Here is a 125,493-nt window from a genome sequence, read left to right on the forward strand (position 1 = left end):
GCGGTGTGCATCAGACAAAAAAGACGCGCGTCAAAAAAATTTCGCCGCACGTCAACATATATCTGACGCCCATAGACTTTAATGGGCGTTGGCAACAATTCGCCAGTGGCGAATGTTTGGCGAAACAAAATGGGTCAAATTTGCCCATCCCTACTCTTCTTCGGGGCGACTAATCTCCCCAAACTGCCTTCCCGGGTAGAATGTAAATCGCCGGCAGGATGGCACTCGGAGCTCTTCGTTTTCCGAAGTTGCCTCACGAGGAAACTTTGGCCGACTTCGGAAAATGAATCGATCCGATTGCCATCCTGTCGACGATTTCGATTCTAGGCGGCAGGAGGCAGTTAGGGGAGATTAGTCGCCCCGAAGAAGAGACGATATATCGCCAGGAGACTAAATCTCCCTGAATCTGAGCGTGTGTCTCTGCCCTTATATTCACTAACCTGTAGGAGCATATATTTAAAGGGGTTGTTCACCTTTAAATTAACTGTTAGTATGTTGTAGAGAGTTATATTCTGAGACAATGTGCCTTTGGTTTGCATTTTTTATTATTTGCGGTTTTTGAGTTATTTAGCTTTTTATTCAGCAGTCTGGTTGCTAGCAGGGGTGTAACTACAGAGGAAGCAGACCCAGGGGCACAGGAGATCCTATATATATTGTATGCATATACAATCTCAATAAATATTGATAAAACAAGTCAACCTATAGGCATTTTGGGGCCTGAAAAAGAATTTGCTGTGGGGCCCAATAATATCTAGTTACGCCACTGGTTGCTAGGGTCCACATTACCCTAGTAACCATGCATTAGCCATGAATGAGAGGCTGGAATATGAATATAAAGATGAGTAATAGCAATAACTATACATTTGTAGCCTAACAGAGCATTTATTTTTTAGATGGGGTCAGTAACTCCTCATTCAAAAACTGTAGAGGACAATAGAGAAACTTCCGGTTGTAGAAAGTATTAATGTTCCTACGAAAGATATATATTAATAAGAAATAAACAACGATTAGATGATATCTGTAGTGTATCAGAATAGCACCGTAGATTAGGAGAGGAACTAAGTTTGCATAGAAGTTAGGCAATTCTTACCGTAAAACAATACTAAAAGTTATGCTAAAAGTAATACCTTCCCGCTTTTACTTATGCTCCTGCCCCGACGACCTGACGCGATGGTATCCACCACTTTCACTCAATATCTTTATCTGAAGCTAGTCCTGATGGCGTCTCGAGGAACGTCTTCGGAGATCCCACATCTGTGAGAGAGAGCTGTCAAACCCCAAGTGTAGCTACTCAGTATGGCAGTTCCAGGCAACATGAGATCGGAGCCGTAACCGCACGCTACTAAGAGTAAACGCCGTAAGTATGACTAGGGGAGAGAGAGAGACTTCCTGTGTTCTGACAGCGCGTAGCATGCCTTGAAATTGGTAAGTAATTAGGCTCATGCAAGGTGAAACTGCACGACTGGGCGATCTACGGGAGCGAAGCAAGCCTGAGGAATGTTACTCATCATAGTGTTAACACTAGAGTACTGCATGCGGACATCCACGAGGTGATGTGCCTTACTACAGACATTAGTAATCGCTAGCACTGCGCCTCTCTTTCGACAATTAGGCCATCTGTAATATTGGGGCAGAACCAACCTGTGAGGCGATGAGCCATCTGCAACAAGCTCGGGACCATGCTTCACTATGACCATCAGCTACTAGTAATCTAACGGCGAATCTCAGGCCGGGTTTTAGGAGAGTCGCTGAGATGACCTGGTGAAAGAGCACGTGAGCTGAACAGACGAGCTAAAAGTGCAGAGATTATCAAAAATATTGCTGAGCACAGATTTAAGGACCATTTAGCAAAAGTATACTGTGTAAATCAGCAGTGAGATAATGTACCAACAGGAGACACAGTAAATAATATTCAGCTTACGTCTTAGAAAACCCCTTTAACTTCCTCTCTCTTTAACTTCCTCTAAGGATTGCTATGAATTAAAGTTGGAGTATATATGCACATCCTATGCAACATGCCTTTGCCTCCGTGTGCCAATCTATACCAGTGCCAGTTTTTGAATCATTTTTTTAATTATTTGCCTTCTTCTCTTTCCAGCTTACCAATGAGGATCACTAACCCCATCTAAAACAAAATGCTCTGTATTACTACTTTTTATTGCTCATCTTTCTAATTGATATTCCAGTCCTTATTCATATGAATACATGGTTTTAGGTCGCCATGTTTTGAGTACCACTAGACATACATAGAGATTGCTTAGGCATGAAAAATTAACTGGCGGATTGAAGGAGCTTCGCTCGAAATACAAAAGCAAAATAACTAAAAAAAAACTTTATGTTTTGCATTTCTTTTGTAAATGTCCATGTAGAACCAGTTTCAATGCACAGCATATGACCTACACCAAGGCCAGCAGTGAGTCCGCGTCACGAGGCTGTTTGCTGGAGGACGCGTACTTAACGCTTTAACGCCAAATATATATGTCCGATATCCCATAGCATCCTCTATAAGGGGCTCTACATATACAAGTGAATTCGTTTCATTAGATAACGCTCGGCATGATTCAGTTCGTACGTTTTGAGAGTCATAAGCGAATGTGCTCCAGACCAGTGAGGGTTAAGGTCGTCAATATGCGATGTTCGGTACTGTCCAGAGCAGCAGATCCTTGTCTAGACTCCAGCTAGGTGTCCATGGTCTCCACATTTCCAGAGCATGTTGATTCGACAGAACAAAGACTAGCCTGTATTCTGCTAAAGGACGAGCGATGCGATATTAACTTCATCAATGTATGCTACTATTCATGAAGTAAACTTATGTCTAAACACCGAGTTACCACAGCGTGAGAGGCGGGACATAGCCTCAGACTCCTGGAGGCGCTCCACTCTGCGAGATCTCACTCACAGAGTAGCTTTATTTTGTAATAAATATGTGCGCCATAAAGAGGCACCCTATGTGAGAGTTCCAATGAAATAGATGGAGGGCGTGCATGCAGGATAACTAAATGATCGTCCCGGACACCAGTGTCCGGCGCCATGTCTGTGTTATGAGGTCGTCCTATGTAGGTCGACGTAGTCGAGCTTCATAGATAGCACTGCTGATTGCCGCGCTCTAATATAACTGTTATCACTGTAGCGCTAATAATTTCTGCATCGGACGGAGGGATTTAACAATAAATCCCCTGATTCGGATATGATTTACGCTTGAGTGATATACGACGACTAGAACGCAGGGTGCCACCTGAGCCAACAGTGGACCGAGGCAATGCGCACGGTAAGTTGTAGAAAGCAGCTATGCGAAGTATTCAGCCGGGCTTGCATATACTTATACTGGAACGCTATCCAACGAGTTTATCGGGAGCGTTAGTGGGCAAACGTCCATTAGAATCAGGCCCGATATTCGCCCACCTCAATGGGTGGGCATTTGGGGAGAATGTATGATGCGCGCTCGATGTCTTGATAAGTAGAGATGAAGACGATATCATCTTCATCATATCGTGGCCACCCATTGTAAATGATATACGTGATATAGTACTGTTAGTTAGAACAATGAAGCTGTAATGCATGTGACAAATTCAGAAGTGCACGGCGTAGGAAGGTAAGAAGCGAGAAAGCATGTACAATGGTCACATAGAGATATAAATCTAAGAGATATTCAGGAAGTTATCGCAGTCTTTCGGGCCGAAGAAAAAGTCCAGCGATTTTAGGAATTTGGATTTTAAACTCAAGGATTCAGCCGAATCCAAATCCTGCTGAAAATCGTGTCTGAATACCCAATCCTGGATTCAGTGCATCCCTAATGGTAAGCGGCATGGCAACTCTGGGACCACCAATCATAGACAAGCCCCTCAAATAGACCTCCTTTAGCTTGCTACCAAAAGTCCGAAACTGTTGATGGTGTGGCAAAGCCTTATGGCCTATTCTGCTCGCCGATGTGGATGTAGGTGAACTGAGTTTGTTGGTAGACACAGGGTAAAATAAAGCCTTGGAATGAAATGGTTAACATCAGAACATCAATAAAGCCACTCCCCTCTCATTGCAGTGCAGGCAGGGGCGGAGCAAAGGGCTCACCTTTCTGATTTACTAACAAGGACGCCAGAGATGCAGTTTGGGAATATGAATATACAGAAGAGGGAATAGGAAAGCACAAATATCCCCTTCTGCCAGCACCTTCTGTGCATTTATCAGCAGGGGGTTTCCTCCATGCAAACACAAGCACTCCTGCATTCTACCCCCAGTAATACTCCTAAGGGCTCTTACTGACAAGCGTTTTTACCTGATCTCCCCTGCACTCCGTTTTTTCTGCGTTCAGCCGCAGGGGAGCGCAGGAATAGACGCATTAAATTTTTTCCAATGGGGCTGTACTCACACAGGTGCGTGTAGGCGCCGAACGCAGGTTGAGACGCAACATGCTGCATTTTTCCTACGTTCGGCGCCTACACACGCCGGTGTGAGTACAGCCCCATTGGAAAAAATGCAATGCGTCTATTCCTGCTCTCTCCTGCGGCTGAACGCAGGAAAACGGAGCGCAGGGGAGCGCAGGTAAAAACGCTCGTCAGTAAGAGCCCTAACACTGCTCTCTATTGGATAGTAAATTCACTACCAATTAAAGTGGAGATTTAACCCTTTGCTCAGTTCTGTAACTATAGAGGAAGCAGACACCGCAGTTGCAGGGGGCCCAGGGAAAAGGGGGTTGCAGCGAGGCACGAGCAGGAGCACCTATGGGTGCTGGGCCCTCCTTTTTTTGGCAGGGGGCCTGGTTTGCTCTTGTTAGGCCTTTGGTGTTGGTAATTTCTTGGAATTGTACTCCAACAAAAGCTGAAAGACCACTAATATAACATGTTAATTATACTATCTTACTTGATTCTTTAAATTTTGCCTACTATACTCCTCCGTTACCTGTCCGAAACTGCTTCTCTGTAAGGCTTGGGGTACTTGTCCCTCTTTGCCCCCAAACGCTGAAATATATTCCTTTAAGGGAGGAACTCCACGGGCGATTCTGGAGCGATTCCATTCACTGCGCAAACACGCAGGTGTCAAGTTGGATGCGACGGAAATAAGGTAAGCAACAGGATCGTCGGATGGTGTTGCACCGTCGTCCAACACGACTGTCGAATGCAGACGCTGCGTCTGCATCGGACAGTTGAGTTGCGACGGATGAACGCTGCAACTTCATCCCACATTTGCATCTCTTACCTTATTCCCATTGCATCCGACTTGACACCTGTGTTTTTGCGCAGCATGTTGGATCACGCTGAAATCGCCTGTGGAGTTCCTCCATAAAAATCAAACCCTATTTATGTTGCCCTGCAGTGCAGCAGCTCTGACCACACTACCAATCAATAGAGCATCTGCTGAACCAGTCAATGATCAGCCCTGCAGCATGTGTATTTTATAAAAGCCCAGATGCAAAGGTGTCAGAAGACATTGGGGTTTCCAACTCTTAAAAAACAAATGCTCTGTAAGGCTACACATTTATTGTCATTGCTACATCTTTCTATCTAGGCCTCTCCTATTCGTATTGCAGTCTCTTATTCAAATCAATGCATGGTTGCTTGGGTAATTGGGACCCTAGCAACCAGACTGCTGAAATTGCAAACTGGAGAGCTGCTGAATAAAAAGCTAAATAACTCAAAAAAAAGGAAGACCAATTGCAAATTGTCTCAGAATATCACTCTCTACAGCACAATAAAAGTTAATTTAAAGGCGAAGAACCCCTTTAAATAATTCCCTAGGACTGCCGGCAGTTCTCATAAAGTAATTTCCTACAGGCTGTATGACATTCATCAGTAGCACTAAGCGCACAGCAGCATCTTGCCACAGAATGTTGCCCAAAATATATGTTATTTAATTAGCTGCATTTATGAAGCCCGTAACTCAGAGAATATTACTTAAGGAATATTATTTAATATAATGTTCTGTAACCGGGAACTTGTACAACATCTATTTTGGTTCAGATGCTTGTTGCTAATAGATAAGATGGGTGGCACCAAATCCATAGCCCTTGGGGGTGATTTGTCACACAGTTGTCATCTGGAAACACAGACTGACATGCAGCAATTTCCTTATACAAGCATTTTTCAAGTGATGCCTTAGCAGGTAATGGAGGTCTCATGTGGCATCAAATCATTTAGATTTACTAAAAATTGCTTTTGCCCTGTGTGCCATTGCCCTTAATACTTATACAAAATAAGGAATGGGACTATCTCACTAGAGGTTGGAGGAAACATGAAGTTGTATTGCTAAGTCGATATCCAATAGAAGAGAGAGTGCAAACAGGCAAGTGATAGCAATGCTGTCATATATATAGTGGTAATCTGGAATGTATAAGGTTCTGCAGCCAAGAGAGAAATTATGCTCTATAGCAGCAGATCCAAAACGGCCAGTTCCAGAGCTTTTGAACGGTTTCTGGAGCCTATCCCTTAGATCTCACCAGAACGTATGAGGCCCCATGAGAGGAGAGTAGTATAAAAGGGATCGCACTATTTTTTGATATACTGGCTCAAACTTTGATCTCGGTATCAAGCTTCTGGTATGGCAGAGGAAAACCACTCATTTGCGCTAGGCAGTGACTGGCATGTACAGGCGTAAGAGAAGTCTCGCAGACTCGGTCAGCGCAGTATTAGTAAGAGGAGTGAACTGAGTTAGCCTTACACCGACATTAGATCATCATAGGAGATGTATGTCATATCCTATATAAGTGATGAAGCGCTTGAAGAGTCAAAGGTAACATTTGGATTAACACGCAGACATATGGCGAATAATAGCATAGCTAGTACATTTATCTATATCGGCAGCCAATGGAAGATATATAATATATATATATATTATGGAGTGGAATCGATCCATATAACGTATACTGGGTGATATAGTGATATTGATCTCAGACCATGACTATACTTGTCAGTCTATTGAGGGATTGTGCCACAGGCTATCACGAGATCCAATAATTGCTCGGGAAAGATATCGCGGAGGGAGACGATGAAAAACAAGCGGTAAATAATGCAATTCTCAGGAACGCCCCCTGACCATCCTTCAGCAAGAGGAGCTCAGCGCGTCGTAAGTCCTCGTCATCAATCGGCATTGATTGCAGCATTCACGAGAGATCTCGAGAAAAGTTATGACGGGATATCACATTGAAACATAGTCGACTATAAAGAGCTATTAGAGCGGAGCTCGGGAGGTAGCAACGATAGTTATCTTACATTATTTATACTGAGTCTATCCTTGTTTAACTAGATGACAAAGAATCACCGTCGAATGTCGCCAGCTTACGCACCTTGAGGTGTCACCTGCGTAATTTGGCAGTTGCAAAATAGGTTCAGATTCGGTACGGCCGGGCAGAAGGATTCGGACGAATCCAAATCCTGCTGAAAAAGGCCGAATTCTGAACCGAATCCCGAACTGAATCCTGGATTCTTTATTCATACTTGTGTATCCAATGTTGGACCCTAGTTAGGCCCTAACTAGGACCAAACATTCGCTACACATGTATGAATAAAAATTTCAGGAGCTAAAGGGAACTCAATAAAATTTTCTACTACAATGGTGGGCCTGAACTAAAAGTCTGGTACGTCTACACTACAGTTTTGTAATTGTGGTTTGTACAAAACAGAACTGACAGAGCTGGGAAGAATAAGTGCTAAAGCCTACAGAAAACAAGGTATTTTGGCCAAAAGGACTTGCTAACCCCCAATGGATTTGTAATGGTAGCATGTGATTGTCCTCGCTGGGTCCAGTTGACAGCAGATGTCTCTTTAGATAGAACAGGTGACAGTACATGGCTCTCTATTTGAGTATATGAAAGCAGTGTCTGGGGAAGATGACAGCCCAGGGACTATTGATGGCCCATGTCTATGCAGGAGGATCAGGTGACTACCCATATTTGAACAGGGGGCACAAACACAGGGAAGAGTAGGTATTAAGGTGACCATTGGATATCTAGCCATGGCCCACAGGGAGATTAGTCACCTGCAAATATGCGCTCTAAAATGCTTGCCCAATGATGATCATGTAACTCGCCAATGGGAAAACACACAAACCTCTAAGTTGCCCAGAATTTTCTTTCTAGGAAGCTTCAGACAACTTCAGAAAAATGAAGTCATGCACATGATCTACATGATCACCGATGGGGACAGCATTTCAGGGAGTTGCGAGTGACTAATCTCCCCGTGGGCCTTGGCCTTAATACTCTACTCAGCGGTCATCCATTTCTCCTGTTTTCTATTAGTAATTTGGGAGAAAAACAATGTTTTGATTGGTTCTGTAAATGCTCTGTGAAAGATGTGACCAAACTTTTACATAACCAGAGACACGGACATAACCTGCTTACTCTCAGCGCATTGGAAGAGCCTATTACTGTACACTAGGGGTGTTACTGCAGCCTGAATGATGGCCAAACTGGGGCAGAGTTTGGGTAATGGCACACTGGGCATTGTCTGGAAAGATCCTACTATTATTATTATTATTATTATAATATTCGCCACAGACATACAAATATTGTACAAACCTGGGGACATAACAGACATGGCACAATAGAATCTGCCTCAATCATCTCCTCGACTCATACAAACAGATTATTTTACAACACCTTGTGTCTGACAACATTCACTGTCTGTGAATGGCCACCATCAGAGGGGCAAGCAGAACTAGGAGTGGGTGTTCATAATATAAAGGTGACCATACATATTTGGTAAACTTGCCAAATGTGTGGATCTTTCCCCAAGATGGTGGATGATATTGCACTTTAATCCAATCATTGGCTCTGCCCAAACAACATCTAGATGATTTTAGGCCAGATATTGGTCAGGTGCTCCATCAGAGGTCCCAATAAACTGCCAAATTGCTCTAAAGAGCACAGATAGGCGACATTTGCTGATGTTTGTTTTATGGCCTGAGGCAACCCCCAACAATCTTCAGCTGTAGGTGGGATGCTGGGAGTTCCAATAAAACCCCAGTTGCAGAACTATAGATTGCACATTTATTCTGCAGCAAATAATAGTTACATTATAAATATTGCCTCTGAAGGCCCCTATGATGTGCGTGGCCCCTTTCTGTCCTACCATGAAACCATCTCTGCTGGAAGTTGGAGGAATAGGGGAGACTTGTACTAGATACAGTGGCAAAATGAGAGCTTGGCAGGGTTACCAGGTCTAATTTTCAAAACCAGCCCAAAACAAGCCAAGAGGCAGTGCAAAAGTAGCCCAAAAATAGCACAATATGTGAACTGAAAAAATAGTCTAAAAATTAATTGAATATATGTGAACATTTTAACTGTTTCGCAAATTTTTCCATGAAGCAAAATGTGACAGATTTGCCCGTCACCATGGTGTAACTACAGAGGGGGGCCCAGGAGGTATAGGGGCCCCATAAGGCCCTAATTTATATACAATTTCAATGAATATTGGGGGAAACAGGTCAACCTCTAGACATTTAAGTGGCCAGCAGAGTTTTGCCCCAAAATTGTCTAAAATTGAGGAAAGTCACAGGAAAATGCGAGAATGGGACGGGAGACTGGAGCCCAAAATCTGTTAACTTTCGACTTCTACACAAGTCAGTCCCATTGCATGCTGGGTATTGTAGTCTTACATTAAACTTGTCAGTTGGTAAATTGTTAAACAAAAACTACATTACCCAACATGCATTGGGAGACACAAGCTTGGCACATTAGGGCAAGAAAAAACTTTGGCTAGTTTCCAAAGTAGGAACCAGCCAAAGGCCCAAAACGTAGCCCAAATCCGTACCTTGGCTAGTTTATACTTTCAAAACCCGCCTGGCAACTCTGGAGGTTGGTGACAATAAAAGGCAGTTATAAGGAAATAACGAAGGTGGTAGTAACCCAGATTCAAGGGATGAAGGGAATGAAAATGGGATCAATAGGGAGATGACACAGCTCCGCTGTCCCTACTTACAGGCACCCTATCCGGGTATTTCTTTCTGATCTTCTCGCCCTCCTTCTTCCTGTATTCGAAAGGATGATCCTCCTTATACTGGAATTTCATGGTTGCCCCTAGAGACCGTGTAGGTATCAGTCAGCTGTTGCCTCTCAGTGTATAATGAACAGCAGGCGCCGGCCCTTTAAACCCCAATAGCAGCCTTTGTTACAGTGTTTGGAGCAAAAGCTTTGTGATATCTGAGGACACGCCCCCTCGGGAAGTACCATCTTATCCAAGCAAAGGGAATGCTGGCATTAACTCTATCCTAGCTGGGCTGAAATTCAGCTGTAAGCAAACAATCAATTTGGACTGGAGCTTGGAATATGTTGGAGCTATAGAAATAAAGAAAAATAATAATGTCATCTCTGTCTTGCTGAAAAATAAACTTATATGTAATATTCAGTTTTTATTCCTGCAAAATTTTGGGATTAAGAAATTAAAATGAAACATATATTTAAAATGTTCCCCGGTAGTCTCAGAGTCTTCTTCCTCTATAGTTATTATCTATTTCTATTATCTGTTATGTATAATTGCCATTCAGTAGAGCAGCAGCAGCAGGGTCTGAGTTCAGATAAGGTTAAGTAATAGCACTGGTACAATTCATGGGCAGTCGCTCACATAATCCTAAATATATACACCTGATCCTGTGTACTTTCAGAGCCACCTGGCTTTTCATGGAGTCACGAGCAGTGATGGGCGAAACGGCGAAGATTTTGAGAAACGCACTGAAGTCAACGGCCGTCAAAATTATTTTTACACGAGCGACAATTTTTATACGCGTCACTATTTTGTCCAAATGCATTAAAGTCGATGGACGTCCGATTACTTTTGATGCGTGACATTTTTATGCGTGTGTAGTTCCGTGAAAACATTTACGGTCGGGGAGACGCCAAAATTCGCTGGCAAAATAACTTCATCCATCACTAGTCCTGATAAATCTGCCGTCACAATACAGACTGACACATCAGCACTGCAAAATATTATTTATCTCTGCTGGCCCATAGGGTTCCTATGCCATACAGTAAAAGCATCCACCCATTAATAAATGGAAATGTTCCAACTCTTATCTAAACACAGTATCTCCAAAATATTATATTCCTTTCTGTTACAGAGTCACACTAATAAGTCTATGACAGTGATCCCCAACCAGTGGCTCATGAGCAACATGTTGCTCCCCAACTCCTTGGATGTTGCTCCCAGTGGCCTCAAAGCAGGAGCTTATTTTTGAATTCCAGGCTTGGAGGCAAGTTTTGGTTGTATAAAAAACAGATGTACTGCCAAACAGAGCCTCCTATAGGCTACCAGTCCACATAGGGGCTACCAAATAGCCAATCACCGCAGGCAGGGTCAGACTAGGCCGGTGGACCCAGGGCTTTGTGGGCCCAGCTGGCTCAGAACCATTCCCTGCTTCAGACTATTGCTGCTGCCCCTGACCTTACTCCCTGGCCCCGGTCGTGGCCTTAAGAAAGAAAAAGTTATGCGCAGGGAGACGGCGGAGTGGGCTTTGCAGCCTGGGTGGGGATGTGGGGGCCCCAGAAGCAGCAGTCCCAGTTGGCCCCATGGCCCCCAGTCCGACGCTGCACCCCGGAACATTTTTCATGCTTGTGTTGCTCTTCAACTCATTCTTGTATCTCTCTGGGCAGAATTATTGAACCGCAGCATTAGAGTACTAGCCATGCGACACAGTTGTGTGTCTGGCTTGATAGAAATAGTATATTCATGGGGTGCCACTAATTTACATTACCTTCTTTCAAATTAGGGCCCCAGATTTGCTGCAAGTCCTGTAACCTTGATTGCTCTAACTCCAGCCCTGCAGATCAAAGTCAATGAGGCGGGTTTATTATGAGACTCCCACAGGCAGGAAAGGGGTTGAATTTGGGACGTTTTAAACCACGACAGACATTATATGGAAGGAAAGGAGATTTATTTCTCTTTTATGACTCATGAATGGAAAAGGTGGAATGAGTTCAGCCTCCTCCTACAAACTGGAGAATATAGGGAAGGCCTGAGATCAAGCAGTGAGTCAGCAGCAGTAGCAGGAGGGAGGCATCAGATATGGAGCTGTGTCTGTGCCCGGCCTTCCCTGCCAACTCACCCACAACCATTGTCCTGCCTGTAACTGACCCTCAGGATTCCTTTCTCAGCAACAACCATTTTTAGGAGGGATTAGTCTATTCAAACCAGGGTGACAGCAACTATTTATCTACACAAACAAAGGCTGCTGAGCAAAGTTACTGCAGCCTCTCAGCTATAGTTCAGCTACAAATCTCTCACCCTTTCTCTCACCGTCACTGGATTCTGGGAGTTGTAGTTTAGCAAAGCCTGCAAAGTTGTACATTGCCAGCCAATTTAAAGGGGTGGTTCACCTTTAAGGTAACTTTTATTATGTTATAGAGCGGCCAATTCTAAGCAACTTTTCAATTGGTTTTCATGATATATTTTTTTTACAGTTTTATAGTTATTTGCCGTTTTCTTCGGACTCTTTGCAGCTTTCAAATGGGCGTCGCTGACTCTCTTCTAAAAAAACAAATGCTCTGTAAGGCTACAAATGTATTGTTATTGTTACTTTTTATTACTGATCCTTCTATTCAGCCTCTCTCCTTATTATATTCCAGTCTCTTATTCAAATCAATGCATGGTTGCTAGGGTAATTTAGACCCTAGCAACCAGATTGCTTAAGCTACAAATTGAAGAGCTGCTGAATAAAAAGCTAAATAACTCGAAAACCACAAATAATAAAAAATGAAAACTAATTGCAAATTGTCTCAGAATATCACTCTCTACATCATACTAAAAGTTATCTACAAGGTGAATAACCCCTTTAATTTGCCAGATTCAACCTGGCTGTTTTATATATATATATATACATACAGGTATGGGACCTGTTATCCAGAATGCTCGGGACCTGGAGTTTTCCGGATAACACATCTTTACGTAATTTGGATCTTCATACCTTAAGTCTACTAGAAAATCATGTAAATATTAAATAAACCCAATAGGCTGGTTTTGCTTCCAAGGATTAATTATATTTTTGTATAGTTTAATACAGTATAGTACAAGGTACTGTTTTATTAACAGGAAATTGTTTTTAAAAATCTGGATTGTTTGGATAAAATGGAGTCTATGGGAGAGGGCCTTTCTGTAGTTCAGAGCCTTCTGGATAACGAGTTTCCAGATAAGGGAACCTGTGTTTTCTTAATAACTAGAAATCAAAAACAAATATATATTGCAAAAGTTCATTCATTTCTCTTGAGTATTTATATTTATTTTAAGAACCTACCCAGTATATATCAGACAGGCAGGAAATCATTTCTATCTGCAAGGTCATCGGAAAGTGGAAACAGTAAAAGCTAAAAGGCACTTTCTAAAGGCCTTCATGGTGGAGAGAAGTTATTATACAATTTCATACAAAAGTTTCCTATAACCTTATGACATGAATTCCCAGTCTACAAGGGCAACCCTTAGAGTATAGGCATTTGTGTGGGGGAGGGGGCACAAAACTGGTGTTAAATTGGAGTAAATTAATTAAGTAATTTTCCATTCCCTACAGAAAAGAATCAAACGGCAATCTCACAATCAACCGAACGTCACATTGTTTAAAGAGGCTGGTCACCTTTAAATTAACTTTGATGTAGAGAGATATTCTGAGACAATTTGCAATTGGTTTTTTCATTGTTTTGAGTTATTTCGCTTTTTATTCAGCAGCTCTCCAGTTGCAGATTCAACAGTCTGGTTTTAAGGGTCCCCATTACCCTAGCAACCATGAATTGATTTGAATGAAAGAATGACATACGTATAGGAAAGGGCCTGGATAGAAAGATGAGTAATAAAAAGTAGAAATAACAGTACATTTACTAAGGGTCGAATATCGAGGGTTAATAAACCCTCGAATTCGACCATCGAAGTAAAATCCTACGAATTCGATTATCGAATTCTAAGGATTTACCGCAAATCCTACGATCAAACGAAGGAAAAATCTTTCGATCGAACAATGAAATCCTTCGAATCGAACGGTTCGAATGATTTTAATTGATCGATCAAAGGATTTTTCTTCTATCAAAAAAACCTTAGAAAACTAATGGGGAAGGTCCCCATAGTCTAACATTGTACCTCGGTAGGTTTAAACTGCCGAAGTAGGTAGTCAAAGTTTTTTTTAAAGAGACAGTACTTTGACTATCGAATGGTGGAATAGTCGAATGATTTTTAGTTCGAATCGTTTCGAATCGAAGTCGCAGTCGAAGGTCGTTGTAGCCTATTCGATGGTCGAAGTACCCAAAAAAAATACTTTGAAATTCGAATCCTTCACTCGAGCTTAATAAATGTGCCCCTAAATGTGTAGCTTTGCAGATCATGTTTTTTTAGATTTTTTTTAGATACAGAAGAAAAAGGTAAATAAGTCAAAAACTATAAAAAAAAGAAAGAAAAAATGATGGCCAATTGAAAAGTTGCTTAGAATTGACCATTCTATAACATACTAAAAGTCACCCCTTTACTCTTTATTTAATATTTCTCCATCATTTTTTTTCATCAAAAAGTTGAAGTAAAGCAGTTTAGCCGATTTATTTTATGTTTCTGAATTTGAACTCCAAAAATTGACACCAGAAATTGGTGTGAATTGTACTTTGTTTGTATGGCGTTTTGGAATGGCAATTTAATGCCACAGTGTACAAATCCCGGCATATTCATGATACATTCGTTTAACTCCGATATTATTTTCTTACTTCTGTGTCTGTCTGATCCCCACTACAAGTATCAAATCAATCAGAACCCCAGTATTCCTAACTGTCACTTTTATGGGCTTTACCAGCCCCCCAATATTTCAGACTAGCTCTCATGTTAGCCCGGCACCAGCCCTCTCCTTAGACTGAATATTTTCAGATCACGACCTCAAAACTGGGGCAGTGGAACTTACTCCAAATAAAGTAAATTAGAATAAAAGTCTTTATTGGTTCCATTTTAAAAAAAACAGGCAAGAGGAACAAAACCTGATGCGTTTCAGGCTTTTACACCCTTAATCACGCTAGAAACGTGTCAGGTTTTGTTCCTTTTCCTTTTTTTTTTAAATGGAACCAATAAAGACTATTATTCTAATTTACTTTATTTGGAGTAGGTACTGATGTCCCAATTTTGAGGAGTCCTGGGGAACGCGTGAGGACTGTGCAGCCTTTCCGAATGCAGATGGTGAGCTGGGAGCAGATTACTCTTCTCCTGCTTATTTCTCCATTTTTAAATTACTCATGTTAGGAAGATTAGGGAGGGGCTTAGATTTAAAAAGAGAAATATATTGATACATTCTGCCTTTAATTAATGTAATTGTGGGTTAGATATTTTCCATTAAAGAAATGTCATTTAAAAACTACATCTTGCTAATGTTCTAATCACATCAGGAATCCAAAGTGGTATCAGGAACACTGATGAATAGGAAAGGAACCACAGAGACCTGGACTTGTATAATTGGATGTTAACCCTTTCATGTTATGCCATGTGGGATGTGGATTAGATGCCTGTGTTGATCATTGGGGTGTAAGTGGGGTCTTTTCTCATTGGCTGATGGGGTAAGTGCACTTTAGTTCCTGTCTGCCCTTTATTACCTTCTAGTGCACATTAATCGCTCAGGAATGTTCTATTTCCAGTAAGGGATTAATCAGTAACAGGCTTTAGTAGTTGAAGGGTTAGGGTAGGATCTGTTCTCATTTATTACATCATAGTGAGAGTCAAATTCCAGGCTGAATGCTTTATGGCCATGTCACAAGAGTTTGTGTAACCTGACAACAGGACACACTATTGTATCCAGGCATTGTTGTGTAATGTTTTGGTCATGATAAGGAAGTTGTCTCCAAGAGCCGGCCAGCCTCTTAGGCCAGTTAATAGATTAAATGTGCAGGTATCGATTAAAATCCACACAATTGCTGCAATTAGGGGGTGTGGCCACAAAAAATGGGCGTTTATTCCCAAAATGTTGGGAGGTATGTTTCTGGGTTCCTACAGAACACCCGGAGATATTAATTAATTAACACGTGTATTGAGGCAGACGACCTAGGGTCACCTCATTTGCAAATCCAGTGCTGCAAACAATTGTATCCTAATGGGCAGTGTCTAAACTACATTGAGCTGAGCCCCTCCTGCAAAAAAAGGGACCAGCACACTTTAATTCTCAATCTGCCCACATTTCTGTACCACACCACCCACTACTTGCCTCATGCCTGCCCACTCCCTAACCTCTCCCTTGCCCACTCCCTGCCCCCTCCCTGCCTACTTCCCGCCCCCTCCCTGCCCACTCCCCACTCCATCCCTGCCCACTCCCCGCCCCTTCCTGCCCCCTCCCTGCCCACTCCCCACCCTCTCCTTTGCTTACTCCCCACCCCCTCCCTGCCCACTCCCCATCCCTCCCTGCCCTGCATGGGAGCAGCCTGCACTCCCCTTCCTTCCCTGCCCAAAAGTAAGAGATCGGTTGAGGAGGTGGGGTTCCAGGTGGAGTAAACAGACCGCGGGTCCGGGCCCCCCTGTTCCCCGTGGTCTCCTTCCTCTATAGTTATGCCACTGCTTATGAGAACCTGTCGGGAGAGGACTGTATCAATGTGGAGGTCCTCAGTCAACTGGATTTTCAAACCTTCCTGATATCTGGTTGATTTTTGGCTGGATATCTATTGGGGAGCCAGTTGGGGATGGTCCATACATGGGCAAATAAAGAGCTGACTGAAGTGACTGAAACTGCATCTTAAATCTACCCTTGTAAGTATGGCCAGCTTCAGTCTGCTTGGACACGAGCATTATTGTGCATCCATGTAATTACCAAACAAGCTTCAGTTCATCCATTTGTTTCATGTATATTTTAGAGAAGTTGTCTGTGTCAATGGCAGTGTTAATGCCTAAAATACAGCGCAAGTCATTGAACCAGTTCTTATTTCAGACGTGACCCAGACTGAGATCAAGTCACCAATCCCTTGGCACAGTCCAACTCACCAGGGGCCCCTGACACAGTTTGTCTGAGAAGTTTCTGAGAAATTCTGAAATTTGATTGACAGGTTCAACATTTAAAGGAGCTATGAGGGCTCTGGGTTTTTTAAGGCTACTTTGTTTTATCTGTACAGTGCAAATATATATATATACAAATAAGATATTAATTGGCAGAGAGGTTTCCTTAAAAGAAAACGTTGGTCTTGCTGTTGTGTAGAGAGCCATAAATATTACATTGCACTGAAATAAGTATATTAAGGCCTTTCATTTTTAGTATTAACTGTTCTAACGCTTTGTCATTGCACTGACATCTAGTGGTTATGTTGCATATTGCAGGTCTCATTTCCTATTTTGTATTCTAGTGGTTCATGTTTTTATTGAGGCCCTTCTTGATATTTCCTTGCTGCACACTGTGTCCTGATGGGAATGTGATTCTGTAAAGGTCATTAGATTAGAGCAGTGATCCCCAACCAGTGGCTCTCACCAACACCTTGGATGTTGCTCCCAGTGGCCTCAAAGCAGGTGCTTATTTTTTAATTCCAGGCTTGGAGACAAGTTTTGGTTGTATAGAAACAGATGTACTGCCAAAGGTGCTACCAGCCGATCACAGTCCTTATTTGGCACACACTTTTTTCATGCTTGTGTTGCTCTTCAATTCTTTTTACTTTAAATGTGGCTCACGGGTAAAAAAGGTTGGAGACCCCTGGATTAGAGGAACATGCAGGAACTGTTTGATATCAAGATGTCCTTTGTGGTCAATACAACGTACTCAAAGAGCCCCTCTTAGTGCACACTTTACAAACCTTCCAACATTTTGGAAATAGAAAGAGGGACAAAAGAGCACGCCCATTTTTGTGGCCACACCCCCTAATTACCACATTAAGTTTACAAAATATGGCAGGTTATGAAAGTTTGAACACATTTCTGTGGTTTTTATGTGTTATTACAGTTTTGCTAATGAAGAGACCTACTTCTCTTAAATTGTTAAAATTGTTTCTTTGCTTATCTTAAATTGTTACAAAGTATCTAAGTACACCTGCCACTATTCTGGCTCTCTGACAAAAGCCAATTAAGTTTTAGAAGGGTTGTATGATTTTCTGGCTGTTCAGTGCAGGAGATCAAAGAGAAAATCAGGACATTTCAGTAAGAAACCCGGGACTGTGTTTTGAACTGTCAAAATCGGGACAGTACTGGGTTTTCTACTGGTGCACCAGTGCATATGACATAAAAAAAACCTGTATTAGCATGCAATTTACTAAGTGCAAGGCACTTCTAAAAAGAATAGGAAGCCAGTTTGCTTTAGTACTCCCTGTCATTGCTAGTCCCACAGAGAGTTCAAAGGAACTAATAATAAAAGTACCAGTCCACTGAGAAGCCCTTGATAATGAACTGCTCGAGTGCTGCTGCTTAGTTAAAGGAATAGTAACATCAAAATAATTAATGTGTTTTAAAGTAATACAAATATAATGCGGTGTTGTCCTGCACTGGTAAAACTGGTGTATTTGCTTCAGAAACACTACTATAGTTTATATAAATAAGCTGCTGTGTAGCAATGGGGGCAGCCATTCAAAGGAGAAAAGGCTCAGGTTACACAGCAGATAAACTCTGTAGAACATGGGGAGCCCGCTGACATCGCCTTTCCACTGCTGCTCCTGGGATGAGGATGAAGAAGAGCTGGAGAAGGAGATGGGGGCAGAGGACACGCTGTCAGTAGAATAGCCAGGGAGGAGAAATCAAGCGCCGCAGGATGGATTGTCACCCTGTCACCTTTTCTGAAGAGGAGTGGAAGCGGAATTTCTGTAATTTATTTCTTAATAAAGGCTTTGCTATTTTAAAGTTTAATTTTGTTTTTTTTTTTCGTTATGCTAACAAATTTTTTTTATGTAAATGGTCCTTTAACCTGTGCCATATAGCCTTTTTTCAATTTCCACCATTGTTACACAGCAGCTTGTTTATATAAACAATAGTAGTGTTTCTGAAGCAAACAAATCAGTTTTACCAGGGCAGGTCAACACTACATGATATTTTCATTATATTAAAACACTTTAATTTTTTTAGTGTTACTGTTCCTTTGAGGGAGAGGTTTGTTTGTTTGTTTGTTTGTTTGTTTATTTGTTTGGAGAAGTGTGTTCTGTGTTGCAGGAAATGTAATCCTTTAATTCATAAACACACACAAAATTGCATTACACATTAATTAGCTTGTGCTAGTTTGGGGTTTACATTGAATTAAACACTTCATTTTAAGCAATTCATGTATTGTTTGTCAGATAACTTGTCCACTCTACCATAGAGAAATAAATATGTATTTGTCCCTATCCAAAGCTATTAAAATAATGATTTTACCTCAAGGGCGTATAACAGCCGACAACACAGAACTAAATCATAATTTTTAACTGGTAATGTATTGTATTGATCTGAACTAAAATGCACATTTGGGGTTTGAAAGCAATTAACCTTAGAAAGGAGATCATTATGTAGGCAGAGTAAAGAAATTCTCTATAGAGAGGATAGATGGGTGAATAAATTTGCACGAATTTGTGGCGAATTTCCGAGTTTTGCTGCCGGTCAAATAAATTCTCGAATCTCACACGAAAATTTGCCGGTGACAATTTCCGATTTTTTTGTGAAAACGTTCAAATTGCTCTATTTTGTGATGAAAACTTTCGAATTGCTCGATTTTTTAGTGAATAGTTCGAATTGCTCAATTTTTTTGTGAAAACATTCGAATTGCTCGAGGGTGGACAGAGATTTGCTGATTTTACTTCACTGAGGACAGAGTGGAATAAGAATCTGGCTGCAAAGATGTAGGGGCAAGAGCCCTATAGGCTGGGGTGCGGCAGCCCCAAGCCTGGGAGCTAGACCAGGAGGGTCTGAGGCACCTAATTGCCAAAACTGGACTTTGTATGCTCATGCTATCTACAGTACTAGGAGCTATTGTTCAGCTGCGGATCAAGCAAGTGTGTGCTCGGCTAGGAGAGCTTGGAGCCTTTAAGGATGCCATCATGTGGATGCCTGTTTCAGCTCTGTGTGAGCCCCCGGGTGAGTCTGCCTGGGGAGGGTGGAGAAAAGGATCAAGTGTGTCTCCTTTTGTGACACAGGCTTTTTGTGTGTCTGCACAAAGTACCTTGTCCATCTGGAAAGGTATTTGGGCAGTAGCGCTACCTGGGACCAAGTATACTGGTTTGGGAAAAGGGACTGAGACTCTTTGTCTGCAAAGAAGTAGTGCAGGACTTTGCCTGGCAGGAAGGTGCCAGGAATCGAGTGGGTCATGCTATGTAAATGCATTATTGTACTATGCCTATTTATTTACCCTTTAATCTGCACTTTCTTTATTATAAAGGTGATATTGTTACACAGCAAAGTGTGTGTTGAATGTTTTCCTAATGGTGCCACCCGCAGGTGTATTCCCAGATCCCATTAGATTGAGGCACTGCCAGTAGAGGAAATTTCCAGTACCCTTTCACCTTGCAAAGGGGACTCCGGACTGCGTGGCCCGACACTAGGACCTGACTGGGCCCTCCAAAAATCTTTCTGGCAGGGGGGCTGGCACACTCTTATTACACCCCTGAATGTAGATGTGCCGCTATACCCTTTTCTTCCTGTTTCTTATATCCTCTCAGATAACGGATCCCATTTCAAATGGGGTGACATCAGAGGGGTGGGATGATGATGAAAGTGGGCAGAGCTATGCCATCACGATTTCCTCCAGGAGGATTTGGGAAGAAAAAAAGTTAGTGAAAGGGTAGGTTTACAGAAGATTCTGGGCGGGCCAGGGGCTGAATTGAAGTGTATTACAAATTTACCTGAAACTACATTAACAGTAAATTTGTAATTCCGGCCCCAGCCTTGACGGGTGTTTTTTAAACCGGAAATTCGGCTTTACTAATGCGAGAGAGCGCAATTGCGCTCTCTCTCATTAGTGTTCCTGCCTCCCCTCCCGACAGGTAAGTCGGCGAGGGGGGGCGGCATTGCAGGAGCCGCCTCAGGCGGCCCTTAGGCAAGAATCGGCGCTGGGTAGGAACCCTACAACCAAGCCTAGTTCAACAGCATTTTACCATATCTTTATGTAGTGAATACATCCTAGATTATAACACTATTGTGCTTTACTCTGTCCCTAGTCAGTAAAAGAATTGCATGATTAAGTTTTAGACCAAGTTTTTTTTGCCACTCTTTCTCTGCTTGACAAGTTCTTCTGACATGGTGGTTCCATGGACTCCTCTCCTCCTCAAATGTTTTTGTTCCTCAGGGTAATGGAATCTCATTTCTTTCTTCAGGTACAGATGCAAGTTTGGGAGATTTGTGGGTGCTGCGGGCGACAGTGAAACGGCTCATTCTGACAGCTTCCTCATAACACGGTGGGGTTTCAGGTCCAGCAGGAGTAAAAGAAGTAGGTGCTCCATGAGAGTGAGAAACAGCAAAAATCCTGCGTGCCGCCGGGCCAAACACTGACTGTAAAGCTGGGGAAAGAGAATCCAGACAACTGTGTGAGGTCACAGATTATTGTATAGAAAGTGAAGTTAAGGTTAAGTGAAGAAGTCGTAACTTGTATACTGCTTATAACCATTTACACTGAATAAAGACTCGTGTGAATGCATGAAGGCTGATTTATCAAACTTTTTTTAGATCTTAGATTTTTTTTTGCATACGTGAGAAATGTCACAGAACGTTTTTCTTTGTTTTTTTTTGTTGTTGCCTTTTGGGTGTTTATCATTTGTCAAATTGAATTATTTCTTGCGTTGTGTAAGATTCCCATAGCAGTTAATGGTAAAGCAACTCTGGAATATTAAAAATTCTTAAGTGGAGGGGTAGACTTTCATTAAGAAATTCTGATGTGCCAATGTCAGCTTTGAGCACCTACCTTCTTTTTTCATTAAAAAATGGAATAATGGATAAACATCTGAAAATCTTGATTTGCAACTTTTCATTGAGACTCAACTACACTTTTAACATTAAAGGGATCCTGTCATCAGAAAACATGTTTTTTTCAAAACACATCAGTTAATAGTGCTGCTCCAACAGAATTCTGCACTGAAATCCATTTCTCAAAAGAGCAAACAGATTTTTTTATATTCAATTTTGAAATCTGACATGGGGCTAGACATTTTGTCAATTTCCCAGCTGCCCCCAGTCATCTGACTTGTGCCTGCACTTCAGGAGAGAAATGCTTTCTGGCAGGCTGCTGTTTTTCCTTCTCAATGTAACTGAATGTGTCTCAGTGGGACATGGGTTTTTACTATTGAGTGTTGTTCTTAGATCTACCAGGCAGCTGTTATCTTGTGTTAGGGAGCTGTTATCTGGTTACCTTCCCATTGTTCTTTTGTTTGGCTGCTGGGGGAAAAAAGGAGGGGGTGATATCACTCTAGCTTGCAGTACAGCAGTAAAGAGTGATTGAAGTTTATCAGAGCACAAGTCACATGACTTGGGGCAGCTGGGAAATTGACAAAATGTCTAGCCCCATGTCAGATTTCAAAATTGATATAAAAAAATCTGTTTGCTCTTTTGAGAAATGGATTTCAGTGCAGAATTCTGCTGGAGCAGCACTATTAACTGATTCATTTTGAAAAAAAATTTTTTCCCATGACAGTATCCCTTTAACCTTTAATAAACTGGCCTCTAATTGATTTATAAATTCAAGGGGCTGACTTACTAAAACTCAAATATTTTTATGAAAACAAAGTCAACCAAACTCCCTTCCATGAACTGAACTCGTTTATGAATAATTTTTCTTGGAAAAAACCAGAGCGACAAAATTTATCGTCAATTCGTATAATACAATTGATGCTCCAAAAACTCAATTTTATTGTACAGTTTAACCCCCATTTTACATTTTTCAGGGGACCAGTAAAAAAATAGTGTAAAATCCAGGAAAATGTAAAATCAGAGAAATGTATTTTTCATAATATATAGGTGGGACCACAAAACAACAATGTAAAATGAGGGAAAATTTAAAATCAGGGGATGTAAAATTGAGGTTCCACTGTATTTTCACTGCAAAAACTTGACTTTTTTGGATTATAAAATGAAAACCCTGACTTTATCGGATCATCCAGCACAGATCATGATGTCAAGAAACATCTTCAGGGACATCTGCCATTGACTTCTACATGACCTCGACGGGTTTTAGATGACTTATTTTCAGATTTGGATTTTTACCAGAAAAAAATCGAGGTTTAATAAATGGGCCCCTTAGTCTGGGGCCAATCACATGCTTTAATGTCAATCAAGGTTAATGTATGTGCACCAAGTCCCTTTTACATCCTATTCTCACTTCTAATTCTGGAAGGACACTTGAAGAAGAAGAGGGATCACCCAAAGAAAACCTTCAGAGAGATCATTAAAGCTTCACATTATTATGCATTGCTAGTTTTGGAAAGTGCATCCTGGAGACTTTATTGGAGTCAGTTCTTGAACAGTTGAGCCTCCATATTACATTGTACAATTAGAGACTTATGTGGGTCTTGTATATATGTTGACCCCCAGCCCATCAGCTAGATATTTTTACTCGTTGCCAACTAGTTTTAGGAACTTCACTTTGGCGAGAGTTGGAAACCAAACCACAGGTCCATCTAATACAGCAAAAAGACAATAATTGTAGTAGAAAGCATCTTCTTGAAGAATTGGGGGATGTTGATGAAGAAACTAAAAATTGTTAGAAAGGAATCAAGAGTAAAGAATATAAAGACTAGAAAGAATGGAGAAATACGCTCATAGTATAACAATAAATAGAGTTCCTTCTAAAGAAGACTATTGACTTAATGACTTACAAGTAATGGTGCTTTGTATGGTGCTGTCGTGGTCAATGGCTATCACTGTCACCTCACATGGCCGCTCTTCTCCTCCTCCTCCTTCGGGGAATCGTTGTTGTCTCAGGTAGCAGCAGCGCAGACAGACACAGGTTATTCCACATATCAGAAGAAGAACCCCGGCAGTTACAACCAACCTTGGGGCAGGTCAATAGGACAACAATGAAGGGAAGTAAATAAATAACAAAAATAGGTGTATTTTTAAGATTGTAAACTGGAAAAAAAAACCAAATATAAACCAATTAATGAAAGATGAGCCCAACTTGTCCAGCAGCAGACTTGTGTAGACTTGTGGCAGAGATGATCAGGAATGTTTAAAGGGAGGGTTCACCTTTAAGTGTACTTTTTGTATGTGATAGAATGGCTAATTCTAAGCAACTTTTCAATTGGCCTTCAATTTTTCTTTTTTAGAGTTTTTGAATGATTTGTCTTCTTCTTCTTCTGACTCTTTCCAGCTTTCAAATGGGGGGTCACTGGCCCCATCTAAAAACAAATGGCCTGTAAGGCTAAAAATGTAATGAAACTTATTAAAAATATCACATTTTTCAAAGTCGGGTGAATAGGATTGACCCTAAAACTCGAATTGAATTCGATTCGAGTTTTTTCTGTCGAGAAGGCTGCAAACATCTTCAAATTGATCCCGGGACGTCTTCTATAGGCTTAAACAGCAATTTGGCAAGTTTAAGGTGGAGAACAGTCAAATTTGTTTTCTTAAAGGGCCAGTGTATGATAAATCTCGACAATCGAATTCTAATTTTTTAAAAAAACTCTAATTGAATTTTAACAATTCCCTAGTCGAATTTGAAAGTTTTACAAAAACAACTCAAAAATTCGAATTCGAAAATAAATCTGCCCATGAAAGTAAGGGTGAACAACCCCTTTAAATAATTCCCTAGCAACCAGAGTGCTAACATTGCAAACTGGAGAGCTGCTGAATTAAAAGCTAAATAACTCAAAAACCACAAATAAAAAAAAATGAAGACCAATTGCAAATTGTCTCACAATATCTCTCCCTCTCTACATCATACTTAGGGGGTTATTTATCAAAGGTCGAGTTGTGTTTTCCCTAAAATTCAAGTTTATCGAGGGTAGTTTTCAGTAAAAAACTCAAATTTTCTGGTTAAAAAAAACACATTTTTCAGGGTTTTATAAAAAAAAATGAATGAAGTTGGAATTGCCTTCTTTATAAATCTTCCAGTACTTTCCACCAACAACAGAGTTATATCAAATTGCCTACGGCTGTAGAAATGGAGCGTGTGTTGAAGAATTGCCACTGAAATCAAACTCTTATCAAGATCACTTTAACTGCGTATTTGCTCAAAAGAATTTCTTCGTCTTCCCCAAAAATTAGAAAATAGATTCTTGGAGACTTAGGGGCAGATTTATCAAGGGTCGAATTTCGAAGTTGAAAAAACGTCGAAATTTCGACCATGGAATTGAATTACTTCGACTTCGTTTTTTTTTCATCGAATTTGGCCATTTGCCGTCAAAGTAAAATCAATCGAGCGATTAAATCCTTCGAATTGAAGGATTTCAGCGATCGATCGAACAAACGATTTTTCTTCGACTTCGAAAAACTGAGAAAACTGCTCTAGAAGGTCCCCATAGGCTAACATAGCACTTCGGCAGGTTTAATTTGGCGAAGTATTGAAGTCGAAGTTTTTTAAAGAGACAGTACTTCGATTATCGAATGGTCGAATATTCAAACTATTTTACTTCTAATCAAATTCGAAGTCGAAGTGGTAGTATCCTATTCGAAGTATCCAAAAAAATTACTTCGAATTTCGAATTTGTTTACTTCGAACATTCACTTCGACCCTTGATAAATCTGCCCCCTAGAGAAGAACAGAACATTTCCATTAAAGTTGTAGATTTGCAACAGGGAGATTGAGATCATCAATACATTCAAATGTCAAGGCTTCATAATAAAGCCCTTGAAATGCTATTACTCCTGCCTGTGCAATCTCCAACCTCCCCTCTGTGTCCCCTTCCCGACCTCCCACCACCACAGAAGTATGTCCTCCATCCGAATTTGTATGAATAAACTATGGGCTCACCAAATGTACCACTGGTTCACCCACTCGGTCTTGGAGCAGCTGCAAAGTGGGAAGTTTGTGGGTCAAGGATAAAGAAGAAGAAAGAAAGATAAAATGTTTATAACATGAAAAACTGTGAGTCGTTCATAATAGAACAAACTATTATTAACAGCATATTAATGATATCTCTATAATTCCCCTGCTTGAAACCCAGGCCAACACTTGTACTTGAAAGGGAGTTGGATTATAACTTTGACAGTGACTGGAAGTGATATAATTAATACATATTTCTCAAGTGAATTTACCTGGTAATCAGAGTAAGTCATTGTAACACCTATTTGCTATAGGTCCCTACACTATCTTTCCCCATTATACACTTTTATTTAAAGGAGAACTAAACCCTAAAAAATGAATATGGTTAAAAATGGCAAATTTTATATACTGAACTTATTGCACCAACCTAAAGTTTCAGCTTGTCAATAGCAGCAATGATCCAGGACTTCAAACTTGTCACAGGGGGTCACCATCTTGGAAAGTGTCTGTGACACTCACATGCTCAGTGGGCTCTGATTGGCTGTTGAGAAGCTAAGCTTAGGGCTCGTCACTAATTATCCAGCAGAAAATGAGCTTCCCTGGCTGTAATATAAGCTGATGCTACAGGTTTGCTGATTATTAAATTCTGATGCTAATTGCACTGGTTTCTGTGCTGCCATGTAGTAATTATCTGTATTAATTACTAATCAGCCTTATATTGTGACATTTCTATTCTATGTGTACTGTATATTGTGAGTGGGTCCCTAAGCTCAGTAAGTGACAGCAGCACAGAGCATGTGCAGTGAATCAGCAGAAAAGAAGATGGGGAGCTACTGGGGCATCTTTGGGGACACGGATATTTTAAAGGGCTGTGGTTGCCTTGGGCTGGTACAGAAGCCCAAAATATAATGTACAACATTTCTACATACTCCTTTGGTTAAGCTAGGTCTCTATGTAAAGTTGCTTCTAAGCTCTCAAGAGTTCTCGACTAAGTAGTAATCAAAGTAGTTGGCCATAAGGCATTCAATCTGTTTTGGGCTTTCTGGGATCCAAAACTTCAGGTGTGTTCTTCTTTATTCATTATAGGGCAGAATAAGATTAAAGGGATGCCCACTCTTACAGATATTACACTCGCTGTTCTTTTTCCTTGTATAGGCTACATACACCTGTGTGTACAATACTCTGATATATGTGCAGTTTTGCACTTGGTACCATCATATAAAAGAAAAAGCTATTTTCCTAGAATCTATTTTCTTTTGTTTCATGTTAAGATTTTTTTGAGGTTTTATATTGACCAATTACTCACTGCTCATTGTTATCACAGTCTGAATCACCCCTTGTCTGCAACACCTGTAACACAATAACAATCTTGTAAGAAAAGGTTTGTAACGAAGCACAACTAGTCATTTATCAACACAGGGCAAATTTGTTCCAGAGTCCCGGGCAGTAACCCCTAGCAACTAATTAGTTGCTTAGCCAGCAACAAGTAGAACAATGGATTCAACGATTTGATTGGTTGTCAAGGGTTAATTTGGCCAGTGTTGATAAATGACCAGCGTGAGCCACTCACCTATTACAGGTACAGTATAGGATTCATTATCCCGGAAACCTGTTATCCAGAAAGCTCTGAATTATGGGAAGGCCATCTCCCATAGACTCCATTTTAAATAAATAACTACGTTTTTAAAATTGATTTCCCTAAATTGATTTCCCTTTTCTCTGTAATAATAAAACAGTAGCTGTTACTTGATCCCAACTAAGATATAATTAATCCTTATTGGAGGTAAAAACCAGCCTATTGGGTTTATTCAATGTTTACATGATTTTGTAGTAGACTTAAGGTATGAAGATCCAAATTACGGAAAGATCTGTTATCCGGAAAACACCAGGTCCAGAGCATTCTGGATGATGGGTCCCATACCTGTATAAAAATCACCTGCTTCACCCCTATCGGATAGATGGATAGATGGATAGATGGATAGATAGATAGATTAGATAGATGATAGATAGATAGATAGATAGATAGATAGATGATAGATAGATAGATAGATAGATAGATAGATAGATAGATTATAGACAGATAGAGATAGATGATAGATAGATAGATAGATAATAGATGATGGATACTGTAGATAGATAGATAGATTAGATAGATAGATAGATAGATAGATAGATAGATAGATAGATAGATAGATAGATAGATAGATAGATAGATAGATAGATAGATAGATAGATAGATAGATAGATAGATAGATAGATAGATTGTATCATAATATCTTGTTATACTGTTATAGCTAGAGAGCAAAACTGTTTTTATGTGAATTATTTGGATAAAATGGATTCTATGGGAGACAGCCTTTCTGTAATTCTGAGCTTTCTGGATAATGGGTTTCCAGATAATGGATCCCATACTTGTATACAGTTAATATATATATATATGAGGTCTGTATTAGTATGTGTATATACGTACACTGGAAATCATTTGGAGGGTTTAACCTGAACGTTGCTCTTTTTGCAACCCAACTTAAATATGTAAGTGTGGCTAAATAGCTAAACTGATTTTTATATTGTATATTGTATGAGTGGGCTTTAAACTCAGGGAAGCGACTGCAGCCCCAGAGCATGTGCTGTGAATCAGCAGAAAAAAAGATGAAAATCAGAGATTTTCACTTCTAATGGGCTGTAGTGGCCGTGCGTTTGGTACAGAAGCCCAAAATGTAGTGAGTAGCCTTTGTTGCCTGATCCTTATCATTATAAACTCTAGTGGCTAATGAAAATCTTCTAACTGTACTGTCACCATAATTGATATAAGAGCAGCTGAGCCTTCCATATACAGATATGAGATATTCTGCCTCCAACATTACCAGAAAAATCCCAGTGAATATTGACCAAGTGATCCATTGTTTCATGTCACTGTTCTTCAGAATACCTAACGGGGGGGAAGATCAAAATGTAATTTATAGATTAAACACAAAATCAGTCATAGAGCTGGTAGATCAGGTAGGTGTTAGAGGCCACTAGACACTGGGCATTTTTTCATGCCAAATACATATAAAATATAATAAAAAATATTCAGTGTATTTTAAAAATATTTGTATTTTGTTTAATGTGATTTAGTATACTTAGTAAAAACTGAGAGGCCACAGGTTTAACATTCTTTTCATATTTAACTAAAAAAAAATATATATATATATTAGGGATGCACCGAATCCGAATCCAGGATTCGGTTCGGTATTTGGCCAGGATTTTGAAAATTCTGCTGGAGCAGCACTATTAACTGATGCATTTTGAAAAAAACATGTTTTCCCATGACAGTATCCCTTTAAGAATAGATTTTAATTCACAGAATGGAGATACCTAGGGGTGATGTAACACATCGCAGTTTATATACATTTTAATGGAAGATTTAACACAGCAATGGCTTCTTAACACTGTGTAATGATATGTAAATCAGATTGATTTTGATTGGCTGAGCCTAATTAACACAGTGATGTATTTTTGGCTCTTTTTTAAAGCTTGTTTGCACAATGCACATTATCCTTGATAAAGGTCTCGAAGAGGACTGAAACATTGGAGTGGCTATACCGAAAATCACAGAAATCACCAAGGCAAGTGCTGGTCATGATACAATTGTGCTTGAACGTTTGTGAATGCTTTAAAGTTTTTTAATATGAATGTGACCTTAAACATCATCAACAAGTCCTAAAAGTAGAAAACCTAGTTAAACAAATGAAACAGAAATTATTATATTTGGTCACGTATCTATTGGGAAAAAAAATGATCCAATAACATATCTGCATGTGGCAAAAGTAAGTGAATCCTTAGGGTTATCATATAATTTGATGAGAGCCAATTGTTTTCAGTCAATGGGATGACAATGAGGTGTGAGTGAGACCCTGTTTTATTTAAAGAAAGAGGATCCAGCAAAGCCAGATCACACATACAATACAGTTGTGGACGTGTATCATGGCTCGAACCAAGGAGGTGTCTGAGGACCTCAAGGAAAGCTTACAAGAGCTTGGACTCCACCAATCAACAGTCAGACAGACTGTGCACAAATGAAGGAAATTCAAATTGTTACCCCACCCAGAAGTGGTCGACCATCAAGGATAACTCCATCTGCAAGGGGTCTAATATTCCGAAAGGTTACAAAGGAACCCAGGGCAATACCCTTCTAAACAACTGAAAGCAGGGATCAGTGAATGTTTATGAGTTCCCCATCAGGAGACACTGAACAGTAGTGGTGTGTATAGCAGGGTAGCAAGAAGAAAACCACTGCTCATCCCCAAAAATATTGCTGATCACCTGCAGTTTGCTAAAGATCATGTGGACAAACAAGAAGGATACCGGAAGAATGTTTTGTGGACAGATGAAGCCAAAATAGAACCTTTTGCCTTGAATGAGGAGTGTTACATTTGGAGAAAGAAAAACACTGCATTAAAGCATAAGAACTATATATATATATATATATATATATATATATATATATATATATATATATATATATATATATATATATATATATATTTGCAGGTGATGGCATATAGAACCGAAACGTCGGATAAAATAAACCTGATTTAATCAGCAACATTGCCTTTTTACAATTTTTGTTTTCTCTGGGAGTGCCGTCACCTGCATATATATATATATAGAATTGTTCCTGATATTCTACTGGCACCCAGGCTTCTACATATTTATGGTCGTGTGTTCCATTCACTGTGTCTATATATATATATATATATATATATATATAAATATATATATAAATATATATATATATATATATATATATATATATATACACACTTACTGGAACAAGGACCCAGGTACTATTCAGAAAGAGTTATATATCCATGTAGAAAGCTGAAGCACACTGGGATTTGTCAAGATAAAATTTATTTTATTAGATCAACGTTTCGGTCCTCGCAAGGACCTTTATCAGGTATAAAGGTCCTATAACGGAATGGCCGTCTCCCATAGACTCCATTTTATCCAAATAATCAAAATTTTAAAAATGATTTCCTTTTTCTCTGTAATAACAAATCACTAGCTTGTACTTGATCTAAACTAAGATATAATTAATCCTTATTGGAAGCAGAACCAGCCTATTGGGTTTATTTGATGTTTTCATGATATTCTAGTCGATTTAAGGTATGAAGATCCAAATTACAGAAAGATCCGTTATCCGGAAAGCCCCAGGTCCCGAGCATTCTGGATAATAGGTCCAATACCTGTATATATATTATATAGCAGTGGCAGCTATGATAGTGTATAAGACCAATGGCCATTCTATAAAATACAAAGAGTGAACTTTAAAGTGAAGCACCCCTTTAAAATCTATAAGAAAAAGTGTCAGCTCAGGACCCTCGTATAACTGATTCCTATTGAACACTCTCGTTATATGGTCATTACGAGTCATTGGAATAAATCCTCTTTTAGGAAGATGAAAGAATTGTTATAGTACAATTTCTCACCTCTGTGCTGCTTGGGAGATTTTTCTTTAACTTCTCACTCTGTTGCCGATACACCAACATCCATTGCTCTGGCCCCTTGAGAAGAATCGTTTGTCGTTCTCAGGACCTAAATGGAATTATCCCTCCTCCCCTGAGCTCTGCACATGAGGGTTATGCTCCTACATGCCCCCAGGTCTCCATTAGTTTAAGTGACAAGTGGAAAGGGCTTATAAGGAGGAACCTTAGAAGGAAAGATCAGCAAAGTTAATTGTTTGGCTCTGAGTATACCTTCCCTTTAATGTTTACGAGAAAGGCAAAAGATCAAGTTGAGCCCAGTTCCTATACAACCGTCAGGAATTTTTTCTTTCAAGAAAGTCCTGTATAAAAGGAGAAATGTGTATAACGTGGGGCCGCACTGATTTCCATCTTGCCTCTTAGTGCATTCTCCAATTCTCCCATTAAAGGGGAGATGAAGGCGATAAGATGAACACTAAACATGTGATGCATTCAGTACGTCCTTGTTCTGTGGCAGTCACAGCTGATATTCAGGAAGTCAGGGTTGGAGTTAGGGTGGACGGGGGACCCTAGCAATAGAGCAGGGATCCCCAACCTTTTTTGTACCCATGAGACACTTTCAAATGTAAATAAAATTTGGAGAGCAACATGCGCAAGCAAAAAAATGCGCAAGCAAAAAAATAATGCCAATTATTGGTTGTGATTGACTATTGGTAGACCCTTGAGGACTGGCAGCCTACAGGAGGCTTTGTTTGACAGTACACCTGATTTTTATACAACCAAAACTTGCCTAGAATTCAAAAATAAGCTCCTGCTTTGAGGCCACTGGGATCAATATCCAAGGGGTTGGAGAGTAACATGTTGCTCACGAGCTACTGGTTGGGGATCACTGCAATAGAGAAACACTGGAGCCCACATCAGAGTTGGGGGGGGGATTATAAAAGGTCCAACATGCTGACCCTCTAGAAGGTTTGCTGTTTGGACATCCCTGACTTAAAATACTTAATTGTTATACAATATATTACATACCTTTATCTACTTCCCATGTCCACATCCAGAGCATACCTCCTTGAAAGAAAATGGATTTGTAGACCAAAAAAAGGGTCATGGACCTCTCTACTGTTCTGTAAAACAGTGGTCTGGACCTTCTCAACTGTAATATACACATTATTACTTTATGCAACCACTGAATTTATTCAAAGATGTTCAATCTACAGCCGTCCCCCAGAAAATGTACTACAACTCCCAGCATCCCTCATTTGACCACAAGCTTTTGGCTGGGCATTATAGTAGTGGACTAAGAGCTGGAGAGTTACAGATTGCTGATTTAGATTTCAGAAATGTCCATACTGAGTAGCCATGGATAATTATTTGTTTCCTTTTTGTTTGAGCAATTTAATGTGTGTTCTACCTGTAATGTAATTACCTGCCCTAGGGGGGAGACTAAGGGGCTGCTTAGGCCTTTGCTGCTGTTAATATTAACAAGAGGAACATTAAGTGAAACTATGTGGAACCACTGGAAATGAGAAAAGGAGGAGGTGGTGGTGGCACAAGGCAGAGGAGAGAAATGGGTGCGGGAAGGTCACAGGGTTAACCCCATCACTTCCAGATTATTTCTGCTGCAGAACATCATTGGAAACAGAGCCCAAATGTGATAAGGATTATAATGATTTTGGAGCAAATTCATGATGGAACATTTTTTCTTCTGGGATGATTTCATCTTCTAAGTAGGTTTAATGAAACACTGGCAATCTCCCATTAATTACAGTAGCCAACATAAATAGGAGAGGATCTAAATGTAAAGATAAGTGATAAAAAAATATTAATATAATAACAAAAATCCCTTGCAACCTTAACTAACTTTAAAGGGGTGGTTCACCTTGACGTTAACTTTAAGTATGTTATAGAATGGCCAATTCTAAGCAACTTTTATGTTCGCTATTTATTTTTTATAGTTTTTTAATTATTTCCATTTTCATCTGACTTTACAATGACCCCATTTAAAAACAAATGTTTTATAAGGTTACATATTTTTTTGTTATTTTTATTAGTCATCTTTCTATCCAGACCATTTCCTATTTATATGCCAGTCTCCTATTCAAATCAGTGCATGGTTGCTAGGGTCATTTTGACCCTAGCAGCCAGATGGCTGAAATTGCAAGCTGGAGAGCTGCTAAATAAAAAGATAAATAACTCAAAAACCACAAATAATAGAAAATTTAAACCAATTGCAAATTGCCGCAGAATATCACTCTCTACAATGAATACGTCATACTAAAAGTTAACACAAAGGTGAACAACCCCATTGAATTTCGAGCTGGACAGACAGTTTAAAAGCAACTACAAAAATGGAACCTTTTTGCAAATTATATAAATATTAAACTTAAATTTAATTGTAAGGTGAAAAGCTAGGTTTTTGACCTTAAAATCATTTTTATGTGTTTCTCATTTACATTTTTTTTGCTTTATCCAAAGATATATTATATTTTTGCACCTGGATCTTATATTTGTTTATCTGTTATTACTTGCCCTAAAATGTCATAAAAATGTTCAATGATCTTATTTCAGTAAATTTTTTAGTTTAAAAAAAAATCTGTTCTGTAACTGTTACAGACCAACCTCATTTTCTGCTGGATAATTAGTGACGAGCCCTAAGCTTAGCTTCTCAACAGCCAATCAGAGCCCACTGAGCATGTGAGTGTCACAGACATTTTCCAAGATGGTGACCCCCTGTGACAAGTTTGAAGTCCTGGATCATTGCTGCTATTGACAAGCTGAAACTTTAGGCTGGTGCAATAAGTTCAGTATATAAAATATGGCGTTTTTAGCCATATTAAATTTTAGGGGTTAGTTCTACTTTAATACTTGCTGTCCTTGATTTTGTTCTTGTTGGACATGTTTGGATTTACAGCCAAATTTGAGCAGAGAGAGTGATGATACAGGAAAAGTGTGGTTGCCATTCAGCAAGAGAAAGATGGTTTTTGAGGAGAGAGAGAGAAAGTGGAAAGATGCAAGTTGGAAGAAATGCGAATGCTTCTTTTTCTTATTAAATTTCATTGGATCAGGTGGACAGCTGTGTGTGTGCACAAGTGTGTGGGTTTGTGGTCATAGACTAGAAATCAATTCATGCAAATATGGGGTTTTGCTCTCTTTGAATTTTGCTGGCAAATCTTTGCAAGGATCAGATGTCATGGATGTTCCAAAACCTGCTTTCACTAGGTGCAGCGCGGGCCTTTAGAAAGCAAATTAGCCAATCTACTCTACCTCATTGTATTACTGTAAATATACTGTATAAGCTCAGGCCACTATGGGTATATGGGAAGCTGAGAACTGTACTGGGTACAGGCTACACTGGGGCTGTTTAGTGCTCCTTTGCCATTACTTTGTGTAGCAGCTGGGGCTGGCAGTGATATTGTGTATGTAAGACCAGCTTTTTACTTTCCTTCATCCCTCCGATCACCAGGGTGCCAAAAGACACAGAGCACCCATGTAACATCCAGGTGGTTAATTCAATTGAGACGCAAACACTCAGTTTTTAAAATGCAAATGTATTTCCCCAACATTCCATGAACTGCTGCTGACTCCAGTGGCGGACCAGGGTCCGCACCCCCTCAGGGCCCCCCGGCAGCCCGCTCGCCAGTGAAATCCGTCGTGAACGGAGGGGGGGCGGGGCCCGGCTGCGCGTCACGCACCAGAGCCCGTCCCCCTCTAGTTACGGCACTGGCTGACTCGTAGTGATGTTTTAGCCATGACTTGTAGTGATGTGCAGGCCGGCCCGATACCCCCGGATCGGGCGGGTTCGGGCTGATCTTGCACTCCTCTTCGCCACCTTCAAATGCCGTCTTCCGACATCCAGGTTCTTCTTTTATAGACGCCACACCTTTTCCAGGAAAGATCGTAATAGCAACGCATATGGCCACCTTTAGGGACCCTTTACTCCCACTATTCCGGTAAAGACCTAGCTGAAAGACAGTTAAGTGCTCTACCTGGGAATAAGCTGGAGTTAAAATAACCCCATTTCTATAGTGTCATAATTATAACAGTTCATTGGATACCCATGGAGCAACCAACATTTGTGCATGTTTGTAGTCAGAAACTGGTTAAGATTTCATGCAAAGTCAGTTTTTTGTGTTTGCTGTTCTCTGTGATTAATTTTGCTAACAAATGGGTGTGTGGATCAGATATCAAGGACTTTCTGGTGAATTTACCAGGTGCAGAGGTGGAGCTTAAAGCAAAATAATTACTCAATCTGCTCCACTTGACTGTATGCCTGTAATGATACTGAATCTCTTGTAAGTCCTGGCCTCAAGGAGTTCAAAGTGGTTACATCAATAAATATGTCATGTGTATTTAGTACCTTTTATGTACTATTTGGGTAGCAGGTCTAATAGCCAGGGATAGAACCACAAAAGATACAGAAGACCATCAGAGCTAGGCATTGAGACTGGGCCACTTTGGACACAATGGGCCAGATTCAATTCAGTGAGAAAAAGGTTCATCATGTGATAAGTCATGGACGAGATTCAATTTGACATGCAATTCAATTCAGGGAAACTTATCCCACTGTTTATCACGTGAAAACTCTATTGAAGTTTATGGGGAACAAACTGGAACTGAATTTTGAGAAAAAATGTTTTCTCCTAGAGTTGAATCTTGTCCATGACTTTTTCACATTATAATCCATGAGATAACTGTTTCTCACTGAACTGAATCTGGTCCAAAGGGATTACATGCAGATCCACATTATTGGTGATCACCTGGATACCTAACAGATTAAAGTGCAGCAGCTGCTTCAGCTTCAGCACTGGAGCTTCAGGTCGTCCTCCTGACTGAGCATCTCCACCTATAAAGATATTGATGCTAAATCTAAGCTCTTCCCAGGTCCTTTGCAGTTCCCAGCTGTCCCATAGGCTGATCTACTGCAACCTGGCAATTAGGGACTATCACAGTCGAAAGGAGAGTCTGGGCTGCTGTGCAAGATGGTTGGAGGGCTGCACAGATGTGTCCCCTCTGCCCCCTACAATACTATTACATTTAGGACCAGCCCATTTGCCTTTTGAACCTCAATAAACTTTTAAGTCAGAATAAATATGCACATGTTCATGGATATCCCCTGGTATATTTCCCACCCCCCATGTTATTAGGATATTCCCAAACAATGGGTCAGATTCAGTTCAGTGAGAAAAAAGGATGTGCTCCGGACCTCTATCCAACTTTTTGTATCCCCTTCATTATAATGAATTTAGGGCCAGACGATCTCATTACCACGATATCGAGCAACCAAGGTGGGCCTGTTGGAGAAAAGATTAGCTTGTTTGGCAACCTAGCTAAACTATAGAATCTTACAATGTATGGCTACGTTAAAGGAAAACCAAACCCTTGCTAATAAAAACCTCTACCCTACATAGACCTCCCTACCTTTTTTTAATAATACAGAAGTTGCAGTGAGTCTTGTGACATAAATTACATTCATATGCACTGATTATAACGGATGACATCACTAAGCACCATTTCTTATGATATTTACAGTATAGATTTATCTTGTATTATGATAAAATATCTCCATTATGTTCGCATTTACTGACCATTTTCTAGATACTTGCTTTTAGATAAAAAAAAGTTTTGAAAGAACTTTTTTTTTTCACATAGATTAACGTTTATAAAAATGTCAACTCATTCGTTATTACATAATTGTTCTTGATTTTCATTGTTTAGGATGTTGTTGTTTTTGTAGCTGTTTGTTTAGGTGACCACACATTGGCCCAGGTTTAATTTAGTGAGAAAAAGGATTATCATGTGAAATTCAATTCAATTTGAGATGCGATTCAATTCAGAAAAACTTATCTCATGGTTTATCTCATGTGAAAACTATATTAAAGTCTATGGGGAAAAAACTGGAACTGAATTTGGAGAAAAGTTTTTTTCTCCTCAAATTGAATCTCGTCCGTGACTTTTCACCTGATAAACCAGGAGATAACTTTTTCTCACTGAATTGAATCAGGCCCATTGTTTCAGTAGATATCAAATGTAGATAAATATGAGACAAAATCACATTCATTATATCTCATATATGTATTTATATCTCAGAGGGATAATTACTGAATGTCTACCTGTACTAGATAGACTGCACCTAGAAAGGCCTGTAGCACCCATTCCAATACAGGGGAAAATAGCACCAACACTCTCGTTCTTTCCAGCACCTCCTCACCAATTGCAAAAACTAGTTTATAAACCCAGGGGCAAATTTACTTAAGGTCGAATATCGAGGGTTAATTAGCCCTCTATATTTGACTGTTGAAGTTAAATCCTTCGAATTCGAATATCGAAGTTGAAGCATTTAGCGGTATTCGTTTGATCGAACGATTAAATCCTTCGAATCGTTCGATTCGAAGGATTTTAATCCATCGATCAAACGATTTTTCTTTGAGCAAAAAAAGCTACAAAAGCCTATGGGGACCTTCCCGATAGGCTAACACTGACTTCGGTAGCTTTTAGGTGGCGAACTAGGGGGTCGAAGTTTTTTCTTAAAGAGACAGTACTTCGACTATCGAATGGTCGAATAGTCGAGCGATTTTTAGTTTGAATCGAAGTCGAAGTTGAAGGTCGAAGTAGCCCATTCGATGGTCGAAGTAGCCAAAAAAAAACATTCGAACATTTTCCTCTATTCCTTCACTCGAGCGAAGTAAATGAGCCCCCCAGTGTTCATTGCTATTTGATTTGGTCCATTAACAGCACGTGGCATGACTTTAAGCTAAATAGAGATATTTACATTGACAGACTTTGCTTAGTTTCCATAGGATTAACAAGAGCATGAATATCAGGAATATTGAGGTGTATGCAAAGAGTCAAGGATCTTCCCAGTATATGACTGGCTGTTATTTCATATTTGCATGAGTTGTGATAATGAAAATTACTTTTTTTTCTCCTGCTGGAACAATATTTATGCTAGTCACAAAAGGCAAGAGAGCACAACGGAAACCACAAGCTACTGAAGAAGAAGGCAATAAAGATGTACACTTCAAATTCAATTTTCAACATGGAAGCAGGAGCAGGAAATCTGACCATGGAACCAGTGCATCTAAATCAGTCAAGCCTTTCAAATTTAAATCAAATAGTCTCCTCTTGGATCATAATATTTGAGGTGTTCATTGGGAGTCTGGCTAATGGATTTATGGTTATAGCAAGTCTGATGGACTTTGCTTCTCGCAAGAAGTTTGGCGCTAGTGAATCCATATTAATATGCCTTGGACTTTCACGCTTTGCCTTCCTGTGGACCCTGTTTTTTATGTTCTTGATGTCAACTTTTTTGAACAGCTTGATAGATAAATATTTGGATGTCCTCATGTACGTCTTCCTGTTCCTTAACAATGCCAGCTTGTGGTATGCCACGTGGCTTTGCATGTTCTACTGCGTTCGTATTGTCAACATCAGCAACTGTGTTTTCGTTGTTTTCAAAAAGAATTTCGACCGCTGCCTTCCCGTTTTGCTTCTGGGTAGTTTAGCCCTATCAGTAGGCTTGAGTCTTCTTCTTCTCTGCAATAGTATAACAAATGTGGACTTGACGGCATCTACAGGCTCACGACCATTAGGGATGTCCAGTAAATCCACCTCACGTTTTCTAATTATTTCTTTCATAGGGAGCATTCCACCATTTCTAGTTTTCTGCATAGCAGCTTGGCTGGTGGTGGATTCCCTTAGGAAGCACACGCGGATGATGAAGGAACAAGAACGGACAAGTTTTAAGGAACCATCACTAGAAGCTCACTACGGGGCACTGAAGTCTGTGGGACACTTCTTCTTTTTTTATGTACTTTACATCATCTCATTCAGCCTGTACCAATCAGGGATAGCCAGCCCGAACTCTATCGGTGGATCCATTTGTACAGTGTTGATCGGATCCTATCCATCGGTGCATTCGATATTACTTCTTCTTCAGAACAACAAGCTTCAACAAAGCCTCATGAGTTTTTTCCAAAAAATAAGTTGCCATCAGCATGCCAAAGTGAAAAAAGCAGAGTCGACTTCTACATGTAATACTACATAGTTTATCATGCTCATTCTCTGTAAGCAAAAGTATCTCTATCCAATTATTCTGATTGCTGCTCAGTTTATTTAAAGGCATTAAATAATGTGGGATCTATTCGAAGTTTGTTGACGTGGGCTTATGATACAGGTAAGGGACCTGTTATCCAGAATGCTCAGGGCCTGGAGTTTTCTGGATACTTTAAGTAATTTGGATCTTTATACCTTTAGTCTACTTGAAATAAACATTAAGGGGCAAATTTACTTATGTTTGAATATCGAGGGTTAATTAACCCTCGATATTCGACTGCTGTATTGAAATCCTTTGACGTCGAATATCGAAGTCGAAGGAACGATTGAACGAAAAATTGTTCGATCAACCGATTAAATCCTTCGACTCGTTCGATTCGAAGGATTTTAATTCGAACGATTTTTCTTCAACCAAAAAAAGATAGCAAAGCCTATGGGGACCTTCCCCATAGGCTAACATTGACTTCAGTAGGTTTTAGGTGGCGAACTAGGGGGTTGAAGTTTTTTTTTTTAAAGACAGTACTTTGACTATCAAATGATCGAATAGTCGAACCATTTTAGTTCAAATCGTTTGATTCGAAGTCGATGTTGTAGTCGAAGGTCGAAGTAGCCAAAAAAAACATTCGAAATTCAAAGTTTTTTTTATTCGATTCCTTCACTCGAGCTAAGTAAATGGGCCCCTAAATAAACCCAATAGACTGGTTTTGTTTACAATAAGGATTAATTATATATTAGTTGGGATCAAGTACAAGCTACTGTTTTATTATTACAGAGAAAAAGGAAATCAATTTTAAAAATGTATTATTATTTAGGTAGAATGGAGTCTATGGGAGCATCAACTTCTATGACAGATGAAATTCATTTTCTACTTAATGATTTCTGAGCATGTAGTATCTCAGCAACTGCCTAGAGCACACTGAGCATGTGCAGTGCCACTGACACTCCTAACAAAATCCAAAATGGGGAGTTCGTCTGCACAGCTCTGAAATTCCTGGAGCATTACTGTTAGAGAGATGATGATCACTTAGGGGCAGATTTATCAAGGGTCGAATTTCGAATAAAAAAAACTTCGAAATTCGAATAATTAAAGACCAACCGAAATTTATTAAAAAATCTAAGTTTTTTTTTTGTTGGTGAATATGTCGTTAAAGTTCGAATTCGAATCGTACGAATTGAAGTAACATCATATTCAATCGAATTCGATTCAAAGTTTTTTTAAAAAAAAACTTAGATTTTTCAAAGTCCACCAATTGACTCCAAATAGGATCTAGGAGGTCCCCCATAGGCTAAAACAGCAATTCGGCAGGTTTTAGGTGGCTAATGGTTGAAGTTGAGTTTTTAAAGAGACAGTACATGATACATTTTGATATATGAATGTTCTAATGTTTTTCAAATTCAAATCGATTTTGGACTATTCCCTAGTTAAAGTACACAAAAAAATAGCTCGAAATTCAAATCTTTTTAATTAGAATTTTCACCTCGACCCTTGATAAATCTGCCCCTTAAAGTGGCCATACACACACACACCAATATTTACCGTATGAAAGATCTTTCGTATGACAATCTGTGCATGTGTGGTGGGAGACAAGATGACCAATATCGGGAAAAAAAGCCTTGGATATTGGTCATCTTGACGATTGGGCAGGACTGAAAATTTTTCTTGGGCACCTTTGAAGCATCGCAACACTACTGCTGAACTGTCAGATAGAGCTAAAGAATAATTTTTGTTTTTACCTGCATATCTGACGATTCAGCTCTTAAACGTTAGTAGAGTGGACAAATAGCTTGTATGGCCACCTTTAGGCTGGTGCTGCAAGTTCAGTATAACCAATACAGCATTTCTAGCCATATTTGTTTTTATAATTTAGTTAAGATATTAAGGAATACATTTTAAAAAGACTTTATTCAAGAATATGCTCTTTGATAGACAGCTAAATAACGAAGCCTCCCTCCTACAATAGACAAGTCCTGAATATGATATTCCCAAAGTCCTCAACTACTTCTCCATCGTGTCAGATAACTCAGTTTTATTGAATCCCTACCAGTGGATGTCAGACCTTGTTTTAAGAACCTCACATTGATTTTTTTTTTTTTTATAAGACCCTGCTCATCCTGCTCTGTTACCTGTGGACCCCGTAACTTCTTAAAGATCCTGCCATTTCTCTAATTATAAGGCAATAAAAGTGACCTCTGGTGGGACATGACATTGTGAAAGCCAAGTAATGTTGTCCTCTCAGTGTTCAGCACTCAGGACAGATGTATCTGTTTAGGACTTATTTGCATAATTTCCATAGAACATCACTGGTTGTTACTTCATATTTGCATGGGCTATAATAACACAATGATCTTCAGGTTTAGCTTAGAATCTATAGAATACATTTTGGTCTGGACAGAGAAGGCGGCAGAGCAGGAGAAAAAATTGGTGCCAAAAGAGAATAGAAAGAAAGCAAGAAAAAAGTAATGGATCTGTCTGAAACGAATACAACAATTAACATGACAACATTAAACCAGTCCATCTCTGTAAACTCATATCAGGTGGTCTCCTTGGGCATCGCAATGACACAGACACTCATTGGAAGTCTGGCGAATGGATTCATGTTTTCAATCAATCTGATGGACTTTGCATCTCAGAGAAGTTTGGGATCTGGTGATTCCCTATTACTTTGCCTCGGTCTTTCACGCTTCATTCTCCAGTGGATTTTATTCACAATAAACTTGTTGTCTTTTTGGTTTACTGACCTGGCAGTTTTATACATACCTAAAATCGTATTCTCCTTCCTGTTTTTTAGCAACACCAGCTTGTGGTTTGCCACGTTCCTCTGCAGTTTCTACTGTGTCAGCCTTAGTAAAATTGACAACTATTTTTTTCTATAGATAAAAAGGAATTTGACCGCTGGCTTCCTTTTTTTTCTTCTTGTTAGTTTTGCAATGTCAGTGATCTTCAGCCTTCCTCCCGTCTACGTTACTTTCCACAGGACGGGCAACTGGAGCATTGTGAAGTCTTCTTCACCATTTTTGTTTGTCAGAGCGAATATCCCGTCCTTTCTTACAGTTTCGTTCCTGGGCAGTGTTCTACCGTTCCTTATTTTCTGCAGAGTAGCTATTTTGGTGGTTGTGTTCCTCTGGAAACACGTTCTGAAGATGAAGAGGCAAGAGAGGACAGGCTTTAAGGAACCTTCAATGCAACCTTACTACAGTGCAGTGAAGGCGTTGGGGTATTTTTTCCTCTTTTATTCCTTCTACATTGTGTCCTTTAATTTGTTTATATCAGGAATTGCCACTTTAAACAACTGGATTGGCTGCTTTTGTACAATGTTGATCGGATCCTATTCATCTTGGCATTCAGTTGTCCTTGTTCTTCAGAACACCAAGCTGCAGAAAGCCTTACAGAAGATCCGATACTACTGTTGTCCAGTGAACCAGACAGTTACTGACCCTACCTAAAATACTGTGCTTATTCCTATTTGAATTAATAGTTTTTCTTTTATTGCCTAAAAATTGCTTACCTGTTGCATCTAGTTACCACCATAACAGAATATTCCATGTTGTTTTAATTTCACTATAGAAGTTTAGCTTTCTTGTATTTATTTATTTTTAAACTTTATTGGCTTTTTTGTGCTGTTTTAGGAGGATCTGTTACACTTTTACTTTCAGAGCTAGTCCCATAGGCAAAAAAAAACCCCTCCAGGCAATAGTGTAGCAAGTTTAAATATTAATTGTAATTTATATTTGCTCTTTGTAAAAGGTTTGCTCCAAGAGGATACATGTATAGGAAACCCATTATTTGGGTTCTGTAAACCATTTAAGTCGCAGCAGAATTTTGCATTTCCCTTGCACTCAGTGGCAGTCATTTCTGGACATTTTGGGTCAGGTTCTATTCGAAGAGAGAAACTTTTCTGCAAATTCAATTTCTGATTTCCTCATAGACCTCAATACCTTTTTCATGAGATAAATTCTTCTCAGTTAATCGAATCTTATCCTTTGAGCTCTCTCTATTTAGAGGCAATTCTTGGGGGTCTCCCAAATAGTTTTCTGAGCCATTTCTGGTTTGTACTCCCAGCTGGAACAAAAGAACACACCAGCACACGAGACTTGTATCTGCAGGGCAAGCCCTTGCAAAAGTTTTTACTGCGGGTAGCACCACCGCAGTAAAAACTTTTGCAAGGGCTTGCCCTGCAGATACAAGTCTCGTGTGCTGGTGTGTTCTTTTGTTCCAGTTACTGGGAGGCCACTGTATCCTCCATCCATCGAGCACCGAGCTAATTTACACATCTACATAACGGGTGTGCGAGGGTCTACTCCAATCGTTGAACTCCCAGCTGTACACTTCCAACATTGAATAGAACTGGTCCAGCCATCAGAACACTTTATCTTGCAAGGCCAAACATTCTTCTAAAAGTAGAGTTACACCAGGGACCATACATATCTAGAAAGTGCACATTCTCACGAATCCAAATAGATAAATAAATATTTTAAAATTAGAGGTTTCTATAAATATTTTTGAAAATTCTGAAAAAAACAATTTACAGTATATTGTCTCTCATATATCATTAGGTACCAAGATAAGATGCTGTATATTTGAATTGCAAAAGTTTTATGCCCAATATGCATAGGAGAGCCAAAGTATGTGGCATGAAGTCAATAAAAATAGGCCACATGAATTGTCATGGCCGTCACTGCAGCTGCTGCAAAAAACAGCAGATTTACTGTATTTTACAGTAAAAAAAAACAAACTTCACCCCAAACTTAGAAAGTACATTCTGCTGAATACATAATGGGTTAATGTCTTTCGACTCCAAACTACTAAACCACAAAGCTTTTCTAAATTTGGCTACAGTTGAACTGAATCAAGGAGATAATAAGTAAAACGTATCTGTGTGCAAGCTGCTTAACCTCTGCTTTGCTTACTAAATAAATACTATATTGTTGAATGTGTGTATTTGTCTTTATTGAGTGATTACAGAGGGAAACAAAATACAAAATCTTTTCATGTAAGATTCTTTAAAAGCCCTGCTGCTCTCTTGCCTCTAAAACTGGCCAAACAAGGGCAAGACTGAGAGGTGCAAACTGGAGAGCTGCTGAATAAAAAGCTAAATAAGTCAAAAACCACAAATAATAAAAAATGAAAATCAATAGCAAATTGTCGCAGAATATCACTCTCTACGTCATACTAAACGTTAATTCAAAGGTGAACAAACCCTTTAAAGGCAGCTGTTATAATTGATATAATAGTTGCTAATATTCCTCAATCCCCAACATGGAGCCAGGCCGTTCAGGCGCCCCAGGCAACCTGGTCGGTCGCAGCACCCAATATGCGTCTCATGCTTTTATAATGTCATGGAACTCCTTGGTGACTTCTATATAATACACAAAAAGCCATGAATATCTTGTAAATTATATCCTTATAAACGGTGAGTTCTGATGTCATCAGTTATAAACGGTGAGTTCTGATGTCATTTCTGTCACATGACTTGCTGAAACTTGTGTATTATAATAAATAAAGTACCCCCAGTTGCAAAATATGATGATATTAGAAGTTACCTCGGAGTTCCATGACCTGTATAAACACACTCAGCCTTCGGCCTCGTGTTTTTATATGGTCATGAAACTCCTCGGTAACTTATAATATCCTTATATTTCACAAGAGGGGGTACTTTATTCACTATATATTTAACAACTTTATTCATTATATAATTTGATTTGACAATGCATTATAGTGAGAAAGAGGTGAGTAGTGGGGCAACATTGTTGTACCTGCTACTTAGTGATGTCCCATGTGCACACAACTGAAACTTAAAAACCTGTGCATTGTCAAAATAATGTACCTCTGTGGTGAAAATAAGAGGATATTTTAAGTAACCTTGAAGTAACTGACCTGTATAAAAGCACTCCACCTCTTTATATGGTCATGGAACTCCTTCGTGACTTCTAATATCCATATATTTTACAGTAGTGGTTACCTTTTCCCTATAGAGGTATGGGACCTGTTATCCAGAATGCTTGGGACCTAGGAGTTTCTGGATAATGGATCTTTCTATAATTTGGATCTTCATACCTTAACTGTAATCTCCCCGAATCTGCCTGTGTGCCCTGACCGTAAAGCTGCTGGCATCAGCAAAGGCCCTCAGGTGCCAGTATCATACCTCCCAACTGTCCCGTTTTTAGAGGGACAGTCCCTCTTTTGACAGCTCGACCCGTAGTCCCTCATTTGTACTGGGAAGTCCCGTTTTTCTCTGCACTGAACAGCCAGAAAAAGAAACAAAGTTTCTAACTTAATTGGCTTTTGGCAGAGAGCCCAGAGCAGCCACAGCTGCAGATAAGATACTTTTGTAACAATTTTGAGATAAGTAATTGTAACAAAATAAGATAACAGGTCTCTTGGGAGAAGTTAGACTCACAGCTTAAAGGACAATTCACCTTCATTAGCAAAATTGTAATAACTGAAAAAAAACGCAGAAATATGTTCAAACTTTCATTACCTGCCAGGTGACTCCAGCATCTGCTGAGTGTTGAAAATTGTCAGTTGGATAGTCCCACAGTAAGGACACATTGCCTGTGCAATAAACATCAATGTTATAATATGTTTGATAATAGTAATAATCAAACAATGCTTTAAGATGAGGGGCAGTGGTTAGCCTTAGGCCTAACTTTATGAAGTAGAAGAAACAAGACCAGACTACGTGTGTGGGAAAAGGGATTTGTGTTCTTAGCACAGGCATAATTTATGCCACACATGACACAGGAATTGTGGGGAAAACGCCTGATTGTGATTAAAGGATAAGTTAAACCTTAAAAATAAGTGAATGTAAAATTGATGATGGGGCTATTCTAAGGACATTTGCTATGTACATTCATTATTTATTTATTTTTAATTCCAAGATATTAAAGGATACTCACTGCTGTGAGAATTTTGAAATCTGACATGGAGCTAGACATTTTGTCAATTTCCCAGCTGCCCCTGGTCATGTGACTTGAGCCTGCACTTTAGGAGAGAAATGCTTTCTGGCAGGCTGCTGTTTTTCCTTCTCAATGTAACTGAATGTGTCTCAGTGAGACATGGGTTTTTACTATTGAGTGTTGTTCTTAGATCTACCAGGCAGCTGTTATCTTGTGTTAGGGAGCTGCTATCTGGTTACCTTCCCATTGTTCTTTTGTTTGGCTGCTGAGGGAAAAAGGGAGGGGGTGATATCACTCCAACTTGCAGTACAGCAGTAAAGAGTGGTTGAAGTTTATCAGAGCACAAGTCACATGACTTGGGGCAGCTGGAAAATTGACAATATGTCTAGCCCCATGTCAGATTTCAAAATTTAATATAAAAAAAATCTAGCTGCTCTTTTGAGAAATGGATTTCAGTGCAGAATTCTGCTGGAGCAGCTCTATTAACTGATTCATTTGATCAACCATCATTTTTACCGGCCAGGCCAGTAAAATACCGGCCAGGTGGCAACCCCACTTCCAACCTTATCTGGACTTTAACAATGGTGAAAACAATTAAATTAAGAAAAACTTTTTGGAAGGTGAACTACCCGTTTATTACAATGAACATCAACAGACTGTACCTGAGCAGGTGACTCCAACATCCTCAGAGTGTTTACAATCGTGTTTTTTCAGCCCAGGTTGAGGACAGTCCCACAGGAAGGGCCTTTGCATCCCACATTATCCAGAAGAATCAATCCTCTGCCTTCACCAAACCCAGCGCTGCCATTGAATGAAACAGCAGAGCCGCAGCCCAACTGCCTGTATACAACTTGTGTATCAATTATATCCCATGAGTCGTCACACACTGTTCCCCAGGAGCCTTCATAAAGAATTTCTACTCGACCCTGACATTTACTTCTTCCATTTACCAGCTGCATGGCTGTTGGCTTTGGATCTAAAATGAACAAAAAGATAAATCTCAGTAGTTTTGCCAGAAAGATTTGTGGGCGACAATTCGGAGTCCTGCGTGGAACCAATTTTTGAGACCCGGACCCGACCTGAACACGCAGCCCGCGACCCAAACTGCAACCCACATATTTACCCACTTGAATCCACTACCCGATCCTGGGCCACATACCTGCGACTCGCAGACACTCATCAGGGTACCTGTTTTTTTTTTGCAGGTACCCAACCCTCTGGCTGATTTTATACCACATATACCTGTATTTGAATTACTTTAAAACACTTTTTTTTTGGTGTTACTGTTCCTTTAAGCGCAATACTAAAGGGCAGATTTATATAAAAAGAGTTCACCACATTCATTCTTATGAGATTTTTAGAAGTGTATTTATCAATGGGAATTAAATTAGAGTTCATCATTTGATAAATACAATTTTAAAAAACACAAATAATAAGTTATTGATCAAGGCTACAAACACTACTACCTGTACTTTCCTTACTAATGGAAGACACCCACTACAATTCCAGTGTATCGTTTTCAAGAAATCCCTTCAAAATCTCAAAACACTCAGAAACTACTTACAGTGAAATACATATTTTAAACAACTGCCCCAACAATAAATTCATGAATCATAATTGGAGGTAAAAGCAATGAAGATGTTAAAGCAAGTTCAGCTACTGCCTATAAAGGTATGGGATCTGTTATCCGGAAACCTATTTTACATATATATTGTATATAAATATATATACAAATACTTGATAACGGCACTCACCTTTCCTTAACAGCATTGGCCAGGTGCTCACTAGAAATCATATGTAACATAGAAAAGAAAGCACTCACAGCAAAAGTCGAATAGAAGCAAATATAATACTTTATTGCATCACAACAAATTTGGACATCATCAACAGTCAATGGAAACCAAGACAGCTAAAAAGCATGAAGAAGTGTTATGTTCTGTTATGTTAGACATGCAGTCACTCCAGCCTTTATAACAGAGACGGGCCAGGCTGGCCAGGTGCCCCAGGCAACCTGGCCGGCCGTGGCACCATTTGGGTGCGCACATAGACACTCGCGTGCATAGACGCACACACAGACACAGGCGCCGAGACGTGCATGCACAAATCGCAAGATCGAATCACCGCGGACAGTCTCGAGAGGAAGAGAGAGGTGACCAGACTAGGGGTAGGAGCCAGAGAAAGTACGTGCCTGGCACCCCCCCAGCTGTGCACCCTAGGCACGTGCCTACCCCTAGTTCCGGCCCTGCTTTATAGACTATATATTTGCCTAGGGTTGCCATCTGTGGGGTTTTGACCTGGACAGCCTGGTAATTTGAAGGGCTGTACAGGCCAAAACTGCCTGCCCAGATTAAGAAAACCGCTTCAACCTTGGCACACTGCTCATATAAAAGCTCTCCAAAGACACTCACGTGCACTTGAGCATCACTGGCGCAAATCCCACTTAGAATTGGACTTCTGAAGCTACAAATCTACCCTGCGCTGCTTTAACACCAACCTTTCCCTAGACAAACAAACCTACTTTACTTCACTCATTAACTCCCTTCTAAAAAACCTGCACAACTTTTCTCTACTCTCTTTTCTTCTTTCCCCTTCCCGCTCCCTCCATGAACATCTCTCTTTGCTCAAGATGTTGCTGAGCACTTCAAAAACAAAATTGACTCTATGAGAAGTGACATTACACTACTCAACCGCCCTGAATTCAACTCTGAATGACTATATATCCATTTCACATACTGTAGATCACACATCCAACCTACTGGCTTTGTCAAGGGCAACATCTCAGCCGGATCTTGGAATATAAGTATTCATATTCCATGTCCAACCACATGGCGTCCTTCTCCCTTCTCTATCAACAAGCAGTGATGCCCATGCTACGTAGATCATTCCAGAGCTGCAGCGTGGCCATGAAGCCGCACATCACCCATTGGCATATTTTATGCTTGATGTAGAATTGGGGACACCGCTACTTATTACAGTATAGGGGACTACATTTTCCCAAATAAATAAACAAATGAATACACCTATAAACTTTACATATATTATGTGTGTAAGTGCTTCTGTATTTTTGTCAACACCTATGTAATTGCACAAGTTCCATTATAGATAAATACTTTTTTTACTATATATTTTACAACTACTGTTTTACAGTCCAATACAGGTGTGTAATGACAGACTCTCATTGAGCCCACAAGGGGGCTAAAGTATTTAATTAATATATCCACCAGCATTCTTTTAATAATAATGTATGTCAGGTGAATTTATTTGGCCATCACTAGTGGATATCAATGTTTTCATTAGTGTTACCAATATATCTTAGTCTACAGGAGCATATACATAATTCCTACACTCTTGCAGTTGCTCCAGAGTCTCACATGCTGAGAATTTCATTATAATTACTCCTCTACATGGATATGGAAGAGAAGTATTAGACAAATATGAGGTCAGACTCCCCATATGCAAATACTTTAATCCAGGCTGAATAAAGGCAGAAGTTGGCCTATACAGAGGTACTTGGTTTTTTCTCCCAATGGCTTCTCTTTTTGTTACGATTGGGGCCAGTAGGTCATGCTGCTGTTGCAGGGCCCCCCTCCGCCGCCGGGACCCCCTCCACCCCTCCTCCCATGTGCACACTGTGGTGGGCCGGTCCCTGCAGGGAAAAGAAGCTCAGGGTGCAGATCTGGGCTGGCGAGGATCAGACCCTGAGTAGGTCAGATATGAGATCTATGTGAAAGGGATATATAGTGATATAGTGAGTCTGTCTCTAAGGGCAGATTTATCAAGGGTCAAAGTGAAAATTCAAATTAAAAAAATTCGAATTTTGAGATATTTTTTGTGTACTTCGACTAGAGAATAGTCCAAATTTGATTTGAATTTGAAAAAAATTTGAATATTGAAATTTATCATGTACCATCTCTTTAAAACTTCGACCATTCGCCATCTAAAACCTGCTGAATTGCTGTTTTAGCCTATGGGGGACCTCCTAGAACCTATTTGGAGTCAATTCATGGACTTTGAAATTTTAAAGTTTTTTTTTTACAAAAACTTTGAATCGAATTTGATCGAATACGATGTTACTTTGGTTCGAACGATTAGAATTCGAAATAATATGGCCTATTCACCCGCAGAAAAAAACGTTGAATTTTTAAAAACATTTCAGTTGTTCAAAAAAACCATTGCTTCGAAATTCGACCCTCGATAATTCTACCCCTAAGTGAGAGGAGGGCTGTCTGATGTGGCCTTAACAGTACAAGGACCATAGGACACGTCGGTATCAATGGGTGTAAAGCCTTGACATTACTGTATGTTCTGACATCTCTACAACATATATCATAGATCCAGATACATCAACATTTTAATTGGTTTTAAACTGTTCTGGTACATTTTGCATTATGTGAGTTTTTTTCATGTTGTTAACATCCCATTTGCTTGGACGCAAAGTGATACATACATAGGAAAATACAATAACAATAATAATTCAGAGCAGATATGCTCCTTAGGACTTTCCTGGACTTTGTTTACCTTTACATATTCAAGTCTCTTTTGAATTCTCTCCTGAGTGACCCATCTAGTAATACTTATATTATTAACATCGGTTCTATTAAAAAGAAAGCCATCATTGGCTGGTTCCTCAGTTGTGTAGACAGACATAATAGTTTCGAATTTCTGCATTTTCCTCTCCCCTCGTATAAAGGGTCCCATTCCTTCCAATTTTATTTTTATACTATTAACATATTTAAAAAATATTTTTACTGCTTGCTGCAATACCCTTTTCCATCTCAATTTAAGCTTGTCTTTTTGCATGATTTATTGGCCTCCTTGTACCTGATAAATGTTTCAGTTGTCCCAGCTAACTTGAATGCATTTAAAGCACGTCTTTTATTACCCACCAGATCACTTCAAATCACAAAGGTTTTGCATTGAAACAATGTTCCTTGCTTACAAGGGGAATAAACTGGCCTGTATGTTTATTAATCAACATTACCCAGTTAAAGTCTGGATTATAGAAGTCACCTATAACAACAACTTGGCCTAGTTGTGAAGTTTCCTCCATTTGTAATAGTAGCAGGGCTTCATTCTTGTCACTTATACAAGGGGGTTTTTATCATACACCAATGATAATTTCCTTTGTTACTTTTTGCCCAGCTGAAATCACTACCCAAAGAGGTTTCGCACCCTTCCCTTTGCTGTCCATGGTTATTTGTTTAGAGAAACTTTTTATATCCATGAGCCACATTCAAATGCAAATAAAAGTTGGGGAGCAAAAATAAAAGCATGCAAAAAGTTCCTGGGGATGCCAATTATTGGCTGTGATTGGCTATTGGTAGCCCCTATGTGGACCGGCAGCCTACAGGAGACTCTGTTCGGCAGTACACCTGGTTTTTATACAACCAAAACTTGCATCCAAGCCTGGAATTTAAAAATAAGCACCTGTTGCTCACAAGCCATTGGTTGGGGATCACTGGTGTCAGCATTTAAATTCACAACCCAGTCACATGTTTCATCCCACCTGGTCTCAGTGATACCAATTATATCATAATTCTCAGCACAAATTAACTCCAAGTCTCCCAATTTACCTGACAAGCTCCATGCATTTGCCAGCATACAGCAGAGGTTACTACTTTTCCCTTTGACATTCACATTAAGTAACAGAGAGTTAGCTCTAAGGTTATTGTTAGTCTATTTTCTAAGTGATCTCCTCGCTGTATGCCCCCTCGCTCACCTTCCCCCATGACCCCTTACTTATCCCACTGCCCAGTCTACCATAGATTCCTCGTAATAATAATCGAGCTCACCCCCTGCCACAAGGGGCACAATTGTTTTACCAAGGATATTGGATGGAAGGCAAAACAGCTCAGAAGACAGGCAAGACGGTAAAGCGTGGTCAGGCAGACTGGACCAGCACCATCAGAGTTGAAGAATAGTCAGACAGAAAAGTTCGGTGCAGGCAGAGTTCAAGGAATGATCAGACAGGCAGGCAAGGATCAGATTAGAGAGTTCAGAATAGTCAGCAGGCAGGCAAGTGTCAATATCAGGAAGATCAAGCAGGATTCATGAAGAATAAACACCCAGTAGAACCTAAGAATGGGCAAGTTCCTCAATTCCAAAATCCCTTTAAATACCTTTTAATTTCGCTTCAATAAGCGATGAAGTCATCACGCCAGCGCGTAAAACCCAGAAGTGCGCACCATAGGAGAACCGGCCCAGGAGGAAGAAGGATGCACGTGGCGGACATCCCCTCCGGCCACTAGACCACCATGGTAAGCGGATAGTGATGGGCGAATTTGTCCCGTTTTGCTGATTAATGTGCGAATTTCCAGCGAAATTTGCGAAACAGCGAAAGATTTGCAAAAATGCGCCGGCGTCCAAAAAAACTCGCCGGCGAATTTATTCACCAGCGGCGAATCGCGGGAATCCAAAATTATTTTTTAATTATGTAAATAGTAAAAAAAATGAAGCAGGAAGTGGTGGGACCCTTAAAATCACAGGTGGGTCAGCTGGTTTATGAGAACAAAAGAAAAGCTGAGATTCTAAATTTGTATTTTTCGTCTGTCTACACAAATGAGGAACCAGTTAATTAAGGTTTCCTTCTTAATAGTCCTAATTCTAGTAATAACTAATGATGCGTGGTTCAGACCAGAACATGTTAAGATAAACAAAGGTCCGGGGCCAGATTGTATTCATCCCAGGGTACTTAGAGAGCTTAGCTCTGTGATTGCCAAAGCTCTTTACTTAATTTTTCAGGATTCATTGAGGTCTGGCATAGTCCAGAGAGACTGGCGAATTGCTAATGTGGTGTCACTATTCAAAAAGGGATCCCGTTCTGAGCCTCAAAACTATAGGCCAGTTAGTCTGACATCAACGGTAGGAAAGCTTTTCGAAGGGTTAATAAAGGATAACATTCTGGACTTCATAGCAAATCATAATACTATGAGTTTGTGCCAGCATGGTTTTATGCGTAATAGATCTTGCCAGACTAACTTAATTTCTTTTAATGAGAAGGTAAGCAAAACTAAGTAAGTAAGTAAGTACAAAACTATATTGTACTGAGCCCTTGTGAACCCATTTCTTAACTGTATAGCAGTAGAAATATAACCATTGGAGGAAATCATTATAGTTGTTTCCTAAGAATTACAACAAGCAAACAATGGGTTATAGTAATGATGGCAAGAATGAAGACATAAAACGGTGCTGTACGTAACTATTTTATTATTATTTTTATTATTATTATTATTCTCCCATTAATTACAGCTGTATGTAGAATATCCATCAACCTATTATTAGATATCCCTATGCTGTCTGTAGACTAAAAAACAAATGCTGATTAAAAAAATGGAAAATACAAGTAGGCTGAAATGACAGAATGGCTGACTAAGTGTGTTAGTATGGGTAAACTGTAGTGATGGACTAAATCCATCATAGCTTTTAGATATTTAGAGCTTTAAAGACACTTGAATTTTAGGTCTGGATTTAATGTGGCTTAGAACTAAATATTATCCATATCCAAGTTGTGAAGAAAGGATTTGGATATGGCCATATCCCAAACCAAAACCCTTCCCTGATATAAATAAATGAATCAATCTAGTTTGGAAACCTGTAGCCAGACCGCTGATTTCAGTTAAACCAGTTTCAGTGGCCCTGCTACAACATGGAGCTCCTTGTGGGCTGCATTAGCCGCTCTTTTGTTCCTTGTAATGCAGCCCTGAGAGCAGCGGGACGGGTACACATTGGGCGTGCACACAACTAGTTTACATTTCAGGAAGATGGTGGAATATCTGTCGAGAAAGCTGAATGCTTTGAACCCAAAACGGACAATGTTTGTAGAAGGAGAAGGGTACGTTCGGTATCCGCTGACTCTGCTGCACCTGGAATGGTAAAAAAGGCCACTTAGAAATGGGAAGTTAATAATAAGGAAAGAGCAAGTACAGAAAGTATAATGTCATGTGCAGTAGGAATGAAAAGCCTTAAACTAGATGCAATTTACAAGGGACAGGGTTATATGTTGCCATGTGGGACACTACTTTATTATGCATGCGTGCCACCTCGATATTTATTTTCCTGTCCTCCTTCATCCGCACATTAAACCCTTTACTTGTCCTTTATACTGAAAATCTAGATCAAGAAACTGAAAACATAAAATGTACACAACTGGCAGTTGGATACCTAACAACACATTAGAATTTATGATCTATGGCAGGGATCCCCAACCTATTTTACCCAGAACCACATTCAAATCTAAAATGTTGTGGAGCAACGCAAGCATGAAAAAAACTCAAGGGGGTATCAAAGGGTATCAAAAAGGCTGTTGTTGGTTATTTTATAGCCCGTATGTGGACTGGCAGCCTACAGGAGACTCTGTTTGGCAGTACATCTGTTTTTTATGCAACCAAAACTTGCCTCCAAGCCTGAAATTCAAAAATAAGCACCTGCTTTGTGGCCACTGGGAGCAACATCCAAGAGGTTGGTGAGCAACGTTGCTCAAAAGCCACTGGGCTTCTTCCTGTGTCTGGTGCAGCAGGCAAGTCGTGTTTAACAAGGTAGCCCCAAAACCAACCCCAGAGGTGCCTACTTAAGCTTTGATCCCTGTTGTGGCTTCCCCGTTTCATGAGAGCCTTTTTGAATTTAATAGATGCTTTGAGTGAGGTGAGACTTTGAATAATACAGAGTTCAAGGCTAAAATGGAAAGACTGTAAAAGCTGGGAACAGAAAGCAAGTATAGTGTTCCATTTACCCATTGTTTATTATATAATAGACTGTTCCTGTGAAGTCAAATGGGTTTGTAGCAGCCACGCAAGATTCAACGAATATCACAAGGGTCTGGTCTGTGGTCTCCAGCTTGGCTTGAAGGAACAAGTCCTGGTCGAGCTTCACATTATATGGGAAATGGTTCACTGGATCTGTGAAAGTAGGAGACTGATGGAAGACCAGATTGGCATGAAAGAAGCCATACTGAGTTAAAGTATTCCCTATAGTATCATTGGATTGATACACTAGTTTGGCTATGGTGTTTTGGTACATTTGGCATTTCAAAGACAGTTTGAATTTTTTGCTGTGCGTGATCACTGCTCCTTCAGGTGGGTGAGCAACAAGGGTGTTAGTGTAACTGATGGTGTCCCTTTCTACCTGCAAATGAAGCAGAATATATGAGAAATAAGCATTGAATTATAAACTACAATTGTTGGACACTTTTCATGGACTGTATCAGTTCTACATAGTCTAGAACAGCTTTTGAGAATCATCCCTGAGAGTTTGTTCCATACCTGGGACATCCTCACTTAAGAGAGTCAGATATCAGGATATGCATTATATAGTGAATAAAGTACCCCCTCTTGTAAAATATAAGGATATTATAAGTTACTGAGGCCTCGTGTTTTTATACAGGTCATGGAACTCCGAGGTAACTTCTAATATCCTCATATTTTGCAACTGGGGGTACTTTATTTATTATAATACACAAGTTTCAGTGAGTCATGTGAAATGACATTAGAACTCACTGTTTATAACTGATGACATCAGAACTCACCGTTTATAAGGATATAATTTACAAGATATTCATGGCTTTTTGTGTATTAAATAAGGATTTGACTATTCAAAATGGGAGGCTAGTCTGTGTGTACACTGGAACCAAATTCAGAAAGTCAAACAAGTTGTGTTTCATTGGGCTCTGTGGACTCTTTGTCTTAGCATCGGTATTTCTGAGCTTCTGTGATGCACTGTAGACAGTAATATGGATAGTGTGAGACACTTCAGTGTTTTTTGACCACCAGGGGCATTTTTGCGAATTCCTATTTCTATCTTCACCCGCTGCTTTTAAATCTATGGTTTCTGCCAGTCAACCCCTGTTCTATCTGCCTCTGTATTAATCCATGCAGCCTCAATTTAGGGGGTTATTTATTGAGGTTTGAGATGTGTTTTCCACGAAAATTCGAGTTTCGTGTTTTTGGTCAAAATTCACACTTTTGGGTTAAAAAAAACTAGATTTTTTAGAGATTTATTATACCCCAACCCTGGAAATAGCTCAAATCCAAAAATATACCATTTAAAACCTGTCAAAGGAGATAATGGCAGAGGTCCTTTGAATCATTTGAAGATTAATAGCCTTCATGATGTTCATGGTTTTTTTCAGAGGGTTTTGCCTGATAACAAATTAAGAGATTGGAGTTTTTTTCCCACCGAAAACTCGATCTATTCATTGTTAATCCTGAGCTCGTTGATTCGAGTTTTTTCCATCTAGTTTTTTTTTTAAATTAGAAACCATTCGAGTTGTGAGTTCATTCGAGGTACATAAAACTCTAAAATTTGATCTTCAATAAATAACCAACTTACTGTACAACAGAAGTCCTTGAAGGGGACAAGAAAATGAATGCAGTTATACCACACCTAATTGCTAGGCAGTACAGTTCCATCTATTATCTGGGCACTGTACCCCATCCTTTATTAATAGTCTATTTTTGCTTAGAGCAAAAAAAAAATGGTGTATTTGGTTCCATGTCCTGAATGACCCCTATTATCTCTGCTTTATTTCATATTGTCTTGCTTTTCCTTCTATCTTCTCTCCAATGATACCTTTGTTCCTCTCCCATACTCTAACACCCTCCTCATGATCTATCTCTTGTCTAGCTTCCTGTTTCTTTTCCAGTTTATCGCTCTTTATCATATTATCACTGTCCTTCTTTCTTAGATCCTTCTCATCCTCTCCTTACCTCACTTTTTCCTGCCCCCACCAAGAGTTACCTACCTACACACACATGTCAAGTGTCTTTCAGCTTCTAAACTCCCACCCTGCTTGAATTATCGTATATAATAAGGAAATTATCTGCAATATTTTCTTAAAAATGAGAGTTTGTGGAGAACTGCACTTTAATCTTTAGGGATTATACCCCTTTGTTTTATTATAATGATTTAAAGGTGTCTCTCCATCTCCTTTCTTTTATCTGTTGACCTATCTGTCTGTCTTATTTTCCCAAGACTTCCAGGTTCCTACCTGTTGCACTGTCTGACATCCCTTGTAGGGAATGTTAAATTCCAGCCAGTCATCCAAGTTACGAGGGCGGCACATTGGGTCATTGATGAAAACATCATTTTCGGAGTGACCCAGCGTTTGCAGATACGAAAGAGACACTTGAGCTACCATATGATCAGAGGAGCATACAAGAGTCACTAGAAAGAACAGAGGTAAATATGTGTCATTAAGTAGCACTGCAAAACAGACCAAAGGGTTCATTTACCAAGGGTTCATTACATCTAGATTTTTACCCATAATGGAATTTTTTTTACCATAATTTAGGCAAAATTGTGTGTTTAGCTACATGTGATGGGTTTTCCAATGCAGGTGCAGAACTTGCGCCTCTTTAAAATTTAGGTTAAAGGTGCGGTGGTGATGATGAGGGCATAACCGTGCGTGCATTGTCCTACCACAAGGGGTAATATCTGCCAGCATAACATGCCTAAGGATTCCTAATATTTACATTAATCATTTTATGGTAGGGATGCACCAAATCCACTATTTTGGATTCGACTGAACGCCCGAATCATTAGCAAAAGATTCAGTCAAATACCGAACCGAATCCAAATTTGCATATGCAAATTAGGGGTGGGAAAACATTTTTTACTTGCTTGTTTTGTGACAAAAAATTTCCCACCCCGCCCCTAATTTGCATATGCAAATTCTGATTCGGTTCAGCCAAACAGAAGGATTCAGCCGAATCCTGCTGAAAAAGCCCGAATCCTGGCCGAATCACGAACCGAATCCTGGATTCGATGCATCCCTACTTTATGGCCATCCAGATATTGCAAAACATTCCAGGTTAACTTTGGACTTCACCTGACCTAACAGATAGTGGTAGATCTATATATACATATAAAGTACCAAAATGTTATCATTATTCTATTTACAAACATGGAATACATTTCTTTATCAGGCAGGAGCCTCCTTGCTTCAGTGTTGCCAAGCAGGTATCTTTGATCCAGGAGATTTGACTTTTGACTGCTAAAGATGAGTTTGTTTTGGTCATGACCAGCCAGGGAGAGTGATCTGGTCTATAGGAGGCAAATTTTACCTCTATCTTTTACTTATCATACACTGAATAGACAGCATTCTCAGTAGGCTTTACTTACCAAAGTGATCATAAGGTGCAAAAAATGTATAAATATGTACCTTATTAGCATTCAAGTTGGGATTCATGAGAATCTTGAATAACAAGTAATAGTCTAACCCCAAATGGCCTTCACACTGGGCCCCCTGTCAATGCTTTGGGCAACCCTAGGGGGAAACCCCACAGTTTGGGAACTGATGACATAGGGTATATTTTTTATTTATAGGCCGATAAGTGGGTATTAAATGTTTCTGAAGTGTTGTACCATTTTGGTTAGGGTTGTATTGGGTGTTGTAGGAGGCACTAAACGCCACTTCTTTGCCACTTCCAATGCCACCACCAGAATAAACGATGCTCATGGCATTTGAGGAAGACACGAAGTTCCGTCCAGGGGTCTCACAAAGGTTTCCAAGTAACCGAGATCCATGTGGTGTTCCATCATACACAGACACATGGGAAGAGTTGCAGAGTGATGGTTCAGACATCCTAAAAATAGATCACACAAAAATATATGTAAATCATCTTAAAGAAAGACCTGAATTTATGTGGAAATATTACTCCCAACATGGCCCTGACAGGATCTTAGCTATGGAAGTTGTGGTTCAAGAACACATGAATGTCTACTGATTGGCAATCACCTGCCTTTCATCATCAATGCATCATCAACACATCATCAATACAGAGGTCCAGAACTCGCAAGTCCCATAGGTTTCAGGTCAAGTGCCCATTCCTATTGATAACTGTTACTATGGTAACTGTTGCTGTGTCAGTATGTGTATAAAGCCAAGATAAAAGCACAGATCCCATGTCATCCATAGGTTGTTCTGGTTCCTATCTACGTTCAACCAATCATCATCTATCCTCCTTCCTAACAACATGGATGAATATTTCTGATAGATCACTTAGAAGGCCCATCTAGCAGTGCTTATTGTCAAACTGGTGGCCCACTCATACCTGTCGCCTGATATCGCATAAACCAGTTTATTCTTTTTCTCTAAATAAGATTTCCACTTAATGAATCAATGATTTAATTCTCATTTACAATTAACCAAAGAAGCTTTTGATACTCACCTAAATTCTCTAAAAAATAGGTTAATTTTGTGATTGTTGAGGACGCTGATGTACCAGACACAGTAAGTAGATTGATTTGAAGCGCGGTTGAGAGGATAGCCAATGATTCCTGCATTACTGGTCATAATTCCTCCACAATCCACTGCAAAAAGAGTCAGGGCTCATTTTGAATTCTTTGTTTTATTTAAGGGGTAGAAAATCTTATGGGGCATTAGAGTCAAAGGGTCAGGTTCATGCACCTAGTCACATTGTCCTTGTCCCACCATGGTTTTATGTATTACGCTTCATACTGTATTGGACAGGATCACTACTTTTTTTGGTTCACATGTTGGCTCATTGTTAATGATGACATTTAATTGGTTTCTTATAGACAGGCCAATCATGCAGTTATTATAGCAATTCTTCAAATAAGATTGGCATATTCTGATTATGATGCTATTTTTCACCATAATTCATTCACTCTTCTCTCTGACCAATCAGATGTAAGCTTTTCACATGACTAAAAACAACAGAATTTTAACCTGGGGTTTCAAAGGTGTTGACCTCCAGTCATTCCATTGTAATGGAAAACAACTCCACATCACATTTTTTGCAAAGGAGAAACCAAATACTTTGGAGCCTTTAAGGCTGCTGGACTTTGTAATGTTGTATATTTACCTGTAGAGCTGGTTATAGACCAGCTATCTAACTGACCAATGAAATTGCAGTATTCATAAGTATTTGAGAACTTTTCAGTATCTCACTCCTCTTATATTTCAGGCTGCTCTGGGCCCCTGGACTAATGGTTTATGTCCTACTGTACCTGCAATGTTGTTGCTTTTTGGGCTGATTGTATAATGGGCAATGAAGCCACCTTGTTGAGTGTCGTTGCTGCTTCTGAACACAACTCCCATGACATTAGAGGAAGAGTAGAAAACCTGACTTCTGTTCCCTCCGCACATCTTTCCCAGGACCGGGGAGTTCTCAGGAAATCCATCATATACCGTCACTGAGTCAGAGGAACAGTTGCTGGAATATTTCAGGCTGTTATTGAAAGACAAAAAAAAATACAATTCATACATTGGTCAAAATGTCTGTAATAAATAAAAGGAACAGTGTTAATTATATGATGATGTGTGGGATTCCTCTACAGTTTGGACAGAGGCTAAAGACACCCCCCAATCTTTTTCAGATCTCATCAAGCTCCCAATATTCAGTAGGGGCCTATTAGAGTCATAGCAAACACACTGAGTCTACTGAGATATCTCTGGCACAAGGATTGTCTGCTGTTGGTGGATATTCTTGGGCAGACTTGGCATTTGCCTTGGTGGTAGGGTTCTCCCAGAGACCCCAGTTTTAAACGCAAGAATAACTTTGCAACATTGTGTGTGTGTTGCTAGATGTAAGATATGCTAGGACATGTGGGCATGTGTCCTTATGGGAATAGGACATAAAAAGCCAGATAATGATGGGAGTCATGCAGATAGGACAAGGGCTTTCTCTTCCATGCCCTATGAGTGGAAGTGGAAAAACAAACGAGTGCATGCAAGTAAGGGAACCCTGGAGTTTATAACTGAAAAATGGCCGCAAATGAGGTCCCAATGTCTAGGCACATCAGCACATAACATTGTATATGGGAATGGCCGTTGGGAGGACAGACCTACTTTTGAGTGCTGAAAGTCAACATGAGCATGGAATGAGTATATAACAATGTATTATTGTTGATATTTTGCTCTACTGCCAATACATTGTCCTTTTGCTGCTGTCTTGTTCCACTATATCTTTTATCATCTAGTAATTCTATCTATAAGAGCTGCTCAACAATTAACCCTATTGGCTATCACCCTACTGGTAGCACAACTCACACACTAGAATGGAAATAAAGGATCATACCTAATGTGAATTAGAAACTGATATATGTATGGAGGGTACTGAAGGAGCTCCCATAGAGACTGGTGTATTTATATAAATGTGAGTGACCAATTGACTTTGATTATTATGTATGCATTGCATGTTCAGATTTTTTGTCATTCTGGGTCCCTTATTGGCTCCAGTTTTAATTCAAGACGATTGACTGTTCTTTTCAAGTGTTATTGCACCAGGCCATATCTGAAAATGCAATGTTCCTAATTAATAAGGTAATGTACCCAAGTCTATTACACAATTACAAACCACAACCCCATAGATGGGACAGCCTCAACCACAAGAGCTAATTATCAGGATTATTTTTACTGTGACCATGGCCATTTTGTTTACATAAAGGTCAATGTTGGAACTTATGGAACATCCATTCAGAAATGTAAAACAATTTGGAATGTACTTACTTTTGAACAAGGAACTGCAGTTTCACTTGCATATTTGGTGCCGTGATTATTTTCCATGTACAAAATGCATTAGGCACATAATTAGGATAGAAGGGACTTGCTATCATCCCGGCAGGCAGAGTCAATATATCACCACACTGAAAACTGGTTCCTGAAATAAGAAGAAAAAAGAGTTGGTGGGAGCAGTTGTGTTGTTTTCTTAAAGGGGTGGTTAAGTATGATATAAAAAGTAGTGTTCTCATTATAGTATTATTGTTTTCTAATTGTTCCACTTTCGTGCTTTGCAGCTCTCTAATATGATTGCTAGGGCCCCATTTACCATAGCAACTAGGCATGATTTAATGCATGCCAGGTGCCCTTTCACCCTTGCCTTATAGTGATGCAGAATAAAAAGGCAAATAAATGAAAAGGTTGTAAGTTGTCTAAGAATATCAATGTCTACATTATACTCAAAGTTATTCAGAAGACATGAACAGCCCTTATAACCTCCTAAGGTTTGGGATAGACGTACTGTCTGTATGTATATATTTAAGGGGCAATATACAAGATTGTTCCACCTGACCTGAGCCAAATAAAGAGGACTTGCATGAATATTTGTTCTGTCTGTTCTCTAAATTATAACAAATGTTCAATTTGTAAAGATTGTTTATTGGCCAGTTTTAAAGAGTAAACATGTACCCCTATCTTTGATAAATATACCCCTAAAATCCTACACATTTGTACAGACAATATTTCTATGTTGAATGATGATGAACGTTAGCAAATGTTTAGCTTGTAGCTACTGTTCTTGCCAAAGATTTGGTGGAATAACTGCATCTCTTTGATAATGATAAGGGATAATTGGTCCATTGGGAAAATTTCCAGAATATAAGAGGGGAAGAAGAAGGAAAGTAAAATGCCATAAAGGAAATACTTCACACTTACCATTGAATTGTGGGAATAGATGGAATGGGGGTGCTGATCCATTGAATCCTGGGAATCTTGGAAATGGGTGAGCTGATCGATTGAATCCTGGGAAGCTTGGAAATCGGTGAGCTGATCCATTGAATCCTGGGAATCTTGGAAATGGGTGAGCTGATCCATTGAATCCTGGGAATCTTGGAAATGGGTGAGCTGATCCATTGAATCCTGGGAATCTTGGAAATGGGTAAGCTGATCCATTGAATCCTGGGAATGTTGGAAATGAGTGTGCTGATCCATTGAATCCTGGGAATCTTGGAAATGGGTAAGCTGATCCATTGAATCCTGGGAATCTTGGAAATGAGTGTGCTGATCCATTGAATCCTGGGAATCTTGGAAATGGGTAAGCTGATCCATTGAATCCTGGGAATCTTGGAAATGTGTGAGCTGATCCATTGAATCCTGGGAATCTTGGAAATGGGTGTGTTGATCCATTTAATCCTGGGAATCTTGGATATGTGTGAGCTGATTCATTGAATCCTGGGAATCTTGGAAATGGGTGAGCTGATCCATTTAATCCTGGGAATCTTGGATATGTGTGAGCTGATCCATTGAATCCTGGGAATCTTGGAAATGGGTGAGCTGATCCATTGAATCCTGGGAATGTTGGAAATGGGTAAGCTGATCCATTGAATCCTGGGAATCTTGGAAATGAGTGAGCTGAGCCACTGAATCCTGGGAATGTTGGAAATGGGTGAGCTGATCCATTGAATTGTGGGAATCTTGGGAACGTGTGAGCTGAGACCCCTGCTTAGAAATCAAACACATTTTTCAATTAAAATAACACACAGTTCTCCATACTGGTGCCTATTCACTTATCGGCGACATTTCATTAGAGTAAAATTCTACACTGTTGCCTATTTTGGGGATCAATCCATCATCAGAATAGAAAGGGTTCTGTTATAATAAGGGTATTGAAACCCCTACCAATGGTAATGACTAGTTGATGTTCTTCACAATGGACTGGATCACTTTAACAATTCAAATTACATTTAATTGTGAGTATTACAGGAATAGTGATAATTAATCACTATTAGTAGTTAATAGTTATAATTAATATTATATCGCTGCTGTATTGGAGTCAATACGTGATTTATATTTTTCCCATGAGGATTAGCTGGTCTGTTTTTGCCTTGGTTCTTGGAAGGGTTCAAAATGATGGATGCTTTTGATCAACCTCAACTATTTTTGCTGTTTGAGTGATACCTGAACAGACAACTGCAGCATCCTGGGAATGCATACAGCTGTAGGATCTCCATTGAGGGTGAGGGCATTGCCATAGGGAGGGCTCATACTCTCTGCAGTTCACATCACCCAGGATTGGTCCACTCCCTTCACCAAATGAAGCATTTCCAGGAGTGGAAATGGCATTTCCACAGCCCAGTTCCCTACACACCACCTGTGCATCACTCATATCCCTGGAGTTGTCGCACACAGTTGCCCAGGTTCCATTAAACTATATTTCCACGCCCCCTCCAGGCCTGGACCAAGCCAGGCAGGCGCCCAAGGCAACCCGGCCAGCCAATTCGCCTTCTTGCTGGCACGGGCTTGACTGAGCATCTGGAAATGTGCATGGACGCGCGTCCAGAAATGCGCATGCGCAAGCATCCGGAACTGATATTTCAATTCACACTGGAGAGCCAGTGGGAGAAAAAGGGTCCAGACTAGGGTTAAGATGAAAGAAGAGGTACATTCTTGGTGCCCCCACTGTGTTGTGGGTGACCCTGATTGCAGTAGGGATAGTTATTTAGTCCACTTTTTATGTTCTACTTGTGCAGAGCAGGTTTCCCCCTGTACTAAACCCAACTCTTAGATAAAATGAGAGATTAATATTCGCTCAGCTGAAGTTCAAGTTGGAGACAAAAATGAATGCAAAATCTACAACTGAATCCCCAAATTAAGCTGAATGGGATACAGAACGGGAAACAACCCTTCAGAGAGAAATAGTGACCCTAGTGCAATAGAACGATTAGGAAGGTGAAAGCTGATTTACCTGCAGATGTGGTTGGTGGTCGGTAGCCTGTGAATACAAAATATAAATTCATATTAGTGATATTAATGGTTCTTAAAAGAAAATATGTTTCACATTAGTTGTTAATATGAAAGTACCTGAATCCTAACAATGTCCTACTGAGATATAGAACTTACCTGAGCAGATGACTCCAGCATCCTCAGAATGAATACAGTTGTGTGATTTCCATCCAGTGTGAGGGCATTGCCATAGAGAGAACTCATAACCTCTGCAGTTCACATCATCCAGATTTATTGGTCCACTGCCCTGGCCAAAGGAAGCAGTTCCAGGAGCAGAAATGGCAGTGCCACAGCCCAGTTGCCTACACACCACCTGAGCATCAGTCATATCCCAGGAGTCATCACACACTGTTCCCCAGGTTCCATTATTTAAAACTTCCACACGCCCCTCACATATGTTGGTCCCATTAACAAGCCTCAAGGCCATATATCCGGGCACTGATAAAGAACAAGAACAAAAATATCAGAGGCCGACCCAACCACAGCTCCATTACTATTATTAGTTTGAAGTACCTCCTACAGAACATTGTCTCCCCTTCTATAATGTTTTTTGAGTGTAACTTTAAATTATCTCCATTTCTGTGTTGTTACCTACTTGGACTATTGTTGGACTTGTGTTTCTTTTAGAATTAGCTCATTTATAGCCTTGTCACACACACATATCCCCACACATGCCACTCCAAGGTAAAGCTAAGAAATGTGCTGCAACATCATTGGAGGGTGTTCATTTGTTTATTTGCGTCAGTGAATATAATGAGTAACCCGTTCACCTAGAATTGTCTGCCTCTCCTTAATAAAATGAACTGGCCTGTACTAAGATACCTCCGGCACCACCTAGGGCAGGTGCATGAATAGAACAATTTTTTTGGAGATTTCTGTACAGCACATAAGTCCACAACTCAAGACATCCAACTTTTCTTAAGAAACAGATTGTTTTCATTGAATATGACTCCGCATCACCTTCCTTATGTATACTAGGTGTGACTTTGTTTGTCACCTGGTGTTGATATGAGATTGGTCCTGATTATTAGGATCTGTATTAGAAGCTCTTCCACTATCTGTACCACCTACTCTGAAAGAAAGGCTTCCCACAGCTGGTGTCTCAACTATATCCCACTTTGATCTACATATAAATGACCAAACTGCAGTGGTGTAACTATCCCAACTACAGGCAGTTCCATCAGAGTACAGTGCAAGGCTGCAGTTCCAGGACCAAAGATGGCCCTATAAATGTGCCAATGGGGATAATCAACTGGCCCAATTTTTTGTTATGCCTATTTAAAGTAGCATTCATTTTTGTATTTCAATTTTCAAATTCTGTAAGGTAACCCGAGGGAATAATGTTCACTTAATAACAAGTAGATAAAAAATAAGACATGAGAATAAAGAGATATAATAAAATGTGGTGCTAAAAAAGTTAAGAATTCTCTGGCCTAGAAACATGAACCAAGTGTGGACAATCTGCTGGCACAGGAGACAGTGGATGTATGTTTATCCTACCAAATGTAAGTTGAGGAGTCACAGTGGGACTTGGATTTTTACTGCTGAGTGTTATTCTTATATGCACCACTAGGTGGAGGGAGCATTTTTAGCAATGCAAGTGTCAGAGAGCTGTTATCTGGTTACCTACCCATTGTTCTGCTGATGGGCTACTGGGGGAAGCCCATCAGCAGCAACCTCACTCCACCCCTCTTCCCCCTACCAGTGTGTACCTTTTTATCTATTCATCTGGCCATGATTGGGGTGGGTGAAAGCCAAGGAGTGTCATGCAGCCATGGGGAGCGGGTTTGGGCTGGCAGGGCCCATCAACAGGGTCAGGCTGGCACATTGGGGGCCCACCAGGCTGCAAATCAAAGGGCCCTCCTGGCAGTCACCAGGGGCCCTTCCAGACCTCCAAACTCCCGCCCCACCCCATGTGTGATAGATGCGCCCAGTCCAGCCCTGCCCACGCGGGTTTTTCCTGGTGTCCCACTGGCTCAATCTGACCCTGGCCTCACTGACTGGGAATTCCTGACAGTTTTTTAGCAACATGCACTGATAATCATATAGTTATCCCACAATTTACAGAAATCTATTTAACAATATAAATTCATAGACAAGGCAGAATATATGTATGAAGAGCATAAATGGCAGTCGTGGGAGGGAATCAAATGATTTCTGGCCCAAATTGTAAATCTGCAAAAGTGAGTTGCGTATGAAACAGAACAGAAGGGAACAATAACGAGAAAAACAATGAATCTAATACAAAATAAATATTAGCAGAGAAAGGCTAGAATTACCTGACTGTGTGGTTAGCTGGTCATAACCTGTAAATTCCATATAAAAAATACACATTAGCATTGGAAGTTTTGGCATAATTTACCACAGTGTTGCTGCCTGGAAATAGTATCCCCTGTTATGATAAATGTTGTATATATGAACTACAAAGAGGTAAATTAAATCCAATATTATCTATTCCTGATTATTAATCTGCTGAGGGATCAATAACCCAGGATAACATTCTATTGCATGGAGACAGTGGCAGCCAGGGCCTGCACCCCCTCAGGGCCCCCTGGCAGTGCCGCGCACCACTGAAATCCCCCCGGCAGCGTTGTGCGCCACTGAAATTCGGGCTGTACAGAGGGGGCAGGGGCCCAGCTGCGCGTCACGCACCAGGGCCCGCCCCCCTCTAGTTACGGTACTGCATGGAGATCTCACACTTGCAGTACTGGTGATCATTTATCATTACTCTAAGGGTCTGGCCACATGGGCAGATTCAGGGAGATTAGTCGCCAGGCGACAAATCTCTTCTTCTTCTTCGTGGCGACTAACGTCCCCGATCTGCCTTCCCTGCCTTCTGCTGGCTTAAATGAAAATCAAATGGGGGCAGGCACACGGAGCATTTCGTTTTCCGAAGTCTCCCGTAATTGCCTCACGAAGAAACTTCGGGCAACTGTGGCTTTTACCTTGTAAGGGAACCCTAGAATTACTGGAAGGTCCAGTTTATTGAGTGCAATTTTGCCTAATTCATCAGAGCAGGCTGGGTGGGAAATTGGGTGCTCCCTGCAAACTGCAAAGTTTGGGCACAAGCTATTTTTTGAATGGCATCAATGCACCCTAAAGTAACACTGACATGGTGTCTTTAACTGACAAAAAAATCAAGTAAAGTTGTCACATCAATGAGTTATGGTGTAGTAATACCTGAACACACGACACCAGCGTCCTTTCTATAGACACAGTCATGTGAAATCCGGGCACTGCCATAGAGAGGACTCGTATCCTAAGCTCATTGCATCCAGAGTTATGGGCCCACTGCCCTGGCCAAAGAAAGCACCCATGGGGGCAGAAACTACATTGCCACAACGCAGCTCCCTACACCCCTACACAGCACCTTAGCATCACTTATATACCAGAAATTATCACACACGGTTCCCCAGGTGTCATTATAAAAAACTTCCACACGCCCCTCACATCTGTTTCTCCCATTGACAAGTCTCAAGGCCATAAATACGGGTGCTATAATGGCAGAAAACAAAGATGTTATATAACAGGAGTTGGGTCAGAACCAGGATAGGAAAGTGGCCTGTGTCTCATCAGAGGATTAAAATCGGGAAGTCACTGTATTGTTACTTTGACATTTATATTGGGTTTATGGAGTCCTTTAATGCTGGGGGTAACTGTGCCATTAGGAGTCATGGTTTGACTGGATGCTGGGAGTCACTGTGCCATGTATATGTTGAGAATTACTGTGCCATTTAATGTTGTAGGGCATGTACAGATGGTTTGCACTGGTCACAGAAAATCAAGGTACCCCCCATCTCCACCTCAAGAATCTGCAGCCCTAGGCAAGGGCCCTTGGGTGCCTATATGATAACTACAGCCCTGGCTCCAAGCAATGTTTCAGTTTTTTGCACAACATAAATGTTGGACCCAGAGACTGGCTCTATCAAGCACATACCATTTCTGTGCACTGTAGGGAAGGCCGGCGTCTGGACAGTGGAGCCTGTAATGGAAGATACCACATTAATGGTGTTACCAGGGGGCAATTTTTTTTAATAGACATCAAGAAATGCAATGAATCAAAAACATTAGAGAGAAAAATGCTGAGTTTTAATAGGAAATGTTAATACAGGTTTACATCTCTCCTAGGGGCAAATTCACTAAGATTCGTAGTTGCGACAGGCGCAACTTCTCCGCACTTCGCCAGACTTCGCCAGGCGTAGTTTCGCCAGCGCTCCGCAAATTCACTAATATCCGAAGTTGCGCACAGGGGAAGTGTGAGGTTGCAAAGTTGCGCTAGCGTTGGTTAATTTGCATACGGCGCCAAATTCAAATTTCATTGGAGGAATACGTAGAATCACTACAAATGCCTGGGAAACCTTGAAAACATCAAATAAAATTTTTTTTTTGCCCAACGTTTTTTGGGACTTAGAAAAAATTTGACCTTTTTTTGAAGCAATCCCTATCTACTCTATTGCGCTTCGCCTGGTCTGAGGTGGCGAAGGAAGTCTAGCGTAAAAGGTAGCGTTCAGTACACTGCGCGCGTTAGTGAATTTGCGCAGTTACGTCCGTAGCGAAAATTCGCCAGGCGTAAGGGTGCGAAGTAACACTAGCGAATTTATGCCAGCGTTCGTTAATGAATTTGCGAAGTAACAAAAATGCCCAACGCTAGCGAATTGACGCTAGCGTTAGGCTCTTCAGCGCTTAGTGAATTTAGGTCATAGACTCCATTTTATCCAAATAATCCAAATTTAAAAAAGTGATTTTGTTTTTCTCTGTAATAATAAAACAGTCGCTTGTACTTGATCCCAACTAAGATATAATTAATCCTTATTGGAAGCAAAACCAGCCTATTGGGTTTATTTAATGTTTAAAGGGCATGTAAAGGCAAAAAAATAAAATCCCATTTTTACTTTCTTTAATGAAAAAGAAACCTGTCTCCAATATACTTTAATTAAAAAATGTGTACCGTTTTTATAAGAAACCTGACTGTATGCAGTGAAATTCTCCCTTCATTTACTGCTGTGCATAGGAATTGTCAGACGGTCCCTAACTGCTCTGCAGGGAAATAATCATACTTATGAACAGCAGGGGGAGCCCCCGCCTTACTTCCCAGCCATGCAGAACTCAAGCAGCTTTGTTTGTTTCCCTGTAGAGCAGTCTGCGACTGTGTAGAGATTTGTATTGGATTTTATTTTGGCCTTCACATCCATTTACTGTTTCCAACTCCAGCTGCAGGGACAAAGATCATGGAGCCAGATTTAAACAGATAAACTGGGATTCTATTTGGAGGATTATTTTGCTACAGCCACTGGTTCTGCAGAGTTTGTATTAAACAATACAAAAACTATAAAATCCAAATTAGGATTACATGACAACACAGGACCCAGTGCAGTCTGTATATTCTGATTATTAATCTTGCTGTTTGGCTTCTGGCAGATTTTATTTTACTTGTGATGTTTTGATAATTAATGATGATCCCTAAGCAGCCCAGACCACACTGAGCATGTGCACAGTCTTAGTCTTGCAAAGATGTTTAACAAAGTTACAAGATTGTGACCCCCTGTGGCCAACTTTGAAAGCATAAATTATTTGTTTTATTAGACTTGTGGTGCAGTAATTTCATGTTCATGTTTAGTATACAAAATACTGCATTTCTAGCCTTATTCTATTTTAGACTTTACTTTCCCTAGAGGATTTTCTTAAGGTATTAAGATCCAAATTACGGAAATATCCATTATCATGAAGACTCCAGGTCCTGAGCATTCTGGATAACAGGTCCCATACCTGTATAACCTCACGGTGATAGAGAACAGCACAAAAGAATATACAGAATTAAAACACATATTTACCTGTTGCCGTGTATAGCTGGTAATGTGCTGCAAACAGAGAAAGAAACTATGTCATTAAGTAGTGCATGCAAATATCCTTATAAAAGGCTGAAGACATGGACAGAAAAGAGAGGTTTGCAATAAAAGCAAGGTCATGATGGAGAAAGAACTTTCTGTTTTAGATGCACTTTTATGCATGGTGTTAAAGCAGGAGTTCCCATACTACAAGTTCTGCTTTTAGTTACATTGTGCCATTTTGATCTTCATCCATAAAAGCAGTGTTACCATTCTGTTCCATGGAAAATATTACTTGAACATTTATTTATGGGAAAGTGTATATTGTTGAATTTCACAAACAACTATTTCTTATGTAACCCTAACCTGATGTATATCTGAATGAAACAAGCTGTTTGTTGTCTTGAGATTTACTGATCACCAGCTAAAGGTCTACTGGTAGATCCCGAACTACCTTTTGGGCACCCCTGTGTTAAAGGATAAGTAAACTTTTTAAATGAGTGAATGTAAAATTGATGAGGGGGCTATTCTCAGCTCTTTTGTAATTAACATTCATTATTTATTTTGTTTTTATTCCATGAGATTAAGGGATACGTGTACTGTTAATATGAATGAATTGTGTTACAACAGCGCCACCTGCTGGTCATTTTCTGACCAGTCTGACCACCAAGTAGTCAAGGAAGTTGTCAGGAGAAAGAAAGAGGCTGCTCTGATGTTCTTCAATAAAATAAGGAACCTTTCTCAAATCTTTCCTAAGCAGAAGAACATCAGAGCAGCCTCTTTCTTTCTCCTGACAACTTCCTTGACTACTTGGTGGTCAGACTGGTCAGAAACTATTTACATTCACTTATTTAAAGGTTTATTTATCCTTTAATGCAAGCGTCAGCCCAGCCAACTCACCATGTCCAAATAGAAGGTTTAGACATCAAAGCAATAAGGGGCAGCTGGGGGGGCTTACTAGTTATGATTCAACAGGGTGCTACATTTACTCTATTAATTTCAAAAGGAAAAAGGCTGTACCATGTTGCACCTTGCTGAGCCAATCGTGCCATGTGTTCCTTCTAGAACTGGTAGGGAGTTGATAAATGAGCGATCTTTAGGGAATCAATGTGAACTACTCATTTATGAACTAAAACTATATTCTCTTAGGGCCCTATGTACCTGAACAAATGACCGCAACATCTTCACTATGTCCACAGTTGTGACGTTTCAGTCCTTTGTGAGAGCATTGCCATAGAAAAGACTCGTGACCTCTGCACTGCACATCATCCAACATTATGGCTCCACTCCCTTGGCCAAAGGTTGCTCCTACAAGGGCTGAACTGGCATAACCACAGCCCAGTTGCCTACACACCACCTGAGCATCACTCATATCCCACAGGTCATCACACACAGTTCCCCAGGCTCCATTATAGAATATTTCCACACGTCCCTCACATCTGCTCTTTCCATTGACAAGTCTCATAGACATGGGCCCTGTAACAGAGAGAGAGAATAACAACATGAGCTGAGATCTAAGCAGAGATGTCTTCATTCTACATTTTGGGTTCTTCACTCAGAAGTGAGCAATGTTTACTTATTTGGACCAGCATCTTTCTCTTTATATAAAGAAGAATGAATCCGTTTCTATATGGACATAGTGGGTCAGTTTATATTGGCTATTCACATGATAGCACACACTCTGGTCAATAGGATAGCCAAATTAAATGGCACTGGTCAGTTATTATAAGCTTCTTGACCCTAGTGACACTGTAAAGAGAGATATGCTCTTCCACACCAAAGGGGTTATTTGTCAAAATCCGAATTTGTTGGAGATTTTATTTCAAAAAAGTCAGACCAAACTAGAATACACAATTTGACTTTATTTATCATTTTTAAAAAAATGCTTGATTTAATTGGATCGGGAAAAACTGAATAAGATCAAGCAAAAACCTGAATCATACCATTTTTTAGGAGTTTTTTCCCAAATTTTTTTCTGGCTTTTTTCCCGAAAAGTCAGAATTAGCCAGATTATTGGGCTAATTCCAGTGCAGACCACAGAAACTTTTAAATAGGACAGGGACATTTCTCACTTATATACAACCTCGGCAGGTCTGAGATGGTGGATTTTCGGATTCAGACTTTTTGCATCCTCGGAATATAATAAATATCGAAAAATTTGAGTTTTCTATTTCACTAAAAAATCTATTTAATAAATAACCCCCCGAGTGTCCTATTCCCATCCTACTGGCAAGGAACTCCCAACAGGATTTACAATCTATAGCCATACATAAATAATCCTGATAAGATATCCACTTAAACATAAAACTTCATTTATGATCAGTAGGGCACGTTCCAAAGTGCAAAAAATGAGTGCAAAGCAACATGGTTTTGCACTTTGCACTCTGCCCAGAACTTAGCAGCTATTGACAGTCTTAGTGCTCCAGAATTGAGTGCAAAAACCTGTGCTCTTCATGTGTATATCTGTGCTTTCATTCACCAGTAGGGATAAGCGTTTTTTTTATTTGCTTCTTGGCTCATAGAGTTAATTCGATAAAAACAAATTAATAGTCCACCGAGAAACCTCTGTATAAACAAACTCCTCCCCCCAGCTGCAGCCGGTTAAGCAGTGAGATAGGAAGCAGCTCATCATACAGAGGACTTCTCAGAATACTGCTGATTTGCTCAATTCATGGAACTTGTATTGAAAAGGGGTATCCAGTTATTTGGGGGAAAGGATACAGAAAGACTAAAGAATAAAAACATTACCATTAATGGTTTGTGGGTGCACCATAAATTTTATGAGCTAATAACGACTCATTAATTTGGACTTCCTACTGTTACTAAAGGGAAATAGAGTTTTATAAAAATTCATGGAACATACCATTGCTGAATGATGCAGAGGAATCTGGGGTCTGGACAGTGGTGCCTAATAAAGATATAAATGACATAGGTTTAGCTAGAAGAAGAAGACAGAGATAAATAAGAGAATGGACTGTTAACAAACAAAATCCATAACAGTAAAGAACCACAATATATATATATATATATATATATATATATATATATATATATATATATATATATATATATATATATATATATATATATATATATATATATATATATATATATATATATATATATATATATATCAGAAAAAGTAACCACATTTACCTGTTGTGTAAAGCCGGGAATGGTCTGAAAACAAAGTATGAAAGTCATTATTCCATGTGTTAGTGAAGAGTATCACTCAGAGCAGCAGAGAATATAATGTGTGTGTTTTTATAGGTCCATGCTATTTTATAGAATATTTATTGTGCCTGACTGCACCAAGTCTAAAGATTCTGTTCAAGGGGAATGACTGGGAAACATCCTCTCATTACAATATTCTAGTTTAGTGCTGTCCAATTTCTGTTGTACCAAGGGCCAGAATTTTTCTGGCCTACATGGTGGAGGGACCATAATGGAAGTCAGTGTTTACCACTCCCTGTTTGTAAAACCACACCCACTTTAAACCACACCCATGTTAAAACCAGAACTTTTAAGACCATGTCCACATTAATGGTGGTAGCAAACCAAAAACCAAATGCTTGGTGCTCACTGCAGGGATATCACTCATTTATTATGTCATATAAGACATACTATTAAATCCATATGCCTCCTCCTCCCTTGTGGATAACACAATAACCCCCAGCATATGATTAAACACCTTGGGGACCCTAACAAGTATTTCCAAATTCTAAAAAACCCCCGCCAGACTCACATCCCACAGGCAGGGTATGGCAAACACACAGAGCATAGGGCAGACAGAGTATGGCACAAACAGGGAGCATAAGGCAGATAGAGTATGACCCACACAGGGAGCATAGGGCAGGCAGAGTATGGCAGGTCAGGAGTCAGGTCTAACATATCATTGAGGGGAGAGGGCTTCCTTTCCTAGCAAATGTGTAGCAAATAACTACTTCCCACACAAAATCTAACAAAAAAATCTAACAAAAAACCTGAGTTTGGCTCAAATCCTGCATGTAGAGAGGCAGAATTCCTGCTGATTTTGATAGAGTGTGTGCTAATACATCTACACAAAGGGAGCACCCCCAAAAACTGTTTACTAAAACTGGACACTCGATTTCTTCATGAAGAGTGACAGATGCTGAGAGGGGGGAAATGAAGGGAAACGTGAAAGGAAATGGTATCAATTTTTTAATTGATCATTAACGACTTTCAGGCAGATATCAATCAGGGAAGCCCTTGGGAGGGACACAAGCTTGAGCCGATAAGCTGCTGAATCAAGTCTGTCGGCAGCTTTTATCGGCACATGTATGGGCAGCATAACACAAGCAGAATGTTAAAGAACCGTACAAACAAGTTGTGCAATTATATGGTAAATAGATAACTTGTATTGACGTGGGTTGCATGCTATTTGTTTATAGGTAAACAATAGCGATGTAGAACAGTTGGGGTCGTAAAACATCAAAGCACGGAACACCTCTGTTCTTCTCTTGTAAGGACTGGTTCCCATACACTGTAGATAAAAGGATCATCAGTACTGGTCCGCGGGGGACAGTGGGATGGAAGGGACAGCAGTAATTCTAGTTCCCTGTGCCTGTCTTTACCAAATGTAATTGAATTGTAATCTATGCTGTACCTTGTTCATTGAATACAGCAATAAATATTCTATTTTATACAAATACCATGAGCCTGGAGATTGTTCTCATACCCCTGGGCAAACAAGTGAGTTGGCACTTGTATTAGTAATTACATTATAATGCTGAGATTGTAAAGCAATGTATTCCTATTCCGACACCTTGCAGCACAGTGTACCTGTACAGATGACTCCTGCATCTTCACTATGTCCACAGTTGTGCCGTGTCAGTCCTCTGTGAGAGCATTGCCATAGAAAAGACTCGTGGCCTCTGCACTGCACATCATCCAACATTATGGCTCCACTCCCTTGGCCAAAATTTGCATTTAAAAGGGCTGAACTGGCATCGCCACAACCCAGTTGCCTACACACCACCTGAGCATCACTCATGTCCCAGGCGTCGTCACACACAGTTCCCCAGGTTCCATTATAGAATATTTCCACACGTCCCTCACATCTGCTCTTTCCATTGGCAAGTCTCAAAGACATGGGCCCTGTAACAGAGAGAGAATAACAACATGAGCTGAGATCTAAGCAAACATGCCTTCTTTATACATTTTGGGTTCTTCACTCAGACCAAGTGACATGTTTGTTCTTGAGGAGCATTGTTTTCTTATTTGGGCCAACATATTTCTCTTTCTATAGAGAAGAATTTATCATTCTCTATATGCACATATTGGGTCAGTTTATATTATTTATTCATATGAACCATCAGTAGGAGGGCCAAGGAAAGGGCACCAGTAAGTTCTATTATTAACCTACAATCCTAGAGCCATTGTATGTCGAGACCTGCTCTTGTAGGTATTCCATCCCAACTCCCATCCTATTTTCCTTTTCTAGTTCTACTGGTAAGGAACCTCTGCATTATCAGTGACCAGCAGGACTTATAAGCAACCCACTTAAATACAAGACTTTATTTATAATAGACATGGCAATGTGCAAAGTGCCAAAAATGGGAGCAAAACACCATGCTTTTCCTACCCCATGCTGAGTACCCACAGGTCTTTGTATTGATCAAAATAGAAAGAGATTGATGAGACATCAATAGCAGTTTATATATTATAAGGTGTCCTACATATATTTCTTAAAGTTGGTCCATTTGAAGCCACATCAAATGCAACCCACAATCTGGAAGCAAAAAAAAACTTTATTAAAGAGACAATAAACCTTTGCTCATAAAGGTCTTTCTGATGATTCTGATCTCTTTCCTAAGCAGAGCAACATCAGAACAGCTCTCTGTTTTTCTTCTCAATGTATCTCCAGTGATAACCAGCCGGTGGCACAGGTTTTACAAAATTCATTATATTGGCAGTTAATGAAAAATTCAATTGTCGCTGAAATTAAAATAAATTAAATAATGTCAATTGCATAAGTGCTTAGAAAAACACCCTGTGCAATTTTAGATTTATTTAAGGTTTAGAAAGCCTTTAATTATTTCCTGACCATAGACAGTAGTCACAGTGATGTTCTATGCTTCTGTGCGGCTACTAGAGCTCAGACTCCCACCCCCACTGGCCTTTTTGGCTTCTACTTGCTTCATATCTGCCTCACTATCCTCCTTTTATTAGAAAGAAAGTCCAATCACAAATTTTCATATGAACAGCTCATGATTTCAACATTATTTTAACAGCCTGTGTTTTAAATGGTTAGTTTCACATCATGGACAAACAGCATGGTTAATAGTGCTTTAAAGGGGCTTCTGCAGTTACCTGCTGTTTAAAGTGTCATTAATGTCCAAACTGAATATATATTGACTGATCTATTACATATAAATAATTTAATCATATATTATATTGCTCTGCTCAGGAAAGACATGAGAAATATCTTTAAAAGTTCAGTATCTCTTTCCTGAGTATAGCAACTTGAGAATAGTTCTCTGTTTTCCTTCTGAACATATCTTTCTCCTGACCAGCAGGTGGGGCTGTTGTAACAAAAGTCATTGTATTAGAGCTCAATAGTTTTGAAACTGCCACCCCACATATCATAAATGAAGCTTTTTTTTCCCATGATGAACTTATGTTGAAAAGGGATATCTAGGTATTTGGGGGAAAGGATACAGAAAGAATAAAAACATTACCATTTATGGTTTGTGGGTGCACCTTAAATTTTATGAGCTAATAACGACTCAGTAATTCAACAGATTTGGACTTCCTACTGTTACTAAAGGGAAACAAAGATTTAGGAAAATTCATGGAACATACCATTGCTGAATGATGTAGAGAAATGTGGAGTCTGGACAGTGGTGCCTAATATATAAACGACATAGGTTTAGCTAGAAGAAGCAGACTAGATAAATAAGAGAATGGACTGTTAACAAACAAAATCCATAACAGTAGAGAACCACAATATATATATATACAGTATATATATATATATATATATATATATATATATATATATATATATAGAGAGAGAGAGAGAAAAAAAAGTAACCTCATTTACCTGTTGTGTAAAGCCGGGAATGGTCTGAAAATCAAAGTATGAGAGTCATTATTCCATGTGTTAGTGAAGAGTATCACTCAGAGAATATAATGTGTGTGTTTTTATAGGTCCATGCTATTTTATAGAATATTTATTGTGCCTGACTGCACCAAGTCTAAAGATTCTGTTCAAGGGGAATGACTGGGAAACATCCTCTCATTACAATCTTCTAGTTGATGGATCCGGTACACGTGCAAGGGACAAAAGCTTGACTTATAGGGGCAAATTCACTAAGCGCCGAAGAGCCGAACGCTAGCGTCAATTCGCTAGCGTTTGGCATTTTCATTACTGAGCAAATTCACTAACGAACGCTGGCATAGTTTTGCTAGTGTTACTTCGCACCCTTACGCCTGTTGAAGTTTTGCTAGCGACGTAACTACGCAAATTCACTAAGTGTACTGAACGCTATCTTTTACGCTAGACTTCCTTCGCCACCTCAGACCAGGCGAAGCGCAATAGAGTAGATAGGGATTGCTTGAAAAAAAGTCAAAATTTTTTCTAAGTCCCAAAAAACGCTGGCATGTTTTCTACATTATGGGTGATAGGCTGAAAAAGATCGAAAAAATTTTTGGGGCTCCCCTCCTTCCCCCCTACATTTCCTGACTCATGGCAACTTACCTAGATAGTGGGCACATGTGTAGGGCAAAATAAAATTTTTATTTGATGTTTTGAAGCTTTTCTAGCCATTTGTAGAGCTGATACGTATTCCTCCATTGAAATTTGAATTTGGCGCCGTATGCAAATTAGCCTTCGCTAGCGTAACTTCGCTTTACTTAGCGAATCAACGCTAGCGCAACTTCGCAACCTTACGCTACCCCTGAGTGCAACTTCGGATTTTAGTGAATTTGTGAAGCGCTGGCGAAACTACACCTGGCGAAGTGTGGCGAAGTGCAGCGAAGTTACGCCTGGCGCAACTACGAATCTTAGTGAATTTGCCCCATAGAGAGACAATGTATGAGTAAAGGTTCGGGGCGTGTTTGATTGATTCCATTAGGAAAACGAAATGGTCCTCAACCCAAGTTTCCTTTAGAGTTATTTCCATGGCTAATGTTAACACTGTTACCGTGACTTTGAGGGTTGCAGTATAAAACTCTAGGGACGTTAGTGCAGGGTTCAAAGTAAATTGGGATGTAATGATAAGAGAAAAGTTTAAATCCTATAGGGTTTTTTTTTTTTATTAACACCAGTCATCAGTAAAAACCTCATTTCAAAATGGCGAAAGGGGAACTATCGTGAAAATGGAAATGTAATATAAGCTTCATCACAATGATTATAAACAAATAATTACAATTATTAAAAATGATTTTCTCTTTCCTTGTAGTAATGAAATAGAACCTTGCACTTCAGCCCAATTAAGATACAGTATGACTAATACTTATTGGAGGCAAGACAATCCTATTGGGTTTAATTAATGTTTCAATTATTTTTTAGTAGACGTAAGGTATGGAGATCCAAGGTACAGAAAGATCCCTTATCTGGAAAACCCCAGGTCCCTTTTAAGCATCAGTCTCTCTTCATTCTTCATGCAGGAGTCATATCTAATTTATCTTTGAGGGGGCTTTCTTTCCTATCAGATGTGTTAGAGCTCACTCAAATAACTGATTCCCACACAAAATCTAAAAAAAAGTCTAAAAAAAACAAAATAACTGAGTTTGGCACAAATCCGGCACATGGAGAGGCAGAATTTCTGTTGATTTTAAAAGAGTGGGTCATAATACATCTTCTAGACAAAGGGAGCCCCCCCCCAAAAAAAATTGATAATTAAAATCAGACACTTGACTCCTGCATGAAGAGAGACAGATGCTGAGAGGGGGGAAATGAAGGGAAACTTGATTATTTCAGAAACGGTAAAGCTTATTTTAGGTTTTATGATAGTTCCCCTTTCCCATGTGACAAACATGAAATAATCTATAATATCTGTGATCCGGTTACTAGAAGGTTCCTTGCAGCACAGTGTACCTGTACAGATGACTCCTGCATCTTCATGATGTCCACAGTTGTGTTGTGTCAGTCCTCTGTGAGAGCATTGCCATAGAAAAGACTCGTGGCCTCTGCACTGCACATTATCCAACATTATGGCTCCACTCCCTTGGCCAAAATTTGCATTTAAAAGGGCTGAACTGGCATTGCCACAACCCAGTTGCCTACACACCACCTGAGCATCTCTCATGTCCCAGGCGTCGTCACACACAGTTCCCCAGGTTCCATTATAGAATATTTCCACACGTCCCTCACATCTGCTCTTTCCATTGGCAAGTCTCATAGACATGGGCCCTGTAACAGAGAGAGAATAACAACACAAACTAAAGTTTAGGCCTTCATGCTACAGGTTGGGTATTCACTCAGACCTAGTGACATGTTTGTTCTTGAGAAGCATTGTTTTCTAATTTGGGCCAGCATCTTTCTCTTTGTATAGAGAAGAATTTATCATTTTCTATACGCACATATTGGGTCAGTTTCTATTAGTTATTCACATGAACCATCAGTAGGAGAGCCAAGGAAAGGGCACCAGTCAGTTTAATGGTTAACCTCTCAATCCTAAAGCCACTGTAGGGTCGAGACCTGCTCTGAACATTAACACCCAAATTACAATTACAATTCTCATTTTTTCATGAACTTTCTGAGTTCACGATTTTTCGCCGTTTCGCAAATTTTTCGTCAAAGCCAAACGGGGGAGATTCGCCCATCACTAATCATATATTATATTGCTGAGCGTAGCAACTTGAGAATAGTTCTCTGTTTTCCTTCTGAACATATCTTTCTCCTGACCAGCAGGTGGGGCTGTAGTGATAAAAGTCATAATATTAGCAGTTAATGAAAAGCTCAATAGTTTTGACACAGTCACCTGATGATTCTGTTGTTCGCTGGTAGGCACCTGAAAAAAGAACAGATCAGTCAGTTTTATGATTAACCTCTCAATCCTAGAACCTAGACCCCTAGTAGGGTCAAGACCTGCTCTTGTAGGTATCCCACTCCCAACTCCCAACTCCCATTTTCCTTTCCCAGTTCTACTGGTTAGGAACCTCTGTATTATCAGTGACCAGCAGGACTTATAAGCAACCCAATTAAACTCAAGACTTCATTTATGATAGACATGGCAGTGTGCAAAGTGACAAAAATGAGAGCAAAGCATCATGCTTTTTCTACTTTGCTCCCTACCCCATGCTGAGTACCCACGGGTCTTTATATTGAGACAATATCAATTTATATAAGGTGTCCTACATATAATTGTTAAAGTTTGAAGCCGCATCAAATGCAACCAACAATCTCGAAGTAAAAAAAAAAAAACTTTATTAAAGAGACAATAAGCCTCCAATGTCCCTATGCTCAGAAATGTCTTTCTGATACTTCTGATTTTTTTCCTAAGCAGAGCAACATCAGAACAGCTCTCTGTTTTCCTTCTGAATGTATCTCCAGTGATAACCAGCCGGTGGCACAGGTTTTACACAATTCATTATATTGGCAGTTAATAAAAAATGAAATTGCCCTGAAACTAAAATAAATAAATAATGTCAATTGCAAAAGTGCTTAGAAATGCACCCTGAGAAATTTTAGAGTTGTATAAGGTTTAGAAAGCCTTTAATTATTTCCTGACCATAGACAGTAGTCACAGTGATGTTCTATACTGACATTCTGCTGTGGCTACTAGAGCTCAGCCTACCACCCCCACTGGCCTTTTTGGGTTCTACTTGCTTTGTATCTGCCTTGCTATCCTCCTTTTATTATAAAGAAATTCCAATCACATATCTTCATATGAACAGCTCATGATGTCCCCAATATTTCGACAGACAACATTTTAAATGGTTAGTTTCACATCATGGACAAACAGTATGGTTAATAGTGCTTTTAGGGGGCTTCTGCAGTTACCTGCTGGTTAAAGGGATCCTGTCATGGGAAAACATGTTTTTTTCAAAACACATCAGTTAATAGTGCTACTCCAGCAGAATTCTGCACTGAAATCCATTTCTCAAAAGAGCAAACAGATTTTTTTATATTCAATTTTGAAATCTGACATGGGGCTAGACGTTTTGTCAATTTCCCAGCTGCCCCTGGTCATGTGACTTGTGCCTGCACTTTAGGAGAGAAATGCTTTCTGGCAGGCTGCTGTTTTTCCTTCTCAATGTAACTGAATGTGTCTCAGTGGGACATGGGTTTTTACTATTGAGTGTTGTTCTTAGATCTACCAGGCAGCTGTTATCTTGTGTTAGGGAGCTGCTATCTGGTTACCTTCCCATTGTTCTTTTGTTTGGCTGCTGGGGGGAAAAGGGAGGGGGGTGATATCATTCCAACTTGCAGTACAGCAGTAAAGAGTGATTGAAGTTTATCAGAGCACAAGTCACATGACCGGGGGCAGCTGGGAAACTGACAATATGTCTAGCCCCATGTCAGATTTCAAAATTGAATATAAAAAAATCTGTTTGCTCTTTTGAGAAATGGATTTCAGTGCAGAATTCTGCTGGAGCAGCACTATTAACGGATTCATTTTGAAAAAATTTTTTTTTCCCATGACAGTATCCCATTAAAGTGTCATTAATGCCCAAACTGAATATATATTGACTTATCTATTAAATATAAATTATTTAATCATATAGTATATTGCTTTGCTCAGGAAAGACATGAGAAAGGTATTTTAAAGTTTCATATCTCTTTCCTGAGAGTAGCAACTTGAGAATAGTTCTCTGTTTTCTTTCTGAACATATTTTTCTCCTGACCAGCAGGTGGGGCTGTTGTAGCAAAAGTCATACTATTAGCAGTTAATGAAGAGCTCAGTAGTCACCTGATGATACTGTTGATCTCTGGTAAGCATCTGAAGAAAGAACAGATAGATAGTGTTATTATGATAGTATTAGTGAGCATTAGAAGGAAAAGTGAAGCTGCTCTCATACTTTTTAAATGTTGCCCTTTTACGTGAGCATGTGGCAGGGGAGGGGGTTGTATTTGGGACAAGTTGTACGTGCTCTTCTTATGTCTCTGCACATGGGAAATCATGTTTCTTACATTGTCAGGTGAATTTTGGGAAGTAAACCCACCATTACACTTCTTTGATATTCCGATTGGTTAGGTCCAAGTGGATGAGACTTAACACTTTAGTAAATTCTTCAACACTGAGGCTCCCTAATATCTATTAATATCTATGTTGTTGGATAACTTGAAGCGTTAATATTGCATGTATTGGAAGAAACCGTATAAGCCTGGAGTGGTGAAAAGGGGCTTTGTGAGAGCTTTAGTCACTCCTAGAGAGATTATTTTGTACAGGTATGGGACCTGTTATCCAGAATGCTCAGGACCTGGGGTTTTCTGAATAACGGCTCTTTCTGGAATTTGGATCTTCATACCTTAAGTCTACTAGAAAATCATGTTAACATTAAATAAACCCAATAGGCTGGTTTTACTTCTAACTATTTCCAACTACAGATTTTAAGATCACTTAACAAATTTCAATGGTCCCCCAAAATTCTTTCCACGTCATGCTACTGTTAATGGTACCAAGAGATAAATCAAATCCTCTTTTCTATAGGCTTTGCCTTTTTGTTATACAGGTATGAGATCCGTTATCCGGAAACCCGTTATCCAGAAAACTCTGAATTACGGAAAGGCCATCTCCCGTAGACTTCATTTTATCCTTTGTCCTTCCCCCCTCTGTACAGGTGCAACTTATGAAATGAGATAACATGCAAATAACAGAGTAACCAGATCCCTCAATGTACTGTATTAACCTAGTCATTTACCAAGACTCCTTCAGCATAGGGGGGTAATATAACAACATGGAATTTAAATGAACAGCTAGAATGTGCAGCAAATATCTGATGGTTGCTATGAGTTACTAGACCAGGAGGAAACTTTGCATGTGTTATTACATTACTAATCTTTTATTAGTGTTACAGTATAGGTTCCATTATCCAGAAACCCGTCATCCAAAAAGCTCTGAAATATGAAAAGGTCATCTCTCATAGACTCCATTTTATCCAAACAATCTAAATTTTTAAAAAGTAGTTACTTTTTCTCTGTAATAATAAAACAGTAGCTTGTACTTAATCCCAACTAAGATATAATTAATCCTTATTGGAAGCAAAACCAGCCCATTGGGTTTATTTAATGTTTACGGGATTTTCTAGCAAACTGAAGGTATGAAGATCTAAATTAAGGGTTATCTGGAAATCCCCGGGTCCAGGGCATTCTGGATAACAGGTCCCATACCTGTCCTATATTGCTTTGCAGTACCAGCATGGACCCCTAGAGGGAGGTTGGTATTTATCTCATCCATGGGAACTGTCCAGCAACAATCCTTCTGAAAGCTGAGGATTTAATGATATTGTAGAATGAGCCACGTGTACATTAATAAAAGGTCACTGTTTTGGGCTCCGTGAAGCTGTTACATTGTTTTTTCTTTATGAGTTCTAGTGTATTAGTTGCCCTGTTATATACAATCACTCAGTGGAGACAAACTGAATGGCAAGGGCAACAGAAAAAGAAGAGCCATGGAGAGGCGGAAAGAACTAGGATAAAAGGTCTTGAAAATAGGGGCATATTATCTAAAAGCAGAAGTGGAACTTACAGAGAGAAGAGAAAAAAGGAGGAGAGAAGAAGAGGACATGAGGAAGAAGAAAGCTAGCTGAAAAAGCAAGAGGATACAGTAGTTAATGGTAATGGGAGAAAAGGGAAAGTTATATGGGGGAAGCTCAATGGGAGAGGAGCAAGGTTGGGTGGGAGAAAGACGACTGAAGTGAAGAGTAAAAGAGGAGGAAGGGGAAGCTGGGATACGCCTGATTCTTTCATTTTATTTGAATTTTTGCATTCATATTTTTTCATCTGTTACTTCCCCATCTTGTATTGTAGGATTTAGACATTAAAGGGGAGCAGGAAAAAAAACTATATTTATTTAGCAATTATATTTATTTTCCCTTATATAGACAGCAGTGTCCGAGGGTACCACTAATTGTCTGTGCAGAACATTCCTTCTCTGCATTTCTTCATTTATGGTCAACAATGTCATAGCGACAACTATTCATGGCTGTGCTTTCTCCTTGGATGGGGCACACAGTATAGCTGCAGCCACACACTTAAACACATGAAGGCAGAAGACAACGATTACCTAAGGATAAGATACTGTTTGGACCCAATACTCTATACATAAAATTCAATTACATTCTAACTAAAAATAGAGTACTGTATATTAAAACTTATAAAGTGAATTCAAATTGTTAACAGTCGGAGCTGACTCATACGACCTGTCCAGTTTCATAGACGCTTCCAAATTAAATAAAGGCATCAAATTATAATAAATTCATTTAAGCAGATATAAACATAGCTGTTGTCATCACAATATTAATCTTGATGTAATAGAACTCCCTGGAGGACCTTTGTTGGAGAACCTTAAACAGTTCTTATAATGACAAGGGTTCCAGAACGTTTCTGATGTCTAGTCGTTTGGGTTCCACCAACCGCTGCACCAAGTAAATAGGTATATTTTATAATGTTGTGAGTAGTTACATTGCAGTTGAGATGTTCAATCAGTGGACTACTCACCTGTCTCTGAGAGAAGAGGATAAGTAAGTAGCAGAACACAGAGGGTTTGGATCCAGGTTGGCATCATGATGGTTCTTGAATATACTGTAAGTTGGAATTGGATCTCACTCTTTATAAAGGTCTCTCCCCTTGATAACCTTCATGGAATCGGGAAGCTGGCAACTTGCAGCCACTGAGCAATATCCTTTGCATGCAGTTGTTTTATTAAGTGCCATGACAAAGAAAACAAACATACCGGGCACTTAGCTGCTGCCAGATAGATCAGATGTCTATGGGGGCTGACCTTTTCATTATAAATTGCTTGCTGAAGACAAACATTTTAAATGTGGAAACACATTTTTTTGTAATGAACCTTTCAACCCAAATTGGTATTCATTGTTGTATGTTAGTTTTTGGGAATCAGAAACTCATTGGATAGTTAAAGAGAAGACCATTCCAACCAAGGGCCCTTGTTCTGATTTTATGGACCCTTCACTGATTCCCAGGACGTGGGTGTGACACGTTGATAATGTCACCATCCACCTGGTTTATATTGGATCTCATCTCGCTCTAGCAAACTATAGTTTGCTTGGGGCCCTTGCTTATTACTCTAAAGCAGGTGTCCCCAACCTTTTTTACCTGTGAGCCACATTTAAATGTCAAAAAAGTTGGAGAGCAACATAATAATGCAAAGAAGTTCAGACAGGTGCAAAATATGAGATGTGATTGACAATTGGTAGCCCCTATGTGGACTGGCAGCCTACAGGAGGCTCTGTTTGGTAGTACATCTGGTTTTTGTGGAACTAAAACTTGCCTCCAAGTCTGGAAGTCAAAAATAAGCAGCTGCTTTGAGGCCACTGGGAGCAACATCCAAGGGGTCAGAGGGTAGTATGTTACTCACAAGCCACTGGTTAGGGGATCACTGCTCTAAAGTATGGAGGCATTGACAAATGGGACAAAAGGGGATGTGCTGTACTCACATTGTTGGATGGCGTTAGGGTGACATTTCACGTAGGAAATGAGAAACAATAAGATAAACGTATTTATTATGTGAGGGCTTGAGGGGATTGGGCCATGGTGTTACATCATTTTGCCCAATGCCCTGGTGTGTAGAAGCATCTATATAACATTTCTTCCTTGTTGGATCCATAAGTGGACACAAAGCAGAAGCAGATAATGGTCTCCAACTCATTTCCTAACTGTGTATATTTTAGATTTATCTGGAGGTAAAGAGGTGGTATCTTTTCCAAGACGTGGTGTTGAGTTTTGTCAGGGTTCCAAAAAAAAACAAAAAAACTATGGGTTTTTGAGGAGGAAGGAGATCTAAACCAAGACCATCAAAACCATAGGGTCATCATTTATCAGTTTAAGGCACCTAAAGAATAACTGCTAATAAGGCAGGCACTGGCAGTTTCATGAAAACATCTCTAAAACCTTAGTGCCTCTGCTTCTTATTTTTAATAAGCATGGTACTAAAAATGTACCACCTGTGTTTTATTAGCAGTGCCTCGTAGACTTCTTAAGGTCAATATCTGACCAAAAGGATCCAATAGCTGGCCATACACAAGTCTATATTGCCTACTAACTCAACTACTAATTACAGTTTCTACAGGTTATTTGCCAAGACTTCTACCTCCCCACTAATAAATGGTGGGGATCATGCCTATATGTATAGTTTGAAAGTTCTTACGTAAGCACTGTATCATCTGGGGGTCCTAATGGGAATCGGTCAAATCGGACTTACCATCTGGATGGCCTGATAAAATAAAAATCTTCTCATTCTGGCAATGGGGTTCATTTATCAACACTGGGCAAATTTGGCCATGGGCAGTAACCCATGGCAACCAATCAAATTGCTGCATTCATTGTTCTACTTGCTGCTGGCTTTAAAAAGCTGATCACTGATTGGTTGCTATAGGTAACTGCCCATGGGCAAATTTGCCCAGTGTTGATAAATGAGCCCCATTGTGTCCCATTAAGGCTTAATACAATTCTTGTAAACATTCCATGTCCATATGAGTTTCTGGTGTCTATTCCTTCCTATCTTACATCAAACACACCATTATAGGGGTCAAGAGAAGGAACCCCTCTAAAGCAGGCAACAAGTGGTTTTCTGTATTAGAGAAGAACCTCCAGTTCGTAAATGAGCAACAATTATATTTATTAATGTTTCATAGGAAACAATACAGATGAGGATTAGTATGAGCAGATAAAAAAACAGCAAAGCAATTCATGTGCAATGTGGATTAAGTACTTCGAGCAGTGTTTCTCCTGGCAATGGTTTATCAGCTCCTCTATTACACACAATATTATTTCTTGAGAAAATGCTAAGCCTTCTATTATTCATTAAAAGGCAAATATAAGTTGTGATTGTATTCCATTGGCTCCACTATAAGTAGAGAGGTGCCTCCCAATAACATTTTCTGTTGGTGCTCGCCCTAAAGGTTCTAGAGAGGCTCTGCTTTCAAAGGTCAGAGGGAAATATATAAATGTACGGAATTAGTGTTAACAACGATGCAGGGGATGTATCTTGTGCCAGAGACTTCACACAATTATTACTGACCCCCGTGGGTCCAATATGAACCCACATTTTGACAGATTGACTGGTGATTGCATCACAGATTGCTAGTAAAGGTCATATAATAAGGAGTACGAGGCTTCACTGACCACACACCAGGTTATCTGGCCTTCAGGTTGAAAAGCTGGATCTGCCTGTGTGTGGCCTGTTATAAGATACAATCCTATTCCTCAAAAAAAATAAAAATAAAAAAATACAAAGAAAGGTGCAAAGGGAGCCTTGTTGTAACACCCTCCTTGTGCATTCTAAATGATGTACAGGTATGGGACCTGTTATCCAGAATGTCTGGGGTTTTTAACCTATAAGGGTCTTTCTGTAATTTAGATCTCCATACCTTATGTCTACTTAAAAATCTTTAAAAGGAGAACTAAAGCCCAATGGAGGGAAAGGACTGGGGATTTTTGATTAACGGGGGTTTAGTTCTCTTTTAAACATTAATTCAACCCAATAGGCTGGTTTTGCCTCCACTAAGGATTAAGTACAAGGTACTGTTTTATTATTACAGAGATAATTTAAAATATAAAAAAAATTGAATTCTTTCGATAAAAATAGAGGCTATGGGAAAAGGCCTTCCCGTAATTTGGAGCTTTTCTGGATAGTTGCCAGATAACGGATCCTATACCTGTACAACCCAAAGTAATATTCCAAGGGATGCCCACATGCCAAATAACTCTCACCCCCCTCTATACGTACTACTGCCAATGAAGGCCAATCGAAAAATTGCTTAGAATTATCCATTCTATAATTATATTACTTAAAGGAGAAACCGCACCTTTAATCAGTCAATAAGCTTTTGCTCATCTCTGGTGGGCCCATGGCTAAACAGTACCAGCAGCAGACTCAAAGGCATTTGGAAGGCCCAAGAGAGCAGAGATTTAAGTCAAGTCTAAATCGATCATCACTTTTTCATATATTTATGCAAAGTAGATAACATACCCCAGGATTTAGGGAATGCAGAGGTGCAGAAACCTCTAGTTATGACAGTGAGTTCTCCTATAGCAAAAGCTTATTGACTTTTTAAAGGTGTGGTTTCCCCTTTAAGTAATATAATGATAAAGAATGGATAATTCTAAGCAACTTTTCAATTGGCCTTCATTTTTGCAGAACCTCTCCTAATCATATTCCAGTCTCTTATTCAAATCAGTGCATGGTTGCTAGGTTAATTTGGATCCTAGTACCAGACTGCTGAAATTACAAACTGGAGAGCTGCTGAATAAAAAGCTAAATAACTCAAAAACTACAAATAATAAAAAATGAAAACCGGTTGCAAATTGTATCACTCTCTACATCATACTGAGAACTAATTTAAAAGGTGAACCACCCCTTTAATAAATAACTGGCAGATGAATCTTTGATAACAGTAGTCCTATTTGAAGATCTTATCTATGTGGATTCACATGGTGGGAAAACAATCCTTTGTAGGACATTATACTTGAAAGGGTTAGTGCACTTTAATGGCTACATGTTCAACTGGGAAGGAGACTCCCACTAAATACTGTCTCCTTATTCCACAGTAGAACTTATATATAATCAAGTAGATAAAAGTCTTAGTTTCCTGGGCTGCACTATTTAATCCAACTAACAGGAAAGACAACTGATTTTTATTAAAACAATCGCCATAATGTATTTTCATGATAAGCGTTTTGGGTTTTCTATAATGTCTTCCTAATCCCTGAAACTATAGGACAGTGGTTGTTGTGACCACGTTTTTACATGTCTCTCACTATGTTATGACCAAAGAGGAGGTACAAACTCATATTTGACCACAGTGGAGGCCCTGAACCCCTCAAGCCCTCTGTTCTGCCTAAATCTGCCGGAACAGTATGTGCCCTATTCAGTCTCCTGATTTACTTTGGCTTTTAATTCACACATTTTGTAACATCTCATAATGTTTGAATAGGAAGCTTATATTACCACTTGTAATTATAACTGGAATCCGATCTCCTGGTTGAGTAAATGGCATGTGGAATTCAGAAGTGGTTGACAAATAATCTCTCATTATAAACAAGTCTGCAGGTAATGCAAAACAGAAGGGTTTGTGGGTTTCTAAGAAATGTGGGATACAGTTCCACAACCAGGGCCACCATCAGAAATGCACCTAAAGGATCTGAGGTCCCCAGACAAATGTGACCAGGGAATATGGGGCCCAGATATTGCCTTAGCTGCCTGGGAGAGGAAGATCTCTAAAGTTCACCTCCTACAAAAGAAGAAACAGAACATTGCTATTTCCTTACATTGCCTAAAATTCCCTGGGCTCCCATAGCAATCCAAACTACCCACCCTTTGATGGGGGTCCTGCCCACAACCCAAGCAGTGATCTTAAAATGTTGTGGCCAGTAGTCACCCTTGGATTATGTGACCTTAATATCCCACTGAAAATATTAGGGTCTGGTCAAGAACAAGACAAACTGAAGACTGAAGCTCATGGCACTGCACTACACAACTTAAAAACAAACTCATATTCTGGGTGTTGCACTGGATAACCCCAAAACACCCAAGATTCCAGGTACAGCACCAAAAAACCTAAAGATAACTTAATTAAATAGGGTTTCCTGTGCCCCTTTGTTTGTTCAGCAACTTTGTGCAACTATTCTACGACCTCAAACTCACTTGAATTTTTCTTCCCCAAAGTTGGCTTTGATGCTCATCTGTAGATTTCTATGAATGCCTGGAATGGAAAATATTTTGGCATTACAGGAATACTGAAATGCTAAACTGAAACAGCCCCCAAAGACCCAACAGAATGCAATAGTTTATAGCAGCTTACCGCAGCCCCTTGGACCTTTCTGATTGGAAGTCCGGGCCTGTAGCTTGGTGTGCATGCACATATTTATCTTAGACAACCAAATGACAACCTGGAATCTGCCCTGCAAACCTGAAATGATGGGCAGCCATTGCAGAACCCAAAAATACTCACTCACACCTTAAAGATAACCTGAATTCCTAGGCTCTGCATGCCACAACCTGAAGATTATCTAAACATCTAAAGCTCATGGTGCTGCACACCTGAAGGTCTGGGAGTTGGACTACGCAACCTGAGGGTCTTTATAGGAAATCCATCTGATCCTCTTGGTGATGCTCTGCCACAGATAGAGACAACCAGAAGTCAAACTGAACCCAGGGGCTGCTCTGTGTAACCTGAAGATAACTTGAAGCTCTGAGATTTGCTCTGAAAATTCTCAAATGTTGGGCACTTCCCTGCACGACTTGAAGCCAACCTAATACCTGGGGGTTTCAGGTGGGTCCTGATCAGAGGACTGGCCTGTGCTGCTTTATATAGTAACATTATAAAAAGAAGTCAGTTTAACTTGCCATGCCACATTAGTTCCCCTTGAAATCTGCAGGTGAACACTTGAGATGAATTACAATCCACTTATTTGTACCTGGTGCCCCAGCCAAACTAAATAGGTATGTGCATAATGCAATAGCACAAAGCAATCCTTGTCCTGTACACAAAGACTCTAGGGAAACTCCACAGAATTTCTAATGCTGAAAAACTTGGGCAATCAAAGCTTGTGTAAATAATCATTATGTTTATACCAGCTCCCATGGACAATACCACAACCAGCCTATTGTTCTTGAAGCTAAAGGTCTCCATTCTGTCTCTGCTTGTCTATCTGACTTATTCTATCCCCTAAATCCCAAACCCTAACTCCTTTCCTTGAACCCTACATTCCAACACCTGTTCTACTAGGGTTACTGTGAACCTCACATCTAGAAAGAGTATCTTAGACCACTGATCCTCAAAGAATAAGGCCAATCTGTCTCATAGGGCTTACTTGCCAATATGGCCGAGGCTCCAGTTGCCTCCATGTCAGTACCTTCTGCTACCAGGGATGATCTTGCTATGAGGCAAGTTGGGAAGCATGTCTCAGATGTCTGAACCCTGCAGGTTACAGGGGGCACAAAAAAAAACTCTCCTGGATACATTAAAAGACGAAAATATTTTTTTAAAACAGGATGTTGTCTCTTCTAGTGCAGAGAGTGCAACTCTTTACACCTGTGATGCACCCCCCTCAGATAAATTATAAGGAGGTGTTGGCATTGGATAGGCCATCTCAGGGCAGTACTGAGCAAAGAATTGGCCATGAATTGACACTTTTACTTCCCTGCCAGAAATTGATTTACAATTATTCTGGTTAACAGAAACATGGTGATACCTTGCAGTTCTGCTACAATAAATAACATCCTTTCTGTTATCCTGGCAACCCGCCCTGCACTTAATCCAAAAGTATCTATCAAGGGCATGTAAAGGCAAAAAAATAAAATCCCATTTTTACTTTCTTTAATGAAAAAGAAACCTATCTCTAATATCCTTTAATTAAAAAATATGTATAGTTTTTATAAGAAACCTGACTGTATGCAGTGAAATTCTCCCTTCATTTACTGCTGTGGATAGGAATTGTCAGACGGTCCCTAACTGCTCTGCAGGGAAACAATCATACTTATGAACAGCAGGGGGAGCCCCCGCCTTACTTCCCAGCCATCCAGAACTCAAGCAGCTTTGTTTATGACGATCCCTAAGCAGCCCAGACCACACTGAGCATGTGCACAGTCTTAGTCTTGCAAAGATGTTTAACAAAGTTACAAGATGGTGACCCCCTGTGGCCAACTTTGAAAACATAAATAATTTGTTTGATTAGGCTTGTGGTGCAGTAAGTTAATGTTTATATTTAGTATACAAAATATAGCATTTCTAGCCTTATTCTATTTTAGACTTTACACGCCCTTTAATGTCTTTTTCCTATACCTCAGCCTCCTTGAGTTGCTAGATTCCAAGGGTTCGGGTTACTAAACTCAGTAAAGGTTTTTTCCCTTAAAGGTTAAGTAAACCTTAAAGGAGAAGGAAAGTTCCAAGACAGTTTATTGCCAACAGATTAGCCACAAAAGTGTGAGCTAAAACGCTATACTTATTCTGCAGAATGCTTTACCATACCTGAGTAAACAGCTCTAGATGCTGTCTCTGTTTGTTTAGGATAGAAGCTGCCATATAAGCTTGGTGTGACATCACTTCCTGCCTGAGTCTCTCCCTGCTCACTTACAGCTCTGAGCTCAGATTACAGCAGGGATGGGAGGAGGGAGGGGGAGAGGAGCAAACTGAGCATGCTCAAGGCCGTGCCCTGGAGGTTTAAGCTGAAAACAGGAAGTCTGATACAGAAGCCCATGAGTACACAATAGAAGGAAAGAAATGCTTCTTTGGACAGAGGACTCAGAGCAGCATTACTTTGAGGGTTTACTGGTGTATTTATATAGACCTTTCTGATAAAGCTTACTTAATTTTAGCCTTTCCTTCTCCTTTAAAAATAAGTGAAAGTAAAATTGATGAGGGCGCTATTATAAGAACTTTTGCAATGTACATTCATTATTTATTTGTTTTTTAATACCAAGATATTAAGGGATACATGTACTGTTAATATCAATGAATTTTGTTACAACAGCACCACCTGCTGGTCATTTTCTGACCAGTCTGACCACCAAGTTGTCAAGGAAGTTGTCAGGAGAAAGAAAGAGGCTGCGCTGATTTCTAATTTTTTCCTAACCAGAAGAACATCAGAGCAGCCTCTTTCTCCTGGTGATAAAAGCCGTCAAGCTTCTGGAGTCTGCAGTTAATGGACCCTGCATGGTGCCAACAGACGGCCCTATCTAAATGATATATGACCTAATATTGCCAAGATATCAATAAGCCAGGTTAGAATTTCCCTTCAGATCAAAGATAGAATCTGCGCATTGATTTGGTTCTCATCCGCATAGTATGGCCTGCTTGGCTCCAGTTATGGTCACAGAGGAGGAGGGTGGATGTTTATGACCAGTCCCCAGGGAGGAAGAAGAACCTTTGTAAAAAGGAGAATGTATCTATACACCCCTACGCAACATCAAGTAAATGTGGGGGCAGGACAAATAGGTCTTTGGCTTCCAGCCATTAGGGGGTCATATACACAAGTAAGAGGGATAAATAATAATGTGATATGATAATTCGAAATATGCAGTGTAAATACTTCTAGTTGGTTTTAGGCCAACTTGTGACATTCCAACTGCAACTGAAGTGGTTCTATAAAGGCCACTAGACGGCAGTGTTTGACTTTACACTTTGCTGAAGTTCTGAGCGGAAACTCCAATCTTTCTCAGTTATCTAGAGATAAAGTCATAGCACAAGGGAATTAGTACACAGATTTAAACATATACAAGAATGTGCTTTGCTTATTAAAGGCCAGGAATTGTTGGCATTGTTTAAGATCTTGCTAATAAGAGCTTGCAATCTAAGGCGACCAGGGGCGTAACTACCGAGGAAGCAGACCCTGCAGCTGCAGGGGGGCCCAGGAGGTTTAGGGGCTCCATGAGGCCCTATTTAATGAGCATTTTCAATATATATTGGTAAAACAGGACAACCTCTGGATATTTTGGGGGCCCTAAAATAAATTTGCTGTGGGGCCCAGTAACATCTAGTTATGCCACTGAAAGCGACGACAGCATTTGATGCAAACAAAGCAGCATTATAACAATTGGTCTCCCATGAATGGAGACTTCTCATACCCTTAAAGAAGAGAGAAAAGGCAATTTAAAGGAAATGTAAACCCTTCGAAATGAATGAATGTAAAATTGCTCAGAGAGCTCCTTAAATTTTGCAATGGGTGAGTTCTATGATGTTCCTTTACTCAGAAAATAAAAATGAATGAGCAGTTTCAACATAAAAGGACAGACAGACGGACACTGCTTTTTAAAACAATTACATTTACACATGACTTTAAAACTACTATAAATTTGTAATGAATGTATATTGAAAAATTTAACTGTATTTTCTTTCATTATTCAAAATTTGGGTGGAGTTCCCCTGTAGCTCAGAGAAAAAGGAATTGCAGGCATTTGGACATCCAATATCACCGGTGCCAAAGTCTTATCAGGCAAACTCAGCAAGCAAGATAAACAGGGGCCTTGCCAATTTCCCATGAGAAAGTCTGGCTGGGGACTGGGGGGGGGAGGCCCAGCGCTGCATATCTGATATGTGCCAGAAAATGTGTTAATGGCTTTGGAATATTCTGATGTAAATGTATGGACATCTGATTGCACCTATGGGAATGATACATGAAAGATGAAACACGAGTCATAAAAAGTAGAAATAAAATTACAATTGTAGTCTCATAGAGTAATCATTTTTTGGCTGCGGAGGTCAGTGACCCCCATTTTGAAGGGAATAAAAAGGCAAAAAAATAAAATCCCATTTTTACTCTCTTTAATGAAAAAGAAATCTATCTCCAATATACTTTGATTAAAAAATGTGAACCGTTTTATAAGAAACCTGACTGTATGCAGTGAAATTCTCCCTTTGTTTTACTTGCTCTGACAGCTGCCGATAGGAAACTTCAGACGGTCACTAACTGCTCTGCAGGGAAACGATCATACTTTCAAATGGCTCTCCCTCCACCTTATGTCTCAGAACTCAAGCGGCTTTGTTTGTTTCCCTGTAGAGCAGCCGGCGACTGTGTAGAGATTTGTATCTGTAGTGCAGTCTGTATATTCTGATAATTAATCAGTCTTGCTGTATCTGCTTCTATGGCAGATATTACTTGACTTGTGCTGTTTTGATAATTTATGACGATCCCTAAGCTTAACCTCCCAACAGAAGCCCAGACCACACTGAGCATGTGCATGATCTTGGTCTTGCAGAGATGTATAATAAAGTTACAAGATGACAGCCCCCTGCGGCCAGCTTTGAAAACATAAATCATTTGTTTAATTGGGCTTCTGGTACAGTAAGCTCATGTTTATGTTTAGTATACAAAATACAACATTCTAGCATTATTGTATTTCAGACTTTAGTTCCCCTTTAAAGCTGGAAAGCAGCATAAGAGGGAGGCAAATAAACTCTAATAAATGAAAAACGATGACCAACTGAAGAGTTGCTAAGAAAAGGTCATGCTATATTATATTAAAAGTCAACATAAAAGTGAACTACCAAAGACATTTTTGTTTTTTTTGCATCCAACCAGCTCTGGGAAGGAAAAGCCACTAATAATCTTTGCCAAAAAAAAAATTGGCAGGTATCAGGTCAAAATCTTTGTAAAGTTGCCAAAAGGTTTTCGTGCTCCCCTTGTGGGGGACACATTCCCCACCATATCTCCAATAAAGGTGTATATCTCCAACCAAAAAGTTGCAATTTACAAAGGACACATAGGACTTGCTGCCTGCTTTGGGCACAACATCTCCCAGCATTTCTTAGAGAACCCCAAACTGTAAATCCGGCAGTGGGTAGGCAGGGGGCAGCGTTACACCAGCAACACCACTTCTGATGTCAGCACAAGCGCATTGTTATTGGCCATTCAAGCGGTTTATTAGTCGGACAAAGTGGTACCTGAGCCCAGAGGCTGCCGTATGCATGAGCAAGTAGAAGAGCAAGGCTATTGCACTAAAAGTTAGATATAGATTAGCAACTGTTTAATTAGGGTAAAAAGTCCACTCAAACTTCCTCCATGTGGTCCAATGCTCAGTGCATTTATTTGGTTAATACTAAAACAAGAACAAGGAATCAACGGGACTGCACAACAGCATAGGGTAATTTTGTGGCAAAGAGGTAAAACAGTTCAGTAAAAAACGTTTACTCATACTGCTCCAAGCAAACCCAGGTCTGGTTCCCTTTACTGCTTTAATTAGATTCGGCCTATACCTATTTGCTCAGAAGCTTTCTATATTCTCTAACCTTTTAATCATGTAAGCTCACCAATCAGAATGCAGCATTGTTTTCCTGTTCTGCCTAGCAACTGCTTTTTTTTATATTACAGTTCATCCAAAGGGAATCCTAAAAACCATTTCTGACAATCTGAAGAGCTGAAGCAAGACATTTAACCACTAGGAAAAAAGCTTGGAATAGCAGCTTGGGGCAGTTGCTTTCTGGCATGATATAACCCTATTAACTGTTTTAGCTGAAGGTATCTCAGTCCAAAGCACCTAAGATTTTACCTTGGGTAAATTTGGAGGCCAAGAAAAAGATGCAAACTGGCACTGAGTTAACTAAAAAAGTTTATGAGGCTGCATCAGCAGGACAATTAGCAATGAGATAGCAAAAGTGAGGCTCCTTCACCCCAGGATTATAAACAGTGTACTCTTATGGGCAATGTCATTGTATGGGTTTTTTTGGGTTTTTTTATTCATAGGAAGAAGCATGAAACCAGCTCATTTCTCCCATTAAAATTCTATTTCCTTGGGTGTCACAGAGATGGGGATGTCCTCGTTGCCACGACGTATCACCATCTGTAGAGTGCCCTCTTTTTTAATGGCTTCACTGACGTCACTGCTGGAGGTCACAGTCTTGCCACTTATACTGATTATTATATCACCTTCCTTCAAGCCAGCTCTGGAACAGAAATATAGGAATTAATAGAATATCAAATGGATGATGATTCTTCCTACCAGTAGATGATGTGTATATGTGCCAAAGACCAAAACTGGTAATAATGCTGTGATCAACTAGAAGGAGCCATTGCCAATAACCAATATGGCTGCTCTCAAGAAGAAAATCTACATGTGCTTGGATATTGGTGGATCAAGAGCACCAACTTACTCTTCAGCTGGGGTGTCTGGGAGAACTTCTACGATATAAGCTCCTGAGGTGTTCTCTGGGAAATCCTTCACTTGCTCCTTGAGCTCCTTCAGTTTTCTGCAATGGAAAGATAGAGATTCATTCTATATGATCTTCTGCCCATGTAGGACCTAAAGAACTATTAGAAGTGAAGGACTTTTCATGGTGGAGCAGCAAGTAACATTCCCAAATCCATGTTGTGTCCTTAAGTTATTTAATGGTAAGTGTTGTCTTTAAAGGGGGGATGTAAAGAGGGAAGGGGTCCTAGGAACTTGCAATTAGAAGTCATATGGAGGCAGAGTGGGGGAATACATATATAGCAAAGCAAGATGGCGACAATACTTCAACAGAAGCTGAAGAGCCATAGGTTGCACCATTCTACATTGTCTGTTTCTGGCCCAAGCCTTGCCCCAACTAATGGCCCTTATCAATGTGACCATACATGGGCCAGTTTTAGTGATATTCTGGCAACAGCCTTATAGGAACTTTGAAAGTTTTAGAACGTCAAAGAGATTAAGGCTCTGAATCAAATGTTTGGGCAGAGGCCACAGAAGATGTTTAAGGGGAGGTACGGTGGCTACTGGTAACCGCTGCAAAATTGGGTCCCACTACTGCCACAGAGTGGTTACTGGATCCTGACGCAACTACAATTGGAATGGCCACAGCCCCCTTGCCTTAACCTGATGCGTATGCATTTGGGCCATGGTCCAAACAGATCCCTATGTGGAAATGTTGGCCCATCTGTTTCCAGGCCATCCAGTAACCACATTCACTTGCACACAGCAATCATAGGCCAACCTATTTTTCCCCAGTTTCACAAACTGAGAAGCACCAGGGTTTGAGCTGCCAGAAGGCTTTTTGGGGTTGGGGATCAACAATCAGAAATCAGTGTTCATACAATGTGCATGAGAATGACTGAATAGATTAAAAAGTTCAGATTTTGGTGGTGTAGTTCTTTGCACGCAAGGTCATTCCCCGTGATTTATCACTTACATATTTTTATTTATGGTCAATGGGCCAAGAGGTCAAGTTCTACCCAAGGGTTCCATTTGCAATAACTGGCGCCTGACTTGACAGTTTGCAGGCGTCACAGTTTTTATGGGTTCACTGTGGTCAATGCAAGCCAAGTAGTGTGTTTACTGAGATTAGTAGGTGAATGGGAGGAATAGATATAAATCATTATGAGCCACTACAATAGTTAGAAGTCTTTGCAGCCAATCGTGGTTGTACATGAACACAGCAATGGAGTAGGCAGCCCTCAGCACTACAGATACATGTATGGGACCTGTTATCCAGAATTTAGATCTTAATACCTTAATTCACCTAAAATATCATATAAGAATTAATTAAACCTTCAATAAGGCTAATGCTTTTGCAGGAACAGAACAGATGGAACAGGAATCAAAGGGTTTTAGAAGAGAATGTGGCAGCAGGAAATGCTCAGGTGTCACTAAATGAAGGACCTCACCCCTGGCTCAGCGATATCATCCGTATCCCCAGGTATTTCTTTTTCTTAGTCCCTTGACCTGGTAAATAAAAGAACAGAAAGCTCAGAACTTCAATAAGAGTCTGTAACCACATCTGCCTGCAGAGGGCGCCATTCTATTCCCAACAGGATCAGCCACGTTCCCAATGTCCAGCTGCCGAATCTTTACCTGTGGACTGTCTGTTGTGTGACTCCGCTAGGAACTTGCGGATTTTATCCGACGGAATAGCGAAGGAGATCCCCGCTGTAACCTTCAGGGTGTTTATACCGATCACCTCACCGTCCTGCAGGTTAAAGCAAAGAATGAGACGCTGGCCTGGAGATAGGGTGTGTGTGTTTCTGTGAGTCTTTGCATGTTTATCTGAGATTTTGCTCTTGTGCGTATTTGTATATGTGTGTCTCTTTGCATGTGTGTATTTACATATGTGTGTCTTTGTGTATTTGCATATGTGTCTCTTTGCATATGTGTATGTGCATATGTGTGTCTTTCTGCATGTGTATAGTTGCATATGTGTATGTGCATATGTGTGCTTTCTGCATGTGTGTATTTGCATGTGTGTGTCTCTTTGCATGTGTGTATTTGCATACGTGTGTCTTTGTGTATTTGCATATGTGCCTTTCTGCATGTGTGTATTTGCATGTGTGTGAGTCTTTGTATGCATGCGTGTATGTGAATGCACCCAGACTTGCAGGGTGACGTTCCCCTGCTTAAAAGGGTTGTTCATCTTTAAATAAACTTTTAGTATTATGTAGAGAATGATATTCAGAGACAATTTGCAATTGGTTTTTATTTTTTATTATTTGTAATTTTTGAGTTTGTTTGATATTTTAATTCAGCAGCTCTCCAGTTTGCAATTTCAGCAATCTGGTTACTAGGGATCAACTTATCCTAGCAACCATGCATTGATTTGAATAAGAGACTGGAATATTAATAGGAGGTGACCTAAATAAAAAGACAAGTAATAAAATAGCAATAACAATACATTTGTAGCCTAACAGAGCATTCGTTTTTTTAGATGGGGTCAGTGACCCCCATTTGAAAGCTGGAAAGAGTCAGAAGAAGGCAAATAATTCAATAACTAAATAAATAAAAAAATAAATAATGAAGGCCAATTGAAAAGTTGCTTAGAATAAGCCATTCTATAACATACTAAGGGGCCGTTTCATCAATAGTCGAATATCGAGGGTTAATTAACCCTCGATATTCGACTGGGAACTAAAATCGTTCGACTTCGAATATCGAAGTCGAACGATTTTGCGCAAATCCTGCGATCGATCGAACGATTAAATCCTTCGAATCGAACGATTCGAAGGATTTGAATCCAACGATCGAAGGAAAATCCTTCGAACAAAAAATCACAGGCAAGCCTATGGGGACCTTCCCCATAGGCTAACATTGACTTCGGTAGGTTTTATCTACCGAAGTAGGTGGTCGAAGTATTTTTTAAAGAGACAGTACTTCGATTATCGAATGGTCGAATGGTCGAACGATTTTTACTTCGAATCGTTCGAATTCGAACGAATTTAACCAATTCGATGGTCGAAGTACCCAAAAAATACTTCGAAATTCAAAGTTTTTTACATTCGAATTCTTCACTCGAATTTTGTAAATCTGCCCCTAAAAGTTAACTTTTAATCAACACATCTAATAACTCGCCCAATGACTTACATTATGAGCTCAAATAAAAAGGAAGGGGGGACGCTTACCAGATTGACAAGGGGGCCCCCAGAGTTTCCATACTGCAAGACAAAATAAACAGCGGTGTTAATCAGGCCACAAGTGCATTGCTAATATCTTGTATTAAGTGCCAGAATAAACAGAGCGGGTTATATAAATGCTTATGAGCCGCACTGAAGCCTATGGGGGATATGATATTGGGCCTGTTTCTCTGTGCTGCTCAATGAGCCCCTTGCTGAATCCTTGTGTTGCTTGGCAGGGACACGGATTTCTCTGTTTCTGGCTCTCTGCTCCGTCTCTGCCCGAACCTTCTCTCTTCGGGTTTGAACTCAGAGTGAGATCAGCTGCAACATTACCGCAGGGCAGGTGCTGTTTGTGAAAGTATAACATGCGTGGGCACATTCTGCTCTATTTCGTTTTTTTTATCAGAATGGCAACAAATGTGTTTTTTATATCAAACATGATTTTTTTTTAGCAGTATTTGTTTGGATTTGGTCATGAAGGGTTGGAGTGGTTCTAACCCGCCTGCGCAATTCATAATCTAATCTCTTCTCCTTGTTATCGTATTTTTCCATGGGGCCGACAATTTAGGGTTTTTTTAGAATAGTTTAATCTCCTAATCCAGGACAGAAATAGTTAAAGGGATATTGACATGTTTTTTTTTTTCCAAAACGCATCAGTTAATAGTGCTGCTCCAGCAGAATTCTGCACTGAAATCCATTTCTCAATAGAGCAAACAGATTGTTTTATATTTAATTTTGAAATCTGACATGGGGCTAGACATATTGTCAGTTTCCCAGCTGCCCCCAGTCATGTGACTTCTGCTCTGATAAACTTCAGTTACTCTTTACTGTAACGGTAACCAGATAGCAGCTCCCTAACACAAGATAACAGCTGCCTGGTAGATCTAAGAAGTAGGAGAAATAACAGCCTGCCAGAAAGTAGTTTCATCCTCAAGTGCAGGCACAAGTCCCATGACTGGGGCAGCTGGGAAACTGACAATATGTCTAGCCTAGGGTTTCCACCCGGCCGGTATTTTACTAGCCTAGCCGGTAAAACACCTGCCAAGGCCGGGGCTAGTATTAAAAATTTGTAATACCCTTCAGAAAAGCCCTTGGCCTTAGGTGGAAACTTACCGTTTCTTCATCCTCTCGGCCCCTTTTGTGGCACGCTCCGCCCCTTTTTGCATCAGGACCCACCCCTGTAGTTCCCACCCACCCACACCACTGGCCGGTAAGTTTTTTTTTTTTAAAAGGTGGCAACCCTAGCCCCATGTCAGACCTGACACCTGGCTGAAAATCAGGCAGATAACTATATACTGATAATGAAGGGGTGACAAAGAGAAATGGGGAGTAGGGAGAAATGTATCCAGTAATGTAGACTTGTAAGTAGTAAGGGACACTTAGGGGCAGATTTATCAAAGGTCGAGGTGAATTTTCGAATGAAAAAAATCTGAATTTCGATCTATTTTTTGAGTACTTCGACTAGGGAATAGTCCGAAATCGATTCGAATTTGAAAAAAATGTAAAAATTCGAATATCAAAATTTATCATGTACTGTCTCTTCAAAAATTCGACCATTCGCCATCTAAAACCTGCCTAATTGCTGTTTTCGCTTATGGGGGACCTCCTAGAACCCATTTAGAGTCGATTGATGAACTTTGAAAAATCAACATTTTGTTTGGTGGAAAAACTTGGAATCGAATTCGATCGATTGCGCTATTTATTAGATTCGAACGATTCGAATTCGGCCGAATACGGACCTATTTGATCCAAAATTGACCTATTTGACTCAAAAACAACTTCAACTTAATTTCGGTTGGCCCTTTTGAATTTCGAAGTTTTTTCAATTCCAAATTTCGACCCTTGATAAATATGGCCCTTATACTTACAGGGGGTCCAGGTGCTCAAGCCCCAGACCTTCAGCTTGGGGAGGTAATATCATACATTTCGATTCAACTTGTAGGCTGGCTCAAAAACTGGACCTCACTTCAAAATATGATGCAAATAAAAAATGTTTTAATACGCAAATCTCAGAGGGGGGAGTAAGTGCCCACAAGGCACAAAACGCATAAGGCCACCCTCTGAGAGATGTTCCTTTTTGCGTATTTAAACATTTTTTATTTGTATCATATTTTGGAGTCTACAAGTTTTTGTGCCAGCCTACAAGTTGAATCGAAATGAACTATATACTGATGCAGTTCTCTTCAGACAGGTCCCTGTAGGCCCCAAACCAACAATCGAATCTGCCCAATTGGGCTGCTCACATGGGTGCTAAAAACGTGACGTTTCGGTCCACACAGGGACCTTCCTGCATGGACCGAAACATCACGTCTGCTATTCATGCACAATTTGAATACATTTTTATTCGGTGCACAAATATCCCGGTGTTGCTGGTCTTTTTTGTAATATATATATATATATATATACACACACATCATCTGTTGCAGCCCTTACACCACTATACAATTATTTGTAATTGGATAACAATGGAGAACATTCATCTTTCTCTCTAAGGTGCAGAACAGGAGGTCACAGCTAGACCTACTCCTGCTTAGCAGTACAGGCATGTGCTGGCATTGCTCCAAACTGTCAAGAGGTGGTGAGAGTTTCAGTTGAACAGCTGGGAAGCTGCATGTTGGACTCGTTAAAACATATTATTCCATAGTTTCAGCCTCTCGCTGTCGCAGCTTTGAGTTGTTTATATTTCCAGTCTCTGGAGTGGGACAGCCTGGAGCGAGGCCAACACATGCCTCTATGGCTAAGCAGGGGCACGTCTAGCCTTGGCCTGTTCTGCTGCTCAGAGACTGATGAATGTTCTCTGCTCTTATCCAATAGCAAACAAATGTTTTATGAAAAGTTTACAAATGTAATTAAACCAAGTCATTGATTAAAGACCCAATCCCTTTCTATTACACCAACCTTAATAAAGCGGATTGGGGTCAAATAAGAAAAAAACAAATGGTTATGTTTTCCTTACTCATAGTCCCTTTAACATAGCTGGGTTTGGACCATCTAAGGGCAGAGATACACGGTTAGATTTGGGGAGATTAGTTGCCCGGCAACAAATCTCCTCTTCTACAGGGCGACTAATCTCCTGGAACTGCCTTCTCCTGCCAGCTAGAATGTAAATCGCCGGCTGAATGGCACCCGGAGTGCTTCTTTTTCTGAAGTTTCCTCATGAGGCAATTTCGGAAAACGAATCGATCTGAGTCCCATCCTGCCGGCGATTTACATTCTTGCCAATGGGAGGCAGTTCGGGGAGATTAGTAACCCAAAAGAAGAGGAGATATGTTGCCGAGCGACTAATATTCCCGAACCTGACCATGTGTCTCTGCCCTTAAAGAAAATACTAAGGTGGGGGATGGTTAAACAATGGCAAAAAGTGGCTTGTATCCCCCCTAGAGCTGTTTGGCTGGAAAGGGAACAGGTCTTTTCAGAGACAGCTACATACGAGGGAACATAGAGCACATAACTATGATGGCTGCATGGCGGATATAATAAACTGTACTAGATGATTCATTTGGCACTTTTCCTTTTGGCTAAGGCCTCGAGCGAAACTCAGGGAATGGAGCCTAGTCTCAGACACTAGGGAGTGGTACTGGCCAAAGAACTTGCAATGAAGCAATTTTAGAAGAACATATGGTTTGATCCAGAGTCAGATGCAGTTGGAGTCCCACCAAACAAACCTATGAAAATTGTCCAGCACCAAACCGAAAGCAAACTTTTGGTGCCATCTCTTGGGTCACAGATTGTGCAATGTTATTACCTAAATTATAGACATATAACTATGCCTCGTGTCCTCTGACAAGCAAACCTCTGATGTTTTTAAGGTTGTCAGTTGCACTTTTGGGCAATCAATTACAGAAAACAGTGTGAAAGGTTAAAATATGCAATTGACCTGCTCTCATTCTGCTCCCTATTCTGTAAGCACAATCTAATACACATGTGGGTTCAAAATGGCAGTAGAACCCTAGACTTCACAGGTGCCTGTCCAACCACATCCTATTGGATAAATACGACCAAACAAGGCACTTCACTATCTTGGGCAACAGCCCAGTTGAAGACCAAGTTCGCTACTGAACAGCCTACCCAATACCTGAAGCAAACTATGGAACTATGGAATTACCTGTTATGAAGTTATAAAGTTAGCTGAGTGAGGGTTTACTCACATTGATAATGGCGTCAGTCTGAATATAATCCATGTCGGAGTTCCTTAGGCCCAACTCTTTGCCCCCACGCTGAGCGGTGCTCACTATCCCAGTCGTGACTGTGTTCTGAAGGGAGAAAGGACTCCCGATTGCCACCACAAACTCTCCTGGGCGAAGGTCTTCTGAGCGACCCAACTGCAAAACCGGTAACTTCCCCTGCGGAGACATGGACAACGTGAATAAATAATACTGATTAGAAGACCAGTGAGCTGGACCAATGATGGCCATGAACACTGTAACAGAAACTTGATACTAAAAGACAATGAGGTATTGATGTTAAAGGATTACGAAAAAAAATATTCACTATCCATATCTTGTACTTGCACGTGTTTTATTTGGAGCAGAGTTCCTGGTGTTGCCTTAGACGGAAAACCGTAATTTCTGCTGTATACATAAACACCCTCATTTCAAATTGTATTGACCTTGCTTCATACTGAAAAATAACACTGGCCCCTATTTGGCAAACACAAAGCTAACAAGTAGGAGGCTGGAGCTTAATGCAGCGGAGGACACCTTGCCAACATTATTGTAGACCCCAAGAAATGTTTTGTCACTGACAAATCCAGACAAAACGGATGAGTGATCATGAAACAAACTAGAAGCTTAACAAGCCCCATTTCCCCAAAACATTGCTGAGGAATTAGTCAGACTGAAGCTCCTGCAGTACAAACATATTGTTTTCATCACTCAGAATGTGCCTTGTCATGCAATCAATCTCCCGTTATTAAATGTATTTCTAGGGCAGAACGAGACACATAGCCATCTAACATTCCGATTCTATTCCCGTAAATACAATTGCTGATCTGCACCTGCCCGTAGGTCCCTCTCCTGCCTCACAGAAGGGTCTCGGGATAATTTACTCCTCCGGTCTCTTGGCACCAGACTGACCAAGACTTAGCAGAGCCATTAATCAATATTTGCACAAGTTACTGTTATTTAGCCTAATGTCTGGCACAAATCTTGGATTATACAAGGCTCTAAATTTGCTCTGGTGCTAGAAATGACCAAATTGCATCTCCTTAAACATAAACCAAGAAGAAACAGCAAAGAGAGCAGACACAGCACCTTCTGCATGGCCCAAAAGTATAAATGTGAATGGACCCTCTTCATGGTTGGGGGGCTTCAAAGGTTTGATGTGGTTTATTGATGACACTATTGATGGAAGTCAAAGCCAATTCTCATAATTACCAATCATACTGCCAGAAAGGGAAGTCACATTGACTTCAGAACGTACTGAGAATGGGCAATGTCCTTACTCTGCTTTATCCCACTGAGAAAAGCAGAAAAACCAGAAAGTAAGAGTTTGGCTGACATACCACCTTTCCAAAATGTTCTACTTCATGAGAGTTCCTTAGGAGGCCATAACCACCGAGACTGGTGGCAACTAACTTGAGTGTGTCCTGATGATGTATTTAGCAGTTTAGAAACTCCTTTGTTGGAACCAAGTATAGAAGAGTCTTCAACCATAGCATCCTGGTAGGATGCAACTGGCAAGACTTGCATGTTTGGACTGGCCTGCCAGAGTACTAGAGGATCCCTTAGAGCAGTGATCCCCAACCAGTGGCTCGTGAGCAACAACCTTTCGGATGTTGATCCCAGTGGCCTCAAAGCAGGTGCTTATTTTTGAATTCCAGGCTTGGAGGCAAGGTGTACTGCCAAACAGAGCCTCCTGTAGGCTGCCAGTCCACATAGGGGCTACCAAATAGCCAATCAAGACCTTATTTGGCATCCCCAGGGACTTTAAACATGCTTGTGTTTCTCCCCAACTCCTTTTAGACTGGAATAGGGCTCATGGGTGAAAAATGTTGGGGACCCCTGCCTCAGGAGAACCAGACACTAGTGGGCCCTACTCATGGACAATTCTAATCAACTATTTCTTATTTACACCATAAGCCTATACAATCATCCTCCATTGCATCTCAGTCTGGCTCAGTCAACAATTTCAAAACTATTTCCCACTCTGTGTATTAAATCTGATCTACCAGTACAGAGAGGGTACAATGCCCCATACACTACTATAGACAGCCCTGGAGTAGAGGCAATCTTATTTAGAGGGACTCAAAGTGTTCTGGCCATAATAAAAAGTAGAATTTATAGTCAAAACCATCAAAACAGAGGGGCAGTGCGTGTGTAAGAGCTTTTTCTATCCATGATAATAAGATTTATCTGCCCCGCGTGAATAAAACACAAGCGCCAGATGCCTGTGAGTCACAACAGTAACACAGCTGGGAAATAAAGTGAGCGATTTACTGAAAGCCCCACTAAATCACTTTGTTAGAACTAATCAGCAGCCGTTTATTGCACGGATATTCTCCGTTCTGCTTAATTGCATGTCCGACGTGAGACTCAATCACTGGGGCAATTTACTGGGGAATTTCTCCTTTCTGCAAGTAAAGTCTGCGAGTAACAAAGTCCCCAGGATTCTTAGCTTAGAGACTCACAGACACATAATCAATGTGCAGGGAAACGTCAAGAGATTCTTCCAACTTCAGTAAACAAAGCTTTTGCCAATCTGCATTTTCCCTTTGACTGCACATTGCGTATATGGGTTATAAACAGTTTAAGGGGCCGCTATACGCAATATGCAGTCAAAGGGAAAATACAGATTGGCAAAAGCTTCGTTTACTGAAGTTGGAAGAATCTCTTGACGCTTCCCTGCTCGGTTCTATTGCTCATTCAGTGAAACATAAAGAAACACTTCCTGCTTAACTAAAATAAAATATTGAATCATTTATTTTGTAAGTCTATCTCTACCGCACTGCCTGCATACAGAATCAGATGCAAAATAGAAATAAGGATCTATGTGCAGCACAGTAAAGTTTCATTTGGCTTCATAAAAAGATGTATTAACACTACATATCCAGTTAATTTTCCCTTTAATAATAACATATCAAGTGGATGTGTTAACTGAGCAAGAAGAGGTTTATTGCAGCCTCCCATTATACAGATACACAGCCCTATTGTATTTCTCCCTCTGCAGCTCTACACAATTGTGCTGTTCCATTCAGTTCCAGAGTTCTGTTCCCTGGAAGGCGTCCAGCCTATGTACTAACGCATGTTGGATGATATTTATCCGTCAGATAACTCTGCGCTGTTACTTGTCACAAGGGCTGAGTCCGTACCATAAAACAAGGAAAGTAGGGCAGGACATGTTTCTAAAGCTACAGTGCCATGTCTCTAAAACATCAATAGGTTTTATATTTGTATCTGCCTCCTACATTCAAGCCACAGATCACTACCGGCCAGCTATTAAATTCTGTCTGACTCCTAAATTTATATAATTTGCTCCATCTGTGAAAATAAATAATTTCATGCAACTCACAATAGGATTACTTGCAAATGGTTTCATTATGCACAAGACACAGCCCAAACGAATACACTGTTATCTGCTAGATGTGAATGGAAACAACATATACTGTGATATACTTGCTGAGTACAGGTGGATTTGCTAAGTGGATTTCAGCATACTTGCCATTTGTTTTATGGTGATCTGGGAAGGGAGTGTGACTGTGGGATAGCAGGTATAGTAGGGAGAGATGGTGCCTATAGTAACAGTGGATAATAGTCTCTGGGAAGGGAGTGTGACTGTGGGATAGCAGGTATAGTAGGGAGAGATGGTGCCTATAGTAACAGTGGGATAATAGTCTCTGGGAAGGGAGTGTGACTGTGGGATAGCAGGTATAGTAGGGAGAGATGGTGCCTATAGTAACAGAGGGATAATAGTCTCTGGGAAGGGAGTGTGACTGTGGGATAGCAGGTATAGTAGGGAGAGATGGTGCCTATAGTAACAGTGGGATAATAGTCTCTGGGAAGGGAGTGTGACTGTGGGATAGCAGGTATAGTAGGGAGAGATGGTGTCTATAGTAACAGTGGATAATAGTCTCTGGGAAGGGAGTGTGACTGTGGGATAGCAGGTATAGTAGGGAGAGATGGTGCCTATAGTAACAGTGGGATAATAGTCTCTGGGAAGGGAGTGTGACTGTGGGATAGCAGGTATAGTAGGGAGAGATGGTGCCTATAGTAACAGAGGGATAATAGTCTCTGGGAAGGGAGTGTGACTGTGGGATAGCAGGTATAGTAGAGAGAGATGGTGCCTATAGTAACAGAGGGATAATAGTCTCTGGGAAGGGAGTGTGACTGTGGGATAGCAGGTATAGTAGGGAGAGATGGTGCCTATAGTAACAGTGGGATAATAGTCTCTGGGAAGGGAATGTGACTGTGGGATAGCAGGTATAGTAGGGAGAGATGGTGCCTATAGTAACAGTGGATAATAGTCTCTGGGAAGGGAGTGTGACTGTGGGATAGCAGGTATAGTAGAGAGAGATGGTGCCTATAGTAACAGAGGGATAATAGTCTCTGGGAAGGGAGTGTGACTGTGGGATAGCAGGTATAGTAGGGAGAGATGGTGCCTATAGTAACAGTGGGATAATAGTCTCTGGGAAGGGAGTGTGACTGTGGGATAGCAGGTATAGTAGGGAGAGATGGTGTCTATAGTAACAGTGGATAATAGTCTCTGGGAAGGGAGTGTGACTGTGGGATAGCAGGTATAGTAGGGAGAGATGGTGTCTATAGTAACAGTGGATAATAGTCTCTGGGAAGGGAGTGTGACTGTGGGATAGCAGGTATAGTAGGGAGAGATGGTGCCTATAGTAACAGTGGGATAATAGTCTCTGGGAAGGGAGTGTGACTGTGGGATAGCAGGTATAGTAGGGAGAGATGGTGCCTATAGTAACAGAGGATAATAGTCTCTGGGAAGGGAGTGTGACTGTGGGATAGCAGGTATAGTAGGGAGAGATGGTGCCTATAGTAACAGTGGGATAATAGTCTCTGGGAAGGGAGTGTGACTGTGGGATAGCAGGTATAGTAGGGAGAGATGGTGTCTATAGTAACAGTGGATAATAGTCTCTGGAAGGGAGTGTGACTGTGGGATAGCAGGTATAGTAGGGAGAGATGGTGTCTATAGTAACAGTGGATAATAGTCTCTGGGAAGGGAGTGTGACTGTGGGATAGCAGGTATAGTAGGGAGAGATGGTGCCTATAGTAACAGTGGGATAATAGTCTCTGGGAAGGGAGTGTGACTGTGGGATAGCAGGTATAGTAGGGAGAGATGGTGCCTATAGTAACAGAGGGATAATAGTCTCTGGGAAGGGAGTGTGACTGTGGGATAGCAGGTATAGTAGGGAGAGATGGTGCCTATAGTAACAGTGGGATAATAGTCTCTGGGAAGGGAGTGTGACTGTGGGATAGCAGGTATAGTAGGGAGAGATGGTGTCTATAGTAACAGTGGATAATAGTCTCTGGGAAGGGAGTGTGACTGTGGGATAGCAGGTATAGTAGGGAGAGATGGTGTCTATAGTAACAGTGGATAATAGTCTCTGAGAAGGGAGTGTGACTGTGGGATAGCAGGTATAGTAGGGAGAGATAGTGCCTATAGTAACAGTGGGATAATAGTCTCTGGGAAGGGAGTGTGACTGTGGGATAGCAGGTATAGTAGGGAGAGATGGTGCCTATAGTAACAGAGGGATAATAGTCTCTGGGAAGGGAGTGTGACTGTGGGATAGCAGGTATAGTAGGGAGAGATGGTGCCTATAGTAACAGTGGGATAATAGTCTCTGGGAAGGGAGTGTGACTGTGGGATAGCAGGTATAGTAGGGAGAGATGGTGTCTATAGTAACAGTGGATAATAGTCTCTGGGAAGGGAGTGTGACTGTGGGATAGCAGGTATAGTAGGGAGAGATGGTGTCTATAGTAACAGTGGGATAATAGTCTCTGGGAAGGGAATGTGACTGTGGGATAGCAGGTATAGTAGGGAGAGATGGTGCCTATAGTAACAGTGGATAATAGTCTCTGGGAAGGGAGTGTGACTGTGGGATAGCAGGTATAGTAGGGAGAGATGGTGCCTATAGTAACAGTGGGATAATAGTCTCTGGGAAGGGAATGTGACTGTGGGATAGCAGGTATAGTAGGGAGAGATGGTGCCTATAGTAACAGTGGATAATAGTCTCTGGGAAGGGAGTGTGACTGTGGGATAGCAGGTATAGTAGGGAGAGATGGTGCCTATAGTAACAGTGGGATAATAGTCTCTGGGAAGGGAGTGTGACTGTGGGATAGCAGGTATAGTAGAGAGAGATGGTGCCTATAGTAACAGAGGGATAATAGTCTCTGGGAAGGTACAAGACTGTGCAAATGCCTCTTCCTAATTTGCAGTGGTATAACAACTGGCTTAGTATAAAAAATACACTGTTCAATAAACTAACCATACCTTTGCTTTGATCTTGATTAGGGCGATATCCGCTTTCTCATCTACGTCAATGATCTGGGCGTCATAGGTGGAGCTGTCGCTGCGCTCAACCTTTAAGCGATGCTTGTTAGTCACGACGTGGGCATTAGTGAGAATGAGCCCATCCTCCGACACAATGAATCCAGAGCCGCTGGCTGCAGGCACCTCTCGCTTGAAGAAAGGGAGTCTGGGGGTGTAGGGAATGGGATAGGGATTAGTATGGAAATGAAAGTTACTATTTATCATACTATGACTATATTGCCTCCCGCAGTAAGTCACAGGTGGGTGTCAGGCTAAATTTACTTTTCCAACTTCCCCACACCGTCCTAACCCAATTCTGATGGGGGAAACTACTATTTAAATATGTGCGCCCTCTCCTTCCTTGAAGGAGAATAAAATTCAGTTGTTTTTCCTCCAAGCGTCTATAAAAATGTTACTGGCTCAGTTTGCAGTTTCAGCATTGCCTAAGCTGCCATAGTCTCAGGATGGCTAGCAACAATGATTCTCACTTCCCATAGGCCTCCCATTGTGTTGTGGTGTAGTAAGAATTCAGAAGGGGCGGGACCTGGCACCCAACCTAGTGTGATGTGATTTTACTGGGGAATATGATCAACCAATCAGAATACTAAATAGAAGTCTGCATAACAGGCATCTCTAGGTTTTCCAATAGCCTGGGCAAGGAGTGGGTGGTATCAGCATAGGGCAATTTTTTTCACCTTTGACTTAACTTTTAGTATGATGTAGACTAGAAAATGATTTGCAATTGGTCTTCATTTTTTATTATTTGTGGTTTTTAAACGTTTTAGTTCTTTATTCAGCAGCTCTCCAGTGTGCAATTTTGGCAATCTGGTTGCTAGGGTCCAAATGACCCTAGCAACCGTGCAATGATTTGCATGAGAGACTGGAATATGAACAGGAGAGGACCTGAGTAAAAAGATGAGTAATCCAAAGTAACAATAACAATAAGTTTGTAGCTTTACAGATTGGGTCACTGAACCCCATTTGAAAACTGGAAAGAGTCAGATGAAACAGGCCAATAATTAAAAATATTATAATAAAAAAAAAAAAAGGAAAAATTAAGACCAATTGAAAAGTTGCTGAGAATTAGACACTATATAACATACTAAAAATTAACTTAAAGGTAAACCACCCCTGTAAGTTACAGTGGCACTGCCAGGGATCCAATGACTGTTGCCCAATAAGAACTAAAGACTATTAAGGAGCCTTTTATGTTACCCCAAAGTCCAGTATTACTTTATATATTGATATATATATATATATATATATATAATTTATATAAAACAAGGATCCACCAAATCCAGGATTCAGTTCGGAATTCGGCCTTTTTCAGCAGGATTCGGATTCGGCCGAATCCTTCTGCCCGGCCGAAACCAAATCCGAATCCTAATTTGCATATGCAAATTAGGGGTGGGAGAGAAATCGTGTGACATTTTGTCACAAAACATGGAAGTAAAAAATGTTTTCCTCTTCCCACCCCTAATTTGCATATGCAAATTCGGGTTCTGTATTCGGCCGAATCTTTCACGAAGGATTCAGGGGATCCAAAATAGTGGGTTTGGTGCATCCCTAATATAAAATGTAGCAGGCAGTGTAATGTGCACTATGAGTCTTGTAATAAGAATAGACGGGGCAGTCCTGTATAAGAGAAAGCACCCAAACTGTCAGCTCGGTGGCTTCTCTGCATGTGCAACACTGAAATTTCCATCTATTCCTGGCACCGTGAATATGTTCCTTTGTGACTATTATGGATTTAGGGAAGAACATGCAGCAGGACCCAGAAGTGGGTAAAGTTCAATTCTATTCATCTCATAAACAGTCGTTCTTTTCACCAGTCGCTTCCTCCTATGCGATGTCTTTTTCCTTTTCATGGAAATGATGACTGGCAGATGGGGAGACCCCTCACCTCGTTTAAAGGGTCACTTAATTCAGAAAAATCCCATGTTTAATAATGGCCGTCAGCCCGAATAACCAGCAGGTGGTTTAATATGCGTTCGATCAGGATTTAAAAACTGCTCATATCTTGAAAACTAGAACTAAGATACAAGGAATGTAAACTGCAAATGTGCCTAGAGCGGTCAGCAGTTTTATATCAATTTGAGGGTTTACATCAGCTTTTAAGGTACAAATAGCCCCTATGTATATTGAATATACTCAAAGTTAAATTGGTTGTTCACCTTTAAAGGAGAACTAAAGCTTAACTAAAGAAGTAGCTAGAAATGTTGTACATTATGTTTTGTGCTTCTGTACCAGCCCAAGGCAACCACAGCCTTTTAGCAGTAAAGATCTGTGTCTCCAAAGATGCCCCAGTAGCTCCCCATCTTCTTTTCTGCTGATTCACTGCACATGCTCTGTGCTGCTGTCACTTACTGAGCTTAGGGACCCACTCACAATATACAGTACACATAGAATAGAAATGTCACAATATAAGGCTGATTAGTAATTAATACAGATAATTACTACATGGCAGCACAGAAACCAGTGCAATTAGCATCAGAATTTAATAATCAGCAAACCTGTAGCATCAGCTTATATTACAGGGCAAGCTCATTTTCTGCTGGATAATTAGTGACGACCCCTAAACTTAGCTTCTCAACAGCCAATCAGAGCCCACTGAGCATGTGAGTGTCACAGACACTTTCCAAGATGGTGACCCCCTGTGACAAGTTTGAAGTCCTGGATCATTGCTGCTATTGAGAAGCTGAAACTTTAGGCTGGTGCAATAAGTTCAGTATATAATATATGGCATTTTTAACCATATTCGTTTTTAGGGTTTAGTTCTCCTTTAAATCAAATTTGAGTATGATGTAGAGAGAGATTATTCTGATATAATTTGCAGTTGGTCTTTATTTTTTGTCATTTGTGGTATTTGAGTTATTTCGCTTTTTATTCAGCAGTAGGGATGGGCGAATTTGACCTGTTTCGTTTCGCCAAAAATTTGCCGTCGTCGAAATGTCGCAGACGCCCATTAAAGTCTATGGGCGTCAAATATAAATTTGTCGTGCGGCAAAATTATTTTGACGCGCGTCTTTTTTTTTTTTGCCCACACCGCCATACAAGTCTATGGGTGTCATTTTTTCGGCGAAACGAGGCAAAAAAATTCGCCCATCCCTATTCAGCAGCTCTCCAGTTTGCAATTTCAGCAGTCTGGTTGCTTGGGTCCAAATTACCCTAGCAACCATGGCATGATTTGAATGAGAGACTGGAATATGAACAGGAGAGGACTGAATAGAAAGATGAGTAAGAAAAAGTAGAAATAACGATAAATGTGACACCTTACAGAGCGTTTGTTTTTGAAAGCTGGTAGTAAAAGGGTCAGAAGAAGAAGACAAAATCATTCAAAAACTCTAAAAAAGAAAAATTGAAGGCCAATTGAAATGTTGCTTAAAAGTAGCCATTCTATAATCTACTAAAAATTAATTTAATGGTAAACCAACCTTTAAAAGAGAATCTTCCCAGCAATGGAGAAAATCTTGGACCCTAATGTAGGGATTTACATAAATGAGGGATGTCCCACCCGCACCCCTCGAGCTCTTGTAGAACTACAACCCAGACCATTACCGGGCAGCCAGCAGCAGGTTGAACAATAATTATTTTTCTGCGCAGTGGAGTTCACTCATCCCACCATCCCTAACTCTGAGGTCTTTATACATAACAAGATATGAGAAATCCGGACAATACTGACCAGTCGTCCTATTAGAGAAACCTTCTCCTAACTCCCACTGATACTACATTCCCTTAATATCTGCCTCCAGCCATTCATGATCAGTGTACCCCCAAGTGACCCCTACTAGTACATTACATGCGGAAGAGTTCAATGTGGACGACAGCTGGGGCGATCTTCTCCACGACATCAGCAATGAAGTTGTACTTGTAGCGAGGGCTGTCTGGGTCCTTCTGTCCTACAAGCAGAGGAAAAGGCTGATACATTACATAGATACATATGATACATAGACATAGAATATGTGCAACGTGTCAGGGGTCATTTACTAACTGGTGCAAAAGTGTGTCCCCTGGTGTTCATTCAATATCTGCTTCTGTCCAAGGTCTGGCAGCACTTCCTAACTATTGATTCTGATTAACAAGTAGGAATTGGAAAGTGAGATCTTTATTGTACCATCTATAGGCACCATCTCTCCCTACTATACCTGCTATCCCACAGTCACACTCCCTTCCCAGAGACTATTATCCACTGTTACTATAGACACCATCTCTCCCTACTATACCTGCTATCCCACAGTCACACTCCCTTCCCAGAGACTATTATCCACTGTTACTATAGACACCATCTCTCCCTACTATACCTGCTATCCCACAGTCACACTCCCTTCCCAGAGACTATTATCCCACTGTTACTATAGGCACCATCTCTCCCTACTATACCTGCTATCCCACAGTCACACTCCCTTCCCAGAGACTATTATCCCACTGTTACTATAGGCACCATCTCTCCCTACTATACCTGCTATCCCACAGTCACAGTCCCTTCCCAGAGACTATTATCCACTGTTACTATAGGCGCCATCTCTCCCTACTATACCTGCTATCCCACAGTCACACTCCCTTGCCAGAGACTATTATCCCACTGTTACTATAGACACCATCTCTCCCTACTATACCTGCTATCCCACAGTCACACTCCCTTCCCAGAGACTATTATCCACTGTTACTATAGGCACCATCTCTCCCTACTATACCTGCTATCCCACAGTCACACTCCCTTGCCAGAGACTATTATCCCACTGTTACTATAAGACAGATCAGACAATACACCCTGTATTATAAGTGTAATAGTAGTACAACTTTCCCATACTTTCTACTTTTTCCAAGGAACAGATTTTGGGCTACTTCTTGGGCCTTTAGCTGGTTTGTCCTAATGTGCCAAGCCTGTCTCCCAATGCATGTTGGGTAATATAGTTTTTATTTAACAATTTGCCAATTGTCAAGTTTAATGTAAGACTACAATACCCAGCATGCAATGGGACTGGGAGTTACCAGATTTTGGGCTCTGTACCCCAGTCTCCCGTAGGGTTGCCACCTTTACTGAAAAAAATTACCGGCCGGTGGGGGGCGGGCACAAAAAGGGGCGGATCATTACTTAAAAGGGGGCGGGGCTACGCAGCATGCCGCAAAAGGGGGCAGAGCAACACCCAATGTCAAGAACACTGCAAAAAAAGTTCTGCGCAAATTGCTTTTTTTAAAGGGTATTACAAATTACCGGCAACTGCATTGCCGGTAAATTTGTAATACCAGCCCGGCCTTGGCAGGTGTTTTACTGGCTAGGCCGGTAAAATACTGGCCCGGTGGCAAACCTAGTCTCCCGTCACTCTTACGCGTTCTCACATTTTCCAGTGACTTTCCTCAATTTCAGACAATTTTGGGGCAAAACTCAGCTGGCCACCAAAATATCTAGAGATTGATCAGTTTTACTAATATTTATTGAAATTGTATATGAATTAGGGCCCCTATACCTCCTGGGCCCCCTCTGTAGTTACACCCCTGGCGACGGGCAAATCTGTCCCATTTTGCTTCATGGAAATATTTGCAAACAGTGAAAATTTTACATATATTCATTTATTTTTTACTTTTTTTCACTGCACTTATTGTGCTATTGTTGGGCTACTGCTGAAGTGCCTCTTGGCTGGACTTGGGCTGGTTTTGAAAATGAGAGCTGGTGACCCTGTGACAGTCAGACAGACAGATAGAAAGTCAGAGAGTCAGACAGACAGACAGACGTCTCACCTTGCTGACAGTCGCCCCTCTGGATGGGAATGATAGCGGCGACCCCTCGCACTTGTAGCGCTTTGCTCTCGGCCTGGAGGCGGCACAGGCTGCTGTAGGTTTTGCCGTCGCTCCCACAGACGGGCTGGTTGGAGGGACACTGGCACCTGGCCACCCCGCCATTCTTCACACAGCGCAGCCCGGAGGCGCATAACGGATCCTCGGGACCTTCCCCGCAGCGCTCCCACTCGGCAGCAGCACACACAGAGCAGCACCCGCAGCGCAGCGCCGTCTCCCCTGACTGACAGTTGGTAGGTGCCGGGGAGCAAGAGGAAGGGTCACAGCGTGCGGGGCAGCCCACTCCGGTTGAGGGGAGAAGAGCAGCAGGGGCTCCGCAGGTCAGTAACACCGCCAGCCACAACATGGTCATTCCAAAGCAGGACAGTAGGGGGCCCAGTTCTGCCAGATACCCCGAGGCGCTCAGTCCTGAGGAGACACAAGACCCCAAATAACTGCCACGGAATAAATATATTCACCCACCTGCCAGGGTTAAAGGACACAGGACTGGATCCAACCCAATTCCATGAATTGTTACCCGATTAGCAAAGCGCAATGCAATAAAGACAAGAGATACCCCAGAGTTACAGACTGGACATAAGTGACAATATACAAACACCCCCAGTGTAGGGACTGGACAGGCAGAATATCATTAGTTACCCCAGGGGGTAAGTTTAGCCTATAAGATATTTAGTAATTACTAAAGCCACTCAATCTGCCCCAGCTGCGCTACTTTAGCACCGGGGAAGGAACAGACAAAGCTTACATGTTGCTGAACTATAACCCGCAGATTAGAGGGGGTGCAGGGAGTGGGAGTTCAGCAACAGTGTAGGCCCACAGTTTGCCCGATGCCCATCGCCTGCCTATAAGCTTTTTACACATTGTCCAGTTATGGAGCTAAACGTGCAGAATCCCCCTATATAGGGCGAGGGTGCCGGGAGTTATAAAGCAGCTGGAGGGCTGCACAGTGAGAGGCAGAGAAGTCATTACAGACCCTGTGGTTTCTCCGCGGGATTCACAGTTTGGGAAGGTCCCAGTAGATCCGCTGTGTCTCGGTGCAACTCCCAGTCTGAGATCTCCCGACTCCCGGCACCTCTGCTCTTTCCTTGTTCCGCCGGTGGGAGCAGCACAGAGACCGGTCTCCTCTGTGTCCTCAGCACCCGCCACTGATTCAGCTCCTTTATCTGGAATCTCCCCAAATGTGAGCGTTACCCCACCCCCTCCTCCTCCTCCTCCGCCTCATCTCGTGCCACAGACCGGGGCAATGAGCCAGCGCTCAACAACAGCAGTCTCAGCGCTCACAGCGGGGAATTTAGCGCCGGGAATGTACTAAGCGTTGCGCTGATTTTAAAGTCTCAGCTCAGCACTGGGCACAAAGAGAGCAGCACTGGGCATAGACAGGGTAATACTGGGCACAAAGAGGGCAGCACTGGGCATAGACAGGGTAGAACTGGGCATAGACAGGGCAGTACTGGGCATAGACAGGGTAATCTGGGCACAAAGAGGGCAGCACTGGGCATAGACAGGGTAATACTGGGCACAAAGAGGGCAGCACTGGGCATAGACAGGGTAATACTGGGCACAAAGAGGGCAGCACTGGGCATAGACAGGGTAGAACTGGGCATAGACAGGGCAGTACTGGGCATAGACAGGGTAGAACTGGGCATAGACAGGGTAGTACTGGGCATAGACAGGGCAGTACAGGACATAGACAGGGTAATACTGGGCACAAAGGGCAGTACTGGGCATAGACAGGGTAATCTGGGCACAAAGAGGGCAGCACTGGGCATAGACAGGGTAATCCTGGGCACAAAGAGGGCAGCACTGGGCATAGACAGGGTAGAAATGGGCATAGACAGGGCAGTACTGGGCATAAACAGGGTAGAACTGGGCATAGACAGGGTAGTACTTGGCATAGACATGGCAGTACTGGACATAGACAAGGTAATACTGGGCACAAAGAGGGCAGCACTGGGCATAGACAGGGTAATACTGGGCACAAAGAGGGCAGCACTGGGCATAGACAGGGTAGAAATGGGCATAGACAGGGCAGTACTGGGCATAAACAGGGTAGAACTGGGCATAGACAGGGTAGTACTTGGCATAGACATGGCAGTACTGGACATAGACAAGGTAATACTGGGCACAAAGAGGGCAGCACTGGGCATAGACAGGGTAGAACTGGGCATAGACAGGGCAGTACTGGGCATAGACAGGGTAATACTGGGCACAAAGAGGGCAGTACTGGGCATAGACAGGGTAGTACTGGGCACAAAGAGGGCAGTACTGGGCATAGACAGGGTAGTACTGGGCACAAAGAGGGCAGTACTGGGCATAGGCAGGGTAGTACTGGGCACAAATAGGGCAGCACTGTGCATGGACAGGGTAAAACTGGGCATAGACAGGGCAGTACTGGACATAGACAGGGTAATACTGGGCACAAAGAGGGCAGTACTGGGCATAGACAGGGTAATACTGGGCACAAAGAGGGCAGCACTGGGCATAGGCAGGGTAATACTGGGCATAGACAGGGCAGTACAGGGAATAGACAGGGTAATACTGGGCACAAAGAGGGCAGTACTGGGCATAGACAGGGTAGAACTGGGCATAGACAGGGCAGTACTGGACATAGACAGGGTAATACTGGGCACAAAGAGGGCAGCACTGGGCATAGACAGGGCAGTACTGGGCATAGACCGGGTAAAACTGGGCATAGACAGGGTAGTATTGGGCATAGACAGGGTAGTACTGGGCATAGACAGGGTAATACTGGGCATAGACGGGGTAGAACTGGGCATAGACAGGGCAGTACTGGGCATAGACAGGGTAACATTGGGCATAGAGAGGACAGAAGTGGGTAGAGGGCACATAATTGGAATATAACATCACACAGAACTGGTTATAGCACTGGGTATAAGAGCACAATATGTATATAGAGCAGTGATTCCCAACCAGTGGCTGGTGAACAACTTTTTAGATTTGAATGAGGCTCATGGGTACAAGAGTGGCTCACTGGTCTAGAGAGTACAGCATGTAGAGCTGCTTATAAGAGAGCACATCACTGTGTGTTAGAACATCACTTGATATAACACAGCACTGAGTACAGGCAGCACAGCAGTGGAAACAGTGGGTATAACAGCAGTTTGCAGTCCAGGCACCTACTACTAACTGTCATGTGTTTCACATGTATGTGGCAGAGAATACAGGGCACTCTCACATGTAATTAGTGTCCCATTGTATCATGATGATTTCTGCAACTGCTGGGGGGCTCCAGTACCATTGCCTTGATTTAAATCAATGAAAATGAATGAATGAAATTTGTAACCAGCCCAGTGGCCAGTGTGTGGCTCAGCTGTATGGGAGTGTATGGGCCACTTGCCTGTTTGCTGTGTAGCATTTATACAGGCAGGGCAGGGGCAGTAAGTAATGGAAAGTTTTGCAGGAGATAATAGCAAATAAATAAATGTGTATTATATTGGGGAGTCTGTAGTGACTCTGTTGGGTCACCTCTGTGCTCCTTCCTAGCCCCCCCCCCTTGTTTCCATTGTGCACTTCACATCACATCTTGTTCTGCAGATCACAGAGCTGCTACTGTCCCCCTGTTGTAAGGCACCCCAGCTCCTGACACTTTATACACTTACCAGCCTGACAGTTGAAATCAGTGCACAGCCCTCAAATAGCCTCCGTTCTACACAAGCAGGAAAACTTCCAAATATTTACAGTGTGACGCAACGCTCTCTCCAATAACAGAATCAGTCGCATGAAAGGAGGATGTCGAAATGTTACATCTTTTTAACACACTCGGTCTCTTCTGTAGAATCAGGAAAGGGTTTTCCTTTCCATTCTGGCAGGCCCCATATACACCAACAGCTGGCAACTCAGTCAGGAGCAGGTAAGTTGGCAGCTAATGTTGGCCTGGGAATGTCCAGCTTTATTTAACTATGAAAGGGGGTGAGATGAGGAAGCTAAGCGCTTTCAGAGCAAGCAAGACTACAGAAGGGTAGTTCACTTTTAGTAAGATCCAGACTATGATATGCTGATACACAAGTAAATTGGTCTCTCCAGTTTGGAATTGCAGCAATTGTGTGGTTGCTAGGGTCCCACTTCACCTTAGCAACCAGACAGTGCTTTACATACCAGTTCATTTTATTTTTTATAACAGTGCAGGGAATGGGGCTGCTGCTTTATAAGAGGGAAAGAGAGAAATAGAGAGAGAGAGAGAGAGAGAGAGAGAGAGAGAGAGAAATAGAGAGACAGAGACAAATAGAAAGTGTTAGAGAGAGAGAAATAGAGAGACAGAGAGAAATAGAAAGTGTTAGAGAGAGAGAAATAGAGAGAGAGACAGAGACAAATGAGAGAGAGAGAAATAGAAAGTGTGTGTAAGAGAGAGAGAGAAATAGACAGAGAAAAATAGAGAGAGAAATAAAGAGAGAGAAAGAGAGTGAGAGAAACAGAGAGAGAGAGAGAGAGAGAGAGAGAGAGAGAAATAAAGAGAGAAATAGAAAGAGAGAGAGATAGAGAGAGAAATGGAGAGAGAGGGCTAGAGAGAGAAATGGAGAGAAATAGAAAGAGAAATAGAGAGAGAGAGAGAAATAGAAAGAGAGAGAGAAATAGAAAGAAAGAGAGAGAGCATTGCATAATGTTACCATGTGTTTTATAACTCTGCTATCCCACAATGCTCTGCTTCCATTGGTTTTTCCATCTCCCCTTGGCACCCTCCATAGAAGTGCCTGGCAGGCTGCACATGAGGGTTCCCATAAATCCCTGCACATGGGCAGATAATCACAAGCAGGACAAGCAAGTAGCTGCCTCTAGGGAAGATGAAGTCAGTAAAGGAGCACTTAAAGGTACAGTGAGTGCAGCGGGGATAGAATAAGGTCTTATAAGAATAAGGTTTTATAAGGTAACCTGATCATTGGAAACTCCGGCACGTCCATGAACTGCATTTAAATGAAAAGGAATCAGCTCAACCTTTCTAGCTGGGTTTCCTTAAGTATCACATGCTCTGGTAATGTAGAATTGATTTTTAAAGGGCAAGTAAAGCTATGAAGATAAGCTTTTTATTAGTATTAAAGTACAGAGCTGCTGTGTTGTTTCCCATAACCAGAATCCTAATTGTTAACCCCTCTCTTCTTCTGTGCCCAGGGAAAGCTCATGCCAAGTTGGCTTTTCAGGAGTTTCTAGGAAAGAAAACAGTCTTTTGCTCCGAATCCAAAACACACACACCCGGCCAGAGAGTTCTCTGAATGTCACACATAATCCAGTGCTCCCTCCACCCTGTTTTGCACACACAGCAGTTATAAAGTGCACAGGAAAGATAAATGGTGCCCACACAGACCATATAAAACTGATGAGTAACTGCTGGTCTGTGCCCACTACTTTGAAGGGGTTAGTGTAAAACCTGAAGTCTGTTACAGTATAAATAGCATTCACACTTCTTAGAACTAGAGCAAAAGTAACCAAATGAGATCAATAGGACGGTGTCAGGAGTTGGCATTTAGAGCATTAAGCTGCCCAAATACAAGCAATGGGCTCAGGATGGCAGGAATCACCAGGATATGTCCTGATATCCCATTCTGACACTGGGTCTACTTCCCCTTTAAACTAGCACAGAATGGGATTTACTTGGAAGCTAATGCATTGGCCCAATTACTGTCAATACTGAGGACAGACTGGCGCTTCTTTCCTACTGGTTATAGAGAAACAATGTCCTCTGTTCTGTCCTCTCTCTCTCTCTTGGTGGGTCGATACATTTATTAAAGTAGAATTTACTGGCTGGGTTATATGATATGGAAATGGGATATTGCAGAGTCAGTCGGGTCCTATCTACCTGGCAGGGAAATGATGGGTCATTTTGTGGGAGGGGAGCGGATCTACTAAATTGTGATGTGCAATGTAGGCATAAGATACAATATGTAAGAAGTATAATACAACTACATTTACATTTCACTTCCTATACACACTCAGATACTAGGAAATGCACAGGATAGATAGACAGCCAGACATATAGATAGTCAGACAGACGATAGATAGATAGAGAGAGGTAGATGATAGATATAGAGAAAGATAATAGATGATAGATAGACAGACAGATGATAGATAGATAGACAGAGGTAGATGATAGATAGATAGATAGATAGATAGATAGATAGATAGATAGATAGATAGATAGATAGATAGATAGATAGATAGATAGATAGATAGATAGAGAGAAAGATAATAGATGATAGATAGACAGACAGATGATAGATAGATAGACAGACAGACACAGAGAGAGAGAGAGAGAGAGAGAGAGAGAGAGAGAGAGAGAGAGAGAGAGAGAGAGAGGTAGATGATAAGAGAGAAAGAGAGAGAGGTAGATGATAGAGAGATGAATGAGAGAGAGAGAGAGAGAGAGAGAGAGAGAGGTAGATGATAGAGAGAAATAGGTAGATGATAGAGAGAGAGAGAGGTAGATGATAGAGAGAGGGGTAGATGAGAGAGAGAGAGGTAGATGATATAGAGAGAGAGAGAGGTAGATGATAGAGAGAGAGAGAGGTAGATGATAGAGAGAGAGGGGGTAGATGAGAGAGAGAGAGAGAGGTAGATCATAGAGAGAGAGTGAGAGATGATAGAGAGAGATAACCTGCACAAAGTTGTCCGTGCCGCCTGTTGGCTATGATAGGAACCAGCTATTACAAAAAAAGCACCTTCATATTTGTCTCTTATTTATGAAGCTTAAACCTCAGAAAAATCCCAAATCAATGAAAAAACTAAAAACAAGTAATACAATATATTTATTATACCAAATAGCACATAAAAGCAGTCCAGTGAGAAGACAAAGCTTACTCTCTATCCTTGCACTGGGAGGGAAACCTGGACTAAATTGACTCTACCTCCAATAGACCCAGGTGCAGTGAATATAATACAATATATACAGTTAAATCAACAGGCGCGGGGGGTTTATCACTATCATGGTGTAGTGCTTACTGGACTGTAGGGGGGTAAGTACTGGAGGTTGCTGTTTGCATACTGAGCACTGAGAGGTAGGTGGCAGTAAGAGATCACAAGTGTCGTTACATCCTGCGATTCCTCACAACACATAAATGATCTGACCCAGGGTGTCATTTAGTTTCTGATTTAGGTGGGCACCCAAGTATCACAGCCTCAGGTCATCCATTGGCCCAGCAGCAGGACAATGATCTCCATCTGACAGACCTACTGCACTAAAAGCAGCCCAGGTTAGTGGCTGATGGGAGTTGTAGTCCTGCAACAGCTGAAGGGCCTGCAGACAGAATTGTCCCTGGATTAAAGGGTTGGCTCACCTTTACGTTCATTTTTAGTTTTTTTTAGAGTGACCAACTCTAAGTAAAGTTTCAATTGGTCTTTATTATTTATTTTTTATAGTTTTTTTTTTAATTATGTGCCTCCTTCTTCTGATTATTTCCAGCTTTCAAATGGGGGTCACTGACCCCCATCTAAAAAATGAATGGAATGTAAAGCTACAAAAAGGATTGTTATTGCTACTTTTTATTCTCATCTTTCTGTTCGGGCCTCTCTTATTCATATTCCAGTCTCTTATTCAGATCACTGCATGGTTTCTAGGGTGACTTGGACCCTAGCAACCAGATGGCTGTAATTTCAAACAGGAGAGCTGCTGATTAAAAAGCTAAATAACTCAAAAACCACAAATGATAAAAAAAAACAAAAGCCAGCTCTGAGTTAACTCTTTAACCCTTTAAGGGCAGCATGGAATACATGGAGGAAGCTGCGTTGGCTGGAACTCACCCCAGGACCCCATGACTCACTGTTCCCTGCCACAGACTAAATGCCGGGTGTTAGTCACAGGAACTGCCCCACTTTCTTAGGTACAGCAGATGGTTTTGATGATACATTGGCAGAAGCTAGACTTCATTAGCGAGGGATGCAGCCTTTCCTCTGGCTTCTAATAAACACCAGGTTATGGCCAATCTTTCCTAAAACCTCCAAATAACCTCCCTGTTCCAGTCACAGGAACTGCCACAAGGGCTATTGCTTAGATGCCATCCTCCATGTTGTTTTCTGTAAACATATGTGTCCTATTACGATTTCTACCTGATTAAATAGATTTATAAAAAAATCCAGTGCTGGAATTGGATGCACAGCGATGCCATCCCTTCACTTCTTTCTATCTGTGAAATAGTATCCCCTCAGTGAGGATGCAAGAGTTTGAAATCCCGGAACTTTCTTTTGCTATTCTACACTTCTGCAAGCAAATAAAATGCAGAGGTAAAATATAATATAGTTAAATATACAGAGGATTAAGGGTAGGACTACATGGACGTTTTCAGGCGCGATCCGACGCGCTGCAACAAAACGCCTGCGACAAAAATAAGTCAAGAGATAGAAACGTCGGATGAAGTCGCAGAGTTGATCCATGTAATCCTACCCTTAAAGGGCATGTAAAGGCAAAAAAATAAAATCCCATTTTTACTTTCTTTAATGAAAAAGAAACCTATCTCCAATATACTTTAATTAAAAATTGTGTACCGTTTTTATAAGAAACCTGACTGTATGCAGAGAAATTCTCCCTTCATTTACTGCTGTGGATAGGAATTGTCAGATGGTCCCTAACTGCTCTGCAGGGAAACAATCATACTTATGAACAGCAGGGGGAGCCCCCGCCTTACTTCCCAGCCATGCAGAACTCAAGCAGCTTTGTTTATGACGATCCCTAAGCAGCCCAGGCCACACTGAGCATGTGCACAGTCTTGGTCTTGCAAAGATGTTTAACAAAGTTACAAGATGGTGACAACTTTGAAAGCATAAATCATTTGTTTGATTAGGCTTGTGGTGCAGTAAATTCGT

The 125,493-nt window shown here is 40.7% G+C and overlaps 4 protein-coding genes and 1 pseudogene across 5 annotated transcripts; 2 read left to right on the top strand and 3 right to left on the bottom strand.

Moving 5' to 3' along the window:
* Positions 1 to 20,925: 20,925 nt before the first annotated feature.
* On the bottom strand, positions 20,926 to 31,603 carry LOC121395812 (transmembrane protein 52B-like). Of its 2 annotated transcripts, XM_041570251.1 has the most exons (6): positions 31,233 to 31,597; positions 28,623 to 28,687; positions 27,065 to 27,108; positions 25,747 to 25,785; positions 23,651 to 23,826; positions 20,926 to 21,343 (listed from the first exon to the last, which is right to left on the bottom strand). In XM_041570251.1, the coding sequence occupies exons 2-6, from the start codon at positions 28,665 to 28,667 to the stop codon at positions 21,129 to 21,131; spliced, it is 519 nt and encodes a 172-aa protein (XP_041426185.1). In that variant the 5' UTR covers positions 28,668 to 28,687; positions 31,233 to 31,597; the 3' UTR covers positions 20,926 to 21,128. The 2 variants fall into 2 exon arrangements, with proteins under 2 accessions (XP_041426185.1, XP_041426184.1); XM_041570250.1 differs by lacking the exon at positions 28,623 to 28,687 and having other exon boundaries at positions 31,233 to 31,603.
* Positions 31,604 to 38,225: 6,622 nt separating this feature from the next.
* Positions 38,226 to 39,426, top strand: LOC108695744 (taste receptor type 2 member 125). The gene has a single exon (XM_018224715.2). The coding sequence runs from the start codon at positions 38,236 to 38,238 to the stop codon at positions 39,268 to 39,270; it is 1,035 nt and encodes a 344-aa protein (XP_018080204.2). The 5' UTR covers positions 38,226 to 38,235; the 3' UTR covers positions 39,271 to 39,426.
* Positions 39,427 to 41,124: 1,698 nt separating this feature from the next.
* On the top strand, positions 41,125 to 43,333 carry LOC108696967 (annotated as a pseudogene).
* Positions 43,334 to 53,546: 10,213 nt separating this feature from the next.
* Positions 53,547 to 85,252, bottom strand: cuzd1.2.L (CUB and zona pellucida-like domains 1, gene 2 L homeolog). The gene is given in 26 exon segments (XM_041570038.1): positions 53,547 to 54,037; positions 54,904 to 55,295; positions 57,157 to 57,332; positions 58,533 to 58,753; positions 59,339 to 59,480; positions 60,141 to 60,361; positions 61,642 to 61,792; positions 62,566 to 63,351; positions 64,595 to 64,621; positions 64,750 to 65,070; positions 66,091 to 66,093; positions 67,813 to 67,859; positions 67,861 to 67,973; positions 67,976 to 68,127; positions 68,570 to 68,614; positions 70,464 to 70,490; positions 71,619 to 71,933; positions 73,321 to 73,365; positions 73,614 to 73,637; positions 75,261 to 75,575; positions 77,283 to 77,327; positions 77,524 to 77,547; positions 79,522 to 79,836; positions 80,408 to 80,437; positions 82,340 to 82,369; positions 85,090 to 85,252. Coding segments are annotated over 26 exon segments (4,281 nt in total). The 5' UTR covers positions 85,157 to 85,252; the 3' UTR covers positions 53,547 to 53,790.
* Positions 85,253 to 96,112: 10,860 nt separating this feature from the next.
* htra1.L (HtrA serine peptidase 1 L homeolog) lies at positions 96,113 to 117,891 on the bottom strand. Its single transcript, XM_018225125.2, has 10 exons — positions 117,662 to 117,891; positions 116,632 to 117,096; positions 114,692 to 114,791; positions 110,854 to 111,058; positions 104,553 to 104,747; positions 100,411 to 100,443; positions 98,873 to 98,987; positions 98,686 to 98,743; positions 97,200 to 97,295; positions 96,113 to 96,992 (listed from the first exon to the last, which is right to left on the bottom strand). Exons 2-10 carry the CDS (start codon positions 117,038 to 117,040, stop codon positions 96,824 to 96,826), a joined length of 1,380 nt encoding a protein of 459 aa, XP_018080614.1. The 5' UTR covers positions 117,041 to 117,096; positions 117,662 to 117,891; the 3' UTR covers positions 96,113 to 96,823.
* Positions 117,892 to 125,493: the final 7,602 nt, after the last annotated feature.

This window comes from Xenopus laevis, chromosome 7L (assembly GCF_017654675.1).
Source record: "Xenopus laevis strain J_2021 chromosome 7L, Xenopus_laevis_v10.1, whole genome shotgun sequence".
NCBI lineage: Eukaryota > Metazoa > Chordata > Amphibia > Anura > Pipidae > Xenopus > Xenopus laevis.

Excerpts from the sequence above, each read along its gene's own strand:
- LOC121395812 (XM_041570250.1), bottom strand. The coding sequence starts at position 31,292 with ATGTTGGTGTATCGGCAACAGAGTGAGAAGTTAAAGAAAAATCTCCCA. Across the intron at positions 27,109-31,232 it reads ATCTCCCAAGCAGCACAGAG|GTGTTGCAGACAAGGGGTGA; the intron begins GTGAGAAATTGT and ends ATTGTGTTACAG. Across the intron at positions 23,827-25,746 it reads GTGAACCAGTGGTACATTTG|GTTGGTTGTAACTGCCGGGG; the intron begins GTGAGCCCATAG and ends ACCTGCCCCAAG.
- htra1.L (XM_018225125.2), bottom strand. The coding sequence starts at position 117,040 with ATGACCATGTTGTGGCTGGCGGTGTTACTGACCTGCGGAGCCCCTGCT. Across the intron at positions 100,444-104,552 it reads AGACTGACGCCATTATCAAT|TATGGAAACTCTGGGGGCCC; the intron begins GTGAGTAAACCC and ends TTTGTCTTGCAG. Across the intron at positions 97,296-98,685 it reads ATGATATCGCTGAGCCAGGG|AAAACTGAAGGAGCTCAAGG; the intron begins GTGAGGTCCTTC and ends TTTCCATTGCAG.
- LOC108695744 (XM_018224715.2), top strand. The coding sequence starts at position 38,236 with ATGTACACTTCAAATTCAATTTTCAACATGGAAGCAGGAGCAGGAAAT.